Here is a 144179-nt window from a genome sequence, read left to right as displayed (position 1 = left end):
TACTGCATGAAACAGAATAAAATTCATGGGTCTGTGTTGATAGGCATACAAGATGAAATTTGTCTAACACAGCACATTGAAGGAAAGGAAATAATCAAAGCATGGAGACAGTAGACTGACACATTTTTTCTCTATTTGATTATTTTATCTTTTTAAATGTCAGGTAATACTTGAATAATCAGGGATTACTGACATGGTTATTTTTGTTTCTATCAGAAGATGCAAAGGGCACACTTGTAATGCTGCCAGAATTTAAAGTAAGAGAGAAGATATTGCTACGGGCTTTAAATCGCTATGGTGTAAATCATGAAGGTTGTACCAAAGGATGGCTCAACATTCCTCACTCCTTGCGCATATTCTATGTCCATGCTTATTGCAGTAAAATTTGGAATGAAGCAGCATCATATAGGCTGAAGACTTATGGCTCAAAAGTGGTCGAGGGTGATCTTGTCTTCTTGGAAGAAAATGATGAAAGCATTTCCCTGAATGACAAGGTGAGTCTTCTTGTAAAGTAGTTCTTGTAAAAAGAAAACGACAACCAAAACCCCCAAACAACTTAATGCACTTGAATACATAAGCAGACATACTCTAATGCCTTTATTTTGGTTCATTCATTAAAATATTTAATATTTGTAACAAAGTTAAAAAAGCATAATGTAGGATTTTTTTTTTGTTTCACCATAAATAGACGTACGAGCTAGACGTATAATTAGTAACTTTAATCTGTTTTGGCTGCTCATTTTATTCAAATGAAAGGAAGGAGCAGAAGGTCAGAAATGATGCATATGAAAATTTAGTCTCCATGGTATATAATGATCTTAGGATCTGACTGGGGAAAGCCTTCAGAGTAGACTCTGGGTGTTTCTATATTAGCAGTCAGTGCTGATCTGAGTCTTGCTCTCCATGTCAGGCCTTTCCTAAATACAATGCTGAGTGTGAGTCTAGGCTAGAAGGTAGCCTCAGGCTGAACTGATAATCTCGTTGCAGTTATTACAGAGGCAAAACATGTTTAGCAAAATTTCACTGGTGTTGGGTCTAAACTGGCAGCAGCTGTTGAAAAAATGCAGTGGTCTTCTTGGTAAAGTACTAAAAGGCAAGGGAGTGCTTCTGCTTGCCCATAGCTCAGCCTGGGAGCTGTGCATGGAGCCACAGGTGAGTCAGTGAGTAGAATCTGGCAGTGGAGTGTCTGGTCCCAGGTTTTGACATACTCGAGTCCATTCTGAAGTGCTCTTTTCTTTTAGGGTTAGCATACCTTATTGTGAAGATAGTTGCCAAGTAGCAAGTGGTAGGACAAGAGGAAATAGTCTCAAGTTATGCCAGAAAAATTTAGATTGTGTATTAGAAAATATTCTTCACCAAAAGGGTTGTCAAGCACTGGAACAGGCTGCACAGAGAATGGGTTAAGACATCATCCCTGGAGGTCTGTGATGAGGGTTTAGTGGTGGACTTGGCAATTTTAGGTTTGCAGCTGGACTCAATCTTTTCCAGCCTAGATTATGCTATGATTCTATCTTTCTCCTGATCAGATCAATCATAAACTGTGCAGTGTTTTACTGGAGAACAAACAGATGTGTGCAGAGGCAGAATGTAATTAATTTCTTTTGGGTGAACCTCTTACAAATTTGAAGGCAAGAGCATTTGAAACATTACCTCCAGTCCCTATGGAGTAGCTTGTGTTTCAGTTGAGATTTTTCTTTACCAGTATTTTTGATAGTGAATGTTAATGAAACAATTAGATCAAACAAAATTAAAAGCAGATGTATTAAATTCAGTATTGAGTTACTGAGTTTTATGTAGATATATTCCTTCTTCATAAAAAGCATTTTTTTGTATTTTTACATTTGCTGATGTAGCACAAGATGGCATTGACTTTGTTAACTTCAGACTCAAAGAATAATAGTGGTAGCTAGCATCAGTAAATGTTTAATGCAACTCCATCTACTAGTAAACTGATTAATATAAATTAAGCATATCTTATTGCCCCTACAGTAGTCAAATAACCTTAATATTTTGTGCAAGTTTGTGAGTACAGTGCATAATTCTTAAAATAAAGCATATGTTTTTACTTTTTAAAAGGTTATTGTTTTTTTCTTCTTAAATGTCTTGTCAGGTTCATGTAGTCACTGCTTCAGAAGAATCAGCTAACAAATATTCTATATATCAAGTAAGTCTATATGAAAAATTCTGAATTGTTGATCTTTTTATTTGATTAAAATGTTTTGTTTTAAATAATATGATTAGTTTAACTGGTGCTGTCTTTGTCCCTGCCAGAATGCTCATTGAAGAAAACACATGTGAACTAATTTCCACTCTCATAGCAAATTTACTTGGCAGTGGAAATGAGTACAGTGCCATTTGCAGTATGGCAGTATTTATCCTGAAGCTGAATACTTTGGGAAAGATTTCAGTCTACTGGGAAAAACTTTCAAAAGGAGTTGACAGTCTAATTTTTGAAGCTTTCAGAATGTAGTTGTGAAGTCTTGCATGGCAACTTAATGTCTTTACTGCTGCAGACTGCTTTGTTTTAGGAATCCTGATACATTGATTATTTTTTCTGCTTTAATGACATTCAATATACCTGCCAATGCACAGTTTCATTTCACAAGAGAATCTGCTGGTTTGCTATTTCAGGCCCCAGAACACAAGGTCTAAACACACTTTAAATGATTACATTTATTTAAAGGGGAATGGCTGAGCACTACCTCAAATATGTTTGTTTTTTTCTTTGAAGGTAGTTCTTCCGATGGTGGGACACAGTATCAAGTATCCCAGTAATAAAGTTGGACAATGGTACCATGAAAGACTTTCTAAGGATGAGCTGGAGCTGTGCAAATTCAGAGTGTCTCCGTTACAGCTAAATATACCTGGATGCTACAGACTCATTTTGAAGAATGTTCAGAATCTCTCATATTTTTTGGAAAGTAGTGAAAAAGAGATCAAAATTGAGGACAACCATCTGAATGATTTAAAAGTCTCTCTTCATATATCATTTGACCTTGATCCTTCATGTTACGCAACAGTCTGTCTGAGAGAAATAATGAAATGTGATTTTTAATATTCCTCTTAACAAAAGATTGCAGGAAAGTTGTACAATGTTGTTATTTTACAGGTAATGGCAAGAACATAAGGGAGAATAACAGGTTCAAGTCACGAACAGGAAAAAATTGTAGATGGAGATTCAATTCAGATTAATGCAGATAAGGAAAAAAAAAATTACCAAAATCCTTTGGAGTGTTTCAAAATAATTCCAAACTCTAAATGCATTGAATGCATTGGAGTAAAACTGTTGCACTAGGATGGTCTAACAGAACTTAAAGAAATCATGGGCAACCAGCATGAATTTCCTGTTTGCATGGACATCTGGCTTGCAAAGTTGAGTCCTGGAAAAGTATTTGCAGCAAACAAATGTGTCTTGTAATTCATAGTATTTTTATATGTTCTATATTAAATGCTATTCAAGCAATAATGTTACAAATTTACAGCCTAAAGGTTTCTAACTGAAAAGTTGTACTGAGGTTTCCTAAATTTATTGTGTTTCATTGTGCTCAGGTATTTAGTGTTAAAAGGTTAAAATCCTGAGTCAACAGTGACAAGTTGTCAGTTGCCTTATCAGACATTTGATGAATGCCCCAAATTAAGTTAATGCTGACAATATCAGGATTCAGTAGTGCATAGCTGGAAGTGCCTATTTCAGTAAGCTCTTCAAGATCAGGTGAGTACTTGACATCACTGGAAAAACATTTATAATAAAACCAAAACCATGTAACATTGTTTACAAGATGCAGGCTCTATTCCTGTTACTGTCAAGTCTTGTGGTAGTACCAAAAAAAATACTGACTTTGGAAAAAAAGCTTCTCTATTTTTTTTTTTTTGATAAAGTAAAAAAAGGCAGTTAACTGTGATAAAATGAGTGGATTTTTGAAAAAGGGTAGAACAAAAAAGCATAATTTACCTTGTCTGTTTGCCACTGTACAATAATATTTGTGAAACCAAGTTAGGATATTGTGGTTTGGATAGGTGGACAACCAGATGAGTGAAAATGTGGTTGGATGATGAGGTGCAGAGAGTAGTAGTTAAAGGGTGTCACCCTCCCTGGAGTGAGTGTCACTGGGGTGTCTTCTGGACCCATCCTGCTTCATGTCTTTGTCAGTGGCCTGGAGGAGTGGATGGAATTCACCTTCATTGAATCTGCAGATGACACCAAATGAAGGGAACAAATGGATATTCTGGAGGGTCAGGCTGCTGTTCAGGGCAGCCTAGATATGTGGAAGGAAGAGGCCAATGGGAACTGTGTGCCACTCAGCAAGGACAAATGTGAAGTGCTACCCGTGGGAAGGAAGCACCAGTGCTGCTGCCCAGCTCTGCAGGGGCATGGTGAGCAGCTGAACAGGGGCCCTGTCCAGATCTGTTTCTTGGCAGCAAGGATGAGCAACAGCCTTCTGGAATAGGTTAGCAAGGACACAACCATTAGATCTTGGGAAAGTATTACATCCCAATTTCCAGCACTTGTTTGACCACATTTAACTTTTACGTTCAGTTTTGGTCCCTAGCACAAGAAAAACGTACAAGAACTGTACCAAGTTCAGCAAAGAGCCTCTGAGCTATTAGGGCACTAGAGCCCTTGTCGTTTGAGGAGATGCTGAAGGAAGTGGGCTTCATCAACTTGGAGAAGACATAGCTTGGGGGGGAACAGGAGCTCATAGTAACTGTGAGGAGGTTAGCAAGAAGGTGGAGCCAGGCTCTTCATAGTGAGTGTGGCAGGAGAACAAGAGACAATGAGCCTAAATTGAAATGACAGATTTACAATGGTTAAAAGAAAGGACTTTTTACCTGTGAGGATAATCAGGTAGTGGAACAGGTTCCCCAGAGGCTGTGCAGCCTCCATCTGAGGAGGTTTGTAATATCAAATGGGATAAAGCTCTTAGCAACTCTCCTGGTTTCAGCTAGGGTAGAGTTAATTTCTTCACAGTAGCTGTTACAGTGCTGTGGCTTGGATTCAGAATGAGAATGGTGTTGGTAATGCTGGTGTTTTGGTCTTTTTGCTAAGTTAAGTATCCTGACTCAAGGACTTTTTTCTTGTCTTGTGCTCTGCCAGTGAGGAGGTACACAAAGGAAACTTGGAAAAAGCATAGCGGGGCAAGTGACCTCAACTGACCAAAGCAATATTCCATACCATAGAACACCATGCCCAGTATATAAACTAGGAGGAGTTACCTGGAAGAGGAGCTGATCTGGGTTCGGGAATGGAGGTCTGGCATCAAACAGAGGATAGTGAGCAATTGCATTGAGCATCAGATACTTTTTCCCTTTTTATTATCATTTTTTTGTGGAGGCAGTTAAACTAGAGGCCAGAGACCTCTTCCAGCCTGGATGGCCTGTAGATGGCAGCATAACTTAAAGTAGGAAAGTCTACTCATTTTTACTGAATAAGAATCAATAATATAAATTGATTTCTCTTTATTACATCAATTGATTAAATTATTGCATAATTTTTCAGATTATGCTAACAGCTTAGTATGATAAATTTGCCAAGCTTGAGAATTATAGGAATAGGAAAAATAGAAATAGAGCTCACATAATTTCAATGCGTGTATAAAACTGTGCAGCAGTGAAGGATCCAGATAATTCTATACCTTAAAAAAGAGGATTACTGTGTAAATCTGTGTCAGTAATTCAAAATTTGATCCTTAGCTTTTATATGAGGAAATAGACTGTCATGCGCACAATAGCTACAGAGCCACTGCAAGTGTCCTGCAATGCTTACCCTATTACAGTGCTTACTGCACACCTCAAGTTTATGGTATACAGGCAAAATGGTGGGATAATCCATTTGCCTGCCATGACCCAACTGAGTCAACTTTCTTCCATCTTTGCTTTTCAGCATCACCTCTCTTGCTTCCATCTGGCCTTAAAAATCCCCACATTTTGGAAAATTATTTTTAACTTAAGTAATTTTGGTATAGCACGGTTCAAAAAGACTTGTGTCAGCACAGTCATTGTAAAGTGCTCCAGTGCAGACAGGAAGCTGCATGCAGTTACAATGACCAGAAGAAATAAACTAGCCCTAAATTTCTATTTAAGGAGACTATTGTGGTCATCGTCCATGTGGATGAAAAGAGCCTTGAAAACCGTCTTATCGCATGCACAATTTGAATACAGAAGGTATTAAAAGTTGAGCATTGATTTGGAAAAACACAAAAGGTCAGGATAAAAGGTTTTTGATTGAAAAGCATGCTATTTCAAAATAAAAGATCAGAAGATGGTGTTGAAAGAGTTCCCCTATAATCATTTTAGGATCATTTGTCAGTACTTCTATTGAACACTAAAAACCCCTAATCTTCTTAAGCAAATCTTTCTTTCAGCAACTTTAAGGTGAAAGAGCTAATTATGTGTGCCCATAGGTTAAATTCCTAGGGTAGAAATATTCTACCAGGGAAGTCAGGTTAGCTGTTAGAGTGTTTATATTATAAACATCCTTTTTTTACTTTATTTTATTTATTTGTAATTCATTCTCTTAATCCTAGCAGCTATTTTGCAGGGTTGTGTACATGAAAAGCTGAATTCAGAGAGTTTTGTATGAGTGAAATACTCAGCTTTGTAAGTATAATCTATATAAGCAAAACATCTGCACCCTTGCATTTAGAAAAGAAGATTATCATTATGCACTGATCTGAATTTAAGGAAAGGATTCATGTGTTAGTAATCTCTCATTTTACTAAGCACTTCTATTGCTACCATCCTTTTCTGATAATCCTTAAAGCAATTCGCTAGTACTAATGAAGAGGGGTTCCTGATTTTATTCTTAACAAAAGGGGTTTTAAGTTCAGTGACCAGTTGATTTTTTTTTTCAGCACAGATAGATAATTGGGAATTTGAATGGGAAAAATGCAAATGTTCTTAATCTATGAAATCCTGTTACTCTTAATTCCCTACAAATTTGACAACTAGTATGATCCTCCATGAGAATGTACAAATTTTCAGATATTTCAGAAGGAGATGGCCTAAAATTACATTCCTATCATGAAGGCAGTTCAGAAGCCAGGTAGATGTGCGATTATTGGCTCAGCTCACTCATTAAAACTCCATTAACTCCTCTCAGTGCCAGTTCCTGTCAGCTGCTGGTTTGACTTCCTACAACCTGCTGTTGAGGACAAACTTTTCCTTTATCTTGCAGAGCTTCTGCCTGTAATAGGTACTCAAGGGAGCAAGTTGAGAAACTATTAACACTTTCTTTCATTCTGAGGTCATGTCTTGCAGCACATTGGTTCAGATCTCGATTCCTTCTGGAGGAAATAAAACCAGAAGGTGAGCTCCAGCTGCAGGCCAAGCATATTCATGCCCACATGGAGAAACAGAGATCAAAATGAGAGGTTGGTCATTTGGAGAGTCTCAAATCCTACACATGGTATGTTCTTTTGAGTATGTTTCAATGCTCCAATATGTTAATCTGTTTCTGTCACACCAAAAGGCTTTCTCATGTAGACATCATCTGGGAATGTTGCCTTTGCAAGGAAGGCAGAATCAATGAAGTCAGATGTTCACACCATCTGAAGCTACTTTATTCTGCTTAGCAGAAGTCAGTCTTTTATATTACAGCAGTTTAAATGTATTTTCAGCTTTTATAAAAGTGCTTCTTCCTGTTTAGAACAGGAAGGTTTTTAATGACCTTTAGAAATAACTGATTTAAAAAATTGATTCTGTCTTCCAGAATTTTCCTGCCCTTAAAAACTTGAAACTGCTTCCTTCTGACTTCATTTGATCATCCTTGGCTCCTGCATTTCAATTCAAGGGATGGTAAGGAGTTCATCCCTATCCATACCCTTGGTATCCAACTGTATGTATATGAGTACATCTGGGTGTGCTTGCCAATTGTATTTCCTAAATGAGTGCTTAGCACAGCTGTGCAGTCTCTGCTCCCATGGGTGGCTATTCCATACTTAAAATATTTGTTGTCCTTCTTTTAGCTTTTAGTAGTTTTTAATATACCCTTTTGAGATGAGTGATCTAGAACTGCACATAGTTAAGGATATATTTTATTTAAACCTAATTTTGCTCCTAAAGGTCTGATAAAACTTGCCAAAACACATGAAGTTGCCCCTGGGAGCAATGGGAGCACCTTCCATCCACCCTCAGCACAGGTTGAAATGGCTGGGGAAGGCAATACCTACCTTCACCCTAACCTGCCAGTGGATACATCAGATGCTGTGTTAAGCCAAGCACTTTTGGTCAGGTCATCTAGCATCTTCCCTGGGATACATAGCTCAGATGACAGCTATCCCACAAAGGCAGCTAAAAAGGCCTGGTGTTTTTTTCCTGCAGGAAGGCAGGTTCTGGGAGGAGACAAGAAGTCTTTCTTTTAGGAGTCAGAATGTGCTTCAGATTCAGCACTGAATTCCCCTGGCTCCCGAGGACCTGCAACTGATTAGTCCTGACGTGCCTTGTGCCAGATTCCCCCTTTCCTGCCCATGGTGTTCTGCCTGATGCCTGGGGCTGACCCTGGCCCAGTGCCCCCTGGCCACCCTGCACCTGTCTGGGGCAGTGGAACAGGCTCTGGCCATGGCATGGTTGCCTGGCAGACAAAAGATTTTCTCCTTCATAAAACTCAAGTTTCAACATGCATCATTTGTGATACACACTGCAACCAGGCCATATAATGTATCCCAACACTTCCTTTGTAAAGCCACTTTCTTTTACACCTTGAAAATGATACTTTTTAGCTAAATGGTTGACAAATTATTAAACTGTGTTACTTTAAAAATCCTGAAAAACTACAGGACAGAGTTCACCATCTCACACTGTCCATAAGCCGTAAATCTTGGCTAGACACCTGATATAGATAGTACTTATCTATAAGTACTGGCATGTCCAAGGCAAAGTTTTCTGTTTCACAACATTTTCACATAAACACACACTCAGACATTTTAGTAACGCCTCAAGCAGCCCATCAATTCCTTATTGTTCTAGAATGATGTATAATAATATAGTGTTACTGTGACTTAACTCTTGTCTATTTGTTTTTCCCAAGGGAAAAAACAATATACTCAATCAAATTATAAAGCTCTCTTAAAAGCTGAGAGTCCTCTATCTCTCCTTTACTCAGAGAGCTTCTCACCGCAAAGCTAGGGAAGTGCATCTTGGGATGTGTGGAGCAAAATAAAATTTTCCAGATGAAAAAGAAACCTTTGGGCTGGATGCTTTCAACAACTGTTTTAAGAGAAGTGTGAAGGAGAGGTGATTTTGGAGGAGGGGATGACTGCTATATGAGAAGGGGTTATTGATAAGAGTGATACTCTGTGGAGTGGTGTTGAGAAAGGCAGAAACGGAGAGCGAGATGATCTGAGAAGGAAACAGTGCTCATAAAAGGAGAAAGTCAGTAAGAGATAAGAACTGTATCTGTGTAAATTGTCATTGCCCCATTTCACTCAATATTTCTCAGCATGTTTTCAGTGTGTCAGTTCAGAGTGGGACTTGGACTCATCCACTGTTTCATTCGCGTGAAGGAAGGAAACCAGTCAGTTTCTGAAATAGCAGTCTGTTAAAAGCTAGGTGGAGAGCCTTGTTAGGTTGACTGGCAGGAGCCAGCTGAGATACTTCAGGGAATATATAGTACAGTGGGGTGTGGGCTGTCAAGGAACGTGCTGATTAAAGGGCAGTTTAAAATAAAAGACAATCTAATGGAGAAAAAGCATGACTTGGGTCTATCTCACAGCAAGTGCAGACGCAGTGTGATTACAGTATCCAAACTGGCTCTAAGATTTTATTTTATGCTCCTTGTTTTCAAAAGAAGCCAAAGGGTGTATTCTGATATTAATTTATAGCAGCTTTTTAGTATTTTTTAATCAGTAAATAGGAGAAAAGCATCATATCAACCTTCTCCCTTCTCTCCATGTCATGCATATTTATTTTAGTCTTTTACTTTACCCTGACTTCCTAATTTCACCTTTTATTTGAACCCATTCCTCTCTTTGATGCTGAGAACCATCCTATGCAGCATATAACTTGTGCTCCACTAAGCCAGAGCTGTGACCTTTTAATGTTAACCATCCCAGTCAGAGGACCTGCCATGGTCCTTCAGTGCTCATCCCTGCCTGTCCCTGCTCTGGGGACTGTCGTGCAGCTTTGCGTAACTGTACTGGCATTTCTTTCCCATCTTGCTGGTACAGAAAGAGCTCTGTAAAGTAAAACTGCAGGACAGAGGTCCAGTTTCACTGTGGGAACATAGGTTCATAAAGTCACTGCCTCATTTTTTGATTTGGCTCGGCCCTTCAACGCTTGAGAGCTCTCTAATATGGGCTCGAGAGTGTCAGACAGAGCAAGAAGAGACCCAGTTGCACCCAGAGCTTGTCTGACTTGAATTTACCCAACAAAGACCTTAGCAAACAGAAGAAAAATAAGTTTGCAGAAGACTGGTACATTGTCTTTGGCAAAGCAGCTGGCCTATGGCTGATACTTTTTCTCTGAGGACCTTTTTGATGCTGAATCTGTTCAGAAACTGTGAACTGATTTGTTATCTTCAAAGGACAGGTTTGTCTTTAGTGCTTTTAAGGCTTAGTTGAGCAAACAGATGAAGTACTATTCCTAAAATGCAGTAAAAAGTGGTGCTCTGTTCAGAATCTAAAAAAATGCTAATGAATTGAAAAATGAGAATCAGGTGAATGAGAAAACTTAATCCCTGAAAACTTCTCCTTCCTGCTCCATATATTAAAGCAATGCAGATGTAGAAGGTAAATCCCTTATTGTGTGGTACAACTATCTTTTATGCTGTGGTCTCTTGGGCTAACATCAGGAAGTAATTATAAAAATACTATATCAAAGGTCTTTGTTTTGTCACATGCAGTGTTTGCTTTTTAACATCATTTTCTTGCAATGTTATAATGCTGAAAAACAATACATGAAAAGAACCAATTAGCATTTCTACTGTTGGAACTTCATCTGTCACTGGTATTTACTAGCCTCTTTTATGTTCTTCACTGTAATATATGAGCAGTTTTCTGTGGCTTAGAACACTCCTGTTTTCATTCAGGAATTTGTGCATGTAGAACAATTCATAATTCAGTTTCTTACCAGCATAACTGTCCATCTGAGGTAAGAATATCACAAGAAATTTGATTCTAGGATTTAAATTGCTTTTAGGCATTAGGAGATTTCCAGCCTGTCATATTTTTAACAATTGAGTAAAGCATAAAATAGCATATTGTGCAGAGGTTCTTGTTGAAAGACCATCATGTGGCTGTGAAGGAATGTTGAGGTAAAATCAGAGCCAGACAGACAAATTCACAAAAAGTATTTGTGTGGGAAGGGCCTTTGATTTTACATGCCACGGAGTCTAACCACAAAGGTTATCAGAGAGACCCGCGCAGGCCCGGAGTGCACTGAAACAAGGTGCTGAGTCAAAAGAACTGCTGCTTTCCAGAGATACACATATGGGGGAGAAACTGAAAATTGTGTCACATTCCTGATGTTCTGTGTTTTAAAAGGCACATTGACACATGCTTGCTATAAAATAACTCAATATGCATTCCTTATTCCTAGAACATCAGATTGATACAATTCATATAAATCAGATTCCAGTAGAGGCTGCACATACAGGCACACATGTACATGCACACTTAGAGGATATCTCTGACCTGTCTCTGGTTACCCAGAGCATCTGAGACAGAAGGGCTTTTCCAGGACACTTTGTTAGCTCTTCATGGAAAGACCTCTGCATTGGATACCAACATTCATATGAAGCTGCTTGTCTCAGCTACAGACAGATCATTCTACTGGAGTGTAGCAATTTGTACGACAGTACTAACAGGAATCAAAATGTGGGCATAATTTACTGCATTTTTTTTCCTTTTAATGGCTTAGTTATCTATAAAAACATAGTCATTCAGAGTTGAAATACAATAAATGTATATTAATAGACTCTTAAAATGAATATGCTTCTTTTCAGGGTTCATAATTAGTACATCATCCAGCTTTATTCCATAGGTGTTTCTTTTGCACCTTTTAGTAAGCACAATAGACTAAACAGAATTTGCTAGATGTACTAGATTTACTAGATTATTCTGGTATATTTTAGTGGGAAATGTGCAAAAGACTATCTTATGGGGTTTTGGATAAGATGTATTTTAATGGATAAAGCATGGGTTTCCAGGACAAAAACCTAGTAGGAATAGCAATAGACAAAATAATGAATACTTCCCTTTAAAAGCTGAGGCATTCCTGATATTTCAGAGCTGCTTATGTAAGTCAGGCCTGCCTGAAAGCTGTACACGAAGTTGACTGCAGAGACCTCCCAGGAGAAAAGGAGGCTTGGATGTTCTAGATGCTTTAGAGTAGAGCCAAGCTCTCTTTTACCCAGTTCATGAGGGTCAGGATATTCTGAGCCAAGCACACTTACAGCCCCATCCACTAACAGATACCCTGAGGCTGGCTTTTTCTAAGCAGTTTTAATGTTCTCAGCCAAGCTACAACAGAGTCCGCAGTAAATAATGTGGGCAGTGCAGGCGTGGCTTTCCCAGCCTTCAGCCTGCTCTTACTCCTGCTATGGATGTAGGGAGGTTATGTGTGGACGTAATTTGCAATTCCACGTTGAAGCATTTTTGGGGTCCATGCCTGTTTTTTTTTTAAAAACCCTAGGAAATTGCTGGCTAGAAAGTGCATAAAAGAATATTATGGTAGCAAGAAGAAAGATACTGAAACAGATTCCCTGTGCAACCTCAATTCAATTTTCTTCTGTGTTGCTGTTATACAGCCCTTTATTAATTATTTTCCCACAGGAAATGTGAAGGATGGATAGAGTTCTAAGGAAGACTTAAGAATTGTGTAGTGAAAGAGGCTTTGTGTTGTGATCTGTTCTTATGATGGAGGGATCCATAGAGAAAGGAAAAATGGTCTTTTGTTTCAGACAGTTGAATACAGAATTGTAAAATGTGGAATTACAGCAGCTGAGTTCTGTGGGACTAGATTCTGTCCTTGCCTCCAGTATAAAATTCCTGTGTAGGAAATTTGTCAAGGCATTTACCCACAGATTTTTTACAAATGTGTCCTCATTTTTCAGGAAAGCATTTTTTGAGACCCTATCTTCTGCAAAGTGTGAGCCATGAACTGAAATAGAAAGTAACAATACATTGAATTTCCTTTTTTTTTTTGAAATTCAATGGTAAAGATCAGATTTTTCACCTAAATTGCATGAGAAAATTTCCTTTAATTTCTGCCCGCCCCCCCCTCCACCCCCACCCCCATTTGGAGATAAATGATTCTTTCATATTTACTGTTTGAGAGATATGTATGGTACTATAATGTAATAAAATGTTCATAAAGAAATCAAAATATCTCTTCAGAGCAGGATTTTGACACTTGCATGGAGCCTGGAGCTGTGCTAAATGTCAAAGGATGCTTTCCATAGCCGCCTCTCTGATGTAGTGGCTGTTCCATCCCTTGGGTGAGACTACAGATTCATGGGAACAGAGTATATAACAATATTGTTAAAGTTATTTCCTAACACATTGTCACAATGGCATTTGGTGGCATTTTCTAACTCTGAATGCTTGACCTGGAGATTTCTGATGCATTTTCTGAATAAGCACTGATAGGCACAGTACCTTAACTTATAAATAAAACATCCTGAGGCACCTAAACAGTGCAACTCTTTTGCATATATGGTCTCCTTTCAGCAGTAGCTCCAAAGGAGTAATTTGTTTTGATTGAACAAGCATTTGTTATTCAGAAATGCTCTGAGAACCTGATCTAATCACCACTGATGTAAATGTTAAGTATCACATTTGCTCACAAAAAGTGATGGAGCTGACTGTTATGATGTGGCCCTCAGATTAACAGTTTAATTTAATTTTAATAATTATAGTAATTATCTCAGACAAAGAAACATGCAGTCATAAGATGGTAACTTCATTTGCTGCCAATTTGAGCACAAAATCCAACAAATATGCTGAAATTTCTATATTTTTTCCATTGTTCTGTAATTTTATAGCCACCTACGATATCTGTTTAGATGTACTTTAAATTGTGAGAGATGATTAAATGGACATGATGGAAGCAATGGGAGTTAAATTCAGAGTTCTGAAGCTAAAAACACTCTGCCCTTGCCCTTTTGCTCCAAACCATGCCTTTGTCAAACAGAAGGTGATTCAAGAGAATAACTGATTTAACTAAACTACCAGATAAAATGAAACAGCAGGTGAGGAAACTTCCATCATTATGGAAACAATGCCATCCCTTGTATGTACACTACAGCTGTCTAAATCTCCAAATGAAGGTATTAACTCAGATCAAAGATATTCATTCAAATGGAAAGGGAAGGCTGAAACCCAAAGTAATAAAACAGGTAACTATAGGCATTGTCAGCACAATGGTTTGCATTTAAATCAGCAATAGCACTGGTATCATGTTTCTGGGGGCTGTGGTACCTTTCTTTCAAAAGGATTTTCTGAAATATCCAGAAAGGAATCATTTCAAGTGGCTGAACCACTGGAAGGTAGACATAAGACTGCAGCAGAGTGTCAGCTTTCCCTGATGGAAGCTTTGAAACCCATCCCCTTCTGTAAGAAACACGAAGGATGATCAGCAGGCTTTGCACTGGGACTTAGCAGAGGCATGTTCCTGAGCATTACAGCATTACTGCTGTGATCTTTGGCAGCTTTCCTAATTATCTCTCAATGCCCAGCATTTAATCTTTTAGTACCTGTGTTTCCTCCTCTTCTCTGTGTTTTGGAGGTAAGCCTTCAAAAAAAAAAAAAAAAAAAGAAAAAAAGGGAGAGCCTCTGTTAGCCTGTTCTCTCCACAGTGAGGAAGATAGGATATTAGTAATATTAGTATATAGAATCAACATGAAACTTCAGTCCATTTAGCATTAGGAACTGCTGAACCCACAAACTCCCTGATTTGTATAAGGTGGTCATTTTGAAGAGGAAAGTCAAACTAACAGTAACTGCAAATGAAAAGAAAGAAAAAGGAGAGAAAAGGCAGACAAAATATTCAATTGAATATTTTGACCACCAGCCTGGTGGTCAATGGACATGTTGTCAGTTTGCAGATAACACCACAGCTTTTTGAAGGAGAAGGAAATCATGGCCGACTGAGCAAGCCCCTGATTCAAAAGTGAATGATGCAGTAAACTGTGCATCTTAATGGAGGTGACTTCTGATAAGGATTGGCTGGTGCTTGACAACTTACTTTGTTAATGCAAAGTATTTTTTATGTGATGGATAGCCTTGAATTCATTTGATAAAACATCGATACTATTTTCAATTTTTAATTTTTAAGTTTAATACAGATGAGAGTGAGCAATGTGGGACTGCACAACACAGAGAAGTTGTGCTTGAGTGAGGCTTTGGAGCACCGTATGCCCTGCCTGAGAACAATCAAATACCCCAAAATGAGGTCCCTGGAATGCAAAACTAGAGGTGTTTCGAAGATCCATGTCTTTTGGTACTTTGGTACCTTGTTTGGGGTGTAGGGTGACATGTGCTGGGCTGGAATTTGTTGTTTATACTCCGTGTAACTTCTTCCATCATGGTTTCTACAGGGTTTCTTTAAAACTCCTGGATCAGCCATTCCTTTCCTTAACATACTTGCAGAAGACAAAGAACTGATCTATTTGTCCTCAACTTGAGAGTATTCAGATCCAGAATTCCCTTCTCCTAATTACTGTGGGGTGGATTTATCCTCTGTTTCTCTGTGAAAGAGTGCCGCTCTGCTGATAAAGAATTCACAATTCATTGTAGTAAGAGATAGCAGCAAGAGTGAGCACAGTTTTGTAGACTGATGACAAGACATTCCTCTGGAAGAGAGGAATATAAAAATATTGCTTATGAATTTCACTCAGGGATTATTTAATTACAAAAAAAATTTTCATCTTATGGACAGTGTGGGAAATGAAGCAAGAGAATGGGAACTGTCAGACTAAGGGAAGGTCACTGCTTTGATGTCTTGGTTAGCTGCAATGATGGGAATGGACTGGTTTATCATGCAAGAGGATTATAAAGAGACAAAATAATGCAAAAGAAAACGTAGAAAGTAAACTTAGGAATAAAAAACAAATCATTGTCTGTTCAGAAAGATGTTAGAAGTCAGTTTTCTTTGGCATTTACTTAATGCGAACCCATTACTTTGTGGAGGGAGTAGGCGTAGGTTAAAGGCTAGTAAGTTCTATTCCCATGTAAACTTAAAGCAAGATAATAGAAATCACATATTACAGCTTTTTTACTAGCACAAAACCCTTCTTAATTTTATGACAATGGCCACGGTGTTGCATCATTGGAAGAATTTTTCTTTCGAAGTATTGAGCTTCCAGTGCCTGGCAATCCAATATCAGGGCTTCAGGGCACCCTGCCAAAGCATCAGCACACTTCAGCCTGGCTAAGCTGGAAACAAAGACACACTTCAACAGAAACTCTTTTGACCCTGTCTTCTTGCCAGTGCTGCAGTAGGTAGCTGATAAAAGGTCCAGCCTCATAGCTAAAGTCAGCCTTCAGCTTTTGCTTTAGTATCACCATTATCCAGGCAACATGTTTCAGAAACTGTTAGGAAGTCATCCCAGCTCCCATCAGGGAAATGTGTATTAGCTCAGTAGTCTGAGAACTTGAGTATAACAAAGTTGACTGTGCCTTCTTATGTCTGAGTTTGAATTCTAGGATCTGGCTTTGAAAGACTACATATTCATCTGAGGTTTTGCACTGTACAGTACAAAGGTTCCTAGAGAAGACACTCAAACCAGAAATGGCAGTAAAAATGTATGGTAGGAATGCATAGCAAAAGACTGATACTGCTGAAATGATAAATAGATAGAGGGGTATTACACTGCTGCTGAGGACATGGAATGAGATTTCTAGATTGCAAGATATAGCAAGTATGTACTTCAAACAACCACCCACGGAGCTGTGATGTTTGTGCAGAACGTGACCTACTTGTGAGGCAATTTTTTGTAACAGTTTTGGATTTAATTAGGGGTACAAAGAACAGCTGCACACATAAAGTACTCCAGCAGAAATAGAATGGAAAATAAAAATAGTATTATTTTTAAACCATGGAAATATTGGAAAGACTAAAACTAAGAGATAGCAGAGATCATGAGCAAATATTGCAGGCAGCTGCAAAGAAAAGAGATTTCTAGATTCGAAACTGGGGAATTGCATTCCAGTTCTGCAGAACTGGAGAGAGTTTCAGTCAGTTTACCTTCATGATGTCAAGATTAATATATTTTTTGTATCTATAAAACTTCACGAAAACTACCCATTTTGGTAGCTCAGATGCTGTATGGTCTCCTCCATTACAACAGATGTCTTCACTGGGGAAGAAGGTTATGCTTGACCTTTATCTCTGATTGAGAGGATTGTTCTTAGCTTGAGTCTTGATTTGCTATCATGGAAGTAATCTTGATGTCACTGTGGACTTGTTCATTTTTTCCTCTCCAAAACCCTCCCTTTGATTTAATTTTCTCTCTCACAAATTTCAGAAAGTTGATTAATAATCCTTCTGTTTCTCTTTCCTTATATTATTTCTGTCCCATTATTTTTTTCTTTTTATTGTCCTCAAATCCTTGGTCTGTAAATGTAAGTGGGTTAAGAATGCTGATACGAGAGAGTTTTATGCTGATATGAGAGAGTTTTTCAGAAAATAGTTTTTATCTACTGTGAAAGTACACAATGGCCTTCCTCACCAAAATGTATGAAAGAGGACAATAAATTTTCAGAATATTTATATATTCCTATAGTGTAAACCCTACAGATTATATGTGTAATGTCTTTTGAGAGACTGGGAGGTTGTCCCTTATCAGCACCTCTGATTTGCAAAATCTTTTTTTTTGTTACATGGAGGAGAAGGGCAAACACCTGGGAACATGATCAGCCTTGGATGCCAAGTGTGCCCTTAACTCCTGCTGCAGGTGTTTGCCTGCATCATACCTGTGATGGCTTTTCTCTTGAGGCCTCCCACATGGCAATTTGCTCTATCTTCTTCCAGTTCTTCGTGCTACAGCAGGAATGTTGCACGAGATATGCTGCCACATGGTTTAGTTGAGAAATACCCAACTGGTAGCAAAATGGTGACAAATGCTTTCCATGCTGCCATAACCACTGAAAACTGGTGAAACTTGCTCTTCCTAGGTAAGGTGAAGGAAAACAAGACAGAATGAGTTTGAGTGAATTTTCTGGAATTATTTTTCTATGTAGTGACTTTCCAATAATTTTTCTTTTTTTTCTGCAGCTCTCTCTAAAATATCAAGGATTTATTGTTCTTTAAAACTTTTCTCTGGATTTTTAATTTCAGTAAAATATTATGGAAAGAAGATTATATCAGAAGAGAAATCAAAGTTCCAGAAACTGGTCATACAGGTTTCTTGATAAAAATATTTCATAATTGTATCACAAACATTATGAAAATTTTCTTAAATGACCACTATTAATGCATTTTTCAATGGTCAGCATATTCAAGATGCCAAAATCAGTGGAAAAATGTTTTTACTCATTTTGATGATAAACAAAATTAGAACATCTTTGTTTTCTCTACTGTGACTGATTATGTTAGTGACTGAAACAACAGCAAATATTCATGATGAAATTATATTAAATGATCTTATGGGAGATGCATACATATTACAGTTTTCTGCTGTAATATAGTTCTTGCAAAACCACTTTTTAATACATTGTGACTTTGGCATATTAAGCCTTACAAGATCTGTTGGTTCTAGTAAATCAGTTTCTGAAGTGCCCCTAGAGGTTCTCTCCAAATTAGGAAAAATGTCATCTAGAAATTTTGCATTTATCTTACACTCTGTTTAGAAAGACACTGAAAAAGATCTGACATGAGCAAAATACTTTTTAAAATCTGCCTTCTTTTCCATATGAGGCATTGGATGGTTAAAGATAATCACTCATCAATCATCTTTGCTTATTCAAAAGGTCAGGACAATAATTCAGCTTACATTTAAGGCCAGGAGAAGTCACCAAGGCTCCACACTTGACATCTTGAACATTCATAGGGGAGTAAAGGAGCTATGGATCCTCTTCCTATTGCCAAGAACTAGTGAAAGCTTTAATTCACAAAAACACTGAAACCATGACAAATTAGACTCCAGGCTCATCTAGCTCCACAGCCTATCTCCAACAGTAGCAGGTGCCCAAGGAGATTAAAAACAGGCTAGGAATGCAGTAGTAACTCTCCAGAATATTTTCCTGCTTGCCACCAATTTGTGGATCGGGATATCACTTGTCAAAGACACCTTTTTCTTCATTTGCCTAAACTGAGATATGTTTATTTTATTCACTTTCCCTGGAGAAGTTGGAGACTTTTATCAGCAGAAACATCTTGTGGCACCAAGTCCTCCAGCTCCACAGAGCTGTGAGCAGTGGGAAGAATGAACTCCTTGTTTGCTGTGAGCCTCTCTCCCTTATTTGAGGCTTCATAGTTCCGTACTAGAAAAAGCAACAGTCATTCCCTATTCACCTTATCCAGGCCTCTTAAAGTTTTGTAGTCCCATCCATATCACTCCTTGGTCATATCCAGTCATAAAGTTTTTGTCTGCCTAGTTGTTTCCCATAGGAAAGTTGTTCAACAACTTTGAAGATCTTTGTTATTCTTCTATGACCTTTTCTTATTTCAGTGTAGTTGAGCAGAGCTAATTGTCTTTGGTTGGCTTTGATTCATCAAGAAAACAAAAATTAGCTGTTATTCACTGCAGATCTAAATATGTAGGAATAAAGGCGTTCTACTCCCTTTTCCTGCCTTCTGTATAGGCTTTCAGCTTTCATTGTTGTTATAAAAAATAAAATTTCTTTCTAACCAGTAAAAAAAAAAAATATCCTGTTGGTATTTACAACTGCTTCTCAGTTATCCATTCCAGAAGAAGTCAGCTGTTGCCAACAATAAAACGTAATTTACTTTTATTATGTTTCAAGTTGTATATTTTACTTTATTGCAATAACATTTACTAATCAGCATTAAAATAAAAAATTCATACAGTAAAAAAAGTATACAATAGCAGAAAAAATATTAAATCCCAAATATTTTTTTGGTATTTCAGCAGAAATGAAACTAATTTTTCCAGTGTCCTCCTTGAAAGGCTGTAACTCATCATTAAGATTCTGCATCAGGATGCCATATGAAAGGCCATGAATCTCCTCCTTGTGTCTTTAGTTTTTAATTCTTAAAAAAAATGTTATCTGCCCTTCCCTACTTTAAGCATCAGGAGCACCAGAGTGGTCTCTGGAGTGTCCCTTGTGCAGCCAGGGCTGAGGGCCAGGAGGAAGGCAGTAGTGGGATGGGGACAGGCACCACTTTGCAGGTTTTGATGTTGCTCTGCTTTGTCTCTGAGAGGACCAAGGCCTGACTCACCTCTCTGAATTACACTTTGGAAACAGATGCTGATACCTATGATGGCGAAGCTAGCAGCTGAAAAGTCTTCACACAGCTCAGTGCCCAAGTTCCTTTTTGGGTCTGGGTCTCTCTTAGCATGTAGAGTGCGGGGTAGCAGTTACCACATTCATCCACAGAAGCTTTGATGTATGTCTTGCATCCTGCTTAGCAAAGGATAGGGAGTGGGAGGCTGCCTGGCCTTAAAGCCTTTTGAACTATCTCCATGTTTAACTTCTTTTGTAAATGTTCCAGATATGAAACAAACCAAACCAACCAACCAAAAACAAAACCAAAAAACCACAACAACCCCCCCACCCCGCGAAAAAAAGCCCAAAGAACCTAAAGAACCCCCCAAAACCCTATCTTAAAAGGAAGGATAAAAAATAGCAATTTATTATTTGAACAAGTGAAAAATACTGATTCAAGTAAAAAGAACTGACTCAGTTTTGAGTAATATTAATGTTCTTTTCCTCTGATACTGCTTTTAACTCTTGATATATCATGCCTCTGAGGAAAAGTGGTATTGCAGCTGCTGGTAGTAATTATTAGATAAAGGTTGCAATTGTGTGCTCACTTTCCTCCCCCATCCCCAAAAGGGTCTGATTGTTAAAACATTCTCTGAAGAAGCTGTTTCAAGCTTTTCTGCTATGCTAGACTTCATCTGTGGTGATTAGCAGCCTCTTTCCTTTGAAGATTTAGTGCAAGCAAACTATACTTCTGTGACCTTTCATTTATGTTCTGAACTCTGAAAATTCTTGCTTGGCACAAAAGAAGAAATGCACATCCCGGCCTGACAAAAGGAAAAGATCTTTCTGAAATGGAAAGATATAAATCAGGAAGAAATTCCTTATTGCCTCTTTAGATATTCACTTTTTCTAGCCCAGGGAATATAACTTATCTTTAGAAATTGCCATTCAGAGTTTGCCCTCACAGTTGAGCCTTGGGCATGACACATCAGAAATTTGTTTTCAGTTTGTGGCTCTGTTGTAGATGTGCTGTACAGCCTTGTCAAGTGACCAGTGACAAGAGTAAATGGTCCTTACAGAGATCAAAAGATTGACTTTTGAATCTGAGTGAGTCACTGTCAGAATGCTAATCTGAACTGGCCACTCTTTATAGGTACAGATTCATTTTCTCATTACACAGACAGAATAGATCAGATGAGTTGCCTTGTGACGGTACTTATTTATCTACAGCCTAAATTCCCTATGGAAGAGCTCCAAGGTGACAAGGTCCTACTCAGCATTGGCCTCTTAAAAAGAAACCTTTTGGTGAAGACTCCTACTTGAAGTCTCTTTGGTGCTGTCAGTAAAAATTATGGTAGTACCTTTCTATTCTTTGTTTGCTTTTTCTTTTCAAATGGGACTGTATTGGTGAAAAAGGAATGCTTTATCCTGTGAATTTGTGGTGCCTACGATGGCTGGAGGATGGAGGGGAAACACTGATTCAGGCAGGGTTCTTACTTCTCAAAAGATACAAATAATGAGCCACTGCCCCAGACTTTAGTGGAAATAACATTTTCAAATATGATGAACCACAAAGACACTTGTAACACTGTTTAAGGGTACCAGGAAAGATCACAATGCTCCAGAAAACAATCTTTGTGGCTGAGAACATTACATACTGAACCTTTGGGAACTGTAAAATTTCATCAGTAAAATCTGTGCCCCTTTGGTTTTCTGAAGTCAGGAATTTGACTTAACACCAAATACATCACTGGAGAGTGGTTGCTGGAATTAGATTTTTGATTTCCAGGATGCAATTACTGGAAATGTAGGAGAATTACTTGGCTGAGATGAGCTTGCCACTTGCCGTAGGTAATTCATGTCCAGGTCTCTGAAAACGCACTACCACCTCTGAGGAGTAATAATTCAGTAACTATTTTTATTTTGACAGAGCTTTGTTTATGGCAAAACATTTACAAATATCTATTATACTTTTCTAAGGTCTTGTTCATGTGCCATAAGATGACACATATATTGAATCCCTTTCTGGTGGTTTTGTACAGCTGTTGTTGATAATTTTTTCCATTAACCTGAATAAGGCTTATTTCCATTCTCCAGTGTTGAAATTAATTTAATTTTTCACAAGTACTTGTCAAAATACTTTTATTTTCTATTCTCTCTGGTGATTTATAAATATTTCTTAACTTTCTGGTGTTAAGCCTGTTGCTATCTACATTTCTCCTTATGGAAAACCAGCAGAATACTACAGTTAATCCGTTTTCTTTGACACTATTCATAAATGGATAAACCATATAAATTAATTCCATCTGACTGTCTCTCATCTAAGAGGGAGCATAAGGCATAACTCAAAATATTTCCAGGCAATTAAGAGAGTGAAGTTACTGAAGTTCAAACACTTCTGCTGTTTGCCTCCATTATAGAATTGAGTTTAACTGGTCCAGGCTAGTCCTGGTAGAACTAGTGTGTGAGAACATGCAGACAGGTTGGTTAGTGTGCTTTGATAGATAATATGCCTTCCTCTCAATAACAGACATTGTCCTTTCTTTCCTAAAACTTCACTCTCAAAGAATAAAATGCTGTGCAATGAAAATTCTGCTCCAGCGGCAAATGCTTGCTCATGATGTTGCAGCTGATACAGGAACAGTGATTTTGACAAAAGAAGAGCTCTGGGAAAACAATTTCACCTGGTAAAGTGGTTGAAGATTTTTTTTTTTAAAGTAAAGAAACCACAAGATAGAACTGGAGAAAGAGAGTACAGAGAAAAAAAATTAACACTAATGTTCAGGAGTAGAGTGACATGGAAAAGAAAGGAACAAAGAGAATGAGCTAAAGGGGGAGCAGGACATAAAAATTAATGTGTAAATGTTTTGAAAGGCTTTTCAGAGGGAAGACATGAAAAATAAAAATACATATGAATAAAGACTGAACCATGTGTTCTGAGGTATTGAGAGATCAGTTTCATGCAACATGATGAAAACCTTTTATTTATAACAGCACACTCTGCCAACACTTAAATAAGTCTGAGCTGATTCCATTAACATCAGCAGCTTTCCATGTAGCAATTTTCAAATTAAAAAAAGTCAGAAAAGTCAGATGACTCCCCTGGAATTCAAGGGATATGCAGCCATATAAACTAAAAGCAGAATTGAGCAAGGTCAGTTGAGTCAGTGCCAGTAATAACAATTTTCTGTGCTATTTTGGGATTAGTGTCATCAAGACATGAGGTTTGTTCAAACCTTACTTTGTGGTGTTACTTTCATCATTCTAAGAGGTATATTTTCTTTTACAAAAAATTGTAAAAATGCAAAAAATAAATCCAAATCTGACAATTTCAGTTAGTTATGTTAGTAAAACAGTTTAATATGCACTTAGTAGATAAATATTTGAGTCAATTCTCACTCTGCTAGTTACATACATACATACTTTAATATATAAATGACTTTTTTTCTTTACATTTTTTAAAAATACTACTCATAAAAGATTTTCATATGTGCTTTTCCTATGTATTCCTTTTGGGATCAATAGTGCCCTGAGGGTTACTATGCTCAATCTGTCTTTCTTGCTGGAGGTTGCTGCAGGTCCTAGAGACCATCCCTCTGAAGTGGGAACAAAGGCAACACTTGAGCATATCCTTTCTAAATGAAGCAAAACAGTGGAAAGAAAATTCCAGGCTCTGGGACTGGGGTGAGAGGCTGGAGTACAGAAAGAGTGTTAACTTCTCTTTATACTCTTTGATACACAGAACAGAGATAAATAAAGAGCAGCTATTGTCCAACAGATGTACTCTGAGCTAAGCCTCTATCAATCCAATCATCATTGCATTAATGAAGTGGGATAAAGAGATTCCCTGAAAAAAGTGACATAAGTCACTTTTCCCAGTTCCCTAATAATTTCCTTCCTTGGTTTTCTTTTATTTCGGTGTCCCTATTATTAGATGCCAAAAGTTCAGAGGATTTGGCAGAGTGCTGCTATCATGTGGCAGCTCCCTCTGGAGCACAGTGGATACGTTGTGGGTTTACATTGTGTACGTCCTTTCCACATGCTTGAATCGGGGCACTCCTTTTATCCTGTGCAATGCTGAAACACTGACACAAAACTGCAGCTGGAACTGTAAAGAACACCATCAGCTTGAAGGCCAGCCCTCAGAGCAACTTTATTGGGCAACAAGGCAAGATTTTACAAAGAAAGGAACCAAAAAAGGCAACAAGCGTAACAGGTTTTTTGATTACGTTTATCAAAAGTGGAGTTTTCCAGTAGGTTGCAGATTACACTTACCACTGGGCTTTATTATTCTGCCAGTGATAAGCACCTGAAATACCTCTGATGTGACTATTAAAAGTTCTATTCAGAATATGTCAGATTCTATGACTGCAAGAGAAGATGAAATCAGCTGTTTTCCAGACCCTGCTTGGAGGGATGATTTGACTGTTTGCAGCAAAGTGACAAATCACATCCATTAACTGTAAGATCTTCAAGAGAGGGATTTTCCATCTTATAATATATCTATTAAAAAAAAAAAAAAGAGGAAACTAATAAAGGAGACCATTAGGAAAATGATAAAAACCTATTCTTACATTTAGTAATATAAGTACTTAAAAACCTGAGGGCAGCAGAGTGTATAAATCCTTCTCTGAAAGACAATGTATTTATACTTTAAATGAGGTTGGTAGACAAATCCAGCTGTGGGCATGGATAGGTTCTTATTTCTTCTATTATAATCTAGAGAACAAGATACTTTGTGTCAGAATTAATTTCATGTATGACTGGAATCCTCTATTTTCATCTCTACAGTTATTATTAATTTAATCTTTCTTAAGATTAAAGTTAATTCTGTCTGCAGCTTTGTTGTACTGAAAGAGGAGTTTTGAAAAAGGGATTTTTACCTAAATTGAAGATTTGCTTGTCCTTACCATGTCCTTGCATCTCTTCAGTCTTTTTCTCATCATACCTGAGTAAATTTCAGTTTCCCATAGGCATGAAATCTATTCATGAGTTGGCTGCAGCACAGTCAGGCAATTGCATTCTCTGAGATTCTCTCTGTCTGGAAGAAACAGGAACTAAAGGCAGACTGAGAATTTGAATACAGGCTGAAGGTATACAAAGTCAGATTTTAAGGGGAAAAGTATAAATTAAAATACAATGCTATAATTGCTATAATAAAAATTATAATATGACGTTAAAAATTATTTCTGAACGCTCTCAGCGATTGAATCAATGTGACTCAGCAAAATTTTCAGTGTCACAAGCAAGCATTTGACACTGGCAAATATTTCTGCAACAGAAGTTATTATGTCAGATCTATTTTTGAGGTGCTCATCTCATAGAACTCAACTGTACCTCCATAAATGTTCTGTAAAGAAAATACCAGGGTAGGTCAATACTGAACAGACTTAATTTTGTCTGATTTTTTTCTGAATCCTGTTTATGCTGAGGATACACAGAACTTACTGCTTTGCAAACTTTTACAAAATATTAAGTTTTAAATCACAGCTAAGTTTCTATCACAACTAAAATATGTTCAAATTTTATGAGTAAATGTTTCTCTTTTTCCTTTAAATAAAAATGAATTGAAGAGGCCATGCCTGCAACGTATCCTTCAACTCTTTCTGAAGTTGAGAGAAGTTTCACTTGGAAGGAGTGGGGACAGAATAGCTGAATATAAGGTCTGGAAGAACAGTCTAAGAAGATGATGGACTTTAGCCTTCATTAGACTAGTGTTGTCCTTTACAGAGTCATGACTGAGATCAGAGTCTAACCTGCAGACTAAGGACAACACTGTCTCTCATGGTGGGAGCTGCTTGGCTAGAGGCAAGTGGTCAACGCTGGCAATGACTGGCAAAAGGATTGCCAGGATTAAAAATATTTAAGAAGGGCCTAGAAAAGCCCATGGTGTAGAGAAACACCAAGACAAAGCCCCAGTGTATCCTCCTATAATATGAGATAATGGGGGTCTAGAGTCTGATGAAAGGTGTGCCTGAAGAAGCTGGACTTGAAACACTCATATTCACACAGTGGGAGAGGATCCTACCCAAGAAGGAGAACTCTGTGGGTTTTCCTTTCTTCCTTCTCCTCAGTTACCATAATGGAAATTCAAAGGATGATGTGACCCTTCTCCTCACACCTAGAAGGACCTTGTGTTTGTGGAGGACATGTAAATGAAAGTGGATTTTCTTCTTCCTCTTCTGGGAAAGGATTGTGGAGTAGCTTCCAAACTGGTGAAAGAATTGCGGATTGCTGTTTACAGAAAAGCTGAAGAAGATCAGGGTGTCACCTGCAGAATACTGAACCACAAGAATGCTGCAAAAATGCTGAAGGACATCTGGAGGCACTTTTCAAAGTGATCATCTTTTATTTTTCTTCTGCTTTAGGAAAAGAAAGAGCTTAAAACTCTAGGCTTCTACATTCTTTCCCTCGAAGTCACTCTAAGACTCCCAGTCTTGTGGCTAACCTGGACAACCTGTAGGTAGGGAGGTGCAGGATCATAGTGGGGCCAAAATCAATATGATGCATTTAGCAATTATGGATCATGCTGGGAAAAAAAAAAAGAAAAAAAGAAAAAATAATTAAGATACAATGGAGGATTAAGGAGACCAGCAAGAACTATGAGTGCATGACCCAAAATGTTCCTTACCTTTGCCCAAATCACCAACAGAAGAGCATAGTTTATATTTTCAGCACTAACAGATGCCAGCTGAGATTTTATCTGCTAAAAATTTTCATTCACTTAAGAGTAAAGTTAAACATAGAGAACTTCATTATGAAAGTCACGAAAAACCCACAAAATTATAGAATTGTTTGCTCTGTGAAGTGCACTGTAGCAGATAAATAGGAGAATATCTATCTGTGAATCTGTCAAAGCCTTTCAAAGACCTCATTATAAAGAGCCAGCCTAAATAATTTCTGGAAATTGAAATTCCCTTTTATCTGACTTGCCATCTGACTCTACAGAAGTTCAGCCAGAATAAAAGTAAATTTTGATGTTTATATTGTGTGGTGTCTCTGAGTTCACTATGAATTCTCAGTTTTTTAATTTCAATGCAAGCTTACATGGTAATGTGAAACACATTGAGGGTAAAACCTTCATGAACTGAACAAGCATAGGAGCTATCTAGAAGCTTGAAGCCCAGAATTAAAATCAAGTTCAGTACATTGTATATAATTTCCTTTACTTATTTGGACTCTATTGTTGTTATTGTTAGTATTACTTATTTGAAAGTTTAACTGCATGCTTGCTATTGCAGAAAATATAAATTGAATATTAGGCAGAGATGTGACACTGATAATTCACTTCTTAATTATTTCCTAATGTCATGTTGTTTTGGTATTTGAAATAGTCATTATTTTTATGTCTTTGGAAAGGACATACCTCAGCAATACTACAGGTAAGGAACTAATGTTGTGTTTTGCTGGCAATAACCACCAAATTTTCCATGGATGCTCGCTGGTAATTTCAACATTGTGTATTCTGGCATCTCATTCATGAGGCTACTGTTTTTAAAATGCCAAATTACAGAATTGTGGAGGCAAAAATTTCACTAATCATCTATTTATAGAAACATTAGCAGAGAATTAATTGGAAATAGGGATTTTCTGGACCTGAATGGTAGAAGGAAGAGTCTAGAGTGCTGGAGTAAGGGAGTTTGGGAACAAACTGTGAGACAGAACCAGTAGCTGAGGATGAAATAAAGGAGATGAAGGAGAGAGACAAGGACTGGACAAGGAATTTCTCAGAGCAAAGCTGGAAGGAAGATAGTTGGAATAGTAGAAAATGAGTGGGAGTCTTGCCATTGTTCTTCAGCCAGCCCTTCAACAAGATGGTCGCAATAAAGCCCCACCTGAAGATCATCAAGAGGTAGACACAGGAGATCTCCAACCAAATAAAATCTCCCTCAAACTGTCAATCGGGAAGGTGGCTATAAGTCACAGGTGTGTTCCAGAGTGATCCTCAGGATAGATCTTACTTGTTATTTTTGTGTCAAAATCCAGTCTGATCCCCTTGATCACCATGATCACCAAGACATTTCTGCCTTCATGATTTAAAGACACTGAGTGAGAACAGCAATTGCTTTGGATTCGTTTCCTTGGGCACTGTTGGGCACAGAGATATCCAAAAAGAGACTATTTTGTTTTGTGATCTTGTCAGAGCTGCTTCCTTGGGTCCACTCACCCTCCTCTTCACAGCTGGCCCTGATTGCCCCTCTCGGAGTGGGGAGCTTGTGGAGTGTGGCAACCAAATGCACAAGCACAACACATGCAAAGCCATGTAATTCCTCAGTGTAACCTCCCTGAAAAAATGCAATAATCTCTGTACCAGTAAATATTTTAGGTCAGATCCTGGCCTTGCTGAAAAGCCAAAATCCCTGGTGAATTAATGAAAACAGAATTTTTCATCCTTGTGTTCCCTTATGGGTGCATTATATAAGGAGAATTAATTAACTGCCATAGAGTTCAGAGTAGGTTCTAGTGTGATTTGAATTAAAATTATTGAAAGAAAGAGAAAGGAATTCTTTCTTTTTTTCCCTTACATTTTTGACTGGTCTGGCAATTTAATAAGCCAGATCATTTTGATTTAAATAAATAATTTTCTTTAAATAACAGCTCATCTAATTTTTTAATAATAAATGGGATCATTTACCATCTGAAGACACTACTGTCAAATGGAATGACCCAACCTCCAGAAGTCTGGAAACTTTTGTTAGCATGCAAAGCTGTGTTCATGAAAGTATTTTTTCATACTTGCCTGGAGTTTTTAGTATATGTAATACTCATCTGTGGAACAATAAAGAATTTAGTTAACAATTTGGGTTAAATTGAAACAACATGTATTTTAAAAAACTTGCTCACTCAGTCGCTAAGAAATACAGCCATCCACTCCAAAAACTTGCATTTCAGTCATACTTGGAGTTTAAAGTTTGGAAACTGTTTCAGGGGTCTTATCTGCAGTGCTGCTCTTGGCTAACAGTTTGGCTCTGTTTCACTGCAGCACATCTGCTCAGTGTGAAGAACTGGTTGGCACTGACTTGCATTACCTAGGGTAACCATGAAGCAAGGGGGTGCTGAATGTGAAGAGCTTTCAGCAGAATCAGATCAGTATTTGAAACCAACTAGGGTGAAATGTATGGGATCTTTTGTTACTGTGGGCAGCATATTTTGCCATTTCATTGTAGTTGGCTGTACATAGTTTTTCACTTCTCTTTGAAAGACTTGGTATAAAACACAAATAAAGAAGACTATCTCTGATTAGAAAATAAGGCCTTGAAACAGGATAATTAAAAGACACCTGAGAACATAAAAGAGTAAAAAGAAAAGTTGTCAGGGTAGATCAAACGTTGTTGTATTTTGCTTCATGTAAAAGATCTGTATCCTGTTCAGTGAGAGCTGCTGTCTTTCAAGTTACAGTCCACTCTTATCCTATGCCCCACACAGCTTTTGCTTCATAACTAAACTCTTCAGACACAGGCAAACATTTATAATACATTATTATTATTATTATTATTATTAATATCTTGCTATCAATAGCACTTGCTAGCTTGATATCTCATTGACCCTGGCCTATAATGGTATTTACATACATTTCTCCATAGTGTGTAAGTGAATATCAAACCACTGAGACAATTGCTTCTGCCATACCATCATCTCCCACGCTTTAAAATCTGTTTCAGAAGTTTTTTTTTTCTTCCACAAAAATGCAATGATAACACTAACAACAAGAAATAGGAATTCTGGTGATATACTCTTGGCTCACCTTTTCTGTATCTTTTGACAACAATAAAGTCTTGCAGTAGAAGCATAAATAGTGTTTGTCACCTTCTTTGCATGTGCCATTAGAGCCGAATAATTTCAGACAGGAACAGAAGATAATCTAAATCTGTCAGAGGAATGAAAGCCTGAATGACATGACAGCTGTGAAGTTCATTAAGCACCATGAAAATAAAATGTTCTCAGGGAGTACTAAGTACTGTTTCCAGAAATTAGTACTATTACACTATACCAACATACCAATCTAAATTCTTTTAGGTCATGAATTAAAAGAGACTCTAGAATAAATCAAAATAATACTAGCAGAACTGAAGTTGATGTCACCACAAGCAGAGCTGCCTGCATTTCTTAGAAACTGCAGAGATTAGTGAAAGTTGGGGCCAAGAAGGACAGTTTCTTGGAAATGGCAACAGCAAAGACAGCTACAGCCAAGAGTCAGTAGATTTGGTAAACTATCAGAAAAGGGACACTGCTCTGTCCCCTGATTTTCTTTGCAAATTGGATTGCAGGGTAATGGATCAAAGTGTCTGTTGCACTGTAGCTTCACTCAACCAGAAAAATGAAGGGCACTTCTATGCCAGTACAAGTTCCAGCTATTGCAGAGCCAAGAGCTGCTCTTTAGCCTGACAACTTCCAAAAGCTTTTCAGGAGCCAGGCTGGCTGCAGCAAAACGTGCCTTCTTCTCTGTGGAACAGTGTGTGTCCAGCTGTGTGATCAAGCTCAGACTGCAATTTAGTAAGTTAAATAAAGTTTGAAAAGGGCATTAATTTTTCTGAGCACCCAGACAGCTTTACTACACTGAAGCATTGCATTAGTGAATGAGTGAATGCAGTGCAATGATGGAAGGAAATAACACTTCTTTCAGCACACAAATGCCTCTCATATCAAAAGAGGCAAGCTCATTTTTGTTCATGTCTGCACATCTTAGATTTCCACACTTTTTTCACTACAACTTGAAATATTATACATATTTTAATAATTTTCACCTAGAGAGTTAAAAAATGTTTTCACTTTTCTGCTGGAACTCTATTAGCATGTACAAGTTGCTGTGACAGCCCTGAAGAATGAATTCTGATCATCTCCAGAACAGGTACAGCACAGTCAGAAATGACACATTTTTTTTGCACATTGCTGCAACAGTAAGTTTCAGCTGCTGTTCAGAGTACTTCTAGGAACAAAAGGACAGTTTAATCTCCATGTTCATTCAGTTTTTGGCCTCTGTAAAGAGACTGCCAAAAAGTTGCCAATTAGTGCTAAATGTGGAGAAGGTTTTGTGATGTGTGATGTGCGATGTGCACCCTTCTCCACTGAAAATTGGATTACAACCATCAAACTCATTTCCTGTGCTGCTGATATATTTTATTTAGGTCACCAGCATTTCTGCTGTTAGCCTTTTTAAAAGTAGTGCCTGATCAGACACAAAGAGAACAGAGGTTGAAAACTCATCATTATATCTAACTCTCTATTCTCTCAATGTGTTAGATGCATTTGGGGAGGTTATGCTAGTTGAATTTTCTTAACCACAATACACAAAAAACAAAACAATACTTCAAGCCTTTCTGCTCTCATGTGGTTATGTAATAATAATATTAATATAAAGGATTTCCATTTTTAGACATCAAGCCCCTGACAGATGTTTTTGGATCTAGTTGCATTTAGTTAGTCTTCATTATTACGGCACACTTTGATCTGGAGAATTCCTTGTCTGTGATCAAATGTAAAATGAATTTAGATTCATTCCCTTTCATCTCATGTGAGCAAGACGTGTGAACCATTTACTTATCCCTGCGACTCTGTATGATGAGTATTGTCTTTTTCACTGGTTCCTGGTGAGATTTTTTTCTTTTTCTGGTAGATGAACCAGCTCCTTTATATGATCTTACAAAAGACACAGGCAGAATGTCACTTCACATTTGTCAAGAGCAAGCCCCACAATCCCTTTAACAAGTGATGTTTTACAATGTCTTGCAGGAGATTTTTACAAACTGATGTTAATTAGCCCAGAAAAAAAAAAAAAAAGAAAAAAAAAAGATAGCAATTAAGGCATCAAAACTGTCTTTGGAATATCTGAAAGGTTTTACTCAACCTTGGAGAGGTAGATATTATGAAGGCTAGCATGAACAAAGACCCCTTAACTCATCTCCTTATAACTAAGCACTGTAGCAATCAGACAAGAAAGTTTATCCCTGTTCAGGAGCCTTTGCTGCCACTATTAAGGCTCCACAGACTGTGCTGAAAGAGTTTTTCAGTAATATTAGTTTATTTGTTTTCACAGGTTTGCACCATGTCATTATCATAGCTTGTGGGCATTTCCTATACCTAAATGTTGCTATTACAAGGAATATGGAAAAGGCAAACAGGTACTTTTCTTCTCACACTTGTACCATCAGCAGTTTAAAATGAAGTTTTACTATATGTCAACCATTTAAATTCTGAATTCTCAATTTGCCCATAATATTATCTTTAACCTATTAGAAAAACTAATGCTCACAGAAGCTTTGCAGAAAAGGTTCTTCCATATTTATTTTGTACATATGATTTTTGTTACCCATTTATTTGCAAACTATTTTATAACTGACACTTGTGCCTTAGGCCAACATCTTTAAAAGTGAGATACTCTCATGGACTAAAATCCTCCAAGCATTTAAGCATACACATAATTCATCAATTTAAATAGCTCTCTACACAACAAAAGGGGTGCATGCACGGCACTCACAGGAGAGACACCTTTAGACAGAACAGGATGGTTTCAAATGTGTGCTCCTTGGTGCTGTAAGCAGTTCAGCTTCAGCTGAGATTGATTTCAGTAGCCCAAACTGAGCCTGGCACTGCTCGACACCTCTGTCATGGTGGATTACAGAAGGGGGTTTAGTTATATTCTTTCTGTGTTTGCCTTGCTTACAAGGTCCTCAGCTTCCTTCAGCATGGGGTGTCAGCCCAGTTCTCAGCTCTGCAGTGCTGCCTGGAAATCAGCATCTCTGCCAAACCTGTTGAGTGTCTACAGCAAGGCCCTCACATCCACCCATCCCCAGGCACCCCCATGGCCCTGGTTCACACTCACAAGGTGGATGACTCCCCATTCTAGCTGAAACTCCTAAAGTGAGCTTTAGACTACCCTAGATTGTTGGAATTGTATTTCACACTTCTGAGAGTGAGCTATGGCAACATGCCAAATGTCAGGACCAAAATGGAGTATAATTTCAACTTGCCCAAATTATTAACCCTTAATTTGGAAGTATCAAATTAAAAGGATTACCTTCTTGATAACAGCAGCTGTTATTTACTTGAACATCTGCACAATGTTTTATCTTTAATCTCAACCCATGTTTATGGTATCTTTGCTTGTTTTTAATGTCAGTTTAGTGTATTTGAAATACTTCTTAAAGGAAAGCTACTTTAATGCCACATTGTATTGTAGGTTAGGAAGGAGAAGTAAAGTTTATGAAACTCTTAAAAAGGTCTGTGAAATCAATAATTGCTGAATTGACCCAGTAGTAAAAGCCTGTGGAAGGCTAACTTCATCTTTTCAGCCCCTTTATATCTGTGTGGGGCCTGCTTCTGGAAGAACAGACAAATTGCTGGACAGTCTTTTAGAGTGAAGAGATTTAGAAAGCAATTGTCACAGCTGACTGGACTGCACAGGCATGGGCCAGGAGTGCATTGTGATGGTGAAGAAGCAGTTTCTGAAAATACATTACTAAATAGCAAAAGTTGAGTTTTGTTTCACAAGCAGAAACATAAAAATATTATAAGCTCTCTGTTGCTGTCTTTTTGGTTGACCACAAAGTGCAAACAAACTTCCAGTCTGAGTGAGAAGTGACAATAGGTATGGAGAACTCTGTAAACCTTTGAAATTCTGTTGTTTTTGAGAATAGATGGCTAAAACTACAACATGGAGGAGCTGATAAAATCACCATATTGTCCGATACAGCCCAAGAAAGCACCCACAGCATATTGTTGTTGCTGAGCTTACATGGAAATAAATCAAGCCATGGTAGCTGAGTCCCTTGCAAATGCATGGCATTCCAGTACCTGTCCAAGACAAAGCTGTATTTTCTCTTTCTTACTACTTTATAAAACTTTCTTCTGTTTTGGCAGGAATTCAACTCAGTGAGTCCTTCTCCCCAAGGTAAAGTTTCAGCAGTACACATTATACATAGGGTAATATGCAGCTATTACTAAAGGCAATACTTAAATGTAAAGGAATAAAAAGATACTTGTGGTATGTATGACCTGAAGGTTATTGGCACATGATTGAAATACCTTTTGTAGGCTCTCTTTACTTAAGTTATGTGAGCTGGTAAAATATTAATGTCAAACCACCTTAATCCTATCACTGCCTTTTTAGCCATTTTCTGTTGGAATAAAAATTCCATATGTCAAACACATTCCATCATTTCTATTTGCTTTCTGATTGACTGAAAAACCTTAGCCAATTTTTTTCTTAAGACATTTTTTGTCTCTAAGGTGTAGTTTACAAGTAATTGTTATTAATATTAATATTAGGTAATTGATTAGTTCCTCTGGATGGCAGTAAAGAGGCTGATGTCAGGGGAGTTTTTTCACAGCAGATATTTGTAAGCCACATTGTGTTGAACATTACATCAGGCACTTTGAATTCCCAAATGTTGCAGTTCTGGGATAATAGGAAGGCAGGGAATCTCAGTCTTAAACTGAGATGTTCCAGTCTTCAAGAAATATTTCTGGCCCAAATTTTCTCCTAATAAATCACAACCTTTCTGGCTTGCACACAGTTCCGTAGGTGATGGCCAAAAAATTTAATGCCACTTGAAATCACTTAAATGTCATGCATGCTTTCCCAGCACATGTACAGAATAAATTGAAACAATCTGAAAATTAGCCCCTGAAATCGTGGATATGCCTGCTATATCTTATTGCTTAGGTGACTGATGGGATATTTCAACAGTCAAATTAATGGCCCAAAAGATTAATCATTTAAATTAAAAATGAATTCTGCATTTTGAGTAGCATTACATGGAAAAATGAATAAACAAAGGCTACTTTGCAGCTGCGGAAAAGATTGCAAATAGTTTTGTTCTGCCAGCAACTGCCAGCCAGAAAGGGCATGCAGTGTTTCGGGTTCTTGTTCTGCATGGCCGTGGTGACATTTTTTGTGCATAACAATAAAGCGTTATGCTTGTAGACAAATTTCATTCAAAATAGTAGGGCCCACAGAGGGCCCATAGTTTCATCTCATAAAGGGGGATGGCAAGAATTGTGGGGCAGGAAGACAAGGAGCCTTTTGGTGCTCATGAGCATATTGGATTATTTCATTATATTCTTTCAGTTGCAGGATGTTGGGATTTCCCTTTAATTGCATTTTATGGGGAAGAAGGAAGTTCAGTGACGGTCAAATGGTGTCATCTTAAGCAAGGAGACCCAGAGAGCATCAGGGCTGTTGTGTTGAGCCTAGGAACAGTGTTGTCTGCAGCTTCCTCAGCGATACCTGCAAGAGGCAGTGTCAAAGGCCTCTCGGGGATCCTGCTGAGCTTGAAGAGAGAGCTGTAGCAGGCAGCCATCTTATATTTTGATGTTATAAATCTCTAACAGCAAACCTCTGTTCCCGAAGGAATGGGTGATGCATCGTTTACTGCCAGTGAGTAACTGGCAGCAATGGCATCAGCCATCCATGCATCCACTGCGCTGCGCAGTGTAGGGATCCAAGAGGCAGTCGGGGACTTTGCTCAGTGTTGGTGTTGGAGTAATTCCTACCCAGGAGAAGCTACTGGAGAGTTTGAATTCTTCCAAAGAGCACATCTCAGAGAAATCTCAAAATTAATACAAATAATATGCAGAACTAGACCTCGCTTCTACTTAGAATTACAGCTAGGCAACCCTTCACTTCTTCTGTCACTTGGCTTGGGAGAGCTTGCCTTTCAGAGGAAACCCAAATCAGACTGGGGAGAAACACATGCAAATTGATGAAAATCACTGACACTCATTTTTACATATCTGTTTATGTTACTGTGTAATCTCAGCAGTCAGTCTTCAGACTCTTGCTAGGAAAGTCCTATGGAAAAAGGTTATTTTCTCTGTCTTTAGGCCTGGTCTGGTTTCATCTGTGATGTATGTATGTATCTATGTATGTATATGCATAAAACTTTTTCTAGTTGGGCTGTTTTTAATGGGGATATAGTAAGCAGGTTTTCTACAGTCACCTGTGAAGATTGATTCATCAGTTGTCAGTGTCTGCACGTAGAATTTAGGAAATAGTTTTGTCTCTTTACTCAGTGATGTACAAATCTATCAATATCAGCTTCGGACACAATTTCCAGGATTACTTTTTTATCACAAAAATTGAGAGTGAATTAAATGCCTACAAACATCTGCAGTATGGCAACTTCCTGAGCTTATTTGCTGGTCCTGGTTGCTGCTGCAAACATTGCCAGGACAAGATATCTCTTAAGTGCTGCTGTTGGAGTGGGATCACTGCCTATCATTCAATATAGCATTCTTTGGCTGTTCCATTTCATTTTTCTGCTGCCACAATGTGGGCAGCATTATCTCTCTTACATGGATGCCTCATGACAAGGAGGGGAAGAATGAACATATGCCACTGTCTCCTTTTCAGAGACTTCAAATAATGGTGTAGAAAAGGTGTGACAAGGTATGTCGTGCTTATATAGGCAAGTCTGTTTATACTATTGCTGTTAGAAAAATGTGGAAATTCTACCAGTGTTCCAAGTACTTTCCCAGTGTTTTAGTCTACAGCATTTCGGTCCTCAGCTTTTCAGAGTCTCTTAAGGTTTTCCCTTTCCTAATGGAAGCAGCTACTCAGAAAAAGTAACAGCTAATCGGAGAAGAGAAGGCTTTGGGGTGACCTATTTGCAGCCTCCCAGCACCTGCAAGGAGCCTACAAGAAAGAGGAAGAGACACAATTTGTAACAGGACCAGGGGCCGATAGTTTCAAACTGAAGAGAGTAAGTTTAGATTAGTTATTAGGGGAAAATTCTTTACTATGGGGGTGGTGAGTGGCAGATGTACAGAATTACACAGAATTACAACCAGAAAAATCAGGGGTTTGGATCTGACTGAAGCACATTCCTCCCATCATGCATGCCCCACGTAACCTGTAGTGCATTCAAAGAGGGGTGTGAAAGTGGTCTTGCTCAGGCTGGAAGTACAAATTAATGTATCTCTCTAAAGAATGCAAAACCACATACCTCACTCCCTCTTTAACACCATTTCTGAGATCCATGCACACTGTGGTAAGTGATATAATAACAAGGTGTTGATGATTTAGCTAAAGACATTTGTGGGAAAGGTATGTTCCTCTTATGTTCAAACAAAGTCTCCAACTCTGTGAACAGTGTTTTCCTGCAGGCCACATAGCATACAAATGGTAAGGCTTCAAAATGGGAGTTTAAATTAAATTTGAAGTTCTGGACAAAGATCAAATGCAAAAGCATATTGCATTTAAAGTGTAAGACTTTGAACTGACAGTTTAAAATGCAAAGTCCTCATATCTAGACACATTTCATGGCTCTGCTACAGTTTTCTTGAGTGAAGCTAAGCATTCAAAGGCATTCAAATCATGAAGTGTTACAGTGTTTTGATCTCTGAAATAAGGATAATGACACCTGTTCATCAGGAAGGTTGTGATAATTAACATTTCACTGAATCGTTTTGGAATTTCTAGATGAAACTTGATATATAAATATGCAGTGGTCACTGTTGTAACTGGGTAATTTATATACTCTCAGGGGAATGCTACAGTTATGGTTTAGCTACTACTCTATACCTTTTGTCTTTGTTTGCAGTGGCTCTTCCTGGCTATCTTGGACTGCAAACCCTATCTACCTTAACAAGGAAGTTTGAAGGAATGCCATCCAGCTGTTACCAAAATTAAAAAAAAAATAAAAATTCTTTCAGCTGTTAAAAAAATTGAGCAGAAGTATTTGGCACTTGGCTTCTAGTATGCATGCGCAGTAACTGCCACATGAACTGCTGCTTTGTTAAAGATAGTTTAAGATCCAAATTCACTTATCTTTTTCATAAAGTACATTCTCCTTACAAGAGAAAACAAGAGTTGTTCGGGTCTTTTGTTGGCTTGTATTCAAAAGCTGTTTCCACATCACAAGCTAAAACAATCTAAGTTTGCTCACTAGCATGGTCTTTTTTTCATACATCCTCCATCTACTCTGTTGCTTTGGTGAGGCCTTAACAGAGGAAGGTCAGTCCCAGCAGCCAGACTGACATAGGAAGCTTTTCAGTGTCTTCTTCTTGACAGATCAAATCAGTCTTTTGGTTTGCGAAGATAAAAAAAAGGAGACAGGTCTGACCTTTATGCTCTTTCATAAGAAGTGGAAAAGAACCAGCTAGCACAAGTTTAGGAAAAAAATACAGAGAGCCATGTATTTTTTTTTGTCTTTCCCCTAGAGCTTCTGTCAGTCTAAAGTTCCAAAGTATCAAATATTTATTTACTTACTTTCTAGTAATGTACACAGCTGTGGTAGGTAGGCCTTCTATGATCACTTAGTATTGAGACTGTACAAGGCAACTCTTGCAGGATCCTGTTGTCATTATTCTTAACTTAACCAGACTTTGGGCTGATTATGTTTTAAAAATTTCAAATAAAACATTGTAGCCATCTCTGACACTGTGATTATGCGAACAATAAGTTGTTTTGCACCTGCTGATAAAGTGCTGCTCACCTAAAAGAAACTTTCTTGGAGAAAAGAAATTTGATATATCATAGTGGATTGGCCTTTGCATTCTCCCAGATTTTGGCAAATTAGAAACTTCTGAAAATTCAGACTGCACTAGACTTCCATAATATACAAGCTATACAAAAGCCTTTACAGGCTTTTGCCAAATGAAATTTGATTTGCTTTATTTCTTTGCAGCTTCTGTGCTGATTAAATTGCAAGTACACCGCCTCACTTTACCTAAAAAGATACTAGATAACTCCTTCTAGCATTTGGTTTGCTAACAATGCAAAATAAGTTGGAAAAAGCTTTTCAGCTTTTTTATTCTTTTGTTGTTGTTGGTTTTTTTTTTTTTTTTTTTTTTTTTTTTGGGGTTTTTTTGGGGTTTTTTTTTTTTTTGGTTTGGTTTTTTTACTTTTTTCTTAGCAGAAAAAAAAACCAGGTCTGTTAAGAATTATCAATTCAAACTGGAATGGCTGTAAGGAATTCTCTCCACAGCATAGGGAGACTTTTCCTAGTCCTGGTTTCTGCTCCACCTGGCTGTGCAAATTGCAGTCAGGCTCACGTGAGCTGAGGCTGTTTGGGTCTGCTCCCTGCAGCAGGCAGTGGCTGGATCAGGATTTATCCAGCAAACAGGATCTATTCAAGCCAAGGAGCTGTATCCTCTGTCACAGGTGTCAGCAGTCCCTCTCTAGCATAGTCCTCTTTCATGAGCACAGGGATGGGGAATGCTGCCTGATCCCTGTTTCCTCCTCCTCTCTCTGATGATTAAAGGCCTAATGAGCCAACAGCAGCCTTTGACAGCCCCTCACAAACATCAGCATCCAGTGCAGAGCTCCTGCACTCTCAGCTGAAGGCACCAATGGGAATGCCTAGCAGTGCCATGGATTGTAAAAGCAGCCACATTCACCCTGCCTGTGCTAGGGAGGCTGAAGCCAGACTTTGGAGCACAGGAGACAGTGGCTCTGAGGTGCTAGAGGAGCAGTCCCCTGATGGCAGAGGGTCCCTGCTCGCTGCTGGCAGTGTCTGATGCAGGAACTCCTGTCGCTCTTTATCTGGCTCTGCTCTGAGACGCTCCCATCACTATCTTTCTTCTTTTGCCCTTTCCCAAGACCCAAGTGAACTTCCTTCCTTCTTTCTTAGGCAGCAAAATTTAATTTTGCTTAAAAATGGTAAAAATTTTTCAGATGTTTTGTTCCAGAAGAACAGGAAAATAAATAAATGAATAGGAGTAGAATAAAGAATTTTTCACTAATTAAATACTTAGTCACATTTTAAAAAGCAGAATACTTGTAATGAATGCTGTTATGCATTTATCTCACTATACTTCATCACTTCTAGTTGTTTATGAAAACTAGCTTTAGTATATTGGGTGGTCAATTAAAAATAAAAAGCTTTATAATTTAATGTTTTCTACAGTGCTGCAAGTAAGTAATTTTGTGTCTTACACATGCTTTTTCGTGTCAATAAAAATGACAGCAAATAGGTCTTTTAAAATAAGAGGTATTCTTCAATAATCAAGTTTTAGCAGCTTTGTAAGCACATTTTAAGCAAGTGCAAAATTATGTTCTGGTGTTTCTTCAGGACACTTTCTTTCTTCTTAACAGTGTTTTATTTTACAGAAGAGTAGAAGAAGTGACAGGTTATTGTGTACATAATCATGGCTAATTTTTAACTTCAAACACTCCTCTGTGATCTTAAAAGCTTTTCATTTGTTCATAGGCACAGGTTTGTACAAGCCCTTTGCAACATCTGTACACTGTTTTAATAAATAGCTATAGTGGTGGCTCTCGCTTCCAAAAAGTTTAATTAGATCTGAAAAGTAGTTTAAGGTGACTTTAATATGGATGAGCACCATCACAAATGTTCCCGCTTTAAATTGCAAGGCACTATGGCTTTTGCAGAAAAATGTTGCATCCCCAAATCCTGCTGAGATTGGTAGGTTTCCAGGTAAACAGCGTTTGAGAAGATGTGGTCAGATCGAACTGGGAGTATCTGAGAACTTGGAAGTCTAAGCCCCTCATGCACTCTGGTGCACTTGATGAATTTTGTGCTCAAATACTTAGCTGATTTTCAATGATATTCAGTCAGTAAGAATATAGTAAAATTTTAAACAATGATCAAAATTTACTGCTTCAGTGAAACTATACCTATTTATGTAAACTAGTAAATTCTATACTAATTCTGTTCAAGCAAAAATGCTTTATCACTGAAAAACACGTGAGTGTTTTTAGGATTCTTTCCCACTTAATTCAATCCCATAGTCCATGATGTTAGTTGTAGAACTGCTGCTCCTGTGCCATAAAATTTCTTTTTGTGTGGTTTCTCATGCAGATCTGTCCCACTGCCCAAAGCTCAGAGCAAGGGGTGAGGTTTACAGTAATACCTATTTATAGCTGCTGCTTGCTCTGTCAGAGAGAAGCAGAGAGTGAAATGGGATACAGCTGTCCAGTTTGGTGGTTGTACCCTTTAGAGGAGACAAAAAGTGAGCACAGCCGGGGCTACTGAGAAAGGGACACAGTTCTTGAGTCTCCCAGAGATCACCTGAAATGAGGTGGGGACTCCTTGCAGGCCACCCCACTGCCCACTGCCACTTGATGTTTCACATTTATTCAGTCTTGCTTTTGCATTGGTTAGTGGATGGCAGTTTTGTTTGATAAAATGTTTCATTTCCAAGTTTTGTCTTCCATCTCCACCTATCAAAGTGCTTTTTGACACATCCCAAAAGGAGCAGTCTTAACTTGCAGATCAGATTTTGATACAGATAAGCCACTACCAAAGGTACAATAACTGATATAATACCTCTCCCTGCACTAAAAAGGCTAGGTAAAAACAGATAGCAATAAAGCAGCTGATTAATGTAGATTTTATGTGGTAAAGCTCTCTTGCTTGATTGAAAGTCTATAATTTAAGAATCCTAGCAGTGATATAGGAAAATGTACTTATTCACCCTACATGGAGATCAACTCATCAATATTTTTTCCTAGATGCTGAGATAAGCCTGCTGCCATTGCTCTAGAAGTGCTGTAGAGTATCTGAGGGAACTGTAAGCATGTTCTCTAGCTCTGCTGTGAGTCATGATGCTATGCACCAACCTAAAACTGACTTGATTGAACAGCATATCCCCTTCTGGCAGGATCTCAGGGCTGTTGCTCACTGTCACTGCTTTAGGTTGGCACTACAGTCTGTCATGCCTTTCTGTGCACCGAGAAGAACAGGCCATACTGCAATCCTTCTGGTTGCTGCTCTTTTTGGTGGCACCACACTGGTGATCCCCCAACATGAGTGTGTTCCCCCTCCATTTTTGTGTGACAGGAGGATGTTTGAGAGGAGAACAAAATCCTTCAGTTTGGCATAACGGTTGGAATTAACTGCTCCCAATAGAGACAGTTACATGCCACTCCTCTATCTTGATATCTAAAGAGAGAACTTGCAAAGTGCCAGCAGGAGTTTTTCAGGGCAGAAATAACTGAGTATTTTCCTTGATGCATGCTCATCCCTGCTTCATTTTGCACAAAGAATATCACTACAAGAGACTTACCTTTCTGCATATTTCCCTGCAGCAAATCAAGGGAGCTCCAAATGAGAAAAAGTGCACATATTGATTTTAAGAATCTGAGAATTTGGAAAGAAATATTCACTACATGCAGCCTGCCCTGCCTTCTAATAAGGGCAAGAACAGTATGCTGTCATCCTGCCTGGCCTCCTGCCCTCTCATTTCTGACATGGATGGCCAGTGGCTCTGTGCCTGATTTTCACCTCCACCCTGATGCCAATCCACCTTACCAGCCTTCTGTCAGGTCACTGGGGTAACTGCTGATCCCTCTAATCTCCTGCCAGGCTATTTCATTGGCAAGAACCCATGTTGGATACATGGCATTTGATCTACTATTACTTTTAAACTGCTCGTAAAAGGCCACTGCTTTCCAATTATCTAATTTTAGGACCTGTTTCATTCAAATTTGAATCTTTCTGCTGCAATCTCCATTTTTATAACACCCACTTATATAACAAGTACATTTACTGAGATCCAGAGTATTTAATACAATAATGCTACCTAGGAAATACTCTTGTTCTAAAAAAAAAAATCCACAGAATTTATTTTTTCAAAACTTTTTCAAAGTTTTTGTTTTATTTTATATTTTGATGTGTTACACAAGTCTAAATACATTAGGATATTGAAAAATGGATATACATGGATATATACATGGATATATAAATGGGTATGCAAATGGAGATATTAAAAAGGGGTGATTGCAACCTGCCAGTGTATAGGCAGAGGCATTTTCAGAAAATGGAAGATCTTGTAACAGAAAGTGGAAAACTACAGGGAATAAGCTAAGCAAAGCTGAAGCAACATGATCCATAATAAGCGTACTGCTATGTGTATGATAAACAGTTCTCATTGATAACTACTACACCATAAGAAATCTTCCCAATATATAAAGATTTAGTAGTTCAAGGATGTATCTGCTGCCCTGTAGATTTTTTCCATGGTTACAGAGATCACATTCTAGCTATTTTATTGCTTACTAAAAGGAGTGACCTAAGTGAGGTAGATTTCTGATTGTCTAACAGTCCGTCACAGTCAGTCTTGGCAGCTAAGTTTCCACCTCTAAGACACTGTAATAAGGTTACAAGTTATTATATTTAAGTGTTCCTCTGCCAGGTATCAGATGATAGATCTGTCTGTAAATGAAAATTATATCAGATAAAGGTTGCTAAGCTCACTAGGTAGGTATGGTACAATTCACAGAAAGGTTTAGACCTGAATGCTCTCTAAATGTGGAAGGAAATAATTATTTTCCAAATTGGAATAAGATGCAGTAATAATAGTAGTATTATGCAAGCAATACAGTTTAGTTTCTATTTCCAGACAGATAATGTGCTTGCCATATTCCTGAGTGAGTCTTTAACTACACCTGAAATATTGTATAATTCATTACTGAGTGAAGACAAGAGCATGTTTTTAGGGCATTTGCTAATGTAAGCTGTGTCCAAGCAGAGTGCTAAAATCTCTAGAAAATGTTTCCATATATTATCAAAAATGATCTTTTAGCAAAGAGAGAACTGAATTCTCCATAGTATGCTTTTGAGAAAACTAGATGCAAAATGTTTCAAAAATCACAATGACTGTAACTAAGAGCCATGATTTATGAGTAAAAGAAAATCAAATGCTAAACATAATGTACAGCCTTGAGTCAAATATTAGAACAATATGTGTGTGTACTTGCTAAAAAAACAATAAAAGTATATTTATCAGCAAAATCTTTTAGAAACAGAAGTTTAAAGAAAAATCATTATCGAAAACAAAGTGAAATTTTTTTGAAAATGCATTATATATAAAAAACTCATAGAGGTATATCTATTGCATTTTTAAAATCTGTTTATTTGTATGTTTACTGAATGTATAAGTACATGAACAGCAAAAAAGGAGAAAAAATTCTAAATAAATATAAATATAAACAATAAAATATTAGAAGTAAAAAGATTGTTTAGAAAATGGGGATTACAGAGCAGTTGACATTACATCATTGATGAAATATGATTGGGTATTATAAAATAAAATTATCTTGTTGCAATGCACGTAGGAAAAGGAGAGTTACCAGCATGGTCCTTCACAGCAATATGCGAGCAGAGAAATTTGCAGGCACAGATGGTGTGTACACACAGATCCACTAAGTCTAATGAGAGAAGGATCACAGGGCAATGGTCATTAGGCAGCCTTTATACTGACTTTAAAGAGCAAATAATAGTTTGACTATTAGAAAAAAAGCCCTAAGGGACGTAGCTAGACAACACTGATATGTATAGTGATAACTTTATGAATTTAAATGTTACTTGTATAATTTGAGCCACCTTAGCTAGTTATATTATTTCTGAAATTACTTACTAAAACACAAGCTAAAGTGAAATTGTATTTTTCTCTGCTAAACTTTCTGATGAGGACAATTTGCTTTTTATGAAAAGCCTGACTGATGCCACCACCTGCTAGCTTGGGATCATTGTATCAGATGATTTCCTCCTACCACCTGCTGTATGGAATAGAGATGGAATCCAGCTGATGTTTTGACATTCTGGTGACAAGATTGTAACTGTTTCTGTAGCCTGTGTTTTAATCTAGGCATTTCCCCTGGATTATTCTGCTAATTTTAATTAATTAAAAATTCTGCAATTATTAATTTTAAAAATTAATGGTGACTCTGGTTTTAAGAATTATGCTTTTCGTATTTATAATTCAGGTTGGTTCCATACTACATCAAAATACTGAAATTACTTTAGATCTTTTACTTTTTTACTCAGTTTGTGCTTGGTTTGTGTAGGGTTAATTACCAAATAAATGCCAAGACATGGAAGATGGCACAGTATCTGTAATAACACCTCATTATGTACAAATTAGGATGTAGATTGTCCATGCCTTCTAGAAAAAGAAAGAAGCAGCCATTCAGAAATTACCACTACTGTTACTATTTTTGCCTGAACAGTTTCAAAGGAATGCAAACATGACAGAGCCATGTGTAATTTCTCCCTGTGAGCCCTGATTTGACATTGCCAGTTTGAAAGGATGGCTAATTTCTAGGTAACTCACTATATACACTTATCTACAGTTTCCTGCTTTATAGCAGCACTTTTCAGGAGGAAATGTGCATGTGAGCAAGGTACACATATTCCCCTCAGAGGTCTGACAACCACTTAAGTCCCTTTGAGGCCTCTAGGTTATTCTGCGTCTAGAGAACAGTCTTACAATTGTAGTAAGCACCAAATAAAAGTGCTCATTATTGCCTCAAAGTGTAATGTGAGAGCTTATCTTTATGCATGTGTGGGAGACATGTTAAAATTACAGAGGAACTAAGGGTTTCTCATCCTTTAGTAATGAATGCATTATTGAGAACAGAAGTTTAATACTTCTCTGGTTTTAGAGATGAAAATGCTTAAAAGAAAAGGGAATTAGTCTCAGGAAGAAAAAAGAGGGAATGGAACTGTCTTGCTGCCTCAAATTCAAAGTATTTTTGTTTAAATTACTGTTATTTTAATATTGTCCATCTCGTGACTCTCCAGGGTCTGAAATCATATGACCAGATGATTTTGCTTCAGTGTTTAGCAAAGAGAGTCTGCAACACAACACCCTTTGCTTGGCAGGAAAGTCTTAGAGTTGTTAAAAATAGTTATTTGATTTTTGCAGGTAACATTAAAATTAGTGTCCTAGGTTACAGAAAACACACATGTTCTCTTTCAATACTGGTTTTAGACAAATGCCTCTGTTTTGTACCTCTCACTGGCTGGAAGTCACTGTATGGGTCTTACATAAAGGGAAACAGTGGCATCTCAGGAACGCACTGCAAATGTATTAGATCAGTTTTTAAAGCGCTGAGGAAAGTATCCTTGTTCTCCTATACTGAATTCCCACAACTTATAAATGACTTGGTGATCTATCCATTCAGCACTATGAACTTCAAATCTGTTCAGATCAGTAAGTATTCAAGACACATTTTAGGTCCTGCTTGGCACTATACAAAGTTACTACCTTTTTTCTTTCCAGTGGCTGAACCAATTCTTTATTTTTGTTCCTTTGCTCAAACTAAATATAAAGTTGTTTTGTCCTCAAAATGTTTGACTAGAGGATATAAAAGAATTGGAAAAGCTTTCAGCTTAATGCCATTTCTTTCAATCTCATGAAAAAGATAACTCTGACTTTGAGACCTCAAGAAGAATGATGTGGGATCCTTGCATTCATTTCTTTTGGTGTTTTAATGAGATATGAAACCATGCAAGAGAAAGCAAATCTAACTTCTATATGCCATATATCTGTTATGCAGACTTTCTGATAGTGAAATGTTGAGTTTTTAGTGTAGGAGCAACATCATCAAGAAAATTAGTAACAAGCATGCCCAGTTTACTCTATTAAACAGTTAATGGAAACACATGATCAAATTTCCTTTGGAAGAAAAAGAATTAAACATGGTTTTTCTCCTGAATGAATTCTTTAACTGCTGGATGGGATAAAACAACTCTCCTTAATTAGTTTTAGTAAATCTAAAACTAAATTCAGATGACATAACCTTCTGAATTTGTATTTATTTTTTCAGAATGACAATTTCAACTGTTAACAACCACAATAGGGTAGTGATGCCCTATCTGCACAAAAGAAATTGTGCAAATTTCTGCAATGTCAGCATTTTCAAGTTGGCTATCAGGAGACAATATTTTTGAATTACTAAAGATGAAAACACAATGTAGTTCTTCACACACAGCTTTGTATTGCTTTGCCATGGAAGCTCTCATCCATCCATTGTCTTGGTGATCAGTTCGGTATTTTTCTTGTGAGTCTCCCAGCTGGGAAAAATAGTGTCTGAAGGAAGATAAAAATACCCCATATCTGAGAAAAACACAGAATGCAGATGGTAGTTTCTGGTATGCTAATGCAGTGGGCATCAGCTGGCAGAGAGCTGACAACTCTTTTCCTAGAAGTTTCTTGCAAGACATGAAGCATATACTCTCTCCAGGAAAGCCCGTTAGTACTATACATGATTTTCCTCTCCTTTTGTGTTCAGCAATTTCACAGTCAGAGTTATGAGTTCTAATACATGAATAGTATTCTAACAATGAATAACAACATTTGGTCCAGTAAGATACCACAATGTTCTATGTATTTGTGATGTTCCCACATTTGTGTCACATGACTATAATGTCAGAACAGTGAAATTAATGCAAAACAAGCTCACATCTCCTTTTGAAACACAGCACTGTGATATGAGGATGTCTCATGTTGTGCTCTAAGTAACCCTTTCCATCATGCTATAGAACCACACCTAGCAGAGTGTTTGGAGTTCAGATGCCTCTGCATCTTCCTCGTCTTAGTGCAGTTCACCACATGGACGTATATTTTAATGCAAATCTCTGGTTTTGAGGAGTCTAATTCCAGCTAAAGCCAGCACTTCTGACTGGCACAGCGTACCACTGGACAAACACAGGTTTGTGTTAGCACAATTAGGAATCATTTCACTTGCTATTAATAATTTGATGCCCAATTTTATGACTGCTGTTAGTGTCTTGGAATGTTAAATTTATATTCTCTTGTAGACTAATTTTAGGTACTAACCAGAGTCCAGAGTGGGACTCTGAAAAAGGCTGGTAGCTAGGAGAGTGCTATGTGAGCCAAACTATCCTTGGCATAACTAACAGCGTTGATATGAGAGATGAATTGGACCCTATGTCTCTTTACTTTCACTCCAGCCACAGTAACAGCTGCAGTGTGCTTGTGACTTAAAAAAAAAAAAAAAAAAAAAAAAAAGCATGATTTTTGTGAGTGAGTGCACATGCCTTTGTCTTCACACTACAGTAATTCCTATTTTTCTGAATCACTTGCATGGAATCACTTGTACATGTCAGGTTAGAGGTTTTTGTTTTTTCTTTGCTTTTCTTAGGAGTTTGTGGTGACCTACATTTGCCTCTCCTTGAAATTCTCTCATCCAACAGGTGCTCTGTATTGATGGAGCACAAAGATAGGTGGAGTTTGGAGCAGGATTCCTGACCCAGGGTTAGCAGAAGGCACAAATCAGTCTGCTTCTGTCCTGGATCACTGAGCCCCAGTACATCCTTGGTACTTGCTTGCACAGTGCTGGGTGTAATACTTTGTAGCTGGCATATGCCTCTTGGCTTTCCTGCTCAGGGAATTTGTGATGATATCAAAGTGCTTGTCTTCACTTGTTAACACAAAGAAATAATATTAATCAACCATAAGCTTCTTAAATTAGTAGTTATGACTGCCTGGTATATATCTGTTTGTGAATAATACTTTTTACCAGTAAGTTAGTATTTAATAGACAATGCTACAAAATGATTAATATAAAAGTGATTCAGGATCTCAATAAAACTAAGAGAAGCAAGTTTAAATTACATGGTATGGTATTGAGTACTTTTCACTCTCTAGGTAAACCTATATTTCACAGGATAAAACTTGACAACTTCACATTAAATAACATAAAAGTTATGAAACTTCTGTCACTTTTGATTAAGGAAAAAATAATTTTACAGACATTAACCTTAGAATAAGACACTGCTGTTGAAAAACTACTATAGTGTGAATGCAGATAGTAGCAGAAACGTATACATATTGTGGGGAAAAAAGTTTACATTTTTTTCTCCAGCAGTATGTATCAAAATCACATGTCTGGTCATGCAGGCACAGCCCAGCTGCCAACACAGAGAGAATACTGACTGACCCAGCCAGACACCTCCCTCCACCAAGCCTTGATCCCGCGGCTCACTACAGATGGAATTGTGGAGGAGGCACAGTGGGGCACAGTTGGGAAGGGCTATGGGACAGGCAGCGAGCCAGGCTCACTGCAAGGCTCAGCGTCTGGACAAGGCCAGCCTGCTCCTGACAACAGGAGCCTTGGCACCCAGGGACTTGGGCCACTCTTGTCCCTGTGCTGGAGGTCAGGTGGCTCCATGGTGTGTGTATATATATATATATATATATAAAAGGTATTAATATCTCATGGTAAGTGTGAGATAAGTGGATGAATAAGAGAAGTGATTGCAAACTGGGCAGATTTGTGCAATGTGCTTAGTGTCCTGTCAAGAGCAGTAAATGAGAGCCTGAAAGTCTGATTTAAATTGTATTCCACAAAACAGAAAAATGCCAAGATATAATAATAAAGAAGTAAAATATATATTTAATGCAGACTCCTTTTTAAAATAAAATTTGTTCATAAGTCTTACTTTTTTTAACAATTTCACTTAGTTCTGGAATGTTGTCTTTGCCTTTTCTGAATGACTGGCATTTATAACTCTGTTTTCCACTTTGTGATTTTCAGCCAAAACCACTTATAAAAGACCACTTAAAAAAAATTGAGCCAAAAACAGGTGAAAGGATTTAATAGCTAATCCACGGTTCTAAGGAAGAAATGTACTAATTATTCAGTATGCATTTTTACAAATCCTACTGTTTTATCTGGTAAGCCTTATCTACTGCAGCATTTTAAATGCACAATACAAATATTTGAGCAATCATTACCTAATTGCAATTTATTTTTTCCACGAAATCCTAGAGAAACCCCAAGGAGGACAAGTTATTTCAGCAAGCACAGACTATCCTTCTATTTCATTGACTTGTAAAATAACTGGTGCAATATACTTCACTCCAAACATATCAACTGAAAGAGAAAAGTGAAAAGAATAAATACTGTAAATAGATGGATTTAGTTCACTAATGTAGGAGGCATTTTAAAGACAACTATTCAATAGCAAGCTTTAATGTCAATGCAGATTTAATTAAGCCAGAATATATTACATCTCTGAGGACTGCTTTTGCAGATGCAAACCAGCATAGCTCTACTGCCTTAGCTGGAGCTTTGCCAGTATATAACTTGTAGCCTTGAAAAAATCTTACTAAATATTCTCAGTTGTGTCTCCTTTCTTCTGTTTCTTTGTAGCTGAAGACTACTTTCTCCCGATTTTTCCCCTACATCTCTGTTCTTTAAATAGGTAGTTTCTTTTCCTTTTTCCTCTCTACTTGAGTATTTTAAGCTTTCTCCAAGCACCTTTTTTTACATTTTTGTTTCACAGAATCATAGAATAACCTGGGCTGGAAGGAGGCTCTGGAGGTCACCTAGGCCAACCTCCTGCTCAAAGCAGGACTAATTTAAAAGTTAATTCAGGTTGCTCAGGGCTTCCTGACCAGATGAATTTTGAGTATATAGAAGGATGGAGACTGCACAACCTCTCTGTGTCCTTGTTTGTGTATTTACCTCCTTTTTAAAATTTATTTAGTTTTTAATATTTTATTTCTTTGGAGTTCTGCTTCTTTGAGTAACTTCCATAATTCTTCCTCTTCATTTCATCCTTATGCCTGTCTCTACCCTTCTAAGAGTTGTAGCAAACATACTATTTCCAGGATTTCTGAATTTTCTGATGTACTGATATTTCTTTGTAACAGAAATGTACCTCTTGCTTTGATATACAGGGTTACATTTACTCCTCACAAGATTCAAAGTGATGCCATATGGGTGGAGGTCAAATGAATGACCGCAGCTTATTGCCCAAAGCCATTCAGGTAACATGAACACTGCTAGAACTGCCTTAATCCCCTGCCCTATTGTCCTTTGCTCCTGCACAGCTAACCCATCTTGCATTTGAAAATCAGACTTGTGACTAATACCTGTAGGGCTTCAGTAGTTTTTGAAGGAATAATGGCTGCTAAGTATAAAAAGGTGAGGTCACACATTGCCTGAATTGCTGGATTCATGTTTGGAAATTTACTTTTTGTTTCAATTGAAAATTTGGAAAAAAAAGTGTCTTACCTGGCACTGGGTTTTGTCCATGGCACTGAGAGGAGCTACTGGAACATTTGTCAATCTAAATGAAGATTGTCAATTTTAAACTGCTCTAAACAATCAGTCTTCAGGGAGAGATAGACCTTCAATGTGCTGGGGCTCCATTCTCACATAGAATACAGGAAAATTTAAACACATTAAAATGAGATTTAGGAGAAGTAATTTTATTGCTTTTAAAACATTTGGATCAAATGTCTTTCCTAAAACACAAAAAATACATACATTGTTAAAAAAATTGAGTCATCTTAATTTGCTTTGAAGTGGTCTACAACAAAGCTTTGTGCTTTAATTGGGATCACTGGACCTTTGACTTTGCTGGTGCTTAGTGCTTCTGCTTATTTTTACAAAAAGTAATTTTGAAAATCATAAACAAGTGAAACATCACATCTGAATCAGCGGGTATTTGCTTCCATTTAATGAAGTAGTGCCCATTTGCTTCATCACTGACAACCACTTACGTTGACTGGGAAGGAGATAACTTGCTGCACTCTGATAACTCCTTCAATGAGTAAGATCCAAGAAATGGAAAAATTCTAATTTGCTGGAGAAATCAGAGGCATGTACAACAATTGCTCCTCTCAATTTAACGTTGTACTATTGTTTGTACATTTTATGCCAATAAAATCAAAGCACTCATCCTTCAACTTTGCTCTACTTTTCCTCTACTATACTTTGCCCATGCATATTCTGCAACAGGACATCTTGGGGTACTGAAAGGAATCTTGCATCTTCACGTTTCCATGGTGGGCAGAATGCACCTCTCTCCTCCCACCTCCTTTCTCATACCCAATTCTCAGAACTGGAGTTCTGTTTACCTATCATAATCAGTCTTCTCTGGTGTATGCAGTTTAAAAGAAATACTTTGCAATTATTGCTTCTTGTTGGATTTCTTTGATATTCATGGTATGTGGAGATATAAGCTTTTTGTTTGCTTTCACTTTGCAGAACTCTTCAGATTTCAAATTTTTTTTCCTTTTCATATAACTGTGCTTATCAGTGACCTCATATAGAGAAAACAGTTTAATATCCATTCAGCTTCCATCTTCTGAGTATTCAAGAAGAAAGATGGTATTCACAACAAGATTCAATATTCTCAAGATTATGCTGGATTCCAATATACATTCAAACAATCCAGGTATTCCTTCTACAATCCTGGACTCTTGACAAGGGACGTATGCTTTTGTTCTAGCAGTGAAGGCTGTTCCAGTACTACACAGCTTCACTGAAGGCCTGATTAGCCCATTCCCTCATTTGAGGAAAAAAAATATTCAGGTAAAACAGACAATCCACGCACTCCATGGGAGGGATGCTGGGCTCCCTGAATGCTGAGACAAGCAGCTTTATGAAGACTTTGCCCAGACAGAACAACCGAAGCCGGGGACCTGGAGCTAGAACAATTCCTGTCTGTCGACACCGTGGTATCAGGCTCTGCCGGGATATCCCTTTCCTTCGAAGCAGCCTGGGGAAGCGGCTTTCCCCCAGAGCTGCGGCGCAGGGGCAGGTGATCGGCGGGGGCTGCGCTTGGGTGATACTGAACCTGTGGGACACACCGCTGGATTTCACGGCACGGCCTCCGGAGTTCCCGGTGGTAATGCGGCGTTTCCAGGCTTCTCACAAGCCCGTATTTTGGCTGGAGCGACACCTCTCGCGTGCAGTGACGCCGCCTGCAGCCGGGGCGGGGGGCGGCGGGACGGGGCCGAGACCCCCGGGCCGCCCCTGCCCAGGCCGCGGAGGGGGGGCTGCCCTCCGCCTTTGGGCGGCCCGTGTCCGGGGGCGGGCCGGGCCCGCGCCCGCTGTGAGGTGCGGGGATGGCCCCGCCTGAGGGCAGCGGGCATCTCCGCGCCGCCCCGCCGGCCGCGGGGGTAGCGGCACGGGAGGCGGAGGCAGGGACGGGAAGGGAAGGGCCGCCCTCGCCCACCCCGGCGGCGGAGAGCGAGCTGGGGCAGCGGAGGCGAGGGGCGGGAGGAGAGGGAGCGCGGGCGCGGGGCGGCTTCCCGCGGGCGTGTGCGGGGCCGCGGAGGCGGCGGGACACGAGGAGGGGCGCGGGGCGGCCCGGGCGGCCGGCGGGCGCTGAGGCAGCGGCGGCCCGGGGGCACTGCGGGCACGGCCGCCGCGGAGCGAGCCATGCGGGGGGCGAGGCGGCTGGCGGCTCTGCTGTGCCCCCTCTCCCTGCTCGTCACCGCGTCGTGGGGAGTCCGCTTCCACCCCGGACAAGGTAAGCGAGCGGCAGCAAAGGCGGCGATCCGCTCGCGGGCGGGAGGAGGCAGCGCTGGCTCCCGGCGGCGGCGAGTGGCGCGGCCGGGCGGCCGCCGCCGCGGGGTCTCGCCGGGCGTGCTGGCGGCAGCCCCCCGCCCCCCGGCTGTCACCGGACCCCGGGCTGGCGCCACGAGCGCCGTGCCAGGAGCCGTGCGGATGCCGGCGAGGCGTTGCTGCTGTGCTGCGGCGTCAGGCTGAGCCTCCTGCCTTCTGTTGCAGAGACCTTGGTGAAGCAGCTCTCCTCTTATGAAATCATCACACCTGTCCGAGTGAATGAGTTTGGAGACGTTTTCCCACACACGCATCACTTCAGAAGGAGGAGAAGGAGCTTGGAGGCACCGCTGGAGCCCGTTGCTTTCCGAACACATTACCGGCTCAGAGCATACGGGCAGGTCTTCCAGCTCAACCTGAGTGCTGATGCGGGCTTCCTTGCTGCTCAGTACACGGTGGTGCACGTCGGGGCACCGCAGAAGCAGCCGTCCCCTGATTTGCGCCACTGTTTCTATCGCGGGCATGTCAATGCCCAGGAAACGCACATGGCTGTCTTCAGCATCTGTGGTGGTTTGGTAAGCATGTTGGTCACTGCTTCCTGTCTCCATTCATATTCTCCTCCCTGAAAGAAATGTAGTGGGATGCCTTTGCTGGAGAGCTAAGCTGGAAATTCTTGGGCATCATTTCAAGTAGTTGGTCATGAAATGTCTTGGCATCAGCAGTGTGCAGTCATGATGATACTTCTCTGGTGGGATATACAAATGCCGCTTTCAAAGGATCTCTTGCTGGCCAGTAATATGATTGGTTGATGTAACTCCTGACACCAAGAGCGTTATAACGGAGGGAAAAAACATGCCTTAGAAACACAGTAAGCTATTGTCTTGATAAAATGATGCTGCCAGTTGGCATCAGTTATGTGTTTGTAGCTTAACAGATATTGTGGTTGTGGGTGAGGAGTAATGGTAGTTGAGATGGTGAGAGAGGAGCTGGTGTTGATCAGTTTCTTCCTCAGCTTTCAACCATACTGTAAAGGTGTATTGTATCCTAATAAGTGTGCAGCAGTGCTCTCTAAACACATTTCTGCTAAAAGGAAATAGGAAATTTCCTAACTTCAGTGGAAGTGTGTCTGTGAAACCCTTCTTAATAATTGTATTGAGCAGACAAAACTGCAATGATATTATACATTCTGTACTTATCCCCTGATAACATTTATTATGTCTTCCAAAGTGATAGTACCACACAACTGTCTTTGAAAACAGTTGTACTGTGTTGCTAAATTTTGTCATTTTGTGCCTAGAAACATGAAGACTGGTACCTTGTGCTTTACCACATCACTACTTATTGAAATACCAAGGACAAGTTGTGTGACAGGCACACTGTAGAAATATAGCATATTACTGTGAATTGAAATTGGCATTGTTCCATATTTTTTTGCAGTCACTTTAGGAAACTAAAGGTGCAAGAGTCGTCTTTTGGGACCTTAAGAAAATCCATCTTCATATAGTAGGCTCTTTCTAGTAGCCTACACAAAATAGAATGCCATTGTTTGGATGTATTTAGGACTGTTTAATGTGTATTAAAATAAGATGATACACAGGATAGAAGAGAGAACCAGAAATAACTGCTATTTGAAAGACACACCTCTTTCTTATGCTTCTTGGGTATTTGGATATATACCATCTTGTCTTTGGGTTGAGGTGTGTTGACTTTGGATAATCCTTGGAAATTAGTGGAGAAACAAGCTTTTGAAAACAGTAATTCTGTATTCATCCTAAGTTTTATCTATATATCTTGCTTTACAAATAACTGTCATTGGTTCTTGACTACGTTATCCAAAACCCAATTCAAAACTATACCAAATATATTAATATGTTTACTAAGAGAGGGGAAGATGAGGTATCACACATATGGTTGGTTTTGGTTTATTTGTTTCATGTTTTAATAGATACTCAAATGTCGTGTCATTGAGAATAGTGGCATGCTTTATACAGAATAAATATGAGAAGTCCTAAGAATTTCTACTTTCATAACCTTTGCTGCTTGTTTGAATTCTATTCCTGTAAACTGTTGCTTTGCATTACTTGAAGGGACCATGTACATTGAAAATAACTTTTCATCAAAACATGGACTTACTGCTGCTAAAAGTTGTCGCAGATACCTTATTTATCAGTTCTCAAATTCTTTGTCATAGGACCATCTTCTTGCCTGCGACAAGATGAATGCCCACTTCTTATTTCTCTTCCCCCTCTTCCTTACTAATAAATTACAGTATCATGTATGTGTATGGTCAGAAATCCCTGAGTGCCTTTAAACTGGGCCTTTGCCTCTTCTAGATGAGCCTTGTGAACTTTTCACTGCAGCTTCCAGCTGTACTTCATGTCCTCAGTCATTGCCTGGCTCACAGAGTGCCTGGTGTGAGCCACCAGCAAAGACCTCTCTGTCTCGCTGCTCTCAGGACTTTCTCTCACCTCTCATTTCACTTTCTGCCCAGGCAGATACAGCCTTAGAAGGTATGTAGCATAGCCAGTGTTGTGTCTGCTTTCCCCTCAGTGGTGGTGGTTTTCAGGAGAGGAAGCAGAACTTCCATGGATGCTTTTGCACTTCTGTGGGATACGTCTATAGTTTTCCAGGGAGGGATTGTGTGGTGGTCACAGCCAGCTTGTTGTCTGTAACTGCACAAAGTGTCCTCCAACCTGACTAAGAACATTCAAGCTAATATTCTTCCTCATGGATTCAAAGCAAATGTTTCTGCCTCGTGTGACTGCCAAAGGAGAAAACATTTTTCAAGTTTAGAGAAGAATGAATGTGAAAAGAGGGAACTACAGGCCAGGTGAAATTATCCTGTGAGATCTTGTCCTCCCTGAATGCATTCCCTATTCCTAGATGGGACTACCCTCAAAAAATAATTAAAAATATGTTTTTATCCTCAAAGCTTTTAAAATTTCATGAGTTTGTGCATTCAACAAATGTACCAGAAAAAATACTTTAGTCAGTTATTGCTCTTTTAATGAACAGTGCCATGCTTCATGAGTGCATCCAAACATTTGAAGTCTGACTGCTGCTGAGGTAAGATATTATTTATTGGGAGCAAGAGGGTAGAAACCAGGCTAGTGACTCAGTAGCCTTGCATTACATTTATTTTAGGCAAAGTTTTTTCTCTTTGTAGGATCACTGAACTTGAGCTTAGTGTATGGAAGTTAAGATACTGCTTTGGACTGTCTTCCAGATTTACATATATAAGGGAATTGCTTATATTTGGCCAATGCTGTAAAAGCTAGGGAGGAGAAAATGACTTGTACTTAGTTATAAAAGTACAGGAAGTGTAACAATGGAATTTTTAAAATTGCTGTGGATATGTGCCTGACTCATGTGAAGTGAAACCAGGTACTTGTGTTCATTTTATCGTGTAGGTATCTATCCCCAAGGTCTGACTGTGTTCATTCACAGCTTCATTCCTCCTCAAGTTCCTTCTTTCTTTCCTTTTTTTGCATTCTCAGGTTGAGTGTGTTGCCTCCCTCCACCCTGATTTGTCATTTCACCCTCCGTTAAGCCTTTTTCTGTGTGTGCTAAGAGCACCTACAACCCAGAGTACCCATGGAGCATTGCTTAATGGCTCCTGACACCCTGTATGCAGTTTTGTTGTGTTACATTTCAGAGCATGCCCTGGGTTCAGGGGTGCAAATGGCACAGGGAGGTTAGAAGGTCAGCAGGGAGTCTGTAGTAATTGCAAGGAGGGAGTGTATAATTAGGGAACTTTGGGATCCATCAAAGGCAGAAGGTCATTTGGAGTGATGGCCTGGGTGCCTAGCTGAACATCTGATCACATACAGGCATATTTCTTGCATCTTTAGAGTAATTTTTGATATTTCAAGCTTTATTTCACATTATTTTCTTAATTTTTCAAATTTTTTTCATATTTTTTGCTTTTACTGCATTAGTCAGTTATAGCTTCCTACAAACATAGGGAACGGGATCTGCTGAGGATATCCCAGGATGCATGTAGACTAAAGATACCTTTCAAATGTTATGAAGACAGCAAAATCAAAGAGGTAAACCCCCAAATAGTTAAGAATCATTTAACTTTTGAGAACATGTGACTTACGAGCTTAATGACAAATACAAGCTAATACCAGTGAATGAAGTGTCGTATAAATGATGATAGCTTCCTTATTTTAACTAGAATGCACCTTCAGTTCCTAGCAGGACCCATCTAAATAAAGGAGCTTTTTTTGGTTGGTTTTTTTTTTTCATCATCCTGAATGAATGCTATAGAAACAGTTTGTTTAGTCTGTTGAGAAACCTGGTATTTTTTTCTTGGGGTTAGGAGGGTGTTGGCTGATGCTGAGAACAGTTAAAATCAGTTTTTGTGAGCTAGAAGAATACTTAAGCGCCAAAGGTGTTTTATGTGACTGCTGTGAGAGATGAAAAGGTAAGAAAGAAGGAAAAAATACATTCTTTTGGGTTTCAAGTCTCTCGAGTGTAGAGCAATTTCACATGCTCACTGAAGTGATCGAGTAGAATCTAGGAGTAGAAAAGTACACATGAATCTCTTCTTGCGTGGGTTTGCCAGCTGCCAGCTTCCTGCAGTCCAGGAAAGCAGGACTACTTTGTTCTAATGTAGCTTTGGAGTGTGACAAGTTTCTTCTTCAGCAGCTCAAGGGAGCCCTTTGGTAACGCTCCCTTACTGCACATCAGACTTACTTTAGTCTGGAGAATGTCAGGAGTATGAATCTAAGTGTGGATCTTCTCAATCCTCAGCACAGGAGGTTGTGTTTATTTTTTATTAATATGGGTCAGTGAATCACCTTTCTCAGAGGTTTTGAAAACAGCTCTGTCTGCTGCTATGGATTGGTAAAGTGGCCTTTTAGGGAAAAGTAAGTAGTCTTGGAATTTGTCTTAAAAAACTCTGATTTTTAATTGTTTGGTTAAAAAATCCAGCAATCCAAAGCCAAGAAAAACTTGCTAGAAGCTACTGCTAGCATAGATACTTGTAGATACTGCCAGCATCTAGTTTCTTGTGGAGACCTAGTGCAGATCTAGTCCAGATATTTGCTCTCTGGTTTTGTGCTCCTTAGTACTAACAACCTTAGTGAGATTTTTCCTACATTGTTTTTTTCCAAGAAACTTTAACACTTGTAACTGGAAAATATGCTTACCTTGATGTAATTTAATGCTTTAACTTCTAAGCTGTCACTTCAAAAAAGATACTTTCTAAATCCGGAAGGCAGGATATTTTCAGTATTCAGGTTATAATTTATGGACATCCATAAGGCACATACTGGATTTCATCTTTTTTTATCTTAATATACTGTTTCCATCATAAGGTAGGAAAACAATCCTATTTAAATGTCAGCTCAAGGCAATTGATTCTTGCTTGAGCAAGCAAAGTCTTACTGCTACTGACTAGGTGATCTGAAGACTTGCACTTTGTATTTCTGGTTTCTTGTGTCATACGTGTATACAAGGTGAGACTCAGACTCTAGATCTGCAAAACTGGAGGAGTTTCAGTGCTTCCATTATAACCCTGAGCATTTGCTCTGTCTCTGATCAGCACAAAGGGGTTTTAAGTAAAAGGTTTTACTTTGCAAGTTTAAGATAAAATATTCTTTCTTTCTGGCTTGTTACAAAATAGTAAGACAATTTAGGTCCCCTCTACAGCTGTTTTAAAAACCCTGAATCTTTTCCAGTATGTTTTCCTCAGGCTCTTTGCATCTCAGCTTTTCCTGGAAATACTTCCACAGATGCTATACCTTTCCGCATGGGCCAGCACAGATCAGCAAATACAGGTGGTAATTGCAGTTATAAACCAAGAAGATATGTGGAGTTGCAGATTGTGCAGCTGAAGGTCTGTCACAGAAAATATTTTATCAAAAGCAATAGGACCAGAGTATGTGTCTACTTGTTCACCAGCAAAATTCTGCAGGAATCGTCCCTTCAACAGACTGGATGTGCCTATGTTTTATGTCGAGGGTGCTCAGTCATCACTGGCCTGCCTTCAGCCCTCATCCTGTGTCTAATGGCCTCTCCTTGGTGACTGCTTGGGCACATTCTTTGGCCATATGTTTGCCAAATAAATTGTTTTGATGGCTGCAGCTTGTTCTCAACTGCTGCTTTTATTGTTTGGATATATGTGACACAGGTGAATTTGCTGGTATGCTCTGGGCAGCCAAAGGAACTTTGATTTACTTTTATCTGTTTCGATCTATATACACAAACACATGTTCATTAAACTTCGAAGAAGTACACAGAAGTTTCTGTGTCAGGGAAGGGCAGAGTACACAACATATGGCCCTTTGCTGTCGCTAAGCTAAATTACTGGTTTTCAAATAGGTGGTGGGGAGGGGTTGTGTGTGGGTTTTCTTTTTTTGCCTGAACTTAATGCTTCCAGTCCCAGGTGGCAGTCAACATTTAGCTGTCATGGATCTCAGGAAACTTTGTACTCTTGGGGAATATGAGCTTCCCATATGAGATAGTGTATCTGCAATAGTCTCAATTCTCATTCTGTTTCAGACATACCCTCATGTAGAAAATGGCAAGATTAAGATAGCAAAGCCAGACACTGAGAACAGTTAATATCTTCTGGGAGTGCACATATTTACAGAAGTACTCAAGGTAGCTTACTGTGTGGCTGACTAAGGTGAAAATGTAACCCTGGCTTGTGTGCTCTTGAGTGATAACTGCCTGTGATGGTGCTTATGAGGTCAAAAGGACTGTATGGAGCTATTCATCTCCCAGTGAGATAAAAAGGTGGTTCTGCATCTACTTAAAAACATCTAACTAGGAAGTTCATTTTAAACAGAGATAAGTTGCAAATGTAAATTTGCTTGGCATTTTCTGAGACAGGCAAGATGATATGATGGAGTTTCCTGCAAGATAAAGTGTATGGATCCCCTAGGTCTGTGTTCTGTCAGAATACTTAGATTGATGATAGTTGAGGTGTTAAAACTAAATCCCCTCAAACTCAAAAATAAAAGCCAACAACCTACTCCCTCCCAAAATAACCCCCAAACAAGCAAGAAAATCCCTTTACGTATTTGTACATTTTGTTTTGCCAGTTTAAACAGGCATTGTAAGGTAACTGCTTTTCTGTAATGGAATCTCCATGTATATATCTATTAAAAAGGTTGTTGTGCATATTTTTAGTTGGCTTGTCTAGATTGTTCACTGTGAATTGTATATAAAGGTTAAAATAAATAAATAAATGACCCCACTCTCTTCCTTCCACTCCACTGAATCTTGTTTATTTCCATGAACCCATACTCTTTCCAGGTGGCTTTGAGATTGTGTTTTTAACATTCTCACAAGTTTTCTGCTATTTAGCCCCACTGTTTTGGCTACAAATTTTATTTAGAAGCTCCTGGTTATCATATGGTTATTGGTAAGGCATGGTCTAAACATACAAACAGGTAAAATCCCTTTAAGCACTTACATGGAACTGAAATTTCAATCTGGAATTAAGAAATTTTATCTAACCAAAGCTCAGGTGTCTTTGCAGACCAGGACACATCCAACCATAGGTGAATGCCCCATCAATTCTTTTAGTGGTGTGATTATAGTCAGCTCCTGCAATCTTAACGTCACAGAATTTGTAAGATGTAGTTAGATGCCAATAACAAACTTTTAGCATTTTATTCTCTAAGAACTTCAAACTTAATGTTGCTTTCAATCACTTATAAAATGTTTTCTACCAGAAAACATTTTTTGCTAGATATTTCTTCCCTGGTGAGGGAAGAAATATAAAATTTATGATTTTATTACTGTTTTCTTATTTCAATTATATTAGCTCTGATCTTGATACATTAGCTTGAACTGCTATCTCTTACTGTGTTTCTAGCTGAATTATCTTCTAGCAGAAATACTTTTTCCAGTTGTTGACAGTGTACTATGATCACTGTAATACTTTTTTCTTTAATTAAGCAGTGCTTCTTAAGTCTTTCATCATAAAATATTGTGAGAGTGAAACAGGAAGAAAAAGAGGAAGGAGTTCTTACATGATTCAAGAGCTTTGAATAATCAAAAGAGGAGGGATAGTAGAGGGGAAGAGAATAGTATAAAAAGAAGGGATTTTGTAAATTACTTTGACTGTTAAAGTGCTCTTGCTATAAAACTTACAAGTTTTTAAGTGAGTTAAGAAGCCACACTTTAAGGGTATGAGAGTACTTGAGCACACGAGTGGAGCTTACCTGGGAGGGAGTCTGCCAGTTTAGAGTCAAGTTTTCCAGAGCTTCAGTTGTTCTTTTAGAGTTTTTATGAAACTGTTCCAATTGTGCTGTTGGACATAGTAATTCTTCATTTCTGAAATCTGCTATATATGCCTTATGTTTTCCATGTGTTCTGAAAACTTTATAGGCAAAGATGTAATTCTTCAACCATAATTTTGCAATATTTACTTCTATAACTCTTGCTTAATATTGGTTAAGGCTATACAGATTTAAGCCACTTTAAACCCCTAAGTCATACCATATAGTGAGTAGCTGTGTTGATCCCCTGTACCTTGATTTAATCTAAAGTGTCAAGATCATCCATAATATTTTAAATCCAAAATATAAATTACCATTCTTATGTGGGCTTTCTCATAAATTTTCTCAAATCTATGCATATGCATGGTTTTGGGTAGCACTCTTTTGGACCACTTATTTATGATGTGCAAGAGACTGTTTTCAATTTTGTACTCTACTTCTACTGAAAAGATCTTTTAAATGTACTTTTATCTCTTTATCTGAAGAACAGAAATAGAATGTTTCAGGCAGCTTTCTTGTTAGATGATTTGAGAGGCATCTGTAGATGATAAATAAATCCAGTTAATTTCTGATTTAATTTCCTGCAAATGCTTGGGCTCCTGTTTCAGCAACCTACCTCTGTACATCTAAGTGACTTTTCTTTATTTCATTTGACCAAAAGTGTTCTTCATTTGGATCTCACAGCTCTTTTCCTTGCATGTCCAAGATGCAGCAATAGCTCCGTTTGTATCAGCAGAATCTGTCACCACGTGAAGTATCACTTTCCTGACTGGAGGACTGTAAACAGAATGTAACTGATGACTCAATTTTTGTGGATGCATGTGTTAGGAAAATGAGGAGCGAACCATGTATTTTCATGGCAGATTTGGAGGATTGGTGGCTACAAGTTCAATGACTTCTTTGGCTTGAATGACAGATATCAAATACCTTTCTTCAGATAGAACACTGCTAGATCTCTTAATTTTTGCTCTTTCTCACATACAACATAGTGCGTTCAGTTGATGTGCAAAATTTTTGTCACAGACTACAGGTAGGGGGCCTTTATAATTACTCAGTGGTAGTAATTGCTTCTTTACCCATACATTGTTGAAGAGGAGAGAATTCATTGTAGAAAGAGTGAAAGCTTTTTGCATTATAGATTTTTGCTCTGCTATTTTTTCCATATCTAAACAGGCCATTGATCCTGGGATACTGTGTGCAAATCAGTGGGTCAATGGGTCAAAGAGTGAGCAAAAGGAAGCTTGACAGCTTGACTCCATTTTTTGAAAATGGTTGTCCCAAGTGTCTGTAAAGGTGGACTCTCTAGTCTTAAGGACACAATTGTACTGTCTTGTGTTAATCTTTTGGCATGAAAAAAAAAAAGCTAAGAATAATTTTGAGGTCAGGAATCATAATGGAGGATTCTGCCCGTCCAGCTGTCTGTCCTAACTTTTTGGCCTGTAAATTTGTGGTCTGTTATGAAGTTTTGAAGTGAGAAGACTTGGACAAAAACATATGTCTTAGTGTTTGGGAGTTTTTATTTTCTTGTGTTTTGTGTTTTGTTTTTGCTTTTTTTTTTTTTTTTTATAATGAAATTGTAGAAAAATAATATATCCTTGTTCTTGCAGTTAATCTTTTCCAGTGGAAGTCTGATATTCTGGAAGTTTAGTGTAGAATGTAGTACAAACTCTTTCCTTGTTAGTTCTGGGGTATTGTTCTTATAATCTGTGTGTTGTAACTGAAACCATTCATTGTCTGTTTGTTGGAAAAGCCCTTGAAGAAACAAACCCAGATTATCTGCTCCACCTGTTTGAAAGAATAGGAGGGAAATAAAATGTATGTGGGAAATAAAGCAGGAACAATAAAGTTCTTGCTTAAATCTGGAAGAACATACTTTAAATATCTATTATGTAGAAATATGGGTTTTGGTATATGAGGAGAAAAAAACCATTAGCATGTTGTTGTTGACAAATAGTAGAGGGTCGGACTGATGACGTTTTGCTAACTGGGACTTTAATAGTATATGTAATACAACATGAATCTTAACAGGAATTGGTGCTTTGTCCCTGAGTGACAGGCTCTTGTCTGTCCCTGTCATTTACCCAAAAGGCTGTACCTTAAGACTAACTGACAAGCTGTGGCATGTCTGTTTTCCTGAAGCCCTTTCCAGGCTGTTCTTGGTACGCTCGATCTGCTGTCCTCTACAAATTACATGCCCTGGAAACACTTGATGTGAGAAGGCTAAACTGAATGTATAAAGGATCCAGCATGAAGACTACTTGCAAAGAATTTAAATGAAACTGAGGGAGAAAAATGCTTCTGTGAGTTAGATTTAAACAGTCTTGAAATGGAAATACTATTTAGATGTCGTTTTTCATTCTGAGACAAAGCTGGTGCAGAGGATTCATTCACAATATGTTGATAATAGCTCTAATAATGTTATATATCAGGCAAGATTGCTGATGGGCTTCAGGCATGTGTCAGACTAACAGACTCCTACAGATCAACAGCTGATAACTGCTTAGAAGGGTCCCAAATTCAAGGGGATATTATAATTCCAGTACAATACCCTGGACACTAAAGTAGTCTGCAGCAGTTTTTAAAAGACTTAGTAGGTTTTTTGAAAAAGCCCTATTCTTGCTTCTGTTCTCATTTATCCTGCTCTGCCACTCTCTCTATAACCCTGAGTTTCAAGGCTGACATGAACATTTAATCTCTTAAACTATATTATGTATGTTATACTGTTGTCTTTTTGTCTTATGCTTTAGTGGCAAAACGTGTATCAGGATGCAGTGTACCTACTCACTTGGTGTGTTTAATTGGCTGAAGTGAGGAAGTTGCTAAAAGTTTGAAAATAATTTGATGAAATTCTTGCGTGTTTTTTCCTCCTCAGAGTCTCCTGAGGTGGAGTACTTAAGCCATAGGAAATTATGAATTCAGTTAGAAGTGCAGTGAGAAAGAACAGAGTCTGCTTTAGGATTTCATAATTGAAAGGATTATGGGGCAGGGGTCTGGAGGAAAGGAGCTTAATTTTTGTTCTTTGTGTATGTGCCAATGCTTTTGTTAGTAATCAAGTTACTGTGGTTCCCATTACGTAGTTAACCATGTGTGTCAGTGGTGGCCAGGGGTGGGGAGTGTTTTGGGGGAGTCAAGGAGAAAAGATACTTTAAGGCTGTCAACTTTGAATTTCTGGTGCTCCAGTTAAAAATCTTCAAAAATAATATCATGTTAACACTGTTTCTAATCTATGGGGAAAATGCAATTTTAGAAGAAGAATAGTATGTAAATTATGTTAAGGACAGAAGGCAGCAAATCAGTCCACAATTCAGACAGCAGTCAAATTCTGAATTTCTTGATGGCCTCTGCTCTCCTTTGCACAGTTCCCAACTGGTCCTGCTTGGTTATACCTAGTTTCTCTATATTTTTGTGATCTCCTTTGTTTCATGACTCTTATTGTAATTACCTTTAATACATTGTTAATATGCAAGGTAATCTGCGTTATTCTGGTGGGGCAAGTCCCTGAAAGTAAACTTGTCTTGCCTTACCTTCCAGGTTTTATTGGAGTTTCCCCCATCTCACATGGATGTGTATGATCATTAACTTCAAAATGTTATCATAAATAGCTTTTATTTCAATGAGAATTATTTTTATATCAGTATTTTCAGTGGAAAATAATTCTCTTACTTCTCTTACTTTCAGATGGGCACCTTCAAGGCACATGATGGTGAATACATTTTAGAACCTCTGATGAAAGCGGATGGAGGTGAACATGAAGATGAACACAACAAACCACATCTTATATACAGGCATGATGAACTTAAAAAAGAGTATCAGAAATCCCATAAACCTTGTGAAGTTTCAGGTACTGTCATACTTTAAATTTCATTGTGCCTTTTTTAAACGTCAGATGTTCTAAAGAAAAAAGCAAGATTTTATTTCATCAATAATTTTTCTCTACATTGTGCCATTAGAACCTACTCATTTCTTTTACATAGGCTTGTCAGCTTTTCCTTTTGTTTTGTGACAGTGGCAAATTCAAAAGTAGAACAGAGTGTGTATATGAAAAAATCTATGATGTTGCAAGAACTTCAGTGTGGGTTTACTTTTACACCTATATTGTCCCATATATAAACATTGAAAGAGTAGATGCACAGGAGCTCTTGCTTATATTCACAAATGATAATGAACTAACTGCAATTCTAGCAGATAACAAAAGATAATAAACTTACTGCAGTTCTAGGAGATAATACATGACATCTGTCTTCCTTAATAATGGAAGTATCTAATAGTATTAATTAATTTATTATAATCTAATCTTACCTTTATTGTAAATGTTTATACTTATGAGTATTTTAATAATTTATTTACGCTACATATTCATAATATTTAATATTACTTAAGGTTAAAGGAAGGAGGTCAACAGAACCTCTGCCTTGGACTTTCAGAGGGTGGACTTTGGCCTGTTCAGGACACTGGTTCAAAGTGTTCCTTGGGAAATAGTCGTTAATCACAAAGGGGTCCAGGAAGGCTGGACATAATATAAGAAAGAAATTTTACAGGTGCAGGGCAATGCCATCCTTATGTGCTGAAAGCTGAGCTAGCAGAGAAGACTGGCTCCCTAATCAGCCATTAGGGTTAGCCCAATCCTGGGCTGAACAGGGAACTTTCACTGGAACTCTTTTCAAGGAATATCTATGTAGATGGTTAAAAACATAAAGACTTTAAAAAAAAAGCTTGGGTGATTAGTTTTATTAATTTTGGAAAATTTTTGTAACGCATTTTGTAGTTGAAAACATTCTTTTGAGAATTCTGCTTGAAGTAATGACCAAAAAATAACCATTACTTCAAGTAAATGTTCTTATTCCTATGCCTTTTTTTTTTTTAATGATAAATAATATGTACTGAAACAAATTAGAGGTCTTTCAGTTTGTTTTGTGTCTTTTTTGCTTTAATCTAAACAAGTTAGTGTGACAAAAAGGCTTCAAGCATTAAGAACATAGTAATCTTCTCCCTTTTCATTTTTTTGAACAATTACAAAAGATTGTGAGCTAGGGCTTACTGTCATTTTGGGTGCAGTGAAGTTGCAGAAATGTTTATGAAGAAAAGCTTTGTGTTTTTATATTTCTGTTTTTCTAAAGAAGAGATGTGTCTCCTTTAATGCTAGTCTTGCTTGGTTATTCATATCTTTTCTTCACAGAGGAACAACTTATATCACTACTTGGAATCATGAGTTCTCTTTCTCTAGTAAGGGAACCTTGACAGAGGATATGGAGGAACATAGCATTCAATACATATTTTTAGTTTGAAATTGGGCCATGATAATTCTAAAATTGTCTACCAGATCTTTTCTCCACTTCGTACTGTTTTCTTCTAAAATTAGTTTGCCAGTGAGAAATTTTTTGCAACCCTGATACATGCCTTACTCTGGTCAGCATAGGATATTTATTGCATCTCCTCAGTCCATAAGTTCTGTTTCCTTTAGATGTGGAAGCTCATCAGAGTTTGCCAGAATGTGTTTTGGATAAGTCTCATAGCTATTACTGATCCACTTGTTGATTTCTGGTGTTTGTAAACAAAGCTAATTTGATTTGTTCTTTATTTGTTTGGTCCATAAATTTAGATAATCTTTAAACTCTTCCTTTAAATATAAGTATTATTTCCTGTTTTGCCAGTACTCTGGAATCTCAGACACTTTCTGTGACCAGTAAAGATTGTGTATATGAAATTGCTTAAGCCAATTCTCTTCAGTGCATCCGGCTCAGTCAGTCTAAACACATGAGAGTATATGTGGATACTCTTGAACTAGTTCCTTTTCAGAGCCAGTCCCTGCTTTCTCCCCTCATTATTGTTAGCGCTAATGGTTTCACAATTAGTATAGCTTTATTTTGTGATTGATTTTTAAACAATTACTCAATAAAGTGCTTGCTGTTGTCTCTACTGTTTTTCTTTCTTGCCATATAGTACCATAACTTTAAGGAAGACAGACTATGGATCTCTCAAAAATACCTTAAAGTTTGCACATGACGGCTCTTCCCTTCAATAATGGAATGTGTAGATTTAAATCCTCTCAAGCTGAGGGTGACAGAAGTGTGAATTCTTGAGTCAGTGCTGTAGTCTCTAAGTCATTAGAATAAAATGATTATGAGCTATATCCTTTGGCTGCTACTTTTTAAGAGGGAAATCTGGTTTCCAAAAAGACAGTGGAGGTTTCTTCTGGAGGAGCTGGAGTGTCCAGTTATCTGCTGAAGTTCTAGGGGGTAGTGAGAATTCACATATGGTTCTCCGTTGAGTATTTTTTATTTGAGCTGAGATGACTCTGGTAATGGCATTGTTTTTACTGTATCAGGCATCAGAAGCCTCTGGTGGCTGGACTATACAGTGTAATTGGAAGTATTACAGTGTTAGTTTGGAGATATCTGAGTAGATTGTGTATTTCCTTTAGAACCTGATTCTACATAATGAATATTTCCAAAACTGTCAAAGAGGTCACTTAAGGCTTTTGATGTGTACTTTGTTATGAAGTTAAACTCCAAATTTATTTAGATGTAATGTTATGTAAATTTAAAAGTCAGCAGGGACTTGAATTCAGGAGTTGGAAGTAGTTTGTTTTTATTTGTTCTGCTGGTGCCAAAAGTTTGGGTGTAAAAATGTGTTTTGTTTAATTAACTTGTGTCCTTTGTTGTACCGATTAAGCTGTAGTGCTTATCTCCTTCCAGCCTTCCTCTTTGGATTATACTACATTCTAGGAACTGTGTAATAACTGTGTAGTAACTGTCTCTTAACTAATTTGTAACAAATAATCCGTTTATGATAGAACTATATAAAATATGTAAGACATCTCATTTGATGTCCCTATTACAGTCAGTCTTCCCTGTTTCTTCTTCTTTTTTTTTTTTTTTTTAAATTTTTCCACAGTTTCTTGGAAATAGGATCATAAATATAAGTTTTTTCTATTTTGGACAGCCTTTTGCCTTTTTACTATTTAGCAACTACATTCAACAGTAAACATTTTTTTTTTTATTTTACAGAGAAAGAGTTGAAGAAGAGCACTTTATTACATCCAACCTTCAGCAGTTTTGATGAAAAGAGCAGTGTTTTACAGAAGTCTCTCAGTTTAGAGTATGCTTTAAATAACCTCTCCATAGAGGATGGTGGCAATCCACATTCCAGAAAGAAACGTTTTCTTTCCTATCCAAGATATGTAGAAGTGATGGTCACAGCTGACACCAAAATGGTTCGTCACCATGGGCAGAACTTACAGCACTATGTACTAACATTGATGTCAATAGTAAGTAAGTTCTTAAGTATTAGGAATTTTAATTATTTCTGTTCTGTTGTTTCCTTTTCTGCAACTTTCCTGTCTTCTGGTTTGATCAAATTCCGTATAATAAAAAGAGCTTACATAAACATAAATAAAAAAGATGGGTCAAAATTTAAGATTATTTAATGCAGTGTAGCGTGTGCAGGTGAAATAATAGGACCCATTTCCTGATTTTCTGTTGCTTTAGAAGAATTCTTAAGCTTTGGGGAGTGAAAAATATAGATTAATTACAGCAGACAGTTGTTAAATGGCATTGTGGAAAAAAAAAAAAAGCTTGGTTATAGTAATCCTAGTTTTTCAATTTTTTAAGAAACTTCAGATTAATGTGGGTTAGATTTTGAGTTGGTGTAATTTATTTGTGATCTTTATGTGGGAAATTCTTTCTTGAACCAAGAGTGATTCAGAATATAGTAGAGTAAGTTCTGAAATCAAAAGTTTTACCATGACATCAGTTGAACCATGTCTCAGGAAAAGGCATGCTAACATATTCTGCATTGTAGTTATTCCTAGATTTCTGTGTTTACATCTATCCAGGAAGCTTAATTTGTATGAAACTGCATCTAGCTTGGGGGTAGCAAATTAAAGCACCTATCACATAAGTATCTATAGAGACATCTGCTTTTTAGATAGCTATTAACTTGACCAGTTACAGACATCTACTTTTGGATGAACAGAATAGCACTCTAGTTTTACCGTGATTAATTAATTTGCTTCATAGAAGTGCCCCGTGCCATTTAGGATGTTGTAGGACATCTGATGTGGCCTCAGCTGCTGCTTCACTGAGCTGTCAAGTCTCCTGTAAAACATCCATTGCATCTGCCAGTTGTGCATTCTGATAACCTGTAGTGTGTGAAGGGACGCTGGGTAACAGGCACGTAGAGAGCTATGTGCTGAATTCTCACTCTAATATCCACATCTCCAGCTGATGACAGTAGAGTTGCTGCCATCTATTACACAGATGATGTAGGTATGTAAATTTAGAACATGGAGTTTCCTTTAATTAGTTTATAGGAAAAATAATGTTTTAAGGGAGATTAGCATATGTTATTGTAAGTCTTCTGAATTTTTCTACTTTTAGTATGTAGGTGTGAAGGTATGAAAGTTCTTGTATTACCAAAAAAAGTCCATACTGAAAGTTCTTTTTTCTCTTACAGTACAGACTCAGTTTGGAATTCCTTTTGAAACAATTAATCCCTAAGATGCAATTTTATTATGGTTACTTCCTTTATTAAAGAGATTTGCTAAGAAAAAAAGTGAAGTGGTAAAGACGTTACTTTAAAATAGAAGCTATTTTTTAGAGAACTTTACAATAAGATGAAATGGAACATTTATTACATCTTTTTCATGAGGCCTTGTTGTGATTATAGGTAATGTCGTTCCTGATGGTTTTTTTTAAGAAGAAAACATTATTCCTGCATCTGTAGATGTTGTACTTTCAAGTACTATTCCTTACAGTGCCATATTTGTCTTTTTACTTACACAATTGGACTTCTAGGTAAACAAGATGAGCATTGTATAATTGCTATAAAAGAGAACCTATATATGAACTGTTTTTAAGATCTAGTATTTAACAAGTACTGTTTGAGTGAAAGAATACCAGTTCTTTTCTAAAAAACTTGCAATTTCTTTCTTGTGCTTTCCTATCTGCACTGTTAAACTAGAGTTTTCCACTTACTGCTGGCTTTGTATAGGCCACTACATCTTTAATGTGAGTATAATATCTCTGAATACCACTGTAGGTGGTAAGATCTGTTGCTTGCATCTGTTGGCAACTCTATTCCATACATATATAAATATATATAGATAGATAGATAGATAGATAGATATATGCAGAAGGTAATCTTGAAACAAAAATTTCTTAAGATTTATTTCTAGTTATGTTGAGTTTTTATAAATGCAGATGTAAAAAATATAAATTCAGATCTTAATTTTAAAAAATTTTCTTTACACTTAAGTTAATTCCATGCACTTTCTCTTCCCCCACCTCCTTTTCCCCTACAGAATACATATCCCAACTTGTATCCCTTCTCCTTGAAGCATTTCAGCAATGGCTTGGGAGTCACAGAACAATTGGAAGTCATATAATCCAACCCTCTCCTGACATAGATATTTGTCAGACAAATAATGTGAATGAATTTACAGCCTTCAGTCACTTCTTATCCATAACAGTTATTTTTCTGTAAACTAGTAAAAAATGTGAAGGATAGGTTAACAAATAAACAATAGACTACCATTCTCTGCTATGTAATCTGCATTAGAATTTATCAGTATGCTGGTGGGTCATTTCTTGGCCCACAGCCTCTTATTGTTTGAAATGGAAGCATTTTTAGTCTTATCTGATAGCCTATAAAGGAAAGAAATGAAACTTTTAAATTTTATAATTTCTGCCATTATACAGATAGCTTTGATTATTAAATTTTACTGGTACTTTTGTCTGGTCAAGCAACTTCTGTTATGGGAAATTGTCACATTGCTGGCATTTTAATTGAATCAAGCATTATACTTTACTCTTGTAATAATTCTGAAACTTTTAAGGTTATTTGGTTGTGGCTTGGATTTTAAAGAAACCTAAAACTTTAAGCATATAAATCACATTAAATTTAATGAAACTTAGACATCTAGTTCCCAGAAGAACCTTTGAAATCCTCGCCCATTTTTCTTTTATTTTCTTTGGGGCTTTTTTTAGCATCAACAAAGCCACCAAAGTAAACTTGCTGCTGTTTTATGAGTGGAAAATAAGAACTGAAATATTTTTAGGGGATTGAAGTGTCTTGTCACTCATCCAATTCAACCTGAAAAGGCTTAGCTCTCAGCATGCAAGTAATCTCATTTCTTTAAAACTGCATAAATGTTGGCAATATGAGTATTCACATTAATTACATTATATCTTGGAAATACTTACTCATTCTGATTGAAAATGTACTTCAAGATAGAAGGAGTACCTTCACCATAGGATTTTATGAAAAACTTTATTGTATTTCAACACAAAGAGTGGCATTATTTAATGTGAAACAATAAATAAAACAATAAGAATACTGTAATTGCTTAACTTGCACAGTTTCTTATTGTTCCTCCAAGTATTGTATCAGCAGAACAGGCAGTAGGCACTGCCTTAATAGATTTAGTAGCTGCAGGACTTCATCTTAGACTATGTTCTGAAAGTTCAGAGCCCCAAACATGAAGGCTTGATCTTAGCAACTGAAATAATTCATTAAAACATTGGAGTTTACTGTGAAATTCAAAACTACATGAAATTTGGTTCCATGAAACATTTTGAGGTATTGTCCTCATTTTCTGAATCAATAATCTGATTATTGACATCAGATTTTAACTGCTGTACTGCTTATATAGTTTGTTTTGTAGTAAAAAAGACCGACTAGGTCTGTTCTTAGTCTGCTTGCAGCAAAAACTTTGTAATCTTGCCTTTTTGAAAAGAAGTCATGACATATAAAACCACTTGTGGTAGGGCCATGATGGCCAGCTCAGATTGTGAACTTGGCTGACTGCCTAGTCATGCGAGTGCTAAAGTCAGAACATGGGAGGGGAGAGCCATGCATTCAAGGAGAGGATTGGGACAATATCAATTTAGATAATTTAACTTGTGAAACCATAAAGTGGTGTTGTATCATGGTAAAACAGCACTATTATAATATGGTGTTAAAAGCTGGTGCTTTTGATTTTCATTAAGACAAAAACTTTAGAAGGGTTTTAGGGCTACCATCTTCTACTGATGTATGTAATAGAAGGTAGTGATTAGTAGGTCTTAACAGTAAAAGATTTTTCTGGTTAGAGTCTTGTTGATGCTTTTTTTTTTGCAGTCATAATCAGCAATGATCATGATTTCCTGTATGGGAAGACTGTGTGCATCAATGTGTCCTATCATTAAAACAAGACAAATTACTTTGTCTTAATATATATGGAGTGAATTTAAAGACTATTTTTAGTGTTTGCAGTTCATACTATACAATAGTTAACAGTTCATCTTTCCAGAGCACACTGGGAGAACATAGATGCATCCTGGCCTTTAAGAATATTTGGCATACTGATTTTGCCTATAGTCATCATTTAAAAATAGGCAGTAGACCTAAATAGTTTGTAGGTTAATAATTTAATTTGTATCACTACCATCTGAAAGGAAATAAATATAGTTACATTGAAAATTTAGAGGTCAATATGTTGTTCCTTGTATCTGTTTCTTAGAACTTCAGTAGTCTATTTTGTCCCTTTTTCATTCAGATCATTGTATTCGTATTAAAGCTACAGGAATGTTTAGTGCTATTTATCTCTTATCCAGTAAAATCTAGAAGACCAGCACAAGCATATTTTTCTTGGCACAAGTCAGGAATGTACCTTATTATGTTTCTTCTGTGTATATAAAACCCCATGATCTTGTGCATTTGGCATGGTTAAAATGAAAGTGGGTATTTGTTTATGCACCAATAAATATACATAGCTGGAAACAATTATTTCCAAAGTATCATTCATATAAATTCTCTGAGCTGGCCTCCTTATTTTTCTTGACATACGGGTATCTGTAGGGGTATAAAAGCCAATTATTATTTTAATTGTGACTGTCCTTTAATTGCATCTCCAGATACCTGTATATTAAATATCATAATGATACCTCACTACATCTTGAGGTTGACCAACTAACACAGAGGTGTTAGTGTGCCCAGGTAGCCAAGAAGGCCAATGGCATCCTGTCTTGTGTGAGAAATAATGTGGCCAGCAGCACCAGGGCAGTGATTGTTCCCTTGTACTCAGCACTGGTGAGGCTGCACCTTGAGCGCTGTGCCCATTCTGGGCCCTTCACTCCAAGACATTGAGTGCTGGAGCATGGCCAGAGAAAGGCAACAAGGCTGATGAAGGGTCTGGAGCACAAGTCATATGAGGAGTGGCTGAGGGAGCTGGGAGCATTTAATCCGGAAAAAAATTAGGCTCAGGGGAACCTTACCACTGTGTACAACTACCTGTCAGGAGATTGTAGTGAGTTGGGGAACAGTTTTGTCTTCCAAGTAACAAGTGAAGGATCAGAGAAAATGGTTTCAAGCTGCACGAGGAAAGTTTAGAAAAAATTATGTCATGGAGAGTGTTGTGAAACATTGTAATAGGCTGCCCTGGGATGCAGGGGAGTCACCATCCCTGGAGGTTAGTAAAAGATGTGCAGATGTGGTGCTTAGGGATAGGTTTTCATAGTGGACTTGGCAGCGTTTGGTTGAACTCAGTGATTTTAAGGATCTTTTCTTACCTAAGTGATTTTATTTTGCAGTGTGTGGGCAGACATACTTGTCTGTCTTTACACTTCACTGCTGTTAGCATTATTTACTACTGTTTTTGTTTAGGTGGTGGTTGTTGTTGATTCAATGATTAGACTTGTCTCTATGACTTTCTCTTCAGTAGTTCAAGAGGTGTTTTTAAGGTGAAGTCTTGGTGCTGTCCAATTACGACAAAGGCTTGCTTTAAACTGCCTGGGACCCATCTCGTATAATAAGAATAGGAACGAGGAGAATAAGGAGACAATGTTGCCAAGCAACACTCAGGTGTTTCTCTGAGCAGCTTCTAACAGCTAGAGAAGCCTGTCTATGATTGTGTCTGGTGAAATGGTCTTTTAAGGTCGTTTCTTTTAGATTCTGAAAGGAAGGATGCATTGACATTGTGCTGTACATGATGCCATTTGCTGTGATCTAGCTGTGGTACGTATTTTCATTGAAGAATTGCAGATGGCGGTGATCATGACTGTTACCATCTTCTCTGTTACTGCAATATTAAAGGGCTATCTTTACACCCATCTCAGTTACAAGTTAGAGGTGAGACAGAACGCAGGCATTCCTGATAGGATGTCCCCAGCTGGCAACTAAGCCCCACACAACCACGTGCTCACTCCCCCACACACAGGATCAGGGAGAGAATTGGAAAGGTAAAAGCTAGAAACTTGTGGGTTGAGATAAAGACAGTTTAATAGGGAAAGCAAAGAATTTATTCAGTGCTTCCTATGGGGAGGCAGGTGTTCAGCCATCTCCAGGGCCCCATCACATGTAGTGGTTACTGGGGAAGACAAACGCCATCACTCCAAACATCCCCCTCTTCCTCCTCCTTCCCCCCAGTGCATGCACTGAGCATGATGGCACATGGGCTGGAATCTCCCTGTGGTCAGTTTGGGTCACCTGTCCGCACCCCCAGTCTCCTCCCCAGTGTGGCAGTAAGAAAAGCAGGAAAGGCCTTGGCTCTGTGTAAGCCCTGTCCAGCAATAACAAAAACATCTCTGTATTATCAACCCTGTGGTCAGCACAAATCCGAAACATAGCTACTATGTTCCATATATCCCCATACCAGCTACTATGAAGACAATTATTTCTACCGTAGCCAGAACCAACACAAAAGGCAACTCGGGCTTTAAAAGGGATCTATGCTTTCCTTTTGCTTCCACTAAAGCACTCCACTAGGTGACATGTGGAACATCTACTTGGTCAGCTCAGGGGGTAGTAGATTAAACAGGACTTGGGTGAGGGGCCAGTAGATGACCTAAAACTTACAGGAGAAAAAACTGGGAAGTCTGAGGCATAGGTATACTTGTGCAAGTTTGCATGAGAGGTCTTTGCTGCCATTAGGATGTACTTGTGGAAGCCGGTTTTGTACAGAAGTATGCATGCAACAGAATAGGAGCACCAATAGAAATAACATGGCTCTTTTGCTGAAGCAGTAAGTGCTCATATATCTCATGACTTCAGACAATTTTTGGGTCTTATGAAATATATTATAGAATCAGTATGACACTGGAAAAGGTGAAGGAGAAATCTCCCAGGTCCTGATAATGTTGCATGCTTTCAGCACTACAGTGATAGATAGAAGATTCTGGAGCCTGCAAAAGACATACAAGCTATGAAGTGATACTGTGTTTCTTTCAGGGGATATGAATGTTTGTATTTTCTTGGTGCCATGCTTGTCTGTACCAGACAAGAGAAAAAAAGAAATCTTGTGATACAATGTTTGGGGTGGGGGGGAAGGAAGGAAGGAAAAAAGAGCTGAACAAAATATATCCAATTGATTTGGATATATCATTTACTTGCCTTCCAGCCTCTAGGTGTACTTGCTTGTTTATGAGCACCTTTTCTAAATAGGACATTTTGCCTCTATTCAATCACACTTTCATGGACAGTTGCAACAGGGTTGTCAAGAGAAGCTAAACTTTGTGACCAAGTTGCTTCCAGTAAACTGGCAGCCACAGCTGTCTGACTTAATCTTTCACACTTCTGTGAAAATAAAAGCTGTGATCCTTCCACTAAAGTGTAACTAGTTTAATTTATTTTTTCCCATTCTTTGTTGCTGCATTCTGGTGTGGAGGCTGGTTTTAAGAGTTCGAAAAATTTCTTGAAACTAATTTCACTTAATCTTGGCTATTACCTCCTACTTCTCTGAAGCCTGTATTTAGATCACTGCAAAGCAAGTGGATCTGGAAATTGTAAAGAAATGGTGTATTCTATTAAATTCCTATCCCATTTCATCATTCTTTTTCATGATTGCTTCCAATAAGAGATGACTGAGAGGGATCCTTAGAATACAGGAGCAGGGAGTACTAACCTCTTAATTTTTTTTCACTAAAACTAAGAATCTTATATTCCAGATCTTTTATGGTTTCCTGCATCATTATATCATTTCAAGTCTCAATGGATTATTTTAGTCTGCCTAGTTCCTTAAGTAAATCTTTAAGTTTGATTTGTGGTTATCCGTTTTTAGGAGTTTTCATATGTATTCAACCATGCTAAGAACGTATACTGAACTTTGCTGGTAAGGGCATCTTGTTATCAGCATACAGTCTTGCTCTTTGATCTTTTGAAAGCAGTGGTAATAACTAAATGTTTGGAGGTCATCCTCATGAGGCAAAGGATCCATAGTTTGACTCAAACATAGGACTAATGAAAGCAGTGTTATTTTACATTTAGCATTAACTTACTTTCTCTCATAATGGAAACAGGTATGTTTCAGATTTTGGCAGGAACTGCAGACCTCTGGCATCTACATGACATTACTTCAGTCCTCAGCTATTCTTCAGAGAGATAAGCAGTATATAATTCAGATGGTGCATAGATATAGTGTTGAAAGTCCTGCAGCAGATTCTCTTCAGGCATGCAATGAGATATTTTTCTTTCATACACTGACTCATTTTTCTCTCTAACACTGACACATGCATCTCCTCTGAGTTATGAGTAACTAGTTTTGCGTTTTGAAGATGCACTCTTGCTCAAATATTTTAAATGGACATTGGGTCAACAGGCAGGAAGGGGGACTCTTGCCTCTGTGTTTTGTGTTGGTTTCTTTGCCTCCTCTAGGTTTCCAGATTTTGTCAGCAGGATAACCTTGACAGAAAGCACTTGCGCAGCAATAAAAGATTTTTTTCAAGGAACTATTAATGTATATAAGGGAACATCCATCAACTACAGTATAAGTACTACTACAACCATGAACAAGAGCTGCTAAGTTTTAGTTACAAGAAGGCTCCAGCCTTAACTCCTTGCCTGGATCATTCTAATCACCCAGGAGGTGATAGCAGAGGAGGCATTTGGGAAACTTAAGGCTAATTTTGCACTGAAGGTTGAAAGTCACAGTTTAGGCATTCAGACATTATTTGGTATTAGCTGAACCTAGTTAACTCTCCCATTCAGTTCTCAATCCCTTTGCCTATTCTACATAATAAATATAGCCTTAGAGTACTGGACAAGTCATGTGTTGGCTTTTGTTGATTGTGTCACTACCTCAGATGACTTGCATGCTCTTTACTTGACAGCCAGTGAAATGCATCTGGTTCGTGAGTTTCAGAGCTTTCTGTTCCAAAACCAGACACTAATTAGACTGATTTACAAGTTAATTAAGATATGTTTCTGACTAATCTAGTGGCGTTGTGTGATGGAGTGACTGCACCAGGGGCAAGGAAAGAACTCTTCCTAGTCATCTGTAAAGCCTTTGATACAGCCCCCCACTGCAATCTGGCCCGTAAATTGGAAAGATATGGATTTGATGCATGGACTGTTAGATGGATAAAGAATTGACTGGATGGCCAGTCCAAAGAGGTACCATCAATAGCTCAATGGTTTCAACAGAAACCAGTAATGAGTGGTGTCCCTCAAGGGTCCATATTGGAACCAACACTTTTTAATATCTTCATTAATGACACTGACAGCATAATTGTGTGCACCCTCAGCAAGTTTTCAGGTGACACCAAGTTCAGTGATTCGGCTGAGTTGCTTGAGGGAAGGGATGCCTTCCAGAGTGACCTTCCTGTCTGTTTGGAAATGAATATAGAATTGAAGTTGAGAGTGTGAGGCTTGAGGAATGGGCCTGTGTGAATCTCATGAAGGTCTACAAGGCCAAGTGCAATAACCATGTCCAGTGAAAGAAGTCGGTGTTAATTCTATACACATGTAATCTTCTTGTATAGGTTTATGCTGTAACAAATTCTCAGTTTTAAGTTCCTCTTATATCAGCTTAAATGGTATTAGAATCAATCCTTGGAACAAGTGTCTTCCAATTCTTGGAATAAGCCAAAGATCCTCACAGATCTCATTTCACATTCCTCTCTGACATGATTTTGGAATGCCATATGAACCCATATTCTGTTTCTTCTTTGCTGAAGAGAAATAAAACTTGAAAGAGCTGGGCTGGAATTAATCTGCCTTGGCCTCATACATCTGAAAATTAAACATCTTGTCTCTTTCCATAGTAAAGACATGAAGCGATTCAATAGCTGCTCTTCATGTCTTGTATGAAAATATATGTTTAAATACATATCTCTGGAGAGTCATGTCTATAGAACAGTTCATCCCTTCTCCTTCTCAATTGACCATTGATGGAATTTGCTCCATATTAGGTACATGAATTGAGATGGATGTGATAATTGTGTTATTGTAAAACAGCAGTTCCTACAGGAACATACTTTGACTGTGGGGAGGATAAATATCCAGAAATATCCTTTCTAAGTTTATCAAACTGGATCTCAAAATATAAGAACACATAATGAGCTTGATTGTGGTAATTTTGATATTAGAAAAATGATAGCGTGTTCCACTCAAGTTCTTCCTAAATTGTGCTTGAGCATTTCAGATACCTTTTGTAAAGGCTTCTGAGTTTGTCCATGCCCAGTGGATTCAGCACTTTAGTGAGTATTTGAGAGATGTTCCTTATTCCCACCTAACAATAATTGGATACTTGCTGGTTAGTAACCAAGAAAGGAGTCCGTATGGAAAGAAGCAAACAATAGATGTATTTTTCTGAAATGTGTTCTCCACATGGGTTCTGAAGCTCTCTGGCTCCTCCCCTGCTCTTATTGAATGCTCTACTTCCAGCTTGTTTGTCAGCAAAGGAATGACAGTGTCAGTTGTGCATATTGTATTCTCTCCACTTTAGAGAAAGGTGGGGCATGAGTTGGGAGCCAGTGCTCTGTCAGTTCTAAGTTTGAGCAGTATTACTTGACCTCAGGTAAATAGAATTTATACACTGCAAGGCTGTGGTTTCACAAGCAATTTGAGCCAGTTCAAGTGGCTCAAAACACTTCTGAAAGAAGTCTGTTCTTCTTCCCCTTTCCCTCTGTCAGCACTTGTGTTGGAGACTGCACAAGAAATGAGAGCATATTGACCAGTATAATGTGATTTAAAAAACCCCAAAAATTTGCAGTTGGATGAGTTCCTTGATCACTTTTGTAGCCTTGCAGCCTTAACACAAGCTTGAAGGGAGGAAAGGCAGTACTTCTCTGTTTGGTAGCAACTCTTGTTTGCATAAGGCTGTCATTCAACTACTGCTTTGAGCCAGAATTCACATGAATGAGATATGTGATGCTGTTACTTGGGGTGCATAAATTTTTTATTCTGTTTTTATGAAAAATAACCTTCAAAGTAGTTCACTTTGGTGTATGGAATTGACTCATGATTTTTACTATCTGTCTGCAAGAGTGTGTATAAAAATGCCTGTTGGGTATATAAAGACAAATTTTATGAATGTGGAAAGATACCTTTGTATATGTCATGTGTATTTTCAATACAGTTTTGCAACTCAGTCTAGCTTCCATTAAGAGCAAGATAAAATCTTACTTGTTCAAAGTTGCTTTTTAAGACTCTCTAATATTTCAGATACTGATTCTGCAAATCATCCATATAAAGCAGCTTATGTGTCACAGTCACAGTAACAGTACTTTTTCCCTTTCTTTGATATTTTATCAATAAACTGTATAAGTTTACTTTTTACATCAGCATTTCAACATGCTGTCTGTTTGGAAGTGAATATAGAATTGAAGCTATTTGGGTGTTAAAAACTGATAAACTTTTTTTTTGTCACCATGTACTTGAGTAGAAGGTACAGTTGGATGCATGAGATACCTGTTGTGCAGTGGCTTGGTTTGCTTTGGTAATTTGCTTGTTTCATTAAAAGAGATAGTTTATCAGGTGAGTTTAATACTCTAATCTTCTTTATTTCTCTTTAGGTTGCAGCAATCTATAAAGATTCAACTATTGGAAATCTTATAAATATAGTTATTGTCAAATTAATTGTAATTCACAATGAACAGGTAAGAAAAAGAAATATTTAAAAGATTTCATTTTATATAAGAAGCAAAATGAACTTATGTTGTAATTACAAAGTTGTTTCTTTTAGTTTAAATATAAAATATTTTTTTAAACTACATAATATTGTTTTAAAATAGGAAAAAATATATCAAATGCAAGGTTAACTTCAAGGTCTGTATTTAATGCCTCTCTTTTCCTGTCTGTATTAGTAAGTCCATTTGACCTATACTGACATAAATCAGATAGTATATGAAAACTTATGGAAGAACTACCTGAAGAGTGGTTATGCTCATGGAAACATGGCAGGAAAATGGCAGTTTTTATAGAGGGTTTCGATGGAAGGCTTTCAGCCCTAACAGCTGTAATATTTTAAGATTGTAAGAAGTACTTGCTTTTCAAATACATGGATTTAATATTTATTTATCATAAATGTCTTGTCACTATATTTTTCTAATATTTAACACATGGTAAATGCTCACATTGTTTAGAATAATGGGTTCGTATGACTGATGACTTGTAGCTGAATTCAAAACTGACCCTTCAAACAAATATGCTGAGGGAATTCTTATGTGGAGTCCTGATGACTTTCTTTCCATGCACAAGTCATTTCTTTGCAGATTAGCAGCACAAATGACAATGCAGTAAGTGCAAGTACATGAATATTAAAACTCTTATTTGATGTTTTTGGCCATTTCTTGCTTAGGAAGGACCAGCTATCACTTTTAATGCAGCTACCACTCTGCGTAATTTTTGCTTATGGCAGCAAGCACAAAACACTTTGGATGATACTCACCCTTCTCATCATGATACTGCTGTTCTCATCACCAGGTACAGTATCTAAAATAGCCAGTTACCCAGCTAAATCAGACAAATGCTTCTGTTTTGTTTTTACAATATAATCTTTTAACCATTCCACTGACATTGTTCATAGATAAGTGAATAACACTATCTTGCCCTTCCAAAACACTGATTACCAATATGAGAGCAATTACTCTGACATTGCTATATTGATAGATAAGCATCTGATGATCCTTCCATTAAAGATGATAGAAATTGATTAGACCTGAAGGTGTTGCTAGGAAATTAAATCTCTAGCTTTGCTACATACATGTGATAGGGGAGTAGTGTTGTAAGAGTCAGCTGAAGGATGCAGTGACAGACAGCTCCTGATAGCCCTGATGTAATCAGAACTATCAAAAGCTTAAAATGGAAAGCATATAAATATTAGTATATTTTCTGCCCATACACCAGTCACCTCAGTGAGGGTTCTGATGTTCATTCATTGGAATAGTCTCTTTTTCACTCTTCTTTTTCACTGATTTTTCCCTCAGTAAAGTTTCAAGTATACTGCAATTCGCATGTTTTTCAGCATCATTTCATACTGGATCTACGTTCTGCATTGTAGAGAAAGAATATAATAAATTTTTATTCTTTGCATGCTAGATAAAAAGCAGTACTGTTGGCTTAGTCTGGTAAATTTAAATTACTTCTTTCACTCGAATACAATTGGCTTGAATGGCCTGTAACATTAAAAATTGAGAATCAGATTTGCAATTGCTGTAACTAGTATAGCAACAGTGAAATACTTTTCAAATATCTTTTATATACTGTAATGACTTGAAATAAATATTTTCCTTCAAGGGAAGATATCTGCAGAGCTAGAGAGAAGTGTGATACTCTTGGTGAGTTACTCTCTTTTTCATCAGTATGATTTTATATATATGAGAATATCAATGTTAGCAATAAGTCAGAAAATAGTGTATTGTGGTAGCAATAAGTCACAAAATAGATACAAAATTAAAGCCACACAGACAAAAGTAATGGTTTCTCATTTCTTGTTGCTGTTCTCTCCTGGCTAGGTGGTTGTTTGTTTTGTGTAAATTTGCTGCATACTTGAGGCACAACTTTTGACTTGAATGCCATAGCATTCACTGTAATGCATGGCAAGATGTGAAAATCCATTCCGTTAAGCTTTTATATAAGGATTCAATTTTGCAGGTTTAGCAGAGCTAGGTACAATGTGTGACCCACTACGCAGTTGTTCTGTAAGTGAAGAAAATGGATTGAGTGCTGCTTTTACTATAGCACATGAGCTTGGACATGTGTAAGTACCTATTTCTTGGCAGGTAATTTTTTTTTTTTTTGTTTTAAATTTCCTTTTAAATATGACCAGTTTTCAGCAGTGGGCTTTGCATTTCTAAGAGGGTGCAGTCTGATATGGCCTTTTAGAAGAGTCATTATTTTTGCCCCTTGCAGTGAGCCTGGTTAAGAAATTGTGAGTTTTTTAACTTGGTTGGTATCCTAAATTTTAGGAAAAACTGTCCAACTGTCCAAAGAGATGAATTCTGTCCTTTTTTCGTAAGAACTGGTTGGGACACTGGGACATACTCCAGGTAGTGCAACATAGTCCTGTTAACTCTAACTGTATTCTAGCCCCGTTAGGAATTTACCTCTGAGAAAAGACAATTGTTAATATAACACAGAAATATTCTTCCTTGTGTTTGATCCTTTCAGAGTACAGTAGAGTAACACAAAGAGAAATACTTTACACTGAAAAATAAGAGGAGATGACAGCATTTTATTTTATGAAGCATACCTCATCAGTGATGGCAGAAAGGTGCTATACTCTAGCTCCATGAGCATGCCACAGTGTAGGTAACGACGACGTTACAGAGCTCAGTAGCTAGCTTGTTCATTTTCATGTGCCTGCAAGTCCACTTAGACACATGCTATTTGTCTTAGTACTTGAACTGAGACAGTAACATAAGACGATGTGTTAGTTGCATTGAGTATGATACTGATGTGCTCTGCAGGTTTTGTTTCTGAATAGTAAGAGTTATGATGTGAGTGTTGGGGGTTGCATGTTGTGAACAGACCATCCATGGCCTGTATTTTCAGTTGAGGAGATGGGTTGTTCCTTTAAAGTGGCACATTCCTAAAACACTGGGATTTTTCTGGTAAGCTAAAAACAAGATGTTAATTGTAAAATTCTTCCTGTACCCACCACTATACAACTAGGAGCATTTGGATAAGGGGATAATTATGTAAGGCATTTTAAAGATAACTATTGCCAAAAGGTCAGATAGATGTATTGAGTCCCATTAAATTTTAAGGCATTTTCAAACTCAAAACTCAAGCATTTGCTGCTGCAGCAAAGAGAATTTTAGTTAATTATTGCTGAATTTGTTTTGGAGTTTATCTATTTGGCTTTTTAGGTTTAATGTGCCTCATGATGATAGTTTTAAGTGTAAGGAAGTTGGAATTAAACACCAATATCATGTGATGGCTCCAACTTTAAATTATCATACAAGTCCATGGACCTGGTCAAAATGCAGTCAAAAGTACATCACTGAATTTCTTGAGTAAGTATCAATATAATGTTATGTTTTGGAGTTTTTTGGTTTGGTTTTTTTTTTTTTTTTTTTCCCTTTACCAATTACATTTATTTCTGAGAAGTATTTTAAAGATATTGCTTAAATATAGTTTTGGCATTGTTCTTTGGTTTAACTGCTGATTCGCAGGGCCTCAACCCTCCAGAAAAATACATGTGTTTAACTTTTTCCGTGAATTATGACTTCATTAAAGTTGCGCTGAACATGTAAATCTTAGAAGATTTTTTTTTATGTAGTGATATTTTTTATTGAAAATACCTTTAGGATTATTTTAGTAGGTTGGAATAGATACCCTTTGTTTTCTAAAGTTTTTATGTTAAAAATAAGTGATGGATATAATTTAGGTAGAAACATTTTTTTTTCCTTTTTTTAAAAAATTAGAAAAAAGCACTTGCTTTTGTTTGGTGGATCTAAATGCAAAATACACAAAAAGGAAAATAAGTGACCTGGTACATTTTGTTATTCATTAATTCAATTAAAGTCGTTATACAGGCAAGTAGGCATGCAAACCCATAACTCCACTGAGATATGCATGTGTAGGTGTTGTGGGAATAGTGAGAAGGTTCCCAATGAGCTGAGTGATTTATTCACATTTTGTTGCTGTTTTTCAACAGTACTGGTTATGGTGAATGCCTCCTAGACAAACCCAGTGGAGGAACATACGATCTCTCCTCTCAGCTGCCTGGGTCAATGTATGATGTCAACAAGCAGTGTGAGCTTACTTTTGGTATTGGGTCACAAGTATGCCCTTACCTGGTGAGTGAAAATCAGACAAAGTCATGCTTAATCTAGACTAAAAAATTACTGAAAATTACTGGTTTTGGAATGATTTTATCCTGAAATAAGTCAAATTTCCATATCTGTGAATGTGAGGTGGAAGAGTTCGGTAAACAGCATTGCAATTTCACATGTCAGAAATATATAGCAATAGTAAGTAGGTTGCATTAATTTTGATTTCCATATCTGTGAATGTGAGAATTCCTTTAAAATATCTAAAGCTGCATATACTAAAGTTTCCTGCAACAATTTCAAGGAATTTATTTCAGCACTTCCTGCAAATGGTTTCATCATATCTTACATTAGCAGGTCTTGCTTCTCTGCTTCTTTTAATACTTTTTAGAAACTTCTGACTTAAAAATAAACTATGTTAAACATTTTTTCTAAATGTTTGTTCCAAATTGTCGATTTCCTGTACTTTGTCAGAGTCAAAAAATATCTTCATGCCTGACAGAGTGTATATTTTGTATTCAAAACTGATAAATGGGAAGAAAACTTGACCAGATTAGTACTGAAACTTAAGTTGTATTTTGAAAACTTAATGTGGCCATTGCAATATAAATACAAATACAACACTTTATTCACTGCTGGCAAGATTTAAGTTAGATTTAGATTTTGGACCAACTTGTAAAATTCCTCTACCAGCATTGTATATCTTGTTGGAGCTGTTTGAAGAAGAGCATTTAAGCTCAAATTCAGACTGAATTAAGTGGAGCTTTTTGGTGAGGTAAAATGTTGTATAAGAGGAGTCAGGCTTTATGAGAATATTAAAGGAATGGAAAAGGGGCCTTCAAACACGTGAAGATGGTGTTACTGAAAACTGATTTATAATTTTTTTTAATCCATAAGGGTTATTTGTCTATTAAGAATCTTTTAGCAATTTGAAAAGGAGGCTTTTTGCTTAATTTTATAGACTGTACATTTAATTCTTGTTAAATTCACTTAGAGTCTTCTTCTGGGGGTTTATATGGAAACCGTGATGTGTAGTATTAACCATAACCTCTTATGCTTTTAAATAAAATTTTCTACTGAAGTAGAAAATGAAGTTATCTATTAATCTGATGGGACCAGTTTCAGATGTTCCACATTCTTGCTTGACCTTAAGCAAAATATGTGTGGTTCTGTAGAGCTTTATCTGTGAAAAACGGTAGTACAATAGCAAACACTAAGCCTGCACAGTGTGAGAAAATAAAAATAATCATGACTGATGTCTAAAATGGTGTTGCAGGTGTAACAAAAGTAATCTGGTTTTCTTTTTAGAAACAATGCAAACGCTTATGGTGCACAAGCACGGAAGGGGTTCACAAGGGTTGTCGTACCCAACACATGCCTTTGGCTGATGGAACAGCTTGTGGTGTAGGCATGGTAAGCCTTGTTTGTTTCTCAGTATTTGTAATTTTGGATACAGGTAAGAAAGACCAGTGCTTGCTGTGTGGCAATACTGTGCCTATAGACTACTGATGGTGTGAAAATTGTCTACCTGACTTTACATGCAGTTTCTCTTAGTTCTATAATCTTGTGACATAAAGCCCCACAGTTTGTCTGTTCAGTGTAATTATTAAAGTTTACAGATGCCACACTGGTTAAAAATAGGTGAAGGAAGTCAGGGGAAAGTTGACATTTTTCCTTCTGTTTGAAATGTTCAGCTCATGCATGATAAGTTGGTTTTTTCCTGATTGGTAGTATCCAAAGTAGAATTATCTGAAATATGATGTCCTTAAAGTCTGTTTCCCCCGGTTCATCGTGTTGAGGCTGTTTATTGAACCAGAACAGACTGAGTCACTTAGGGTACACATGTATGCTTTTTTGGAAAGAGGGAGTCTTTGGATTAGAATCTGGTCTCAGATATTTGTATCTGCATTGTATCTGTTTCAGAGAAAATACAAAACCATGTGTCAGGAGCTCTTCACCTGCTTCAAGAAGTGCCTTAAGCACGTATAGCTTGCGTTCATTTTCTGGCTTTCCTGTTGTAACATAACTCAGGATACTTGGGTCTGTTCAGTGCTAGAAACAGGAGCTGTCTTCTCATTTTTACCCCAATGTGTAAGATTACCTGGCTGCTTGAAGTACAGATTGAGTGCTTCAACAGATTGAAAAAATAAGAAGTGGAAACTGTGCTGCCTATATTCTGCTCCTTGGTTTATTTGGTAAAAAGTTTTTGGGTGGTAAGGGTGCCACTCACTGCTTCTTCATTTGCAAATCTTTGAATGCTGATCCTGATCTGTAAAATTGGACAATATAGCCTTTCTTAGGCTGTCCATAAGGGTCATGAATATCTAATTAGTAGATATAGTCAAGGTACTTACAGAACCTCGATAGAAACAGAAGCAATGGTGGAGGCTAGTTGTATCCAGTTTCCAGTGAAGATTTCAGGCTTTTAGTTTTGGATTTGTATGTAGTTTGGGAAGTGAACAAAAATAAGGTGCTTAAGTTCTTTACTGGTCTAGTATTTGTCTTCTTTATGTCTCACTTCACCACTGGCAAACAGAAGTGTTTTCTTACTTGTCAGAGTATTGTGAGAATAAATATTTTGGAGATTTTACATGGTCAGGTATGAAAGTGATTATCTTAAGTATGGCTGGTTTATTATGTAGAGATGCTTTTATGTAGTAGTGTGCTTTGGCAGCTCCAGGGGGCAATGTGGGAACAATGTTAATTTTTTTAAACATAATTTTATATGTTCAAAAATTATTAAAAGCTCTAACCTAATTTCTTTGTTTAATAGGCAGCAACATTTTCCTCAGTTATTTCTAAATTTCCCCCAATGACTTTTAATCTTTAAAAAGTCTATGTTTGGTAAGACAATATTAATAAGGAATTTGAAAATAATGTCTTCATGGATAACAACTGTAGTGGGTAAACTGTCTCAAATGGCTTCTTTCTGTTTTGCAAGACTGGAAAAAATTACTTGAAAGTGGTAGTGGAAGCTTTCCTTGATTGTAGCCTATGCATGCTGTTGGTGTTATAATGCTTAACCCATTTTTTGGTCAGCCACTCATCAGAAAGGAAGTTCATCTTTTATGTAAACTTCATTTGTAATCTTCATTTAATTGACTCTAATTTGCCAGCATCAGAGAATTTCTTTTATGTAAGAATACAAAAACCTTTTTTGTGTAATTAGCGCAGTGGAACCATTTTTCTCTAGGAAGTAAGGAGCTAATTACAGTCATTACCTCTGAAAGATGTAAGAAAGAGCAGCAATTAATTAATCTGACAAATTGTCATCTGTTCCTGACTAAGGGACAGCTCTTCTCAGGAACAGACTGCAAGTTGCTGCTGATGTTAATGGGCATAAGACATGGTGACTATTAATTGTAATTAATATTTTCCAACAAGCTAAATTTATTTATTTTTGGCATTTATGACATTATTGCTGTGATGGATATAGAAAAGATCCATTTAAGGCATTTGTTATTTTAGTATCAACTTTTAAGCTCAGATTTCAAACGTCATGTGTTGTATTAATGGATCTTGCTCTATGGACTGCTCTAAAAGTTGGATTTAGCGAAGCATATCTGAGTCAAAAAAACCCCACCTCCAAAGAAGAAAAATTGTTGAAAACACCTATCTTACAGGAGTGGCATTCTCAGAAAAAGTCTTTATTGCTATGAAAACAACAGCAAAAATACCCAATAATGTGTGAGTGGTTTATTATTGTTTTTCTGAGGCACTCCAAAAGGTTGCACTCTGATCCTTCCTGGATTCCTGAGGAATGTAGAAATATGCCCATATCCCTTGATTCCTTGAGCATTGCAATGGAGAGGTAGGAGGTAGCTATATGGGGATATCCCAGTGTTCCACATAATGGCAGTTTGCTACTTGAACATTGAAAGAAACCAACTATCACTGAAGTTTGGAAAAATCTCTTTAACAGCAAGAAGGAATTCACATGATACAAGTAACAGCTGGATTGGAAAGCACATGCCTTTTTGTGTTTTAGGGACATGTTAATCAATTCTATTCACTGTAGATATGTAATGCATATTGAGCTAACCTCTAAAAATATTCAAAATAGCAATCAAATAAATTAAGATTTCATCCTAGTCCTTTTGGCATAAAAGACAGGGATACAGGTACAACTGATAATGGGGATGCAGAGCAACAAAGAATTGCTTTGAACAGTAAAAGAAACACCCATCTAATTCTGAAGTATGTTTGCTGTTCTTCACTGGTAGGTAGTACCCATTTATTGATTACTGTTAAGAATTGTTGCATAACTTGACATAGCATTCATGACTACCTCATCAATGTAATACATGAAGGTATAAAATCTGAAAAAATAAATAATTTTATGTGTATATATGTAAAGTAAGTATAAAAAAATCAGATGGATTTTATCAGACTTGAGGATAAAGGAATATGTTCACCATCTGGAAGGTAGCAGCAGATTTTTTTGAACTGTAAGAACAGAGTAAAGTATGGGCTCAAACCGTGAATTTTTTCTGTAAACTGGGATTTCTGTGAAATATTTTTCTATGAGCTATAATTTCAGAAAAATTAGAAGTTTCAAGGGAGAAATAAAGTATGCAGATTTTTTGCAAGAAAAAATTGAAAACATTGAAAAGATTCAAATAGTGTGGGTTTTGTAGATAGTGTAATTTGAGTAATAAATGTAGACTTGTCTGAGATAAAGACCACAGAGATAAAGACCTGAGATGCTATGGTGGCACCTTCAGTTTGATGTCTTTCCAAGCTCCATTTCTTCTGCCTTGTATGCTCGTTTTATTAACTGCTCTGGTTTAGCTCCTTTTATGTACCTTAGGGTCCCACTCCTCTTGGTGGGCTGTGTGGAAAGTGCTTGATTTCAGAGGAGCTCTAGTTCTGTTCTGCATGCATCTACCACTCTCCTCAATTCAGTCAAAGTTGAGCATAACATGTCGAGTAATGCTTTAATAATTTCTTTCAAGGTTGCTTTTCTGGAAATTTAGAAAGTTTAGTTACAGATAAATTGGAAGCTCTCAAAATCAATTTTTCAAGTCATAGGTTAATCCATAGGAAAGACTCCAAGTGCTTATTATAAGGAGATTATTAATAAAAACAAATTTGGGTACCTATAGTTTTATTGATTCCAAATTTGAAATTCTAGATTTTTTGACAGAAAACCAACTGTTGATCTTGACTAGAGCAGCCTCACCGCTTGCTGCAATCGGTATGTTTGGAATTATGTGTCATACTCACTTTAAATGACACATATGCTATATTTGCCATAAAAAATGTAGAAAAAATTGTTAGCAATTACATTGAAGTTTATGAAAGCTCTGTGTATCATACTATTCTCAGTGAAGCAATGATTCAGGTGAACCCAGAGGAACATCTGGAACATGTCTGGTGCTGGAGTTTTCTACTGTGACTTCATCATGTTGCTTCTGCAGAAATGCAGCCAAACAATAGCTGAGACAAGTTCATTGAATTAGCTATTAAAATCCCAGATGTAAGCATATACTTTGCATTTTTATCGATCAAAATTGTACTGTTGTGGCTGTAAAATTTCGTTTAAAAACTCTTTTTTTGAAATCTCCCTTCAAGTTATTGTAAATGTTCTTCTGAACGGATGAAAAACCTAAATGCTAGGTCACTATCTATATTAGAATGCAGTGTTCATTTTGTGAAGGAGAATTTAGAATCTTCAGCCTATAGTGGAAAAAAATTAATTCCTAAGATGCTGAGGACAGTTCTTGGAAAGGCAAATTCTTAATGTTCCTCATTTAGCTTATGGATGGATTATGTAGAAAGTCTGCCTTTGATTGCTAGGGATTTGACATTAGGTACTAGAAGGCTTGGATGTAAAGGTATCTAAAGGTCATCTTGAAAAAGAATAATACAAACTATCAGTAAGCACTCCAGTGAGAATTCATATGCAGTGAAATAATGGTGGCTTTCTGGTTGTAGGTTAAAGCATTAGTTTTAGTGTTAAGTGATGATCTGGATGGTTTGATCATTTATATGCCGAGATCTGTGCCAAGATCTAGCTTTTGTTCTGCATTTGCTTTGGGTTTGAGAATCAACTGGAATGATCATATTCTTAGGGGAAGGCATTCAGATCTTAAAAGATATGGCCTATATGCAAGACTTGATGTGACAAGGAATTAGGCAGGCAATTTTATCATCAAGTTTGATTAGGAACTTAAGACAGAAGCCTGAAAAGAGAACCTGTTTCTGTCACAAATTCTTATTTTGAGAACAAAATGTTTATTAGCATGTGAACAAAAGCATCAATATAAGAAAAGAATATACTAATATGGAAAAAAAAATTATCTAGGAGTTATTTTAGGCAGTGATAAAACCACTGAAAAAGATTTGAATTTTGTGCCAGTCAGCTATATTCAGAAAAACTGCACACAATTTTTGCATGTTCAGTGAAGTTTGTTTCTTGACAGTTTCTGCAATAGATTTGTAATAACTCCTAAGAAATTCTATGTAACATTTAAATTAATTGTAAAAATAGGTGTTTTAATACTTGTTTATTATTTAATCTTTTGTGAATCAGAGGTTATTTGTTTTATGCGCCAGAGACTTTATCAAAATCCTTCTAGAGTTTAAGGTCATTTGAAGCTGTTTTTTATTGCAGAGAGGCAAAGCCTAGGCTTCAGAAATAACAAGCAATTGAGTTGATAAAGGCTGCTCTAGTAACTATATTTCCTGCAGGGAAAGATAAGATGAGCCATTCCCTGTCAATACAACTAGCAGAATTCCTCCTGACAACAAACCTAATTAACAGACAATCTAATCCTGAGTCTGCAAATAGGCATCTAAAATAAAGAATTCTCTCTATTATGTATGAGGACTGATCCCATGTATTCAGTCCTGGCCAGTGTCTTGTCTGCAGATGAGGGCAGTCTTTGATGCCTTGGAAGGTGTTTGAAGTCAAGGACAAAGTTGACACAATTCCCACATAGAAGTCAGCAGGATATGTAATGCTGAAATTATAGTGTCTCATAAATATTCTATTTTAGTATGTAAACTATTCCACTATGTTGTGATCAAATATACTGCTTGTGATTTTCTAAAGGATACAAGTGAATTAGAATTCCAACTGCTGTAAGTCATCAGTAGGATTAGTCCTGATAGTTCCTGCAGATTCTTTGGAAAAAGTCACACATACACCCATCATAAGAGTCTCATTTAGACTTTTTAGTCATGTACTTCTTGAATAATCACTGAAGTGGAAACATATTTGCAGTCAGGAACAGGGATAGTAAGTACTTAGAAGCAAGAGATTGATGCTTCTGGGGAAAAAAAGGATAATTACTTTCTATAAATAAAAGTGTACAGTTACAGTGTGGTAAAGTCTCATAGCTGACATGACCACAACAATATAGTCTTGCAGTCTTTGTCTTCTTACTAATGTAAATCACAGCAGATGAAATGAAAATTCCTCCTTTTTGGTGGAAATAGGTAGTTCTTTACTGAGAATAAGATCTAAAGTAACATAATAGGCATTGCAATGTAGTATCTTGCTCTACGAATTATTATTTCTTTACTATTCATTTTTTAAATTTAACTATTAATTCAATTTTAATGTTAATAGCTTTGTTAAATTAGTAGTAAACAAAATACATAAAATACTAATAAATTAAAATATTTTACACATTCTGTTATAGGTATGAAATTCTGAGTTCAAGTATGAATCCATAGCATCATCTGGCTTTACATAATCAAGGTCTTAAATGCTTATCTGCTTTTCCCAAACAATCCCACTAGATAGTTAGCTTTGAGATGTTCAAAACACCCTGATTTTCCTGGTGGTTTCTTTTAACTTTTCACTTTTTGTATTAAACTGAAAAATCTTGTACATAAAAGACAGTTGTAAACCTATTTTTGAACTTTATGCATGAAAATGTATCAGGAATTCAAGATCTTTTAGAGCTATTTGGATAAAGTGACAAGACAGATAAGTATTCAATATCCAATAGATTTCCTAGCTATCAAATTACTCTGGACAGCATTTTTAAAAACATGACTACTGGGTAAGTTATCTTAAAGGAAATGGAACATTTTAGAAAATATCCAGATCCAGATAAGAGTAGTGAGCGCTTAATTTTTATTCTTTTTCTGCCTAAAATAGACAGTAACCTTTTGCCTGAATTATAAATTTTATTTCGTTTGTCAACTCTGCAGCACTGCCGCCATGGAATTTGTGTGAGCAGAGAAATGGAGCTGCGCCCTGTAGATGGAGAATGGGGACCATGGGGGCCTTATAGCTCGTGTTCAAGAACTTGTGGAGGTGGAATTAAGAGCACCACCAGGCTGTGTAATCGACCAGAGTATGGCTTTTTATTGTGTTTCACATTTTTTATTATGTTTTAATGTGTTTTACATTTACATAATGAAGATACTAGAAATTATGCTAGAAATTGGCTCAAAATAAAATAGAGGTATTGTGGGCTGTTCAAATCAGTTTGAAGCACCAAGAAAAAATGCTTGTTTCAGCCATGTTTGGAAAGAGATAAGTTTACAGACTCTAATATGCAGAGGACATTTAGATTACTCATGTCTTTCAACAATATTATCCATTCTTGCAGATGTTTCTAAAAACATTAGTTTGGCATGGTCTTTTTTTCTAGGTTTACTCTAACTGTTGAGGTTTCTTTAAACATAAGATGCTTTCTTTGCAGTAAGAACTGCAAAAATAAATCCATGTATTCTCTACTAATCTCTTTAGTGAAACACTTGATTTGCTTTGATTTAAGGCTTTTCCACAACATCGCCACCAGTCACAACCCACACGGAGAGGTGGTTATAACAGAGGCATTTAAAATTTCCCTTTATAACTAGAAAACTACATTGACTGGATAATTCCATGTGGGTTTTGTTCTCTGTAATAAAAGTCAAGGAGCAATTTACCCTTAACTTCTCCAGAAGCAGAATTACAGCTGGTGCCTGAGTAGTTTCAGGGTTTTTCTAGGAAGTCATGTTAGCTTGATGTTATCAGTAGGATAAATGAACTTCAATCAAATGGTCCAGGTTATTTTATTTTCTCTGATGAGTAAGAGGCAGTAGACCAGATTGCCATTAGATAATGCCACTTTCAGTCCGTAGTGATTGATAGTATCAATTTGCAGTTGATTTATTCTCTTTTTCTTCCCCAAGAACATACTAATACTGAATTATTTTGTGTCATGGTTTATAACTGTTAAAATGTATTTTAGACCTTACAGTAAATGCTGTGTTTTCCACAATTTCCCTTTTTTATTCTTTTAATCCCCAAAGTGAAATCAGTATTAAAAGTACAGAAAAGACTGTGCCAGCTCCTAATTGTCTTCTTTCTTTGTCACTCTGTAAAGTAGTAATTTCAAATTACTGAGAGAGATGCTGCTTGTGTGGAAATATGACTGTAATCTCAGCTAAATTGCTAAAAGCATTAAAACTATTAATGCTTTTACCCAGGGTAAATAGTTATTGCTGTAAGAGAAGTAAAAATAATAATGCGCTAGTAAACATCCGCAGTGAGGTTACCACCTCAGCAACAGTATTTTACAAAGATTGGGTTTATTTTGGGTATAATTGAATGCACAGTAGAAGCTGAGCATGTGTAAATCAGTTACACAGCTGACAGAATGCTGTGTGAGATTTTTCTCTTTAGATCAGTGGCTGAGGCCACTTTTTGTGGAAAACAGCAATTTTAGAAAATGAGTGTGCCTCACTCACACATTTACATTTGCCTTTTTTTTAGGCCAAGAAATGAAGGAAAGTATTGTGTTGGTCGCAGGATGAAATTTCGGTCATGTAATACTGATTCATGTCCAAAAGGCAAAAAAGATTTTCGGGAGCAACAGTGCTCTGAATTTGATGGCAAACACTTTAATATCAATGGTCTTACCTCTGCTGTTCGCTGGCTTCCAAAATACAGTGGTAGTAAGTAATTACACATCTTTTCAATGAACACAATAAAAATGTTACTTTATTTAAACTTTTAAAACAGACGAGAAACCTCTTGGATTTTCTTTCCAGTTTCTATGAAAGATCGCTGTAAACTTTTTTGCCGAGTTTCTGGAACAACTTCCTACTATCAGCTGAAGGACAGAGTTGCTGATGGTACTCCCTGTGGAGCAGATACCAATGACCTTTGTGTTCAAGGCTTATGCAGGGTATTTAAATCTAAACTTATTAATTATTAAAATCAATTTTAACAGGTGGTAAAGTAGATATTAAATATTAATACAAACCAACATTACTGAAAATATGGTGTTCTGAGTTCACTTAAGCTAATTTCATTACCTATCAAATTAAAGATCTGGAAATGGAAGCAATTAAGTTAAAAACATATAGTTGAATTTGAAGACCCACAGTCTTGCCTCATTAAGCCTCACATGTGGAAGAGCAAATATTGTTCAAGTGAGCAGTGAGAAACTGATCCAAAATTAGCATAAAGGGAGGAAAGAAGCATGCTGTGCAATTATTAGCATGGTATTTCTGCTACCAAAGAAGTAAGTAGTAAATAGAAAATCCAAGGGTAAATGGTTTATGTAATTATTACTTTACTGTAAAATCAGGAGGAACTGACCCTATAAATCAATTCAGCTCTCTGCTTAAGAGAAGCTATAGCATTGCCACAAGATTTTGTTGGGAGAAGCGAGGTGCTATATTTTAACAATTCAGTGACTTGTTTTTCAAGCCTTGTTGAGGTTTTGCTGATTGCAGTGAAACTGAACAAATTCAGAATGAGGAGAAAATATAGCTTGTTTTTATATGGTTGAATAAAGAGGAAATGCCAGAGAATTATCCTGTTTATCATAGTTCAAAAAATCCCTGGAAGTTTAAGTAAAGATACATAAACAAAAATTGTGTTTAGGTTAGTTTAACCAACACAATCTACATGTATTCCTTTGCTTCTTTTCAGTAATGACAGACTTTAAAATGAATTGATGACCATGTATATATACATACTGATTTTAGACTTCCAAGACTTTTAGTAAATATAAATTAAAATTTATAAGTTATGTTGATTTTTTAATACAAAATCTTTATGTACTGTTATGTATTCTTATGCAGATCTTGACATATGGAGTGTATTGGGATTGCACCATTCTGTTTTGTCCTTACATTGCAGAATCCAAAACCATTGATGGCTTTTAATGGATTGCCAAGGAAGAATGTGTATATATATATATACAGTGAACAACAATATTTTGGGGTAGTGGGAAGCTTACATTACTTATTTTCATTGTTTTTCATTGGGCTGAGTGACACTGGGCCTTTTTATTTTTATTATTATTTGTAGCAAGCAGGCTGTGACCACGTTTTGAATTCGAAGGCAAGGAGGGACAAATGTGGAATCTGTGGTGGTGATAATTCTTCATGTAAGACACTTGCAGGTACTTTCAACAGTGCTCATTATGGTATGTTTGTTTTGCCTTTTTTTAAATCTCAATGCACACTTCACTATGGCTTTGAAATTATTCTTTACATTTAAGGAAGCAGGATTTCAGTGTATGTTCTTTAGGGCCTCTATCAACAAAAATATCTTTGATTTTCAGTCACTTTGCCTCTCAAGGATGCAGAGGCAAACACTAATACATACTAACTCATTCAAGTGAAAAAAAATCAATCTCCTCAAAGGTCAAAGGCAAAAATAAAAGAAATTATGAGAGTAAAAGTACTTTAAAAGGATGAATGCTTCCTGCTTTGTACTTTGCATTCTCTGGTCTGAAACTTTGCAGCTGAAGAACATATCTCAATGTCTCATTTTGGTTGTGTAAAGATATAGAAAGAAGTTTGCATTGTGAGCAGCTGATGAGGTTCCTTTTCTCCTAGAGTGAAAAATACAGCCTATGAAATGTGACTCTCCTTCTTCCAGAGAACAGGAGTAACAGTATTTATGGTTTTTCCTCCTCATTGACAGGTAGTGAATGAGAAAGTTCTGAATAACCCTGGTATTTCTTACTTATTTGATTTAGTTTCTCTAATAGAGCTACTAATAGTTCTTCTATATGTAGTCTTTTCTGTGAAGTGTGGAGAGACTACTGTATGTGTACACTACACTTCCCATACAAATGCATGTATTTTTCTTTGTGTCTGTCCTAAGAAGTTGCTTATAGATAGCACATGAATTTTGTCACACACACATTTGTTACAAGTCAAGTGACCATTATGTGAAACTGCCATTATGCAAATAAGGTCAAGACTGTCATTCTGATTTAATGACTTTCCATTGTCACAGACTTATTTGCTTCAAATTAAAGTTGAAGGGGAAAAAAAGCCCCCATGTTTTGAGAGGAGGAAAACCTTGAGTTATTATTTGGTTTTCTAGTTAGTGGAATGTTTTAAATTATGGTCAAATTCTTTAATTATAGCATATAAGAGATAATACTGAGTTATACCAATGAACAGTATGCTGAACATTTGGGATTATCATGGGGTGTGCTCAAGTAGGAATACAGCCATGCAAACAATAAATTGTACTTAGCTGATCACTAAAACTCTCATGTCCATGGGAGGTCTAAGACATCCCTAGGCTAATGACTGATGACTGAAGGTATTGGCTGACGAAATACAATTTTCCAAAAAAATTCTGAATTAGGATCACAAGCTTAAGTATGCTGATGTGCACTTGATCTTTTTCTTTTACCTTCATTTGGTTCTCTTTCAAACTGAAATGAGACATTTTACTGAGGCAGAACTTGGAATTGATAATAGCAGCCTGTGGTGTGTGCTTATACTCATGCAGTTACGATGTGGTCAGTAACTGTGTAAACAGTAGTAGAGAAATAATCAAAAATTCATTACAGCAAAATACTAATTTACTTGGCTTCCATTTTAGGAGATAATCTAATTATGTACCCATTATTAATATGTTGACTATTATTATTGCATCAAATTAGAGTATCTGAGGCTTTCCTGGACAATGGTCATTCTCAGCATCCTAGTGTGTGGTTTATTCTCTTTGTGTATCCTTGACAACATGCTATGCAGTTTTATTTATAGTTTCCTCCTGTATTTTTTCTTCTTTCATTCTGTTACCATAAGGTCTTCAGTGTGTGAGATGAGGGGCTTTTTAAACTGTGTTTTGGTTTTCTTCCCAGTGTGTTGAAAGATTGACCAAACCGTGTATTTATCCAGAGCATGCATCTTAATTTGCAATTACAGTGCTGCCCCCAGCTGGTAAATGTGATGGACCTGAAATTAGATTAAATCTTCATTTAAATGCATGGCATAGCTTTAATAGATTAAAAACACTTGGAAGTTAATGAATTACTAAATTTATCATGGCTTAACCCCAGCTGGAACCACACAGCCAGTCACTCACTCACTACCTCCCAGTGGAATGGGAGAAAGAACTGGAAGAATACAAGTAAGAAAATTCAGATGGTTCAGATAAAGACAGTTTAATAATTAAAGCAAATGCCATACACACAAAGCAAAGCAAGAATTGGTTCACCACTTCCCATGGGCAAGCAGGTGTCCAGCCAGGAAAGCATGGCTCTGTCATGCAGAACAGTGAATTGGGAAGACAAATGCCATCACATTCCCCTTCTTCCTTCTTCCCTCAGTTTTATGTGCACCCCAAGCCTCCTCGCTGATGGAGTGGGGTGAGAGGCAGAAAAGGCCTTGAGTCTGTAAACTCTGCTTGGGAATAACCAAGACATTCCTGAATTATCAAGATTTTCCAGCACAAATCCAAAACACAGCCTCTACCAGCTACTATGAAAACTAACTCTATCCTAGTCAAACCCAGTACAAAATGAAAAGGGTATTGCCATTTAAATTTTTACCCACAGAGGTGCATCAACTAAAGCCAGAGTAATATTGTTAAACATTGTGAAATAAGTGGAAAAATTATCAAAATTTTTATTAATACCTCAGATTACATGTGTGTATTTTTTGGTTGCTTCCAGTGTTTGCTGTAGTCCATTATTCTCAGCCATAAGTATTCTGAATTCGTGATTAGCATGTGTGAGAAACATGTTTGGATTTTTTAACCTAGGTTTATGTGCAGCGCGACTTTTTTAAAATCTTGATGCATATTATTTTGTTACTTGGTGGCAAGGCTACCATAGTATTACTTGGAGATACTGCAAGAAATGGTGACTCATTCGTGAAGCATTTGTATTTTGAAGGGAGTGCACTCAATATTTCAAGCAGAAGAAGGTGGATTAAGCATGGCTAGTTTAACAGCTGTATCTACCTATGCATATGGCCTGCAATACTGCAATATTTTTAGTATTTAAGACTCATTCTTTAGCGTGCTGTCTTGGAATACTCTTGGACAGAAAAGCTATCTCAATCATGTAAACAGGTGACTTACCCAGATTTCTGTAACAGTTTAAATTTTGAGCAGTCACAGTGTTTCCTGAGTCCCTCTTGTTATACTTGACTGCTTTCTAGAGTAGTTCTGCTCTGTAGGGATTTTTCTGAGTAGATTGAGCTTATATTAGTGGTGAAGAATTGAATTCACATATCTGAACACAGAATCTAACACATGAAGGCATTCAGTATTGGTTGTCTCTGGTGCACTGTAGGGTTTTGTGACTGAGAATGTATTTTCATATTTACTAATACTTGACTATTTTTTTATATAATTAATTTTCAGGTTACAATGTTGTAGTAAATATTCCCAAAGGAGCAACAAACATTGATATTCAACAGCACAGCTACTCAGGGAAACCAGAAGATGACAACTACCTTGGTAAAAGCCTCCTTTTATGTGTACAACATTGATGGATAGGTTTTGTGCTTTTGACAGAGATCTGCTCTGGATGTATATTATGAGAAATCTGATAAAGACATTGGAAAAAATATCTAATTATTTTGTATATTCATTGGCCTGGGTCTCTCTGTAAATCAGTAAGATGTTAAGGTTTCTAGTTCTTAGATGAGTGTGTTCATTCATCAGAGAATAAGAATTATAGCACCTTGCATCATTTTGTCAATGTTTTACTTTGTTGTCACAATGTTAATTGGAATGCCACAAGTGAGCTCAGGAATAATGCAGGTATTTGTTGTTTTAAATCTTGGAAGCATTTACTTTGTTTATGAACAAAACAGTTTGGCCATCAGCAAACTTACCAGTTGTCTCATATTTCTCTTTTTCTGTTATGTCTGGGACATAAAGAGTATAAGTGTCATCACATGCTGATAGATTTGCAAGTGTGTGTAGGCAACAAAGAACTCATAAGTAGGTCCTACCAAAAATGCTGGTTGTTCTATTTCACAGTAGTTACATTGTATCTGGAGTGCCTGAAAAAATACTGACTCATATTTGCCTCCTGTCTCTTCTTCCATTGTCATCCTAGCCAACAAACTTCAGAATTCTCAAAATGTTTTCCTTGTCACCTGCTGCCCAGAAGCAACCCTTGCCCCCTGACATTAGCTTCCATTTCAAATGTAGTTATGCCTGAATAGCATATTGTACTACAAATTTTACCTTATTTTAAAAATGTTTAACTTGTCATTAATCTTTATGATTGCAAATAGGTCATTGTATTAAATTACTATGATAAATGCCTAATAATTTCTTTTTATTTTAAGGTTTACTTTTAAAACCCACATCACTAGAAGTAGCTATAGCAAATACAAGGATGGGGGCTGTAGAATAGGGCAGAAATACCAGTAGTTATTGTTTCCTTCTGCAGTAGCAGAACCTAGCCAAATTTAAAAGTTAGGACTGCAGTCAGCAATGCAGCAGAACAAACATTTAAGTACTATAATGCAGAGAAAATGCATGACTTAGAAAATCCATGACCACTGCTCAGGTGAAAGCTATGATGATTACGGTTGAATTATTAATTTGAACTGTTTGATACAACTTTTTACATTGACTAGAACAAAGCTACATGTTGGTGAGATTCTATTGATGGAACATTTTAACTAAATAGATTTCCAATATTTTATTTCGCTTGCAGCTTTATCAGATGCCCACGGAAATTTTATCTTGAATGGAAATTTTGTTGTAAGCATGTCTAAGAGAGAAATCAATATACAAGGAGCCATTTTCGAGTACAGTGGTTCAAACAATACAGTAGAACGAATTAACAGCACTGATAAAGTTGAAGAAGAACTAACCTTACAGGTGCATGTTTACTTTTCTCAGAAGTTTGAAAATTTCCTACATGATCATTATATTCATAACTTTATGTTCAAATTCACTGAAAAACAGCTATCATTTTATCTCAATCAAGGTTTTGTGTGTAGGGAATTTATACAACCCTGATGTGCGTTATTCATTCAATGTCCCGATAGAAGATGGAAGTGATCTGTTTACCTGGGATCCTTATGGACCCTGGCAAGATTGCAGCAGGATGTGCCAAGGTACTGTGAAGTATTTTTTTCACCAGAACCAAAGACCTGATGGGATTTAGGAAGGGTCTCACCTTAAATTCTCTGACTTTTCACCATTACTTGTAAGGAAGAGACTTGTTACCCTCAGTAACCTTCAAGGCACAAAGCCTTTAAGGACAGAATAGCTTCTGATTTTTTTTTTTTTTTTGCTGTTTTTAGTACTTATGCAGTACAATTCTGTATTCAAACCTACATTTGGAGACATAGGAGCAGTTTATTAAAAAAAGGTTGGATCAAATCTAATACATTCTTATAAAGTGGTATTGTATGTCTATTAATATTCATTAGGCTTCTATTACACCATTTCTAGGTGATAACTGGTTTGTCTTGTGTCTTTTATACTTATTTATTTGTCTTTTTTTGATTACCTGCTATATGGGACAAAGCTGTTTAAAGATATATTTAACTATTTTAAACTGTTATTCTCTAGGCTATTCCAGTATAAAAATAAAGCCACAGCATTTATGAAATGTGTATATATAAAAGTGTATGTACACAGATTTTGGACAAATACTTTTATTAGTGGATGCTAAAAAAGCCTGAAAATATGTGATGGTGAGTTTCTTCTGGTTGTATACATACTCATGTGCTAGAGAAGCAGAACAGCTGTTAACTGTGATATTTCTCCCAGAACTCCAGATCTTTTTGGTCCCCTGTGATCAATTTTTCTGCTTCTTTAAGGGAAAGGATCACAACATCTAAGATAGCATGGTGGTTTAGGAAATATGTTAATTAGCAGGACATACATTATGTGTTTGGAATACTTAGCCTGATGAGTAAGTGGACTGTTGCACTTCTGTAGTTCTCTGGAAGTTGATATCCCATGAGACCACTCTAGGACAGCTGGGAGGTGGAGAAGGTGACTGGAAAAGGTTGTTCTCCACCTGGAATGTAGTGAGCTGCACAAAGGAGCATGTTTGTGCAGAATCTGCTGTGTACAGCAATTTGTGTTAATGGGGCATCTCAGTTGCTAACTGATTAATGGAATCCATAAGACAGTCTTTCTTAATTTAGCCCTTTATTTACTTCTGATGCTTTTTCAAGGTACTCGAAGAAGAAGAATGACTTGTATACGTAAGAGTGATCGTGTGGTAGTGTCTGATCAAAGATGTGAACTTATACCCACTGTACCAGGTGTCTTCGAGGAGTGTAATACAGAATGTGAATTAAGGTAAAAAATGTTCCCAACTAATGGAGTTATTGTGGTTTTATATGCTTTTATTGATTGACATTGAAACAAGTTAATTCAGATTGCTTTATCCTCTGTCCCTTCATCCCTCTCTACCTTCTTCATCTTTCCCATCTCTCCTTGTTTTCCTTAAATCTGTTGGTGTAATGGCTTTATACGTGATATTTACACCTTCAACTCCACATAGAACTAGGGTACTTTTCTAATTTTTATTGGTAAAGTACAAAATCTCTTGTTAGAATTGTGAATATGTTCTATGTATTCTGACACAAAAACTTATGTTGCTGCATGAATTACATTTTCCACCAGAATTGTATCCACAACTGGAAATAATTTGAAACAGACTGGTGTTTTTGCACTCCAAGATAGCCCACACTGAAATATTCAGAGGAAGAAGAGTTAGAATTATAGCTTACATTTTTCAAAGTCACCTAGGGGATTAAGATGAGAGATCCTTTAAATTTAAAAAAGTTCTTTTAAACCTATAAGTCAAATTCTTTTATATTGCTTTCAAGAGATAGAGTTTATGGTTTTATTTGTTCCCTGAAATGCATATCTATATTTACATTTTGATTCTTGGTACACTCTCTGAGTGCTCTAATTGCCATGGTCATATTTTTTAAAACATAGTTAGCTTTCTATAACAGTTTGTCATTTTAGGTGGCACAGTGTTGGCAAAAGTGACTGTACATCGAAGTGCGGCCCAGGGCATCGGTCTGTTGAGATCCACTGCATGAAGTACTCCATTGCACGAGGACTCAGTGCTCCAGTGGAGGATAAGTACTGTGCTGATCAGCAGAAACCACCAGCCAGAGAGCCTTGCCATGGTGACTGTACGTTAAGAAGCTGGCACTACACAGAATGGTCAGAGGTACAGATTTAAAACTTTATAGTTGTACCATTATAGTTCTGGTTAGCATTCAGACAAAATGTTTAATCCTCTATATTTTTTTACTTTAATAACTAAAAGGAAGCAATGTTTTACAAATACGTATATGTAAAATCAGCTAATACCAGCCTTTATATTTCCGCAACTTCCTTATATTTTTATAAGAATCGATAGCTTTTTTTGCAGCTTGGTTTTGGATGTCAGCAGTGAAGGTCTGGTAAATAAAGGTGTATATATTATTTACTTAACAATTTAATTCTGTGCAATTTTGATTTTGGTCTTCATTAGAGCTTTGTCTTGGAACAATTATACAAAGTGCTGAATTTATCTCAAATTAACATATTAGCGTTCTGTGGATTAAATGGAGGATGCTTTTGTCTGGCACAATCCTTAACATCTTTTACCTTTAAGGCTGATAATGTATTTTGGCCTGGTTTTATTGTCTTGTTTCCTGTTTCATAACTATACAGTGTTCCAGGAGCTGTGCAAGAGGTGTCAGAACCAGAGAAGCTTTTTGTATGAACAACTTGGGACGTCATCTTCCTGACAGAGAATGCCAGGAACTTCCAAGAGTTGTAACACAGAGCTGCAATGAATTCTTATGTCCAAGCTGGTCAGTTACTGACTGGAGTGAGGTAATGAAACTTTGTAAAACTTAAAGTACATTTGGTCCTGGTCATCGATATTAAAATAAGTTGCATTAAGTGTTTAGGGGTTTTATTTTATTTTGTGCCACATAGTTTTGAAAGTTCTTAAGTCCTATGATTTGTCTGATACGTATCACACATCTATGACTGGCATGAGAACTTCTGTAAAACACTCCTAAAATTTATTTTCTCCTTAATTTTGTTACATTAAAATGAGGTAGTGAAGATACGTAAAGTAAATGTATTTGCAGTAATTTGCATACCTTCCTTTTTTATGAAGCAATGACCACTACACAGCCAATTGTTTAATAGAATTATAATAATTTTATTAGATTAGATGGATATAAAAGAATTGCGGACAGTTTAAACATTTTTCCAGTGAAAACTGTGATATATGCACTGTTATTGTATTGGAAATAAATGATCTGCACATAGTTTTCATCATTTGCAGCTTTAGAATCTTAATAGTAATTTCTTTGTATTAGCACTTGAATTGAACTTAACAGAAAATGAAATGCTCATTAAAAAGTACGGTTTCTTGGACTACTTACATTCATGGATTATTTTTGTTACTTATGTGATTTCTAAAACTCAACAAGTTACTGAAAGAAATTGAAGCCTTAATGCGGATTCATGTCTCTGCAAACTGATGTTTATAATAATTTTACAGTGTCCTGTGACATGTGGCAGAGGAATGAAGCATCGTCAAGTCTGGTGCCAACTTAATGATGAACAACTGAGAGATGATTTCTGTAACCCAAATGACAGACCAGAGTCAATAACACCGTGTGAACTTCATGAATGTGCATCTTGGCAAGTAGGGCCTTGGGGATCAGTGAGTACATAAGGATTTCTGGCTTCTTGTTTTATAGTTCAGGATATGAGCAATCACAAAACAATACTTTTTAAGCACTTAGTTGAATCTTAAGCAGTTGTTTTAGTTGAATTGATTCACATGTTTGTTTGCAGGGTCCTATTGGCTATCTAACTTGTAATTTAGGAACACCCATATAGAAGTTAAATGCCTAAAACAGTAATTGGTCCTGAGCCTTAACATTAAAGATGTTTTATACAATCAGTGTATTACATCACCAGAATAATGAAAATGAGGGTAGCAGACTATTCAGATGAATGAGACAGGTAAAAGACCAAGTATTTATAGGTAAGTGGGCATATTCAAGTGGTAGCTTCAATTAATATAGATCAGTCTTCAATCTACAATATACTTCAATCAATCATAGACATGTATATGCTAATAATAGCAGGGAAAAGGACTTAGTATTTTATTGCTACATTTTGTTTTTACATTTAGTGATATAAGATCTGCTGTCTCTTTATGTGAAAGTGCTGTTGAAAAATATGTTCCTGTGTGACTCTCATTGAATGTAAACCAAAGTGGATTTAAAACGCTAGGAAAAAGTGAATTAATTTGTGAAGGAAACTTTTGTCAGTAAATAGATGAGAATTAATGAAAAATATGAGGTACTCAACTTCATGTGGCTTTTATAAGATCAGGTTACTCAAACCAAGAGAATACTTATCCAAGAAACAGGGTTTCTTGGATATTAGTGGAAAATCATCACCAAATAGCATGTAATCTTTATCTTATTACATACAACCTGTTATCAAAATACAGAATAAATATACTTTTGTAAATTAAGTATATTTTCAATTTAGACATTTCTTTTACTTTTTTACCTTAGCGATAACCACATTGTTATCTAACGTAATGTAATCTTGTGATCACAGGGCCATGAATTTCCATTCCTACAGGCTAAATGCAAAAGCTAAATAAAAGATTAATTCAGTCCTGTGATAGAATCCTTATGAATAAAAAATAGTTTTCTGAAATAGCTTGTACAAGTAATTTACCACTCTATGTCACTGGAGCAGAACCTTTCATTGCAGTTTTTCCACTGTACCACCTGGTAATAGCCATTCACAACCAGGTTTTTACAAGTACTTTGCTTGAACCACAACATCTGTAGCAATAGGATTTGTGTCATAATATTTTCAGCCATCTAGTGATTTAGGTGGCAGCTTTGAGTGCTCTCTGGTCAAACTCTAGTTTGACTCTAGTAGTGAAGGGAAAGATGTTTAACAGCTGCAGTTAGTCATTCATTTGAAGCTACTCCTTACTCCTCCCTTTCCCCTCCTCTACTCTCTCTTCACCAGTTTTTATTGCAGGGCATGACATTATAGAGCAGGATTGTCCCTTTGATCAGGTCAGGTGAGCTGTTCTGGCAGTGTTCCTTCCCAGTCTCCTGCCCAACCTCCAGCCTACTCACTGCATGGGATAGAAAAGGGGAAAGAGAGAAAGCCTTTGTCCTGCACCAGCACTGTTCATTGGTGGGCTGCGAACACTGGTTAAGTATCTGTTGGTCTGCCACAAAGGAAGTTAACACCATCTCAGTAGTCATTCCTATTCATTCTAGAAAGCATTGCAAAGTAGAAAATGTAATTAAAAATGAAATTTGGTTATAAATAGCACTATTTCAAGTGTGTGAAACTCCCGCCTTCAACAGTGTGCTGTAACGTGTGGACGCGGATACCAGGTGCGCGCAGTCAAATGTGTTACTGGGACGTACCGCGTTATTCTGAGCGACGACAGGGAGTGCAATGCTGCCACTCGTCCTAGAGACAGTCAAGTAAGTTAAAAAACAGCTCTACTTCTCTGTCAAAAGCGGCTGAATGCAACTCTTTTCTACTGACTCTGTGTGGGAAGTCGGAGGACATCACTTCTAAAATGTGAACAAAATACTGAAACTCTATGCTTTTCTTCACAAACGTCAAATTTTGCCTAGGGAATTAAGTAAAAGAAGGGTAATTTTAAGATAGGTTTGAAAGTTGGCATTTGATTTTGATAGAGTATATGACTTCAAGGAATCCAAAGGCCTGTGATTATTTGGCAGGAGGGGAAGCTCCAACATGTAGAATATTGTAAGGACACTGCTTGCCATCCTGCTTAATAAATAGTACCCAACTGGTTTCTTTAATAAGCTTCTAAATATAAAAGCCAGTTAATTGGTGTAGTTTATTTCCACTTAGATGTGCAAACACTGGGTTTGATTATCCTTTGCATTTTTAATTGTGGTACCTGTTTGGCTACTGATTGAAACTGGGCAAATTTATGTTCTCAGTAGCTGAAGGTATAAAGGACAGGATAGCACAGCCACTGTCTTTGCTTGGTCCTTCTGTGCTGCCTTGGCTCTGAAGCAGGAAACTGTAATGTCTATGCTCCTTCTCTCCAACAAGTTGGCCAAAACTGTTCTTTCTCAAAATGCCAATATTATTAGTTATTGCTAATGCAGTTTTAAGATCAAATAAATTTTCTTTGACACTCCATTTAAAACAAAACAAAGCAATTCAATGAAAGGTTTTTTGCATAATTCCAGGAAAAATGTAAAAGATGGTATTTACATGTTAATTAAATGCTAACCATTTGCTTTACATTTGGCTCTTCCAAAGTGTATATTTCAAAAGGTTTTTTCTTTTTCCTCGCCCGCACAGGAATGTGAATTGCCCTCTTGTCCAGAAAATACAAAATTATGGACTACTTCACTTCCTCTAGTTCATGTGGGGAAGGTGACCCAATGGAGATATGGATCATGGACCCCAGTATGTGATACAGCAGTCACACCTTGCAAGGCATCCCTCCACTCATTCATCCATTTTTCCATGAAGCTTTCATTAAGATATTTTTCAGACTGAAATCTGCTTGGAATAGATTACAAAGGAGTTCTAATATTTTCTTAAGAAATGAAACTGTTCCTTAAGGAGCAGATGGACACTTCCAGCAAACTGTGTGCTTCAAATTCAACCAGGAAAAATAATAGGAATAAAAGCAGAATTCTAGGAGCTGGGGTTCTGAGTGAAATAGTTTTTGTATGATTGACAGTGCACTAGGAAGTGGTTTTTTAATGCAATTGATCAATTTCTAAGTATTTGGAGCATCTTTGATTTTAAAATATTATTTAAATCTTTTATGTGGATAGTAATATTAAACAGTTGGAGTCTTTAAAGATCTAATTTGACAATTTTTTGTAAAATAAGCATTAGTGAAACAGTTCCTACATAAATTTTCTTCAATGTAAGGTTTTTACTTTGATAATGTTGAAAATTAGTTTTACTTGATTGCAATGAGAAAATCTAAAATTATCTATGAAATGTGGATGTGACTGTTAATCCCTTGAGATATTTAACAAAGCATATAGTGCAGTTATATTTTTGCCCAGCTATTTCAAATAAATAGCACTAAAGGGTGCATAAACTGAGGCTACACAGCAGCCCTTCATTAAGTCCACATTGAACTCCTCAGCTATAAATGCATCAGAAGGGGCTCAATGGAATCTGCTAATACAAACCATCATGGCAAATGGATTGTTAGTATCAGTTTTTATTTTAACAGTTCCTGTAAATATTGCATCATGTTTCTGTTGCTATTTGCAACTGTGTAATTCTTCCATGTTGTAGTTTAAATGTCTGTTTATATACACTGAAATACTTCACGAGAATTAAGGCCACGCAATTCAGTTCCAGGCCAACAGAAACTATGTTATTATTTTAGATGCTTGCATGATCTTGTTTTAGTCTCCTAAAATGCGATGACCTTGAATTGTTCACTGACAGTGCTCTGCATCCTGTGGGAAGGGCGATCGTGCTCGCTATGTGAGTTGTAGAGATGCTCATGGAGAGATAGCAGATGAGTCTTTGTGTGCTCATTTACCACGACCAGTTGAAATTTCAAGCTGCTTTAGCCCATGTGGAGAGTGGAAAGTTGGAAATTGGTCCCCTGTAAGTATTAATTGTAACAATTTTCTAATGTGTGTATTTAGATTTTTGGCCAAGTCTCTGTTTAGAAATTGAGAGTCCTTTTTTTCATCCCTTGAAAAAACAAAAATATGTTTGTTCTTCTCAAAAGTAAATATAAATGCATTTGTTTATTAATCATCAATTTTCTGTGACAAACACTGTGCTAATCTTTTGGTCAGTGTACAGTTACATGTGACAGTGGAATAGTAACAAGACAAGTCATCTGTGTCAATTATCATCAGCAAATCAGTGAGAATTACTGTGATCCTGAAGGCCGACCTCCTAAGGAACAGGAATGTAACATGCCACCATGCCCACCAGTTTATCATCATGTTCCAAAACTACATGACCATCCAAGCCATTTTCCAGAAGCAGGTTACCTCCCAATACACCCTCCACAAGACAGTTTAAACCAGTGGAACCGTCCTTCCGTGGGAGGATATCAATGGAGAACTGGACCCTGGGGAGCAGTAAGAAATTTTTTTAGAATATATTAATTTGTGCTGTCACGCGTGTGTTAACATTTCTAGAAATGTTATTGCAGTACAGATTTGGTCAAAACAAAATCACATTCATTTTAAAAAGTATTGTTATTCTTGTTCTTATTATTATTCAAAACATATTAAATTCTGAGGGTAATTTTTGTGTGATTTCAATTTAAAATACTTCTGTATAGTAGTCATTTTTATCTGAAAAGTTCAGTTTTGAGAGTTAAGGTTTAAAACCAAGCGTCTGTTTTAACCAACATATTTTATATTTCTTTGATCATGCAATGGCAAAATGTATTTTTACCTGTTTTGGTAGTGTTCTAGTACTTGTGCAGGTGGATTTCAGCGCCGAGTTGTAGTATGCCAGGATGAAGAAGGAAGAAGTGCCAGTAATTGTGATGAGGCAACAAAACCTTCTGAGTCGAGACACTGTGATTCTGGACCCTGCCCACAGTGGAACTTTGGGAACTGGGGAGAAGTAAGAGCATTTCATTTACAAAGGGGAACATTGTTTACTACATGAGCTTAGAAGCAGAAACTTAATTATGTGATCATGAGTGGAACTGAACACCTTGTTTTTACTTATTTAATAGAGTTTAAAATTTAAAAAGAATGAGTTTATCTAAACTTTATTCTTCGATCAAATCCAGAACTGTAGTGGAAATACGAGTTATGTAAATATACATCCAAAAGATGTAAGTACTGTGTGAAGCTAAGGATATACAGTATCAACAAATCATATAGTTGTTGTACAACATGTATCTTGAGGCACAGAAAATTATATTCTATTACAAAAAGCTGGATTGTATGTGGAAAAACCACAGTGCAATAGCACTAGTCTAAGAAAAAAAATGAGTATAAGAAGCTGTAGAGAAACTTCATTTCATGTAATTTCATAGGTGCTAACAATAGTAACTGCAAGTAGTAGTGGTTACAGGGCTGTAGTTACAGATTAGAAGTATGGAGATAGGATCATGCATGTAAAAGTTGTGCCTGGGTTAGAACATTTTGATGACACATTCGATGTGATTGGACATCACCGTGCTGTGTGATGTCATATCTTGACCACACACTCCTGCTCAAATGCTACAGAAAGAGTTAAAGCTGATTATTTTTGCATTTATTCTAATATAATCTCCTGTGATTCTTGCCCACTTTTCCTACTTTTGCAAATCAGTTACTGGAATTGAAAAGAGAAGAAAAATTGGTTGAGTGACTATTTGTTTTACCTTTTTTCTCCTTTTTTTGGCCCGATTTAGCCATTCAGTTCTCAAGGTCAGTCTAAATGTCATATTTTTTCTGTCCACAGCCATAGACTTGGGATACAGTTCATGCAGATGATACAGTTTTTTTTTCTAATTTAGAATAATTGAGGATACAATAAAAAGGTTTGAACTATTATAGATTGGCTTTAAGAGCTCATTAGGAATGAGAACTGCTATTGAAGAATTACAGGCTAACTGAAACCCAGAAAACACATCCTATAAGTATTTTGCACTTAGTCTGTATAAACTGGACTGTGTAAAAGTGTGCCCAGTATCTGAATTTTCTGCCACTGTCTGGCAGGGAAAACTACTTATAAGACAAATTTCTATATTTTCCTCGTATTAAAGGAAGAGATTCATGCACATTTATTCTCACAATTACTTCTCCTTAATGGAGTGTCTGTAACTGAGACTTTCTGCAGAAAATCACTTGATAAACCATAAAAATGTCATTTGGTAAAGGTTTTGGTGAGAGAATTACATGAGATTAGACTTTTAAGTCCTTATTCTTGAAAAGAGCATCCAGGGAATATGGAAATAGACATAGTAAATAATGTGATGTACTGAAGATTGCTATGAATTTTGGTTTGATGGTATGTGATGACTCTGTTAATAAAATTATTGCATATCAATTTCTGTGTTTCAGTGTACTCAGACTTGTGGAGATGGAATAAAGACAAGACTGGTGATTTGTCAGCTTCCCACTGGCCAAATGTTGGGTGATCAAAACTGTGAAATTCTAGACAAGCCACCTAACATGGCACAATGTAATGTCCATTCTTGCCCTGGTGATGTTTCTTGGCATCGGGGACCGTGGAAATCGGTACGATAGCATTCAATAATATTGTTTGCTTTCTTGTTCTTTCTGTTATTCTATTTCCCTGTGTCTTTTAAAGATTTTTATGTCATTTTTAAAATTTGATAACAGTGAAATAATAACGCGTGTGGAATATTGTCAATGTAGTTTTATAGAGAAATTGTTCCTGCAGTCATAGAATTGAATGAGAAGCAGCCATTTCCTTCAGTGGGAACAATATCATGGTCTCTAAAGCATCACAGGGAGTATTTAGAAAATTACCAGAAATCATCATAACTGATTACAGTACCTAATAGGTGTCCCATTTGGAAGGGTTACAATTTGATATGTGTTTAAATTTACAAGTTTATGCTGTAAATTATGCTGTAGTATTATCTACATATTTATATTTACAAAAACACCCTAAACTTTTTAGTGCATAACTTTTTTCCTATAGTATATTTAAGTATAAAATAACTCACATCCATGTATATTATACTCTGTCATCAAACATTTTGCTCCGTGTCACTTGTACATTTGTGTATAAAAGTTTATATTAGTGGTTTTAAAACAGGGAGTAATTAAAGTTATCTATGTATAATTATGTATGTAACTATAATATGTTATTGTCTACATGTCACTGTCTATTAATGTGTAAAAATGCCTACTGCAATCACCATTAATCTTTAAAATTGCCACTAGCAGATTATTAACATACTGAAGTAATCATAGCAAGCTCTGCAGTATAGAGCACATTATAATTCCCAAGCTGTGAATTTGACAACAGTATTGATTATTGTGCTAAATTCTAAGGGGAATAAAGGCAATCAAAGGAGGCTGGATCCAGTTCTGGTTCCCTCAAAATCAGCAAAATGCCTGTCAGTGACATCCCTGAGAGATGGTCTGGGACAACACTTATTTGGGTTGTTTTATTAATAAAATTGTGTAATTTGTCTCTTTTAATTAATATGGCAGCATTTTATAAAAATGTCCAATTACAACTGTAACAATTGCTAATGTTTATGTAAGCTATTCTGATTTATTGCAAAGAGACTGTAAAATGTAACTTTGATTTAACAGTTTACCACAGTTATCTCTTTATTCCACTACACAAAGCAGAGTTTAGGGTTTGTGTTTAGCAGACACCAGACTATCTTATTTAGCCATTCTCCAAATAATTAGTGGTGACTTGCTAATTAATATTCATCAGATGTTGAGAAGACAAGCAGGGTTCTGCATACAATTGCTTTTGAACTCAAATTTTGTTTTCCTTTTAGATCAAGAATTATTCACAACCTGTTTGTTCTCTGAATAATTCAGTTTGCCCTACATTAATAGATTACCTATAAGATCTTGAATTGTAAATGCTGTGTATGGCTCAGTTTTATAAAGATTTTCATGTTGGTTTATTTCTCAAGTGACATAAAAAGCCATTTTAATCCTTCAAAAACAAAGTTTAGAATGTATTCTGTTTATCAGAGAGAGAGGCCTATTTTATATATAATTGCAAGCTCTATGGTTAAGCCATAAAATATTTAATTTCATCACACTATCTCATGCTGCAGAAACAAACATAGCAGATTCAGGAAATAAAAGCAGGCTCACATATTATGCTGTCATTTAAATAATTTAGCTAGTTTGAATGCTGCCAACACAGAGAATTAGTTGGTTTTTGTTGCTGTTTAAGCAGAGCAGAATTTATTCATTAAGGATGACTATTAGGATGGAGCAGTAAAACTTTATTCACTGGAATTCTGTTGTAGCCTAGTACAAACAGCATTTTCTAGCCATGGTTGACTAGTGATTTTTCAGTTTGGCAATAGATCGTGGCCCTGCTTATCTTCCACATTTCTGGCATAAAATATGTTCTAATATAGCAACTGTTAATGACTAGATGCTCTCTGGCTGCTCAAGTCCTCAAGCCTGTCACATCTACACTTACCCCCATCTCTGTAAGATTGCAAAAACCAGACAAATAACTATATTTGTCACAGAAGTATTGAGTAATATTTCTGTGCCAGGTGAGCAATGCATTGAACTTTTGTGTCTACTAGTGGGATTCCAGTGTTAAAACCTAAGCAGAAACTGTCATGCAAGACTAGGTGATCTTGGAAGTAATTTCCAACCTCCATGATTCTGTGATTCTAGCTGTCTCTATATATTTGAGAACAGAGGACTTTTAGCAGTATGCTTTCTAAGTACATTTGTTTTATTATTATAGTTACTGATTAATTTTACACAACATAATTAACACAAAACATATCTTGTAAATGCACAGAAGGGTCCTTGCAAGGAAGGTTCAGTTTATGATCTGAAGTCAGAATTTTGGTAGATGCTTTCTGCAGTTTAGCAGCTGCTGGCTGTTACACTTCATAGTGTCTGTCATTGGCTCCTGGAGCTCACCCTCACAAAGCTTAAAGGCTGTGTTCCCCTCCTGATCTGTGCCCCTGGTTCCTGAAGTTGTCCAAATGGATGTGACACAAGTAAATCTCAAATTCTAAAGGTTTATACCTTTAATTTTTTTTATATTTTCTAAAGATTTTAGGAAGCTTGGGCTTACACTTGAGGAATAGAATAAGCTATTCATATATAGGAAGACAATACCTTCAGGCTTTGCATAGTGAGGAAAGTTTGTTCACATTTTTGGACAACAAGAATTTTGATTAATTGAGGAATTTGATCTTATTTTTGGCCCTCTGTACTTTTTCAGTGCCTGCAAAAACTCTTGAAGATCCAGGTACCAAACAGCAAGGTTTCTGCTTAGGCAGTTCATGGTAGCAGTTGAAGCTTTGTATTTCATTTGGGCAATCAATTCTTGTATGAGTGTTGGTAGTTACCTAATTTTATCATGAAAATTTTAACCAGATATGTCTCAACTTGAAATATGTTTGGCTCTCATCCTTTCTTGTTTCTTTGGAAAGAAGAGATAGCTCCTTACAAAAGATAATTTTTTTTTGTCTGAAATGTTTATAAAATAATGGTTTTCATTCTTTTTCTTTTCCTCACTTTTAGAATTTTTATGTAATTCATAAGTATTACTTTTGATTTCAGAGAAAATAGGCATGAAAATAATGGATTATTTTCAAAGTCACCCTGAAGTCTCAGAAATGTGTTACTTACTCCCCTTCAGACACATGATGTAATATTCTTTAAACTGGCTGTCTTTCTAGTGCTTCAGTTTTCTACTTACTTGCTCCAGAATAATTTAGATGTAATTCTGTCTTTGCAGTAGTGGAAGAAATCTACTATTAATTCTTAAGTATATGAATCTATTTTTTAGAAGTAGTCCCAGTTCCCTTCCAGTGTTGTTACTGCCAGGCATCCCATTGACTTCTCCAGGAGCAGAAGCAGGCCAAACTTGCATACAGAAAATATTTATTTGTTTTCATTTTAATGCAAAAATTCTTGCTATGTATGATAAGTGCCTTCATTCACTTTTTCTAGTGTGTAAAAAGTATTTATATCTTTTAAAATAATCTTTTATATTAAAAGGGAATTCAGAATCAGTGAACTTGGTTTTCAAAACCACCTTCAGTTTTTTACCTCTACTTCTGCTGCTGCCTAATGTTGAACTTCAAAATACCTCATTGCCAATACAGCACATTAAATTATAATAATAATATCCCACTGCCTGAAATCTTGATGTTAGCATCTGCTATTCATTTTTTAAAACTTTGGAAGTGGGAGGGGGGCCTTATCAGAGATAACTGATAGCAGATGTCACTGCCCAGATAATGTCATCAAACAGTCTTGGGGTAGTGAATTTTATTTCAGGTCATTCTGATAAAAATGAAAGAAAATACTTGTTTCCAAAATTCAAAAACAAAATATTTGTGTAATGTTCATCCAGAGGAAAATCTTCTGTTTGGTGCTATGTTGCCTGTATAGCTTGAAATAATAAATAAGTTATAATGTATGTGTAATAATTTAATTTAATGACTGTAACTTGTGTCTGTGAAATACAGTTGCATTTTAACCCTTCTTTTTCATGCATGTTGTGTGGCTTTGTGTTTATATTTATTATGCTCTTTATTAAGGAATATTAATGTTTAAAACCCTTAAAAAATAAAGGGTGGGACAGATACTAACCACTTTTGCTGAAAGTGAGGGTTTTCTTTAACCTGTGTGTTGAAATTAACTTCATACATACTTCAGTGATCTTGTTTTCATGGGGAAAGCTCTTATATTTGGACACAAAAAAAATAGTTACTGTTACAAGCAGTGTTGATGCCATTGACCAACTGGACTGAAATAGATAGTCTTTGATGGCAAAGCTGAAAGATCCTAGCTCCCGAATCTTTTGCTGGAGCTGTAATTTTGTGGCCCAGTCCCCTCCCACTTAGTGAGTGACAAAACACAGAGAAGATTGAGGATCACAATATAATGCTCAATTCTTAATCTCAAAGACATAACATGGTTTTTACATTCCTAAAACACTTTTGGCAGGAAGAGGTTTGCAGAACTTTCAGACCTTCCACTTAGAAAGAGGACAAGTAAGAGTGGGACATAATCAAAATAAGAACAATAAGTAATAATAATAATAATAAACTCAAGTGCACACACACAAAAAAAAATACAAAGAAAAAAAACCCAAAAAACAAACCCAAATGCAAAACCCCAGCGACCAGAATATAATGAAAGGAGAAAAGAAGCAGGTCATGTGTAATACCATGCCTAAATACATACAGCCATTTAATGAGGCTACTGGTGTATTTATTAGAACTTTCAAAAAAGCTGAAGGGTTCTAGTTGGTCAAATCCTTGAAAAAATCATTCTTAGCTGCTTGTGTGTGTGGCAGCTTCGAAAACCCTAGCTAGCATGCATCTATTTATGGCCCTTTCCCTTCAGTGACAGCAGGATCAAACACTTAGATTTCCTGCTGAATCAGTCCTCAAGAAGCTTCCATGCCTGCTCATATTTATGTACAGGAAATGTAATATTGGAAATATTGTTAGTAAATTGAAAATATACAGAAAAGTGGTTTAGGTTGAAAGGAAACTGGATTTCAATATGTGAAGGTAGGTAAAATGTTGCATTTCTCATCCAAAATATGCTCATATTCTCACGCTAAAATAATATTTAATATAAATGGGGGAGGTGTTAATTCATTTAGTTATATTTAGTTAAGTGCTATAGAAAAAGTTGTATTTTCTATGCTTCTGAGAAGTTTAAAAAATTTCTGACGATACTGTATTGTGCCAGCACATATTGCTTTTTTTTTCAAGTTCTTTAAAGTTTAAATACAAAATCTTAGATTTTAAATCTTAGTATTTGTCATTCCTTTAATTTCTGTGCTACTGTTTTGCTGTTGCTAACATGACGAAAAATGATAAATTAGAGCTTGCACTTGCTGGGATCCAGCATTTCTTTTGCTGATTTTTAAATTTTTGCAAATTCAGCTGAAACTAATTCATCTACTGTTGTAAAACTGTCTTGTGCCTACTTACTTTTGTAACTGGTTAATTGAAAAGGCCCTATTCCTTAAGATAATAAAATGAAGTTTTAAATAGTTAAAATATTACAAGAAAAGGCTTTTTAACTGTGCAATCCCTTCGTGGAAGTGTAGCTTCCATAATATCATCCTCCATCATATTAAAAATGTGCTCCAACTTTCATTGTGAAGACCTGTGAACAAAATGTCCCTCTCAAAGGGCCAAAGTTACTTTTCAGTGAGAGTGCAGATCATGTCAGTCTTGTGCATTTGTTCAGTTTTTCCCAGCTTCACAGGAGGCTGGAGGCTAAACTACCTGTGATAGAGTCTGTTAAATTATGTCCAGTTTTTGGAAGCAATAAATGGACTAATTTTGGGTTGCTGCTTAGTTTTCGTGGAGGTTTTTGGACACAGCTGCTGGATGGACACAGATACATCTGTTATTCTCTATATGAAAAATGTGTCTGGAAATTTATCCATTTATTTGAAACAGAGAGAACTCCCTGCATTTCTTTTTCTCATGGTGGATTTCCTTAAGGTCTCCTGTCTCCATTTCGGCCAACCTTCTTTCTTGATGCTTGCACTTTACTCACTGCTCCAGTGCTTCTGCTTTCATGTAATTGCTTAAAAGTGTTACTAGTGCTGCATGGCTGTGGGGTGCAGAAGGATGAGTCTGGCTGAAGTCTGGCCAGGTCAGCGATGCTGTCATGGTGAAAGTGCCCATACGAAGCTCTTGCAGAAGGTATCAAAGGCACAGGGCAGGACTGCAATTTTGTGAATTTCACACAGATTTATACTCGTAGATTAGATTTTCAAAAAGACCTATTGAGAGCCTAGCTCTCACTGTTCCTGACTGCCGCTGATTTCAGAAGGAAGGGTAAGGCAGAATTATTTGTTGAGGGTATTTGTTTTGTTTTTTAATTTACTAATGCTTCTGTATTTTTAATTATGATTTGTCTCCGCCTGTTGTATATATCATTCAACTGAAAGATGATAAAAGGTACACATAGCAGATAAGTTGCTGCAGGAATGCTGGCTGAACACAGTTGTTTATCTGTTTTCTCACTCCCAGCGAATAATAAGCTGATCATACTTTTCACTGTTTTAATATATTCTGTCATGAATGACAGTTTCAATGGTGCTTGAATGAGGGCTGATGGTAAAGTTTCTGGCAGAGAAACATGCAGAACCTTCAGTGACAAATTTAAGACTGCACATGAGGTAGCTGAGCCTGCCAAATGGCTGCTGAAAGGAGGCAGAAATACCTCTTGGTTTCCTAATTCTCAAATGGCAACCAGACAGAGGACTCAAATGAAGAGCATGTAAGACAGGATGAATAGCTAGATAATTCAATTTTTACTGTAAATGAGAGATGAAATGGAAGATATAAAGGAAGAGGTAAATGAGATAGCAGATATGATGTGTCATCACTGTTGAATGAGAATTCATGAAAATAGGATTATTATTTTTAAATTTCCACCCACATTAACATCTCCATAATCGATTGTTCTTGTGTTATTGCAATAGCTAAAAGCATGTTTGAAAGTCTAATAGTGTTATATGAGTCATGTAGGTAAAACAAAGAGAAGGTTGCTGACTGGAAAAGCTCAGTCTCATTAATGAATAATACATGTAGACAGCATAGGCACAGTGGAGCCTGTCTGAGTATTGCAGGTGGGGAGCTGAGCATAGTATCTCATGGGGAGTTAGTCTGCCCACGAGCATGGTCTGGTTTTCAAATGCTCTGTAGCTGGCATCAAGAAGGATTTCAGGCTTTAGGCAGTGATGGGCAGAATAGTGGTGTTCATCCTGAGGGGGAAAGACATGACAGGGCTTTCAAAGAAGGACATGATCATCTGCTTTATTTGCTCTGAACTTGGAGAAATGCATAGTATTGAGATGTCAGAAAGGTAGGCCAAATTAAGAGTTACTCACAAATCTAACTGGAATGAATAAAAGGCATTCTGTAGATGATCATTAAGTGGAATCTCAAGGGTTCTGGTTTTGATTTTTTCCGACAGCTGCAAAGAGTATGATTGTTCAACTGACATCCAGGCAGATTGCCATTTTCTGGCAGTAAGAATACTGCCAGCTGCACTGGACAAAAGAATTCAGATCATGTGGTGTCAACTTAAAAAAATAGCATCTAAAGTTTCTCAGCATCACCAGCAGTGTGGCTTCTTCAGACGTGAAATCCTTTTACTTTCAATGTATGTGCTGATGGTTCTGACTTTGTTTTAATCAGGATGTCTTTATGTTTAAGAGGAATAGCACATTCCTAGTAGATGCCAGACATATCCTCTCATAGCAGTTTTTCCTTCCTGTTATCTGCATCAACCCTAAAATCTGCCTTTTATTCCCCCATCATTCCTGCTTTTTTTGTGTTTGTATGTAGATGTATGTAGCTTCTCATTTATGTCCATCTGTTAAATAGATATACTTCAACATGCTTGGAAAATGATTATTCAGGAGTTTTTTGTAACCCTTAAGATGAAAGTTGAAACAAAATTATCTAAAAAGGAGTCCAATAGAAGCAGTTTTTTTATGGAGCAGACAATGCTCAGTCCAGACAGAAAAGGTATGGCTGGGGACAGTGGCCAGGTTAGATGACCTCAGAGAGTCACAGCAGTCTCTGGGCTCAGCTGCCACTTGTAAATAGCTGTGAGGTTGTGCTGCAGTGCACTCTGCTGTTAACATCCCCAGTACACACCTGGAAACCTCAGAAAAAAGTGTGGATGGTAAAAACTTGGTGCGTGCCTGCTTCTCAGCTTGTTACACAGCCAGAATATGTAGGTAGACTGAAAGGGGGAAAAAAAGTAGGAGTTCCTCTTGGGCTGACTAGAGAAAAGGATCACTGCCTTCTTTTGTTTCTGAATTTAAAAATTCCAATATTAGATGATGATAGTTGGAGCAGATTGTCGTCTGGTCCATTCCACTCAGGGCAGTAGGTAATGGCAGTTCCTTTGCACAGGGCCTGTCCTTCCTGAGCTGCTGTGCTGAGGAGAATGGCTTCTGAAAAGTAAACTTAAAAATTTCCCTCATAAAAAATAATGAGAACTGACCTTCAACAATACTTTCCATTACAAAAGTCATGTATACTACACCACACTTGTGATTTTTTAAATTAATTACAAGTAATTGAGGTGAAATTGCTGGGGAGGTGTCCTGAAAAGTGGTGTTCAAATATATGCTTTTGAAGTAACGCTATAAATAAGTTTAACCCAGAGCAGTACTCTTACTTGAAAGCTATCTGAATACAGAAGAGGTGTTATTGTAAATACTGCAATTCTGATGCAAAAATAATATCCAGTGATACTTTCTGGATGAAGTTTAGGCCAACATTAACTAGAAAGTCATGATTGCAATCTGAAGAATCTAGTTATAAATAACTCAGGTCACAGAGGAAGGCTTTCTTCATATGTTAGAATAAAGTGGCTCTGGGACTCTTAAGCTTGCCTACATGTTTCCTCATAAAAATATCCTGACAGCTCACAGTAATATATTTCTTATATTGGATGGGTAAGGATCTGGGGTTAAAAATTAATTTCAGAGTCTGTTAAAATTTTTCTTAATAATTAAGGTGAGGCATGGTGATTGTGAAACCATAATCCAAGTTTAGCAAGGATTCAGAAAGGACTATCAGGCAGCTCTAACAAGTACATTGAGGGTTCAATCTAGGACAGATAATCCAAATCTGTATTTTTTAGTTGATGGTTCTTGTAACATGTAAAAAATATGCCTTTTTTTGTGGCATAGAACTGGCAGCTTGTACTGTGAAGTCTCACTGTAGAGCTTGAACAGAAGAATATCCACATTTTTGACCTCCCTCTGCCTAAAGTCTGAGAAGGAACAAAAGATGAACTTCATGCAAGTGAGGGTGTAGCATCCCTGTCGTTGAAGACGACACTGACAAACTGCTGTCAGGAATGGTCCGTGTATAGCTGATTCAAACTGAGCAGCATCATGGATTGGATGATGTCTGTAGGTCCTTCTTCCCTTCCATTTCCATAGCTGCAAAAGCACAGTCAGAAAAGTGGCAAAGCAGACTTACAGACTGCAGATGGAATGAGGACTTAAGATATCTTCTGAACATCAGAGAAATGTGATATAACACTTTTGCCTTTTGAAACTTGAAATCAAGCCATACTCCAAGAGAGAACTTAAAAATTCTTCAGTGCAAGTTACTTAAATGTAATAGTAAATAATACATACATTTCTTGGAGTTCAATCCACTCTTTCTCAGGAGTGATGGAATGTTTGATCCTTGGTCCTTTCTGGGTGCATGAGCTAATGGCATAAATGTTTGTACTTGTTTTAGCAAAGAATTACTGACTTCAAATCAAAGAATTCAGTAGGATCTAATTACAGAGTCTGTAATTGCTTCTTAACAGTTGTCAACATACAAAGGAACGAACAACTCTTTGAGTGCTTTTATCTGAAAAATGCATATTGTGCTCAAGCATTGCAGAAACCCCTGGGAAGATGAAGCAATCAGAGGAGGCAGACAAAGATCTAGTTCTAATACAGCAAATGAGAAGTTGAAAGTAATTCTCAACTAAGCAATGCTCAAAGTATTGTTTTATTAACTGTGCAGTTGTGATCCTGCTCTACTTCTAGAATATTAAAAGAGTCCAAATAGGCTTTTGGGCCAATTAGAGATCATCAAAATGCAGTTTGCCAGACAACTCAAGCAACTACCATGTTTAATCCCATTTTAAACTGAACTTCCTGTCCATCACAAAAGTCCCTGACCAAAAAAAGGCAGAAAAAGGAAGAAAATACCTTTTAACATTTGTAATATGTTTTATCCTTTTTCAGTGCTGCTGTTGTGGCTTAGCCCCTGTAGGCATTGAACACCACACAACCACTCCCTCCTTCCCCCTTGGTGGGATGGGGGCAAGAACTGGAAGGATAAAAGTAGGAAAACTCATGTGTTAAAAAAGTAATATTTATGGGTGAAGCAAAAGCTGCACCAACAGGCAAAGCAGAAAAAGAGATTAATTAATCACTTACCATGGACAGGCAGGTGTTCAACCATCCCCAGAAAAGCAGGGCTACATCATGCGTGATCATTTTTTGGGAAAGCAAATGCAATCTCTCCACATGCCTCTGCTTCCTCCCTCTTCCCCGCATGACCATGACATTACTTGGTCTGGACTGTGTCACCTCTAAACTTTTGCACCTCCAGCCTCCTTGCTGTCTTTGAAGCTGTGTGACACTTCAGCAATAATTAAAATATCCATGTGATTTCAACACTGTCTTGGTCACAAATCCAAAAGCTTGCACTAGCTACTATGAAGAAAATTACCTCTATCATCTTCTAGTAACTCATCTATATTTTAAGTCTCCGTATATCTAATACAAATACAAAAATAAGCTATTACATGCTTTCCATTTACTGGTCTGTTTTTCAGTATCCAGAAGCCCACTAGGCTACCAGCTAAACTATACAAAGCACTTCCTTTAAAGAAAAGGTTAAGGAAACTTGGTACAGAATCCACCAAGTAATACAACGTCTTCAACTTTTCAATGAAATAATAATAGCAAAAGAATCAAAAAATCTTTTAGTCAAGTTGCATATCTGCTGCAGAAAGAGCTCTAATTTGGTAGGAATTGATGATGGCATGCCTGTCTGGGAGTCCATCTGTGCCACAGAAAGCATGAGTTTTGTCAGGCTGATCCCTACAGAACTTTATTGCTATGAAGAAAACACAAACAGATGAATCCTAGTTACCAGTGTTATGGAATGACTTTGAACAATAGTAATGAAATCCAGCTTTTTACTGCAGATTTATGTTTTTAAAAGAACATGGCATATGGGAAATATTAGTTTATCCAATGTTGAGACAACTCTGTGTAAAATTGTTACAGGATGGGGTTTTTTCAGCTTGCATTTTTTTTGAGGAAATGTTCATATTTCATCTGAGCTTTAATGTTCTTATGGATTTTTTTCTTCCTCCATGATCAATCTGCAGAAAATATATGGAAAATTGTCCTCTCACCATAAACCTCCAATTGTGCACAATGTCATACAAATGAAACCACATTATAGACAAACTGAGCCATGAGGACCGTGCTCAAGTAGTCAAGAGGAGACCATGTTCAAGTTGGAGTGGAGGGCTGTCAAGTGGCCAGAATTACAGCAGTTGTACTTTCCCTGTCAGGAGAGTCAGGAGAGTGAGGCCTTGGGAAGATCACCACCACATCAGGGTGGGCACCAAGCAGTGAGAGGACCTTATTCCACAGAGAGTGTGCAATAAACACGTTATGGGCTTTGAGAAGGAGCACAGGCTCACAGAGGGGAAAGTTCAGCCTTGTAAGAAATGTGCTGTGGGCTCGATGCACTAAGAGGACAAGAGTGGCTTCCTGAGCACAGAACAAGGCTTTGCTCCTGCACCAGTGAGAATTCTTACTGATGTTACAGAGCTGAAGGAAGGCCAGGCAGGCAGGTTCTTAGGTCAGTGTTCAGTATGCAGCTCTCCAAAGAAAATACTGACTGGTGGGGTTAGAGATCAGTGCAAGACATCTCCCTGTAAGCTGCATTTAAATGCCTTTAGGCACTTCAAATCCCTCTCAGATCTTCTATGGAATCTATATTTTCATTCAAGGAACTGAGCAGGATCTATGCTCTGTCCTTACACAAATGCAAAGATATTCCCCACTTGATATTGATGAAACATTTTTATTCAGCATTTGAGTGATTTGGTGTTCTGTCTTTGCTATCTGTTCTCTGTAATGGAGGACAGGCAGCACTTACCTACTGGTCAGGAGTCTCCCATGAGCAGTGGAGACTGGAAGAGTCTTCTTTTGCTGAAGGTGTGTCACTATGCAGTAAAGAACACAGCTGAGTCTGCCTGCATATGATGCCAAAGCACTTTGGGAGGAAGTGATCCTTTTAAGAACTCTTTTTTATATATTATCTAAGGAATGAAGCCAGAATATACCACATTTCAGGAGAATACTGTACATACAGAGTAATATACCTTCTGAAACTTCCCACTGATGATCCTGGATCTTCTACATCTGTGGCAAATGTATTAGCTTTTTCATGTGGCAAAAAAAAAAAAAAAAAAAAAAAAAAAAAAAAAAAAACAAAAAAACACCAAAACCTGGAGCATTTATTTTTCTTCAGTTGCAGTAAATATCATCTACCACTGTGTTTGGCAGTGTGCTTCACTCATCTGCTGTGCACTCAGTGTACAATTAGAGCAATTTCTTTCTTTAACTTGTTATTAGAGGAAAATCTGCTTTCAGGATGTTAGTTGTCCTTAGGGGTTTGTAAAGCACAGAGCTGGCCAATCTGTTAAAAAGATTGTGCATGCCTGTAGAAGACTGTTACCACTTTTTAAGAGAACTTTTTAAGGTCCTTGGCTGTGGCTCAGGGCAATCTCGGTGCTTCTGTAACAGATATATTTGCAAGGCTTTAAGAATAACAGTCCTCAAATCAGTTGCCTAAATTTTATTGATGTCCCAGTGAATTTGTAAAGGATCTGGTCCTTAGAGATATTTAGGTTTCTATTCCTTACACTGCGATAGGTGGGAGATGGTCGCTGCAGCAGATGTAGGAATCTGGCACTGTGGAACCCCTCTGAAGTGGGCAGGAGAAACTCCATGAAATTCCAGAAGATGCAATACCCCCAGCACTTGGCTGTAGCAAAGCTGCTTAAAGGCATGTCTTAGTTTAGTGCTTTATTTGTTTTTGAGCTTTGGCAATTATATTTAAGCAGAAATTTACAGATGCTTAATATCTCTGCGGTTTTCTAGCTTTTACAAGCATCAGGAGCTTCATTTCTTCAGAGCAAAGCCACATTATTATAATGAATTAAACATCAGCGTTCTTTCATGAATTAAGTAAAAAACCACCCAGCCAACACACAAAACAACAAAAACAAACAAACAAAAAAACCCACAAAAAATTTCAAGTTGAAAAGCTCTTAAGGTGAAACCCATAAGAGGAGGCAAGTGAATAATTTCTTGCAGAGTGACAGTCCTTTTTTTCAGTGCAAGGTCTATTCAACAGGAGGTTTGGATACATGTGAACAGAGAATCAGACCTTGATGAATATGGGAAAAAATGGGATAGCAAATCTCATATATGCAGAAATATTGTCTCTGTACACTTTTAAGGATTTAATGCATTTAATGTTTTTTGATACAGAACCAGCATGTTGAACATGTCTTTTTAAGTTTTAAACATAACATTAAATTGATATGGAATGAAAATCTCCCTGGAAAAATTATTTAAATGTGGATATTTACATGATATGAGTTAGCAGTATTTTGTAACTTATTGTCTTTTAGAGCAAAGAAAAAAATAATAGATAGATGACTTATACTAGTTATATTACTGAAAAGATAAATTATATTCCCTATGTTTTTTAGTCTTTAAAAATACAAACATTCTTAAAATAACTGAAAGTAATTTCTGCCTTCAGATTTTAGGTATCTTTCATCTGAGTTTCTGCATTTTTACATTAATATACCTAGGTTTCAGCTAGGTACCTTAATAGTTGGTATCTTTTAGTCATCAAAGCTAAACAGTATTTAAGTGAAATATTTGTAATAACTGTTCATAAAGCCTCTGTTACTTTTAACATCCAAGCTGGTATTTTCCTTTCTAAACTCCCTCTTTTAATTCATGTATTCTAATTACAAAAGTAAGTAGAACATCTTTATAAAAGAGAAGTAGGCATTTCTCTGAAACTGGTAATAATACTTTCTAATAAATTAACACAAAAATCTTTAGTTTTTTTCTTTAGAAGTAATAGCACAAATTATAAAGATCAAATAGGAACATTTAAATATAACAGATATATAACTCAGTTGAATTTGAACCAACAAAGAGAAAAAAAAACCTAGGCCAACCACAGCAATTCAGATCAAGTTCGCACCTGTGTAGAAGTAAACCTGTAATGCTGTATCTAGTGAGTAGAGATATGGGCACATCTTTCTAAGGCTGAGATGCAGGATAAGACATTTATTTGCATAGTCTATTGCTGTTAGCAGCCATGAGCCCTGCACAATAAATAAAACTGTTGTTGAATGCAATATATCTGCACAGTATAAACAAAGATGTGTATCTGCTGAAAAGTGTTGTCCTAGTACTTAATGTTGAGGGCAACAAATAAGAGTGAGACTGTGCTGTGAGATTGTTCTGTGTTGTGGTAGCCTCACCTCCTGAAGTGGAGACTTCTTAGGAGGCTTTCTTTGGTTGCAGCTCTCAGCCTGGAATGCTGTCCCACAAGGCCTCTCCTGGGAGCTCTCTGGAGCCTGATTTGCTCTGCAGAGAAGGCCATTCAGGAAGGAGGGACATGTAGGATTTTTCTGACACTTCACAGGAGGTTAAGTAACTCAGTGCTGAGCTTCATTTCCTAATAAAGTATTAAAGGGAGGAACATTTAGAGTTTAGGGGTCCTTCATGTCTATAGTTTGTGTCTGAATTTCTTGAAAAAAAGCTTTAAGGGAAGGTAGAGTCAATTACCAGATACTAACAGTATTTCAGTTTTTGTGCAAGTTATTGTGCCTGCTTTGATAAATAAATCCTCTGATTTCAGAGCTAAGTCTTCTGGAAGAGTTTTATAATATGATAAATATTTTATCATATTATAGTTTTATAATATTTATTATATTATATTATATCATATTATATAAATATTTTATCATATTTATTTTATAATATGATTTAAACATTTTAAGTTTTCTGACATACATTAGTCATATATTAAAATTTCAGGTATTTTTTGTTATTTTCCTATCTTAAAGTATTTTCCAAATTAAAAAAAAAACCATAAATTGTAAAGCTACAAGAACATTATTTAAAAAAGTTAAATTGAAAGATTTTGCTGAGAGCAAAATGATTTAATCTAGAAACAAGCATTCTCTTTATGGAGATTTTAGAGTAGACATGTAAAAGGCAAACTGTGGTCAAATCAGTGCCCTTATCTTTTTTGTAAATATGGTTGCATAAGAGAAATATGCCACCCATTTTATTGTGTGACAAATGTATTGCTTCATTCTGCAAAGTTTTAAGCACAGTGGCAGTTTCAATTAGACCTTTAAGATTATACATATAAATGTTTAAAGGCATAGAAATCCTTGTGATATTGAGGACAACTGAGTAAGCTGAGATTATGTTCAAGAAACTTAAACAAAAATGTTTTTACCTAGCAGATTAATTTATTACAGCTGCTTGTTCTCTATTTTAAAAACTTTCATCCAGCTGTCCTTCTCAGGCAAATATTTACTAGGTTTTGTACTAAAAGCTGAATGACCTGAACTTAATTTCCTGAAAATAGAAGACGTATGTATTCAAAAATGCTTTGTTAAGTTAGCATGTGATGCTAATGATGTAGATGATGATGCTATGACATAAAGGGAAGAGAAATATCTTCATTGCTTTTGAGGAAAGTCTATATTTAATTTTTTTTTCATATCCACTAAAAAATTCAAATTTTTTTTGACTGTTATTTTTCTACCTGAATTAATTATCTTCCCACAGGAAGTGCTTTTTCAAGCTTAAAATTAAACATGGATGAAATCCTAGAACAAATTAAACATGTTCTCTTTCCAGACAGAAAAAAAAAAATCTCCATTGATCTAAAGTTGTTAATAAAATGATGTAAAATATTTAAGAAGGAAATACTAAAGTACTTATACTGACGTTGTTCATGGTTCAAGAGAAATCAGCTGAGTAGCCACCTAATGTGGAAGAAGTTCAGATGATTGACTTCCTTGTTTGACTGCAAGCTCCCTAGGTCCTGTAGCCCTACTCTGTAGGTGTGTAGGACGGCCCTGATGTGATGAATCAAAACCTCACTGATCAAACCTCACTGAAGCCTGACAGCAGTCCAGCAGTGGGATGGCAGTCCATGGCAGAGGAATGGCCATTTCTCCAGCAAAGCCTGATCCATCACACACGCTGTAGTCTCAGCTAGAGTGCACTGCCAGGGAGGGTTTCACAGAACAATCCTGCTGCCCTGACAGTTTGACAGGAAGGAAGGAAGGAAGGAAGGTCCAGCTGTGTATATTGTAGCAGCTTTCCGGAGAAAATGGGATACTAGGGGGTGGGGCAAGTCCACACCTCTGAGGACTGCGCTATAACCGGTGATGTCTCCTTCATACCTCTTCTCTTGCCTGTTTGCCACGTACCATAACATACCCAAAGCTCATGGAGGGCAGTTGCCAAGCCAACATGAGTTTGTAGCCTACTAGCTAGAAACACACAAAGCCATGATATTGTATTTTCTTTTCTTTGGTGCTTGTGATAAGCGTTGTGCCTGTGTGAAAATAGCAGTACACATCTGGAAACAGCTGCTAGAGCTTGTTCTTGTGAGTTCATAGTATCCAGCTGTCTCCTGTATGGATATGGATGTCTGAGCACAGGTATTTCTCAATGATGACATCAATGAATGAACAAGATGTGAGACATATTTGGCACCTGATCTGTAATGCTCAGTATGAGAGCTTACAGAGAAGTTTCAGACACGTACAGCAGATGTTGTGGCATAATACAGAAACTCCTATAATGGCCGAGTCCATTTTGGGTGACACCACAGCTTCTTCTGGTTTTCTTATTGCTCTGAGATTTTTAGCAAAGTAGTGAAATAACACTTCTCTTTTCAGTGTTCTGTTTCCTGTGGAAAAGGTTTGAAGTTTCGCGATGTGCATTGCATTAACAGCTTCCAAGTGAAAATAGAAGAAGACAACTGCAAACATTTGAAAAAGCCACGAACATACAAAATATGTAGAGCTGGAAGATGTCCTTCTTGGAAGGTCAGCAAATGGAATGAGGTATGTAAAAACTTCCATAATTATGTTCTCCATGAAAATGCAATATCATATTCATGACACACTGCTTTACTGGGAAAAATTGTCAGTATGCACATCGCAATGAAATTAACAAATTAGCAAGTACTTAATTGTATTTTCTTTTTCTTTCTTTTAAGAACTATGAAAAATAAATGTATGTGAAAATTGAAATTATTTGCAAATCTCAATTTAGTACTGAATAGCTACTTAGGACTTTGCTAATCTTGCCTTGTATATTAACAGTGAATTTTTAAATCTTACTTCTTACCTTCTGCAATGAATTCATTAATATCACTATTTGCTATCTCAGTCTAAAGAGTGAAATGGAGCCAAATTTGTGGGAAAAGGACATGAAAAAGGGCTTGTGGGCACAAATACTGGCCTTTTCCCTGGTTTGGTCTTATAAAACATCTGTCACCTTGTTGTAAAATTGTGTGTAACTGAGCACCTTACAATATTTAGTATTTCACTTACTCTTTCAACACAAGATTCCCCACATTGGTAATGACACAGTACCACAGTACCATTTTGGCCACACTTGACAGAACAATGTGAACTTTATGATTGAGCTTGGGCCTTTATGTAGGCTTTGGGACATAATCATGCTTCTGCCTAGGGTAAAAGGGAATTAGATTTATCTCAGCAGGCACTAGTGGTATAGTGAAATTTCTTTGAGCAGGAAGAAGGAAAAGAAAAATTTGGCATTTAAGCTCTTCAGGGTTCAAAATTGTTAGTACTACCTGCAAAAGATAGTGTCCTCAGAATATTACACTTTTTGCAAGATTTTCTTACCTGAAACACTGAGATTTTTTCTCTTTTATTGTGCTATTTGCATTTTCAAACAACAGACAAGACCATCAGTCTCTAATAAAGACAAGATGTAAACTCAGAGCTTCAACTGTTGATCTTGCAAAAATGTAAACCTTTGCTGCGCATATGTCTGTAGTGATTGTCCCTACTGTGAATTAAGGTAGGCAGAGAGCTCAGTTAGGTACCTCAGATGCAATTATTTTCTATATTTTTAAAACATTTTAATTGGAGTTTTGCATTTTCAACATACATCTTCTTGATAGGAGTACTCACATCACAAGGGCTGTGAAGTATATTTTAAATAATATCCTAAGAACTTCTAATGACAGCTGCACGCCCTTCTGGGGCAGTCTCATTTCACAGCAACACAACTAATTTTGATCAATTTTAGTGTTCTGTATCCTGTGGAGTGGGGATTCAGCAAAGGGACATCTACTGCCAGGTGACAGGCCTGGGGCGGGTGAGTGACGCCCTGTGCAGCCGTGACCTGCGCCCCGCCAGCACAAGGCACTGCCAGCTGCCCGCCTGCCTCCTGTTCCACTGGCTGGCACATGGGTGGGAAAATGTAAGTAAGGTTTTTAACCTCTATGACTTAATTGAGTTATGTAATATGGCACAATAAGTTTGGGGGTTTCTGTTCTTTTTTCATTTTTTTCCGCCCAACATTTCGATGTATTTCTAGTAGCTGTTATGCTGTAGAATAACAAACAACCGTGCTGGAAATTTTGAAGGTCAAGCTGCCAAAACTTCAAAAGTGACAAAAAAATGTCAAATACTTTATTTATACTCTCTTTTTATAATCTCTACAGGATTTGCTTGTCTATTGTAGACAAAAGCTCTGGTGGAGTTCTGAGCAGGTACTTATTGATAGGACTGTCTCTACTTACTTCTCTACATAGTGCATAAGGTGTTTATTAAATCCTTATTACGAAATATCTTTTAAAAAGCAGCTTTTTAAAAACAGAAATGCAGAAGAAATGTCATGTGGAAGTAAAGACCATGGAGGTAAAATCTTTGGACAACAGTGTTTATAAGAAGTTCTGTATGGAAGATTTAAAGCATCTTAAAAACATGAAGCATCTTTTCTTGTGAATGAAAAGATAAGAAGCAAAATAAATCTCATTATACTCCTACCAAAGAGGAAGCAAGATAAGAAAATAAAACACAGCATTCTCTTACCAAATGTGTTTTTTTATATTTAAGAAAATCTACAGATACCTTCAGGACAGAGCTGTCATTTCTAAAGGTGTAATTACTATTTTCTACATGCTAAAAATTTAATAAGTTTTGTTATTTTTGCAAACATGCAAACATATAAGGATGGGGAAGAGAGAATAAACAAAAATTATGTGTAATACCTGAAATGGTGTGCAGAAGAGTTTTTCTCTAACATTAAACAAAAAAACATTTTGTACATTTGTGTCATATTAACATTCTGACATGCTAAATTTTCTAGGGCATACCCCCTTAAATATGAAGACTCTAAAGTCTCAGGGGCACAGTGCTATAGACACAGTGACAACTGTTAATATGTAAAACCTTGGCTGGTGCTCTGCAAAACCTAGATTATATTAATGCAGTTCAGACATATATATTCCTTTGCTATATTGAGGGAAAGCTGACAAATACATGTTTCTTTCAAGTGTTCTATTCTCATGTGTAGCTGTCAAAATCAGGAATAAGTGGAAGTGGTTCAGAATGCGCTTTTAGCACAAATAAACTCTTTCAAAGAATGAGAGCGAATTTTCCTTTGCCAGCAAACCCTTGTGTATTCCAGCTGGGTGTTTGGAATTCTCCATTACAAACACCCTCTGTTTCAGTACATTCTCCAGCTACTTCATAACTCCTTCTGCATGTATATTACTGTTTTTTTGAAATTTCTGTGTTCTGTGTTCTTCTCTCACCACATTCATACACAGCCCTGTATATGTAATGTTAATAGTTCAAGTGCTTATCCATCTGCATGCCACTCCCCGTGTAGGTTGTCCTCCACCAAACTTGTAATGTTTTGCCCAACTGTCTTAGCTCTGGGTGCTTGTGTGTCATTGCCTCGCCTCACCAGTCACAGCAGAGCAGAAATATGTCCAGATCTATTTAGCAGTTTGCAGCCAGTAGTTTGGGTGAAGCGTTTTTATCCTTGGGAGAAGAATGCCTACAAAGCTAAGATATAAAGCATTATGAAAAGAATTCTTCTGCCTGTCCCCATTACCTTGTGACTGGATTATTCTTTGTGTGCCTAATATTCTGAGCTCCTCCATGCCATTAAAAGTTAGCCTAGTACAGGTACCCACAGCTGGGGATGTGCTGTTGATATACATTACTTAGCCTGTACCTCCACTTTTCTGGATTCTGGTGGGAGCAAGGTTCTTATCCTGTCCTGGCAGCTCTGTGATGGCTCACCATTCCACCAGCTTGCCACGGGGAGAGGTCTGAGGACACTCTGGGCAAAGGCACAGGCTCAACACCTACTGCTGCTCAAAGCTGGCACTGCCACTGGCTTGATTAATAGGCAGCTTTCTCTCTCTCTTTCTCTCCCTCTCCCTCTTGTTCTGTTTTCAAGATCCACTTGTTTTTTTTCAGGACCAACTTACCCCTTTCATTTTCACTGAAATCTGTCTTTTTCTGTCTCTTTTCATATGGAAGGTTTTTGCACTCAACCTATCATCTTGGCTTGACATTTTCATTTTCTCTTCTGTCTCACCCAACAGTTACTGTGTCATTGTTATTCTATGAGGTTTGGGGGTTTTTTTCAGCTGATTAGAAGTACTTTGAAAACAAAGTAAAAGACACAGATTCAGTAAATAATTTAGTCAGACATTGATAGCAGATGTCAAAAGGCATTGCTGTCTGGGTTTTACTGGTGTGTGCCAATCAGTAGGTAACTTCATTCTGTAAATGTCTAGTTAAACTGTGATTAATTTTCTTGCTTTTAGTGCTCAGCATCATCTAGAAGAAAGGAGATATACAGGAAAGTAAAATGTGTGAATGAAAACCAGTTCCAAGTAGATGAAAGCTTCTGTGATCCTGCCACAAAGCCTCCATCATCCAAAACCTGCAGGGTATCTCCCTTTGAATATGTTGTGTTCACAGGAGAACTGTCACAGGTACACTAATTGTACTGCTCACACATCTTTTATATATATTTACATTTAAGAAAGTTTAGGTTACATGTGTGAAGAAAAAAAGTAGCATATTTGCATTTGAGCAAGGCTGTCTAAACTTTCTCCACATTGATCTTCCAAGTCAGCCATGACGTATTGTAGAGGCTGTTATGAGTCCTCCCTTAACCACCTGTGATCACTAACTAGAGGAGAACTGCCCCTACGACAGGATTCCTTTGCTGGTTCCCAGGAAACTCTCTTGCAAGCTGACCTCGCTGAAGTAACCAAAACGCTTTTCCTTGATTTCCGTGAAGTGTTTGACCAGTGCTTTGTTTCCCTTGCGCTTCTGCATTGCCTGTGTGTGCATGTCTGTGCATGTGTCACAGCTGGAGGGAATGGCTCTGGAACCTCTGAGAGAAGGCCACCGTGGGGCTTTGTGGCTCCTTGCACATGGAACAATTGCAGACCTTCGCTTCTGCACACTGATGTTCCAGCCCAGGGTGGCACGCCTCCAATGGCAGGCTTTTGCCAGAGCAAGGCTCAGAGCTGGCTTACCTGTAATGCAATTCTGCAGGAATGTCACAGAAACGTTCACAGAAGTGATGTCTGTGCTTGGGGATTTTATTTCAGTGCTCAGAAAGCTGTGGGTTTGGTTATCAGCAGAGGATCCCGTACTGTGTTGGAATCCACTCTGTCCAAAGGCGACACATCCGCGGCCTTCGCGCTGTGGCATACGGAGAATGCCCAGTAGAGCCATCCCCCTACATTTACAGATGCAATGTGAAAGGATGTTCACAAGCAGCTACGTGGACAGTGGGGAAGTGGACCAAAGTGAGTACAGATGTGCAAGCTCGTTTTTATAGCTGCCGCTAGCACGAATAAATGACAAGAACAACTTGCTGACATAATGGCGTTAATTATTTGCTTCTTTCTAAACTAAGTCTTAATGGTTATCTATGTCTAGTGCTCAGCATCTTGTGGAGTGGGGATAAAGCAGAGAACAGTAGAGTGTATGACTGAAAATGGCTTATCTAGTGACTTGTGCCTGCCTCGTTTAAAACCAGATGCCAGAAAGATCTGCCATGAGAAAGAATGTAAGTGATAGCCGTGATTTTATGCAGTTAAAGTTTTCCCAGGTTACTTATATTAAAGCTATAAATATATTTGGAGTGTGATTATGGAAAATTAAGTCCTGAAAGTAAGCTCTGTTCCTGAAATATTAATATGATTTAATCATTCATTTTGAAGGTGAAATTCTTACCACCTGCAAAGATATGCAGATTAAAAAAGGGATGAAAACGGATGGTGAATACCTACTTAATGTTAAGGGAAGGATGATAAAGGTACTGTTAATATTTATGAGTTTTTATGAGTACATATTTTTATGAAATAACACTTTTCTAATAAAGATTTTGCTAAAGGGTTGCATTTTCTCTCCCAGATTTATTGCTCAGGCATGCACTTAGAAAATCCCAAAGAATATTTGACATTGGTAAAAGGTGAAGCAGAAAACTTTTCTGAAATATATGGATACAGGTACAGAAGTGGTTTTGTAACTTTATGAAGTGCACTTATTCCTTCCAAAATAAAAGAATAAAATAATGATTACTTTTTGTGAGAAATATGAGTAGGATTTTGTTTTCCTTGATTTTCTGTTTTAAATATCCAAGCATGCAAGAACACATACAGAAATGTGGATACTTCAATCCTGAAATTATGTTAGTTGTACTAAATTATTATAATATTTTTCTGTCTTGACTTCAGCAGAAATGGCTTTGATTCACATTAGTGTTTCAGTTGAGTCAAGATTAAAAACTGAGCTTGTTGTTCTGTAAAGGTTGTTTAATATTTTTATGTGGCATAGTACAGTACCCTTATTTTTCACTATGATATTATGTTAAGGAAAAATCTCGAAAGGAAAACTAAACATTTTCTATTCTCTAGGTTGCAGAATCCATATGAATGTCCTTTCAATGGAAGCAGAAGGCAAGACTGTGCCTGTCGAAATGATTACCTTGCAGCTGGCTTCACGGTTTTTAGCAAAATAAGATTTGATGTAGCTTCTATGCAAATTAAAAGTAAGCATTTTGTTAGTTTTAGCCAATTTGAGCATTCAATTGAAATTATACATGGTCACAATTACCCAATTACTATTTTGATCCACTTACAGATTGAGCTGTGCCATCTTGGGTCAAACAAAATTCTTATGTAATTTAAGAATTCTAAAAAAAAAAAAAAAAAAAAAAGAAAGAACACCACTACTATCTTGTTAATTTGTCCCAAGTGGTATGAATCTCAGAGATTCATATTTTATATGTGAACTACCTTCATTTTCTAAGGTTTTGTTCCTATTATTTCATTTTATTTTAGTCCACACCTTTTTTTTTCTTGTGGAAGTCTTTGTATGCTCTGTTTAGTCCCTTCTCAGACCTTGGCAGACACTAAATAAATGGACAGGGAATCTTGCAGTGCTTTAAGCCACTGCCTGAAGCTGGCAAGTTGGCCCAGCTCACTTGGTGCAGTGTCCCATACAAAAAACCCCACCCAATGCAAACAATAAAACACCCATGTTCACACTTTTCACTGTTCCCCTCTGAACTTCAAATGCAGCAGCTATTGTTGAGTAATTTTCTGTTTTCTAGCCACAGATTTTCTTTTTGCTCAGACTCTACTGGGGAGAGCAGTACCATTTGCTACAGCTGGAGATTGCTACAGTGCAGCCAAATGTCCACAGGTATTTATGATCTCTTAGTCCCTTGAAATGTTTACATAAGAGGGGGAAAAAATATGTGTGACTTGTTTAGATCTTTGAGATTCTAAACCAGTCTCCTATACTGTGAGGTCAGTGTAAAACATTAATAAGTATTTTTTTTCTTACTCCCTTCTCTACTGTTCCACCATCCCTCCTCACAGTTTCTCCCTCAAATTGTTTATTGCACCCTTTCTGTGTCGGCTCCATGTATGTGTCTCCAGCTTTCTGTGTGTTTCATGTACTGCTCTGCCTCCCTCTGCGTTTGGTGTATCCTTTGTTTCCCCTAGCGCTTTCTCATTCTTTATTTTCCTCTAGTGACTGTTCTATAATCCTGCATAATTTTCCTTATCTTTTCTCTGTTTCTCTCCTGATGCTTCATGTCCTTGAAGACTACCAGAGGAAATCAATCTTTTTTAGCAGATTACTTTAAAATTTCTGCATGCATTGTTGTGTCTACATTAGTGTTGTATTGGGTGGTGCTTTTCAGATTAATCTCTATATTGTCCCAGTTTGCTGTTTGTTGTTTCACATCACAGAGTAGTTTTGAAACATTTGAAAGACTTGAAAAGGATCCCTTTTGGATGAAGCTAAAGCCAGCAATGAGCTTCAGAGGAAGGATTTTTTCATACTCTAATGCTATTGAGGATTCAGTCCATGGGACTAGGGGAGAGTTTATTTAGTCCAAAATAAACCCCTGATTGGTGCACTGTCTACAGACTTGTGCTCTCTGGGCCAATTTTTACTTTACAGGTCTGCTTATACTGCATTGTCCTTCTTGATGATGCAGACATAGCCCTAGTCTGACCTGGTCAACCTTTGCAGCTCCGTGGCAGAAACAGGATTCCTTAGAAAACACTTCAGCTTATCTTACTGTATTAGTCAATTTAGTATGAGGTCAATGGTCCTCTGAAAGTGAATTTCTTTTCACTGGTTATAAACGAGATAAGACCAGCTGGCTCACACTTGTTTGGAAGTGAATCCCTTCATCCATCTCTCCTGGTTGCCTAAACTTAAGACCAGCTGTGTGGGTGGACACAGCCAAGGGCAGCTAGATACTGTTCATGTGCAATTTAGGTACAAATGAAGTGCCTAAGTTTTAGCAGACTTAAAGCCCCGGCAAGAAAACAGTTGAAGTTCATTACAGTACTGGATGCCTTCTACCTGCAAGTCCTTTGGGTGCAGTATGATACAAATCTCTTTGCTATGTGTAGCTTCTGTTGGGAGGTCATTCTGCTTACATGGCTTGGCACTGACACATTTATTTCCACCTATAAGTTCTGACTGAAGCTGACACTTTAGATGCAGTCAAAAGGCTTCCATTCCTGTACTTTTAGTCCTTGAAATCAGTTCCTGGCCTTGTATATGCTGCGTGATACACCAGGCAGCTATGTATGACAGGACTGTCATAGTAATTGTAATAGCATTTCTCATTTATTTTTGCCAAATGATGTCACTGTGAAAGAAGTTACTCTGGGAGTGTTAATTATGGAAATCCACATCATTTGTATGAATTTCCTCCTTCATTGAATGGATGTCTTCCACTTTGTGGGGACTTTAAGAACAACCTACCCTATCCATATGAGGTTTTATTAGCTCGCCCCGAGCTACGTGAGTGCTATAAGCACAGCATAGAAGTGCTCTCAAAATGAATCTGCCACACTGAGCAATATAACTGAATTTTTGCAACACAATTTAAGTAAATCATCATAATAAAAGCTATATATATATATATATATATATATTTATTTATTTATTTATATATGTATGACATTATTAAGCAATAGAACACAGAAGCTACCATTTGCAATAAAAAATTACTAGGTCTGAATATAGAAATCCAGGCTTTCTGAATAATGCAGAGGTGTGCAGTTTTCTGATTGTAGTGCTGCCTGAACTAATCATTTGGCTCTTTGTGAGGGCAGTACTTCTTTGTAGCATATTGCATTTCTCTGTGAATGCAATTTAATAATTTTCTGTATCCCAGTTTGTTTACCAAGGTACTGCAATTTGTTACTTTTAATATATTTCCTATTCTCATAGGAACTGACTGAAGCTAGTTTTCAGTGTCTGTATTTGTGTAGGTTGTGTTCTAAATGTTTTAGCTTCTCTATCTGTTGTGAATGGTTCGTATTGCAAAACATTCAATTTAAAAATATTTATTTTAGCATCCACTTATATTCTTGTTCAGTTGTGATATTTGTTATACTGAAAAAACAATGGAACATGATAAGATTATGATGCTTAGACAGTGTGCAAACATTTGAAAATTAGATGTCCAAGTGATTTGTCTTTACAGGCAGCAGTATGTTTTGATCAAGTTATTTTCAAAAAATTCAGGAACTTAACAAAAAATAGTCATTCAAGAAAACCAGCTTCATTCTTGCCTTTTGAAACTCTGTACTTTTTGTAAATTAAAATTCTATTTGTAGAAGGGCAAAAATAATTTGTCTGATGTTAGTTTTGTCTTCATACTCAGATGCTGCAGATCAGCTGATGCACAGCTGGTGCTTATTGCAGAATAGTTTGGTTTGGTGTTGTGAATGTTCTTAGAAAGGGTGTAATGCAGCATAACCAGCCCATATTTTGTACACACCTTTGAGTACTTCATGTTTAGACATATCCCAAGTGATATGTACAAATATGCCAATGTAAAGTCTTTTAGTGTTTTGAACCCTGTTTATCAACTCTGTGGGTTTTTTTAAATTTTTTCTTTTCCTAGGGCCAGTTCAGCATTAACTTGGCTGGTACAGGTCTGAGATTGTCCAGTACAGTGAGGTGGATTGCTCAGGGCAACTATGCGACTGCTGACATACACAAATCCCACGTGAGTAAATGCTGTTTTCCTTTACCTGCTCTTACAGCTTGGACAAGAGGTACAAGTGTTGACTGTAGTGAAAGCTACAGTGATTTTTGTGAATCAGAAATAGCATTCAAGGTCTCTGACCCATTTAAGTTTTCTTCAACAATGTTTAATCACACTATCCAGGATCTAATTCACATCAGCATTCCCTACATACCCCTCTCTTAACTGATTTTAAGAGGTCATTGTATTAATTGGGTTTATTAGAGGCTTTAAAGCTGCTTCTAAAAAATACCCAAACACAACACCCAACCCTCCACATTTTGTCCAAGGTCATCCTACTACAGATGATCCCTTTTGTTTCTTACTCCCATCTTTATTAGCATGGAAACCATACTTGTTAAACCTGAACAGTAAGTGTGCATGGTTTAAGACAATATTGGATGGTAAGCCAGGGACTGGTGCAGAGCCTGGGAACAAGGTGTGGAGTGGTGATGATAAAGGATCTCTATTCCTGTTTTACTAATGCTGCTGTCTCTTGATTTAGTGTTTCTAGGTATGATTTGTCAAAAGGTCTGTTGTGTGCAAACCTCAAGAAGCCTTTTGTGCAACTGTGATTTCAATGGCTTTTCTTGATTGACTCTTCTCTTTGTCTAATTCCCAGGATGGTACTAAAATATATGGAAGATGCGGAGGATTTTGTGGAAAATGTGTTCCTAACACAATTATTGGTCTCCAACTTCAAATACAGTGAGAACTCTGATGTACTAAGAGCATCAAAGCAGGGACATTCATCACTTAGGTCCAAATTGTAGGTGCTTTGTGTATGTATATTGTAATTTTTTCATGTCTGTAGTGCTCATTATATAACATTCACTAATAAGAATTCCTGTTTTCTTCAGGATTTACTCAAGGTTGTATTATCTGTTTGTGGGCTAGCAAGTGCATAAATCACAATCAGAAACCTTCAGGTTTTACAGGAGAAGTATTTATTCAAAGTACAGTATGTACTAACAAGTAAATTGCACTGGAGTTACTTCCATGGGTAACACTCTAAATTTTACCATAATTGTAATTCTTTACCTGTAACTTACCAGTATAATTCTTTATGCAGTATTCAGTAAAATTTATCCTGTACTGATCTTCTTTGATAGATTGTGCTAAAATATAGAAAGGAAAGCTTTACTGCTATATAAAGAGACAGGTAATTTCAATACTTCCAATTTTGTGCAAACTTGTAGGGATTATCTGTCAATAACTTACAGCTGAAAAGTACATAGCCAAAATGATTGAGATAGTTGTATAGATCTGTGTGTTTCTCTGTCAGTGAAAGCATCTTCCCCTATCCCTTTCATTATATTTTTGTGGTGCTGAAATCCTAGCAGAAATGCTGGGAAGTGTGCTTTAACCTCTGTAGTCTCTGTAGCACATGTTAAACATCAGGTCTTAGGTTTGCTGTGGTTACAGGAAAAGAAAATATGGAAACCAATTGCTTCAAAACCTGATTTTAAATTGCTGCCTCTCATCCAAGTATACTGTGAAAGCAGTGCATTCTGTTTACCATAGGATCTTGTGTATAATTGCACAAATATGTATTTGCTTAAACACTTTCCATGTCCACCTTACTCCTTTACCCTGGCCAATGGCACATTAGTAACTGCATCCTTCAAGGTCTGATTCAGCATCATTTTCAATAACCTTAGTGAAAAATCTGGACAGAGGCAGCACCCACAGTGGTTTTGGTGTCCATCTTTGACTCAGTTTGATTTTTCAATGTCTGTAAATACAGTGCTAACATCTGCTCTTGAAAGAAGAGTTACAAGGTTTAAAAAATGATCTAGCTCTTTGATTTGTTGGTTTGTATTACTTTACAATCCAGAACTGTAGAAATATATGCATATAGAGGTAATGTGCTTTAGGGCCAACTCTCAGGTATTCAGAATAAAATTTTCTACCTGCATAATAATGTATTTTATTGTACCAGATAATTATAATGTACCAGATAATTATACAGGCTTTTTCTGACCGTATGCATTCTGTAAACCAAATATTTATTTTGCATGCCAGTATAATTGGTAAAACAAGTGGCAGCTACATCACATTTTTACCCACAAAAAGTTAGCCATGAATTAGCAATATTTATTAATTAAAAACAACACTGTACCACAGAAGTGTATGCAGCTTCTTTTAAGATAACACATGTAGGTAATTATTCTGTGATCTCTGCATCAGAAATGTATTTTTGCACTATGTGCCTTATAATAGTTGTAAACATTAATAAGACTATAAAAGATTATTTTCCTAGAAGTGTTTAAATTTGCAATTAAAATCTTGTAATTTATAAAATATTTATATAATAAATATGCTTGTGTGAATGGTACCAGGTTACTTTTGTTTGGGTTCTTTTTGTATCGTACTCTAAGTAAAAAATGTTGCAAAAACATTTCCGCTTCTTTAAGCTGAAATGAGATAATTTACAGAATAATTACATTCTTAATGCTTCTCTACAGTGGTATACATTGACATGTACTGGAATAACTGGAGGCTGTAGTTACAGGAATAATTTATATAGAAGCAAATCCTGCATCAGAGGGAAGAACTCCATGTGTGTCTGCTCTTTCCAGTTATCCTCCCACAGTCAGCTATGTTTTTGGGAAGGGTTGCCCTGTAAATTGTTAACTGAAATAATGTAGATATCTGAAATAATTTTCCTCTGTTTGTGCTAACTCCAGGTTTTATAGCATGGCCCCTTGCCCGCTGCTTTGGCAGAAGGGCAGCTGCAGTTTGCCTCTATCCCCAAGAGGACTTTTTTTTTTTCAGCTCATTTGAAGGCTACAAAGCATTCACCTCTGCTGCCACAAAGTCACTCTGTAAATCCACTGCCAAACAAAGTGACTTTTAATGTTAATGTGTTTAATTCAATACATCATGTTTCTCTTGGATAATAAAATGTATTTCTGAGTAAAAATGTATTTTCTATACTTATAGCATAGACTTATAACTTATAGCACACTTATAATGTGGTCCAACTTCTGCATAGAACAGCCCTATATTGTATTGTAGATTTTTGCATATTTTCTTTCTTATACCCTTGATTTAGAGATTTAGAGTTTCAGCCAACTGTGGGGAAAAAGTAATCCTTATGATCTGACATTTTGTGACTTCCCTGTTTTAATTTTTTTTTTTTTTTTTTTTTTTTTTTTTTTTTTTTTTTTTTTTTTTTTTTTTGAGGAAGAAGGGCTCAATCAGTCATCCCATTTTCAAGTTTCTCACTTTTTGTCCTGAGGGCAATTGGGCAATTTAAGAAAAACACAAGCCTAATGATCAGCTCTGAAGAAACTGGAGATTTGATGATGCTGACATGTTAGGAGGCCATGCAAACAAAACAGAGGATCATGGGTTGTACTTGCAGTAAGATGTTTCCGTATGCATTAATTGAAATAGCTCTGAATTTCCATCCCACTGGGCAGCCAAGATGCTTGCCAGAATGGCAGGTTGCCCCATGACAGAGCTGTGAGCTCCACCTCCTGGGTCTGCGTGTGCTGAGGTGCCCGTGGCTGACCACAGTCACACAGCTCTCCTGCTTGGGTTCATGCTTAGGGAATGAAATGCATAACTGCCCTATCACTATTCCATAGAGAAAAAAAATAATGATAAATGGTAATAGCTAAAGAGGATTGTAACAATGCTTTGTTAGATGGCTTCTAGGGTATTTTCAATCCCATCGATGGCAGCATTACATATTAGGTGACAGAACTGCACTTGGCTGTGTGTGTACACTTAACTTACCTGTGTGTGTGCATGCACACATTTAATGCTTATCTGAATATTAAGTACCAGAAAGGGACTAGATATGAAAAACCTTGTCTCTCACATTTCTCTAACAAAATGTCACTTGATGTGTGACGGTACCTGTGACTTCTCTTGATGAATTCATCCTCTAGATGTCTTCTACTTGTATTTCCCCAAAGGTTATATGTGGGAGGTAGCAGAGGAGATGGAAACTTTGGCTCTGGGTACACTTCTCTGTCCCAGCAGAATCCATCCCGGTCTGTTTGGCCACTCTCCCTCTGCAGAGAAGCAGGATGTGCGCAGGTGTGACCTGCAACATGGGTGTTGTACAATCAGTCAATCTTACATTCGTGGGCAGAGCTGTGACTGAGTGATTTCAGCACGTGTATGTGTCTGTGCAGTTTTCTGATGGACAGTCATGGCTTTTCTTATCTAACTGAAAGCCTGTAATATCCAAGATATACGTGACAAGATGAAGGAAAGGTTTGAGGTTTTCTTCTGCTGTAAACTGGAATATGTTCAGTGTAACTTCTGTTTTGTTGGCTATTTGAAATGAAAGTTCCACATAGCAGGGAAGGGGGTTTGTGTCTTTGTATTTTTATTGCAGTAAAACATGAGATTATTGGGAAATTCAGAATATTAATAAAATACTACTGTCTTGCAAGTGCTTTCTATATCTTGCAAAGCTTTAAATAAGATTAGGAAGGAGTATGTGGGGTTGTTTTCACAGTTTCCATAAAGAAAAAAATAGATATGTGAAAATTGATGTTCTGTGGCTATCAAAACTGAACTTGAATTATAAGTGGATCAGAAATATGCTGTAGTATTTTAACTTTAACTTAAAATATATAAGGGAAAACTATTTACAAAAATAACTTTGAAGGAAGATAACTGAATATTTAAATAAGGAACATCAAAATGATCATCATTAATAAACATCACAACGGAGAGTTCAAAGTAATCCATGCTGGCAGTTAATCCGTGTTGACAGTAAATCCATGTTGGCCTTATTTATAAATTGAAACAATTTCCTAATGCATACCAAAGAAGCCTGTCAAAGCATTTTTCAAGAATTAATTTTCATGATATGATAGACTTCCATGATTCTACTTTTGTAGAAACTGAAGCACAAAATACTGAAGGTTGCACTTAAATGCCTTGAACAGTTACATGGTATCTCGATGCAGAAAAAGTGTGAGCGGAGGTCACCATGGCAGAACCAATAGGAAATAATGTCCTTTAAAGGCTAGAAAGTGGCAACTCTGGGGAAATATTTGTATCCTATAGACCTGCTTGGTCTCTCTTGTATTGCCTCTTGTTTTGCTCTCCTAAGGTATTTGACCGTTACTTCCTGAGCATTTATGATTTTTTAGGATGGTCTCACTAATCATAATCTAATCATTAAAACATGGACAGGGGCCCGCTCTCTTTCTGGTGTGCTTTGAAAATAAGCTTTACAGATCACAGAAAAAAAATACTGCTTTTAGAGGACATTCCTGTTTCACAGTACTGGCTTTCCTTGAGACAGAGCAGAACTGTGATTGTAGGGGTAAACTACCTGCATTTTGTTCAAACAGAAATACAAGCTATCTGACTTGGAGATGGATCTGACATTTCATATTGCCATCCACAGAAAATGGTTTGCTTTTGCACAGTTAAGTTTATTTTGCAATACCATAGATTGAGAGGCTTTTCTGGGCTTTGTTTATCCTGGCTTTAAAGAAGCAATCTGTGCTCTGTTTCTGATAAATTTCCCCTTGTGTTCAGTTATGATAGATATTCCTTTGAGTTGATTGTATAAAAATACTGTAGCAGCAGAGCAGACCAAAGATCTAACTGTATTTATGTCTATATTCTGCCTTTAAACATGAACAGCTGTGCATGCATTCATCTGTCTCATGTCTGACTCTGTGCTGCCATCCAGAACTTTTTCCTTTTCAATAAACAAATGTTTCCCTCTTTAATCTGTGTGTGTGTTTTATCTCTGTTCCTGCAACAAAACTTTCTTGTCCGCATATGTTTTTCAAATTTTATTTGCATAATTAAACAAAGCATGAAACATGGAGAATCTGAGCTGTAAATTGTAGCAAATTGCTCTCTCTAAAGAGCTGAAATAAACCAAGCTTTTTCTGTCTTGCTCATCATTACTATTTTGTTTTGGAAAGCGGAACCCTTCATTTATGAATACTGAAAGGCTTTTTTTGAAATAACTGTATGGGCTTATTTTGCAGTCAGGTTTACAGAAGCAAGAAACATTCAAGGAGCGCACATGAATTTTCTATTTGCAGAAGACTAGAGTGATTCATAGCAGCAGCACATATTTACACCTTGTAGGATGAAATCCTGTTTTGCACTTCAGCTGTCTCTGGCAGTCATTTATTGACCATGGTAATGACATTCATGGTCAGTTCATCATTGTCCATGAGCTTTTTAATTTACTTTTGGAAGATTGAATAATTACAAATGTGGTTGCACAGAACACAAATCGAAATTTATGTTTGTAAAACCAGAGAGCAAAAAGTTTCATTTTAGTGTTTTGTATTTAAAACATCTTGCAGAAAAGCTTGTTGTAAAAACATTTATTGTACACCTCAGTAAAGAAAACAGCAGCCTTGCTAGCGTTTGTATTCCTGGAAGCTCTGCAGATCAGACAGGGCTAAGAAGGCTGCCTGCTACCAGTAGCCCCTTTAGTCAGGGTTTACAAGGTATTTAAATAAGAATTCTTTT

At 37.1% G+C, this 144179-nt stretch overlaps 2 protein-coding genes across 4 annotated transcripts in view; both read left to right on the top strand.

The window, feature by feature from the left end:
- Window positions 1–3807, top strand: part of PUS7L (pseudouridine synthase 7 like) — an 11485-nt gene extending 7678 nt beyond the window's left edge. For all 3 annotated transcript variants that reach the window (XM_041465492.1, XM_041465491.1, XM_041465493.1), the window contains 3 exons: window positions 217–494; window positions 2111–2164; window positions 2732–3807. In XM_041465492.1, coding sequence (XP_041321426.1) covers window positions 217–494; window positions 2111–2164; window positions 2732–3055 — 656 coding nt within the window. In that variant the 3' untranslated portion in view covers window positions 3056–3807. The remainder of the gene's footprint in view (window positions 1–216; window positions 495–2110; window positions 2165–2731) is intronic.
- Window positions 3808–53175: 49368 nt separating this feature from the next.
- Window positions 53176–139960, top strand: ADAMTS20 (ADAM metallopeptidase with thrombospondin type 1 motif 20). Its single transcript, XM_041465581.1, has 39 exons — window positions 53176–53305; window positions 53566–53912; window positions 65256–65418; window positions 68585–68844; window positions 80345–80428; window positions 81130–81254; window positions 82068–82108; window positions 82425–82530; window positions 83642–83788; window positions 84433–84574; window positions 85856–85960; window positions 92714–92859; window positions 94269–94450; window positions 94547–94683; window positions 95817–95934; window positions 99126–99221; window positions 100438–100604; window positions 100714–100843; window positions 101918–102044; window positions 102723–102933; window positions 103422–103586; window positions 104269–104433; window positions 106124–106246; window positions 107109–107216; window positions 108228–108392; window positions 108590–108880; window positions 109215–109376; window positions 110810–110986; window positions 128012–128179; window positions 129399–129572; window positions 131941–132111; window positions 132739–132939; window positions 133073–133202; window positions 133357–133451; window positions 133550–133644; window positions 134053–134186; window positions 134751–134842; window positions 137580–137684; window positions 138325–139960. Exons 1-39 carry the CDS (start codon window positions 53215–53217, stop codon window positions 138412–138414), a joined length of 5736 nt encoding a protein of 1911 aa, XP_041321515.1. The 5' UTR covers window positions 53176–53214; the 3' UTR covers window positions 138415–139960.
- Window positions 139961–144179: the final 4219 nt, after the last annotated feature.

Source organism: Pyrgilauda ruficollis, unplaced genomic scaffold, assembly GCF_017590135.1.
Source record: "Pyrgilauda ruficollis isolate IOZ18807 unplaced genomic scaffold, ASM1759013v1 scaffold19, whole genome shotgun sequence".
In the NCBI taxonomy this organism is placed as follows: Eukaryota; Metazoa; Chordata; class Aves; order Passeriformes; family Passeridae; genus Pyrgilauda; species Pyrgilauda ruficollis.
Note: the sequence above shows the minus strand (reverse complement) of the source record. Positions and strands in the feature narration are given on the sequence as shown.

Excerpts from the sequence above, each read along its gene's own strand:
- ADAMTS20 (XM_041465581.1), top strand. The coding sequence starts at position 53,215 with ATGCGGGGGGCGAGGCGGCTGGCGGCTCTGCTGTGCCCCCTCTCCCTG. Across the intron at positions 85,961-92,713 it reads CAGCTTGTGGTGTAGGCATG|CACTGCCGCCATGGAATTTG; the intron begins GTAAGCCTTGTT and ends TCAACTCTGCAG. Across the intron at positions 103,587-104,268 it reads CAGTTACTGACTGGAGTGAG|TGTCCTGTGACATGTGGCAG; the intron begins GTAATGAAACTT and ends ATAATTTTACAG.